The sequence below is a fragment of the Ranitomeya variabilis genome, chromosome 5 (genome assembly GCF_051348905.1).
Source record: "Ranitomeya variabilis isolate aRanVar5 chromosome 5, aRanVar5.hap1, whole genome shotgun sequence".
Lineage (NCBI taxonomy): Eukaryota > Metazoa > Chordata > Amphibia > Anura > Dendrobatidae > Ranitomeya > Ranitomeya variabilis.
This window is the reverse complement of record NC_135236.1, coordinates 124,288,992-124,433,170: the sequence shown is the minus strand read 5'-3', so window position 1 is coordinate 124,433,170 and position 144,179 is coordinate 124,288,992. Positions and strand designations below refer to the sequence as shown.

The window sequence follows — 144,179 nt, the reverse complement described above, 5'->3', positions numbered from 1 at the left end:
TTTATCTGTGACAGTTGCTTGGTTTTGTGAGTGTGATAATTCCCTTTCTTCTCCTACTTTGGTTTAACCTCATCCTCCACTCCTTGGTACATTCCTCTGTTATTTGTGTGAGTGTATTTGTATGTTTGGTATTTTTCGTTACCCCTGTTCGTATTACCTTGTTAGTCTGGTTGCTGTATTACGGGACACTACTACTCTCCTCTTCCCTGGGTGGGGGAAAGGTATAGACTGAGGGTGAATTTAGGCACTAAGGCAAGGTACATGCCCCCGACATCTTCAGTTTCAGAAGTGACCCGGGAAACGGTGAGCTAGTGCACCCCCTAGCATTAGAGACAGGGAAAAAGCCACTGGTCACCCGACAACAGAGTCACCCGACAACAGAGTCATTACACAGGGGACATGGGCATCAGTGGATTATCTTCTCGTGGACAGGCATAAATTTGCTTTTTTATTTTTTTTTATTAAATGGGTAAAATAGTGGGGAAATATTTATTTCAAATAAAGGACTTTATCAGGCTGTTTTTTTTGTTTTTTTTTTGTTTTTTTTACAATTTGACTATGGTGTTAATAATGGGGACGTCTTATAGATGCCTCACCATTACTAACCCCTGGGCTTGATGTCAGCGGCCATTACAAAGCTGACATGAATGCCAATACTATTACCCCACTTGCCACTGCACTAGGGCGAGGGGGAAGAGCGGAAGCTAAGCACCAGAATTGTCTGCCTATCCTTTGCTGGTTATTTATTACTAGCTATTGAACCCGTTCTACGCCCGGGGGGCGAGCATTTATATTGGTATATGGTCTCCATCCTGGTATGTGCTGCTCCCATCTTGCTGTCCCATCCTGTCATGTGCTCCTCCATCCTGCGCCCCCATCCTGTCATATGCTGCTCCATCCTGCGTCCCCATCCTGTCATGTGCTCCCATCCTGCGCCCCCATCCTGTCATATGCTGCTCCATCCTACACCCCCATCCTGTCATGTCTGTGCCCCCATTCTGTCATGTGCTGCTCCCATCCTGTGCCCCATTCTGTCATGTCCTGCTCCCATCCTGTCATGTGCTCCCATCCTGCGCCCCATCCTGTCATGTGCTCCCATCCTGCACCCCCATCCTGTCATGTGTGTGCCCCCATTCTGTCATGTGCTTCTCCCATTGTGCGCAATAATTCTATCATGTGCTGCTCCCATCCTGCGCCCCCATTCTGTTGTAATGTGCTGCACCCATTCTGCCTGTTCCTGTTTCCATTCTGCCATATGTTGCTCCCATCTTTCTCTCTCTGGCTCTACTGCCCGAGTGCGGCTGTGCTGAGTGTGGGCGGCTGTGCTGAGTGCGGGCGGCTGTGCGTGTCTGTGGTGAGTGCGGGCGGCTGTGCGTGGCTGTGGTGAGTGCCGGCGGCTGTGGCGAGTGCGGGCGGCTGTGCGTGGCTGTGCTGGGTGCCGGCGGCTGTGCTGAGTGCCGGCGGCTGTGCTGAGTGCCGGCGGCTGTGCGTGGATGTGGTGAGTGCGGGCGGCTGTGGTGAGTGCGGGCAGCTGTGCGTGGCTGTGGTGAGTGCGGGCGGCTGTGCGTGGTTGTGGTGAGTGCGGGCGGCTGTGTGTGGCTCTGGTGAGTGCAGGCGGCTGTGCGTGGCTGTGGTGGGTGCAGGCGGCTGTGCGTGGCTGTGGTGAGTGCGGGCGGCTGTGGTGAGTGCAGGCGGCTGTGCGTGGCTGTGGTGAGTGCGGGCGGCTGTGGTGAGTGCGGGCAGCTGTGCGTGGCTGTGGTGAGTGCCGGCGGCTGTGCTGAGTGCCGGCGGCTGTGCTGAGTGCCGGTGGCTGTGCGTGGCTGTGCTGAGTGCTGGTGGCTGTGCGTGGCTGTGCTGAGTGCCGGCGGCTGTGCGTGGCTGTGCTGAGTGCGGGCGGGTGTGCATGGCTGTGGTGAGTGCGGGCGGCTGTGCTGAGTGCCGGCGGCTGTGCGTGGCTGTGGTGAGTGCGGGCGGCTGTGCGTGGCTGTGGTGAGTGCGGGCGGCTGTGCGTGGCTGTGGTGAGTGCCGGCGGCTGTGCGTGGCTGTGGTGAGTGCCGGCGGCTGTGCGTGGCTGTGGTGAGTGCCGGCGGCTGTGCGTGGCTGTGCTGAGTGCCGGCGGCTGTGCGTGGCTGTGCTGAGTGCCGGCGGCTGTGCTGAGTGCCGGCGGCTGTGCGTGGCTGTGCTGAGTGCCGGCGGCTGTGCGTGGCTGTGCTGAGTGCCGGCGGCTGTGCTGAGTGCCGGCGGCTGTGCTGAGTGCCGGTGGCTGTGCGTGGCTGTGCTGAGTGCCGGCGGCTGTGCTGAGTGCGGGCGGCTGTGCGTGGCTGTGGTGAGTGCGGGCGGCTGTGCGTGGCGGTGGTGAGTGCGGGCGGCTGTGCGTGGCGGTGGTGAGTGCGGGCGGCTGTGCGTGGCGGTGGTGAGTGCGGGCGGCTGTGGGTGGCGGTGGTGAGTGCGGGCGGCTGTGCGTGGCGGTGGTGAGTGCGGGCGGCTGTGCGTGGCGGTGGTGAGTGCGGGTGGCTGTGGTGAGTGCGGGCGGCTGTGCGTGGTGGTGCTGAGAGTGCGGGCGGCTGTACTGGGGGCCTGAGCAGGCGGGGACACCAGCGTGCTGTGGGGGTCAGGTGCCCGAGTCGCCGCTAGCTCAGGCCCCCGGCACTTGCTATATTTACCTGTCCCCTGTTCCACTGCTCCGTCTCCCGGGTCCTCTGGCTGTGACTGTTCAGTCAGAGGGCGGCGCGCATTAAACGCGTCATCGCGCCCTCTGAACTGAACGTCACAGGCGTCTGCGCTTTCCGGTGCCATTTTCTTGAAGACACGCAGTGTGATAGGGGGCACACATCATTTTTTGTGTTGGATCCCCCATTTTAATAACCAGTAAAGGCTAAGTATACAGCTGTAAGCTAATATTAATAGCCTGGGAAGCTCCATGTTTATTACCCCCTTTCCAGGTTATAAACATCTGCCCCTAAATGTTGGCTTTCCCTTAGCTGGTTATTAAAATTTGGGGGGGCCCATGTAATTTTTTTAAGTTATTGAATTATTTGCTAAATACCTGTACACTAAACTACACATGCACTGCACTAATTTTATACACTGTGTTCTAAATTATTATGCACAAAGAGTTTAGGAGTTATAAGGTTAGAATTTTTTTGTTTGTCATTTAAACTCATTGATGGTGATGTGTGTCAGGGCTCTTTATATCACTGAAAGCAATTGCAGATACCTGTGCAAATTAGTTTGGCAGATGTGTCCAAATAAAGGCAAGACTACTTAAGAAAGCTGTTCCACATTATTAAGCAGCCTACATTTTTTGCCAAAATGGGAAAGAAAAAGGATGTGTCGGCTGCTGAGAAGCAACAAATTGTGGAGTATTTAGGTCAAGGCATGACTACAATCAACATTGCCAAGACACTTCATCGTGATCATCGCACAATCAAGAAGTATGTAGCTGATTCCCAGCACACACGTGTGCGTGCTGATAAGGAAAAATTGAGGACTCTTTCCAACAGGCAATTGCGTAAGGTTAAAATAGCAGCTGCAAAAATGCCTTGTCATAGCAGCAGACAAGTTTTTGAAGCTGCTGGTGCCTCCAACGTCCCCAGAACAACAAGATGCAGGGTCCTTCAGAGGTGCGAAGCCATCCTGTTGACCACCTCTATCCACTGCACACAAGCAGAAACGGCTCCAGTGGGCCAAACGATACATGAAGACTGACTTCCAAACTGTTTTGTTCACCGATGAGTGCCGTGCAACGCTCGATGGTCCAGATGGATGGAGTGGAGGATGGCTGGTTGATGGACACCCCATGAAAACACGGCTAAGGCGCCAACAAGGAGGAGGTGGAGTAATGTTTTGGGCTGGAATCATGGGGAGAGAGATTGTCGGCCCCTTTATGATCCCTGAAGGGGTAAAGATGAACTCCATAATCTATATGAAGTTTCTAAAACAACACTTCCTGCCATGGTTCAAGAGGAAGAACCATGCTTTCTGCAGCAAGATCATTTTCATGCATGATAATGCACCGTCTCATGCTGCAAAAAAAAACACATCTGCATCTCTGGCTGCTATGGGCATAAAACAGGACAAACTTATGGTGTGGCCACCATCTTCCCCTGACCTCAACCCCATTGAGAACCTCTGGAGCATCATCAAAAGGAGTGTCTATGATGGCGGGAGGCAGTTCACATCTAAGCAACAGCTCTGGGAGGGTATTCTGTCCACATGCAAAACAATTGAAGCAGAAACCATCCAAAAACTGACAAATTCAATGGACGAGAGAGTTCAGAAGCTTCTTTCGAACAAGGGGTCCTATGTGCAAGTGTAACATCACCTAGAATAAAGTTTTCACTTGAAAACTGTTTGATTTCATTTTGTAATAAGCTGATAATGCTTATAACTTCACAATTGACCATTTTTTTGTTCAAAATAAAAAAAAAAAGGTTGAAAACTCTGCTGTGCATAATAATTTGGAACATGCATTTTGAGTGTTTATTTTTTTTAGAAAGATACTGTTTTCATAGGCAGTTTGTTCCAAAACATTGCAATTATACTAGAATAGTAGATGACTGGAAAACAACAATGACTGCAATTCAGATAGGTAATTTAGAGAAAATATGAGGAAATATTATTTGCATAATAATTTGCAACACAGTGTAAATGTCACTGACATCTTTCTACCTATATATTCTATGTAGATATCTATTCTATCTATTCTATTGTAGCAGATCACACAGTGAGTTTACTGTACACGGTTGATAAAATGTCAGGTTTTCTAGGAGATGGGTGCATAAAAAAAACGGCGCAAGCATGGTCCCTGTGCCGTGTGATTTTTTTTCTTGCACCCATTGACTTGCATAGGAGAGCCTCATTGTATTAGAACACAGATGTACCACCAGTTTCAATAATATGTCCCAAATAAGGACGTACATATGTATATATATCTATATATGTATACCTATGTATGTGACCTTATGGTACTCTCTGTGCAGAATGGGTGATTCCCACCACCACGTGAAGTCAGATAACCCACACACCTCGACTATGGAAAAAACCAGGAATAGCACCACACCAGGGAATAAGGTTTAAAAAAACAACTTTTATTGTACAATTATAGTGGCAACAAATAATTCATAAAACCATATATTAGATAAAATCTCTAATGTGACTGTACGCACCACAGGACATATATGTAAAATATTTCCAAGCTACCCTCAGTATTTTATTATTCTTAGGTCCCACACTTAATAAAAATTATAAAAAGTTGTGCATATCATGAATATATAAAATACATTAACATAAAGTGCAACGTGCTGAAATTTTTTTTTATTATACATACATATTGCACGTGTGCTTTATATCCAAACAGTATCCATATACTGAAAAAGTGCCATGTGCCAATGAAATCCAAATCTGTGCTGTAAGAAAGTGCTAAGTGCAAAATACTATAAAGCAACCGTGGGTTCTAATGTTTTCCTGAAATCAAATCATATGACCCAGGCTGGCCAAAAACTTCCGTGCCGTGTAAAAAAATGATGAATAAGTCATGTGAACTGCAAATCTGCACGTGCACACATCATATGCTTAGGAGTAAATGACCACCGTGCCTAAAGGGGACCTAAGGAAATTATATACCATAAATACCTTCAGTAGCTGAGTCCTGTGGAAACGTGCCCCAACGCGCGTTTCGGATGATTTACCTTCGTCAGGGATGATTTACCCCTGACGAAGGTAAATCATCCGAAACGCGCGTTGGGGCACGTTTCCACAGGACTCAGCTACTGAAGGTATTTATGGTATATAATTTCCTTAGGTCCCCTTTAGGCACGGTGGTCATTTACTCCTAAGCATATGATGTGTGCACGTGCAGATTTGCAGTTCACATGACTTATTCATCATTTTTTTACACGGCACGGAAGTTTTTGGCCAGCCTGGGTCATATGATTTGATTTCAGGAAAACATTAGAACCCACGGTTGCTTTATAGTATTTTGCACTTAGCACTTTCTTACAGCACAGATTTGGATTTCATTGGCACATGGCACTTTTTCAGTATATGGATACTGTTTGGATATAAAGCACACGTGCAATATGTATGTATAATAAAAAAAAATTTCAGCACGTTGCACTTTATGTTAATGTATTTTATATATTCATGATATGCACAACTTTTTATAATTTTTATTAAGTGTGGGACCTAAGAATAATAAAATACTGAGGGTAGCTTGGAAATATTTTACATATATGTCCTGTGGTGCGTACGGTCACATTAGAGATTTTATCTAATATATGGTTTTATGAATTATTTGTTGCCACTATAATTGTACAATAAAAGTTGTTTTTTTAAACCTTATTCCCTGGTGTGGTGCTATTCCTGGTTTTTTCCATAGTCGAGGTGTGTGGGTTATCTGACTATAGGAGAGCCTCGTCTGATATACGCTGCAAAGTGCAGCATGCTGCAATTTTTTTCTCAGTCCAATAAGAATGGTGAAAAAAAAATTGCAGATGAGCAGACTCATAGATTAAAATTCGTCAAAGCGCAATTAGTTTTTATTGGATTGTTCTCGTCCTTTCTTCACGCAGATGAGTATGAGCCCTTATTCCTTTTCTATCACCCCCTATTCCTTGTAGATTGTAAGCTGGTGCAAAAGGTCTGATCAACAGATTTATAGGGCTTAGGCTGGAGTCACACTCAGCGTAAGGCCGGTTTCACACGTCAGTGGCTCCGGTACGTGAGGTGACAGTTTCCTCACGTACCGGAGACACTGACACACGTAGACCCATTAAAATCAATGCATCTGTGCAGATCAATCCATCTGAAGGGGTTAATTATTTTACAGGCAGGAGCTGCGCTAAAGCACTCGCTCGTGTCTGTAACCCCCGGTGAATGAATGAAAGCTGAGTGATCTGTACTTACATTGAGTCGCGGTGAGGCGCCCTCTGGTGGATGAACTCATATGAACTCGAGCGTGGGAATTTTTCCATGGCTCCAGTTCATGAGAACATCGACCAGAGGGCGCCTCTCCGTAACTCAATGTAAGTACAGATCACTCAGTTTTCCTTTCATCACCCGGGGATTACAACCACGAGTGAGTGCTTTAGCGCAGCTCCTGCCTGTAAAATAATTAACCCCTTCAGATGGATTACCTCGTGGGACGTGACAGACCATCTGAAGGTATGTATATTGTTGGTTTATTATTTTGCCAAGCGAGGGTGTTCCGGATGGATTGAGAGAGCAATAAAATACTAAAACAACCTGTTTATTTCATTAAAATACTTTTTAATAACGTGTGTGTGTTTTTTAACCCTTTCAGACAATTGGATTAATAATGGATAGGTGTCATAATTGACGCCTCTCCATTATTAATCTGGCTTAATGTCACCTTACAATAGCAAGGTGGCATTAACCCTTCATTACCCCATATCCCACCGCTACACGGGAGTGGGAAGAGAGTCGCCAAGTGCCAGAATAGGCGCATCTTCCAGATGTGCCTTTTCTGGGGTGGCTGGGGCAGATGTTTTTAGCCACGGGGGGGCCAATAACCATGGACCCTCTCTAGGCTATTAGTATCTGCCCTCAGTCACTGGCTTTACCATTCTGGCGGAGAAAATTGCGCGGGAGCCCACGCCAAATTTTTCCGCCATTTAACCCTTTATTTTCGCAGCTACAGCGCCCACATTTTGCACATACACACTGCTAATATTAGTAGTGTGGAATATGCAAAAAAAAAGGGGATATGAGATGGTTTACTGTATGTAAACCATGTCTCATATCCTGTCGGGTTTGGGCAGGAGAAATGAAAAGCCGGCAATTGAATTACCGACTTTTCACTAACACCGCTGCGTATTTCTCGCAAGTCACACTGCTGGTCCGTGTGGAATCCGTATTTTTCTCGCCCCCATAGACTTTCATTGGCGTATTATTTGCGCAATACGCTGACAAACGCAGCATGCTGCGATTTTGTACGGCCGTAGAAAGCCGTATAAGGCTGCGTGTCCACGTTCAGGATGGCCGGCGGTATCGCCGGAGCGGCAAAGCCGCCCGGCGCTAAGCCCCGCCCCCTTTTTGGACACGATGATGCTGGATGTGTTAACTGTACACATCCGGGATCATCGCCCCCCTCCCATAGGGCCCTGTGTTATTCCTTGCGGGGACGCTGCGTCCCCGCAAGGTGTACGGACATGCTGCGATCTGAAAAGACGCGCAGCATGTCCGGAGTCGCAGGCACGCCACGTGCGGGTTTCCACGCATAGTGGACACGGGATATCCAAAAATCCCCTCCACTATGCTGGAACATCTGGACGCTGCGTGTTTGACGCTGCAGCGTCAAACACGCAGCGTTTACTGACCGTGGACACATACCCTAATACTGAACCGTAATATACGGCTGATAGGAGCAGCCCCATTGAGAATAATTGTGCCGTTTGTTTGCCGAGTTTTACGGACGTATTTTCTGCGCTCTTACGTCCGTAAAACTCGCTAGTGTGACCCCGGCCTTAGAGTCAAAACCTAGAAGATACAGGAGGGTTTATGCTGATTTTGTAACTAAATAAGTACATAGGGTTCTCAGTAACTCTGTTTTTGATTAAAAAAAAAAAAAAAGCAGAAAATCCATCTCACCAGTAGCAAGGTAACCATATTCGGGACGATCCTACACTGTCTAATAGATATGGCAGGTTCATTTTGCTTCTTGTAGGTTTTGTCTGTTTAATGGCTAATGTGAACATGCGTTTAATTCAATCTTAATTTGTGTTTTAAGAATTATAGGAGTTGTTTGACACTAAAAAATATATTTTTTAGGCATGGTGACTCTTAAAATAAAAGATGGATGCATACACACCCCCCAGCAGCCCCGTACATACAGGCTGCTGTATGGAGTGTTATGACCCCAATGGCGAGGGTCTCAGAGAAATAGGTAAGTCTGCAAAGTACAAAAATCCAGCTCATAGGGCAGTGGTAACTGGGTTGACCATATATCTACTCCTAACGCCAACACTAGAAGTAGCCGGGGAACATGCCTACGTTGGTCGCTAGATGTCTCGCGCCAGCCGGAGAACTAACTACCCCTAGAAGAGGAAAACAAAGACCTCTCTTGCCTCCAGAGAAAGGACCCCAAAAGTAGGATACAAGCCCCCCACAAATAATAACGGTGAGGTAAGAGGAAATGACAAACATAGAAATGAACTAGGTTTAGCAAAGAGAGGCCCGCTTACTAATAGCAGAATGTAGTAAGATAACTTATATGGTCAACAAAAACCCTATCAAACATCCACGCTGGAAATTCAAGAACCCCCGAACCGTCTAACGGCCCGGGGGGAGCACACCAGCTCCCTAGAGCTTCCAGCAAGGACAGGATACAGATTAAGTACAAGCTGGACAAAAATGCAAACAAAAACAAATAGCAAAAAGCAAGAAAGCAGACTTAGCTTAATCTAGCAGGAACCAGGATCAGTAGACAAGAGCACAACAGATTATCTCTGATTACAACGTTGCCAGGCATTGAACTGAAGGTCCAGGGAGCTTATATAGCAACACCCCTGAACTAACGGCCCAGGTGAGCATACAAGGGATGACTGACATACCCAGAGTCAAATCACAAGTAACCACTAGAGGGAGCCAAAAAGCAAATTCACAACAGTACCCCCCCCTTAGTGAGGGGTCACCGAACCCTCACCAAGACCACCAGGGCGATCAGGATGAGCGGCGTGAAAGGCCCGAACTAAATCGGCCGCATGCACATCAGAGGCGACCACCCAGGAATTATCCTCCTGACCATAGCCCTTCCACTTGACCAGGTACTGAAGCCTCCGCCTGGAGAGACGAGAATCTAAGATCTTCTCCACCACATACTCCAACTCGCCCTCAACCAACACCGGAGCAGGAGGCTCAGCAGAAGGAACCACAGGCACAACGTACCGCCGCAACAAGGACCTATGAAATACGTTGTGAATGGCGAACGACACCGGAAGATCCAGGCGAAAGGACACAGGATTAAGGATTTCCAATATCTTGTAAGGACCAATGAAGCGAGGCTTAAATTTGGGAGAGGAGACCTTCATAGGAACAAATCGAGAAGACAGCCATACCAAATCCCCAACACGAAGTCGGGGACCCACACCGCGGCGGCAGTTGGCAAAACGCTGAGCCTTCTCCTGTGACAACTTCAAGTTGTCCACCACATGATTCCAGATCTGCTGCAACCTATCTACCACAGAATCCACCCCAGGACAGTCAGAAGGCTCCACATGTCCCGAGGAAAAACGAGGATGGAAACCAGAGTTGCAGAAAAATGGCGAAACCAAGGTGGCGGAACTAGCCCGATTATTAAGGGCAAATTCAGCCAACGGCAAGAAGGTCACCCAATCATCCTGATCAGAAGAGACAAAACACCTCAAATAAGCCTCCAGAGTCTGATTAGTTCGCTCCGTTTGTCCATTAGTCTGTGGATGAAAAGCGGACAAAAACGACAAATCAATGCCCATCCTACCACAAAAGGATCGCCAGAACCTGGAAACAAACTGGGATCCTCTGTCCGACACAATATTCTCAGGAATGCCGTGTAAACGGACTACGTTCTGGAAGAACACAGGAACCAGATCGGAAGAGGAAGGCAGCTTAGGCAAAGGAACCAAATGGACCATCTTGGAGAAACGATCACATATCACCCAGATGACAGACATGCCCCGAGACACCGGAAGATCAGAAATGAAATCCATAGAGATGTGTGTCCAAGGTCTCTTCGGGACAGGCAAGGGCAAGAGCAACCCGCTGGCACGAGAACAGCAAGGCTTAGCTCGAGCACAAGTCCCACAGGACTGCACAAAAGACCGCACATCCCTTGATAAGGACGGCCACCAAAAGGACCTGGCCACCAGATCCCTGGTGCCAAAAATTCCCGGGTGCCCTGCCAACACCGAGGAATGAATCTCGGAAATGACTCTACTGGTCCACCTAGCAGGTACAAACAATCTGTCAGGTGGACAAGAGTCAGGCCTACCAGCCTGAAATCTCTGCAACACACGTCGCAGATCCGGAGAAATAGCTGACAAGATAACTCCTTCCTTAAGAATACCCACAGGTTCAGCGACTCCAGGAGCATCAGGCACTAAGCTCCTAGACAGAGCATCGGCCTTCACATTCTTCGAACCTGGTAAATACGAGACCACAAAGTCAAAACGGGAGAAAAACAATGACCAGCGGGCCTGTCTAGGATTCAGGCGTTTAGCAGACTCGAGATACATCAGATTTTTGTGATCAGTCAAAACCACCACACGATGCTTAGCACCCTCAAGCCAATGACGCCACTCCTCAAATGCCCACTTCATGGCCAACAACTCCCGATTGCCCACATCATAATTTCGCTCTGCAGGTGAAAACTTCCTAGAGAAAAAGGCACAAGGTCTCATAGTAGAGCAACCAGGACCTCTCTGAGACAAAACGGCCCCTGCCCCAATCTCCGAAGCATCCACCTCAACCTGAAAGGGCAGTGAGACATCAGGCTGGCACAAAACAGGCGCCGAAGTAAACCAGCGTTTCAACTCCTGGAAAGCCTCCACGGCAGCAGGAGCCCAGTTAGCTACATCAGAGCCTTTCTTGGTCATATCCGTCAAAGGTTTAACAACGCTAGAAAAATTAGCGATAAAACGACGGTAAAAGTTAGCAAAACCCAAGAACTTCTGAAGACTCTTAACTGACGAGGGCTGAGTCCAATCATGAATAGCTCGGACCTTGACTGGGTCCATCTCCACAGCAGAAGGGGAAAAAATGAACCCTAAAAAGGGAACCTTCTGTACACCAAAGAGACACTTTGAGCCTTTAACAAACAAAGAATTTTCATGCAAAATCTTGAAAACCATCCTGACCTGTTCTACATGCGAGTCCCAATCATCAGAAAAAACCAGAATATCGTCCAGATAAACGATCAAAAATTTATCCAGATACTTCCGGAAAATGTCATGCATAAAGGACTGAAAAACTGAAGGCGCATTAGAGAGCCCAAAAGGCATCACCAAGTACTCAAAATGACCTTCGGGCGTATTGAATGCGGTTTTCCATTCATCTCCCTGCTTAATGCGCACAAGGTTGTACGCACCACGAAGATCTATCTTGGTGAACCACTTGGCACCTTTAATCCGGGCAAACAAGTCTGACAACAGCGGCAAAGGATACTGAAATTTGACAGTGATCTTATTTAAGAGCCGATAGTCAATACAAGGCCTCAAAGATCCGTCCTTTTTGGCCACAAAAAAGAATCCCGCACCAAGAGGGGAAGAAGAAGGATGGATATGCCCCTTCTCCAGAGACTCTCTAATATATGAACGCATAGCGGTATGTTCAGGTACCGACAGGTTAAATAATCTTCCCTTAGGAAACTTACTGCCTGGAATCAACTCTATTGCGCAGTCACACTCCCTATGAGGAGGCAGTGCACTGGACCTGGACTCGCTGAAAACATCCTGATAATCAGACAAATACTCCGGAACTTCCGAAGGCGTAGAAGAAGCAATAGACACGGGCAGGGAATCCCCATGATTTCCACGGCATCCCCAACTTGACACTGACATGGCCTTCCAATCCAAGACTGGATTATGGGTCTGCAACCATGGCAACCCCAAAACAACCAAATCATGCATTTTATGCAAAACAAGAAAACGTATAACCTCCCGATGTTCAGGAGTCATACACATGGTAACCTGTGTCCAAAACTGCGGTTTATTTTCTGCCAACGGTGTAGCATCAATACCCCTAAGAGGGATAGGATTTTCTAATGGCTCAAGAACAAAACCACAGCGCTTGGCAAATGACAGATCCATAAGACTCAGGGCAGCACCTGAATCTACAAACGCCATGACAGGATACGATGACAGTGAGCAAATCAAAGTTACAGATAGAATAAATTTAGGTTGCAAATTACCAACGGTGACAGGACTAACAACCTTAGTTAGACGTTTAGAGCATGCTGAGATAACATGTGTAGAATCACCACAGTAGTAACACAAGCCATTCTGGCGTCTATGAATTTTCCGCTCATTTCTAGTCAGGATTCTATCACATTGCATTAAATCAGGTGTTTGTTCAGACAGCACCATAGGTGAATTTGCGGTTTTTCTATCACATTGCCTTAAATCAGGTGCCTGTTCAGACAACACCATAAGGGAATTTGCGGTTTTGCGCTCCCGCAACCGCCGGTCAATTTGAATAGCCAGGGCCATGGAATCATTTAGACCTGTGGGAATAGGGAAACCCACCATCACATTCTTAATGGCTTCAGAAAGGCCATTTCTAAAATTTGCGGCCAGTGCACACTCGTTCCACTGAGTCAGCACGGACCATTTCCGAAATTTTTGGCAATACACTTCAGCCTCGTCCTGGCCCTGAGACATAGCCAGCAAGGATTTTTCTGCCTGAATCTCAAGATTGGGTTCCTCATAAAGTAAACCGAGCGCCAGAAAAAACGCATCAATATCCGCCAATGCCGGATCTCCTGGCGCCAGCGAGAAGGCCCAATCCTGACGGTCGCCCCGTAAAAAAGAAATAACAATTTTCACTTGCTGAGCAGAGTCTCCAGATGAACAGGGTCTCAGGGACAAAAATAATTTACAATTATTCCTGAAATTTCTAAACTTAAATCGGTCTCCGAAAAACAATTCAGGAATCGGTATCTTAGGTTCTGACATAGGATTTCTGGTAACATAATCTTGTATGCCCTGCACACGTGCAGCAAGCTGGTCCACACTTGTAATCAAGGTCTGGACATTCATGTCTGCAGCAAGCTTGAGCCACTCAGAGGTAAAGGGGAAAAGAAAAAAAAAAATGAGAGAGAGAAAAAAAAAAACTCAGAATTTTCTTTCCTATAATCCCGCTTCTGCAATGCATATAACATTTAATACTGGCCTGGCAAACTGTTATGACCCCAATGGCGAGGGTCTCAGAGAAATAGGTAAGTCTGCAAAGTACAAAAATCCAGCTCATAGGGCAGTGGTAACTGGGTTGACCATATATCTACTCCTAACGCCAACACTAGAAGTAGCCGGGGAACATGCCTACGTTGGTCGCTAGATGTCTCGCGCCAGCCGGAGAACTAACTACCCCTAGAAGAGGAAAACAAAGACCTCTCTTGCCTCCAGAGAAAGGACCCCAAAAGTAGGATACAAGCCCCCCACAAATAATAACGGTGAGGTAAGAGGAAATGACAAACATAGAAATGAACTAGGTTTAGCAAAGAGAGGCCCGCTTACTAATAGCAGAATGTAGTAAGATAACTTATATGGTCAACAAAAACCCTATCAAACATCCACGCTGGAAATTCAAGAACCCCCGAACCGTCTAACGGCCCGGGGGGAGAACACCAGCTCCCTAGAGCTTCCAGCAAGGACAGGATACAGATTAAGTACAAGCTGGACAAAAATGCAAACAAAAACAAATAGCAAAAAGCAAGAAAGCAGACTTAGCTTAATCTAGCAGGAACCAGGATCAGTAGACAAGAGCACAACAGATTAGCTCTGATTACAACGTTGCCAGGCATTGAACTGAAGGTCCAGGGAGCTTATATAGCAACACCCCTGAACTAACGGCCCAGGTGAGCATACAAGGGATGACTGTTGTGAAATTGGATTTTGGGCTCCCCCGGTGGCCACTGGTGGAATTGAACTTGTGTGCATCATCCCCTCTGTTCACCTGTTCCCATCAGGATGTGGGAGTCGCTATTTAACCTTGCTCCTCTGTCACTTCCATGCCGGTCAACATTGTAATCAGAAGCCTTTCTGTGCATGTTCCTGCTACCAGACAACTTCCAGCTAAGTCGGACTTTTGTCCTTGTTTGTTTTTTGCATTTTGTTCCAGTTCACAGCTGCAGTTTCGTTTCTGTGTCTGGAAAGCTCTTGTGATCTGAAATTGCCACTCTGATGTTATGAGTTAATACTAGAGTCTTAAAGTAATTTCAGGATGGTGTATTGATAGGGTTTTCAGCTGACCATGAAAGTACCCTTTCTGTCTTCCTGCTATCTAGTAAGCGGACCTCGATTTTGCTAAACCTATTTTCATACTACGTTTGTTATTTTCATCTTAAATCACCGCCAATATATGTGGGGGCCTCTGTCTGCCTTTCGGGGAAATTTCTCTAGAGGTGAGCCAGGACTATATTTTCCTCTGCCAGGATTAGTTAGTCCTCCGGCCGGCGCTGGGCGTCTAGGGATAAAACGCAGGCTACGCTACCCGGCTACTGTTAGTTGTGCGGCAGGTTTAGTTCATGGTCAGTTTAAGTTTCCATCCTTCCAAGAGCTAGTTCCTATGTATGCTGGGCTATGTTCTCTTGCCATTGAGAACCATAACAGTTTGACCGGCCCACAAAGGGTTAAATTAATTGGCAGAGAAAGGAGAGAAAAAAGAAGTCTGCTGAAAAAAATTTTTTTTTTTTTTTCCTTCAGTTCTGAGTGTGCTTTCAATTGAATCACTTGCAAGTCTGCCTATATTGCAGCCTTCCTCTCTCTCTCTCCTTCTAATCCTGGAATGGCTCTGTGTTCACCTGTTTAAAATGGATATTCAGAGTTTAGCTGCAGGTTTGAATATCTCACCACGAAAGTTCAAAATTTACAAGATTTTGTTGTTCATGTTCCTATATCTGAACCTAGAATTCCTTTGCCTGAATTTTTCTCGGGGAATAGATCTTGCTTTCAAAATTTCAAAAATAATTGCAAGTTGTTTTTGTCCCTGAAATCTCGCTCTGCTGGAGATCCTGCTCAGCAGGTCAGGATTGTGATTTCCTTGCTCCGGGGCGACCCTCAAGATTGGGCTTTTGCATTGGCTCCAGGGGATCCTGCGTTGCTCAATGTGGATGCGTTTTTTCTGGCCTTGGGGTTGCTTTATGAGGAACCTCATTTAGAGCTTCAGGCGGAAAAAGCCTTGATGTCCCTATCTCAGGGGCAAGATGAAGTTGAAATATACTGCCAAAAATTCCGTAAATGGTCTGTGCTTACTCAGTGGAATGAGTGCGCCCTGGCGGCGAATTTCAGAGAGGGTCTCTCTGATGCCGTTAAGGATGTTATGGTGGGGTTCCCCGTGCCTGCGGGTCTGAATGAGTCCATGACAATGGCTATCCAGATCGATAGACGTCTGCGGGAGCGCAAACCTGTGCACCATTTGGCGGTGTCTACTGAGAAGACGCCAGAGAATATGCAATGTGATAGAATTCTGTCCAGAAGCGAACGGCAGAATTTTAGACGAAAAAATGGGTTGTGCTTTTATTGTGGTGATTCAACTCATGTTATATCAGCATGCTCTAAGCGTACTAAGAAGCTTGATAAGTCAGTTTCAATTGGCACTTTTCAGTCTAAGTTTATTCTATCTGTGACCCTGATTTGTTCTTTATCATCTATTACCGCGGATGCCTATGTCGACTCTGGCGCCGCTTTGAGTCTTATGGATTGGTCCTTTGCCAAACGCTGTGGGTATGATTTAGAGCCTCTTGAAACTCCTATACCTCTGAAGGGGATTGACTCCACCCCATTGGCTAGTAATAAACCACAATACTGGACACAAGTAACTATGCGAATTAATCCGGATCATCAGGAGATTATTCGCTTTCTTGTGCTGTATAATCTACATGATGTGTTGGTGCTTGGATTGCCATGGCTGCAATCTCATAACCCAGTCCTCGACTGGAACGCTATGTCTGTGTTAAGCTGGGGATGTAAGGGGATGCATGGGGACGTACCTTTGGTTTCCATTTCGTCATCTATTCCCTCTGAGATTCCTGAATTCTTGTCTGACTATCGTGACGTTTTTGAAGAACCTAAGCTTGGTTCATTACCTCCGCACCGGGAGTGCGATTGTGCCATAGATTTGATTCCGGGTAGTAAATACCCTAAGGGTCGTTTATTTAATCTGTCTGTGCCTGAACATGCTGCTATGCGAGAATATATAAAGGAGTCCTTGGAAAAGGGACATATTCGTCCTTCGTCATCTCCCTTAGGAGCCGGTTTTTTCTTTGTGTCTAAGAAAGATGGCTCTTTGAGGCCGTGTATTGATTATCGGCTTTTGAATAAAATCACGGTTAAATATCAATATCCGTTGCCACTGCTGACTGATTTGTTTGCTCGCATAAAGGGGGCCAAGTGGTTCTCTAAGATAGATCTCCGTGGGGCGTATAATTTGGTGCGAATTAAGCAGGGGGATGAGTGGAAAACCGCATTTAATACGCCCGAGGGCCACTTTGAGTATTTGGTGATGCCTTTTGGCCTTTCAAATGCCCCTTCAGTCTTTCAGTCCTTTATGCATGACATTTTCCGTGATTATTTGGATAAATTTATGATCGTGTATCTGGATGATATTCTGATTTTTTCGGATGACTGGGACTCTCATGTCCAGCAGGTCAGGAGGGTTTTTCAGGTTTTGCGGTCTAATTCCTTGTGTGTGAAGGGTTCTAAGTGCGTTTTTGGGGTTCAAAAGATTTCCTTCTTGGGATACATTTTTTCCCCCTCTTCCATCGAGATGGATCCTGTCAAGGTTCGGGCTATTTGTGATTGGACGCAACCCTCTTCTCTTAAGAGTCTTCAGAAATTTTTGGGCTTTGCTAACTTTTATCGTCGATTTATTGCTGGTTTTTCTGATGTTGTTAAACCATTGACTGATTTGACTAAGAAGGGTGCTGATGTTGCTGATTGGTCCCCTGCTGCTGTGGAGGCCTTTCGGGAGCTTAAGCGCCGCTTTTCTTCTGCCCCTGTGTTGCGTCAGCCTGATGTTGCTCTTCCTTTTCAGGTTGAGGTCGACGCTTCTGAAATCGGAGCTGGGGCGGTTTTGTCGCAAAGAAGTTCCGACTGCTCCGTGATGAAACCTTGTGCTTTTTTTTCTCGTAAATTTTCGCCCGCCGAGCGGAATTATGATATTGGGAATCGGGAGCTTTTGGCCATGAAGTGGGCTTTTGAGGAGTGGCGTCATTGGCTTGAGGGGGCTAGACATCAGGTGGTGGTATTGACCGACCACAAAAATTTAATTTATCTTGAGTCCGCCAGACGCCTGAATCCTAGACAGGCGCGCTGGTCATTGTTTTTCTCTCGGTTTAATTTTGTGGTGTCATACCTACCGGGTTCTAAGAATGTTAAGGCTGATGCCCTTTCTAGGAGTTTTGAGCCTGACTCCCCTGGTAATTCTGAACCTACAGGTATCCTTAAGGATGGAGTGATATTGTCTGCCGTTTCTCCAGACCTGCGGCGGGCCTTGCAGGATTTTCAGGCGGATAGACCTGATCGTTGCCCACCTGGTAGACTGTTTGTTCCTGATGATTGGACCAGTAAAGTCATTTCTGAGGTTCATTCTTCTGCGTTGGCAGGTCATCCTGGAATCTTTGGTACCAGGGATTTGGTGGCAAGGTCCTTCTGGTGGCCTTCCCTGTCACGAGATGTACGAGGCTTTGTGCAGTCTTGTGACGTTTGTGCTCGGGCCAAGCCTTGTTGTTCTCGGGCTAGTGGATTGTTGTTGCCCTTGCCTATCCCGAAGAGGCCTTGGACGCACATCTCGATGGATTTTATTTCGGATCTTCCTGTTTCTCAGAAGATGTCTGTCATCTGGGTGGTGTGTGACCGTTTCTCTAAGATGGTCCATTTGGTTCCCCTGCCTAAGTTGCCTTCTTCTTCCGAGTTGGTTCCTCTGTTTTTTCAAAATGTGGTTCGTTTGCATGGTATTCCGGAGAATATCGTTTCTGACAGAGGAACCCAATTCGTGTCTAGATTTTGGCGGGCATTCTGTGCTAGGATGGGCATAGATTTGTCTTTCTCGTCTGCTTTCCATCCTCAGACTAATGGCCAGACCGAGCGGACGAATCAGACTTTGGAGACATATTTGAGGTGTTTTGTGTCTGCAGATCAGGATGATTGGGTTGCTTTTTTGCCTTTAGCGGAGTTTGCCCTCAATAATCGGGCCAGCTCTGCCACCTTGGTGTCTCCTTTTTTCTGTAATTCGGGGTTTCATCCTCGATTTTCCTCCGGTCAGGTGGAATCTTCGGATTGTCCTGGAGTGGATGCTGTGGTGGAGAGGTTGCATCAGATTTGGGGGCAGGTGGTGGACAATTTGAAGTTGTCCCAGGAGAAGACTCAGCTTTTTGCCAACCGCCGGCGTCGGGTTGGTCCTCGGCTTTGTGTCGGGGACTTGGTGTGGTTGTCTTCTCGTTTTGTCCCTATGAGGGTTTCTTCTCCTAAGTTTAAGCCTCGGTTCATCGGCCCGTACAAGATATTGGAGATTCTTAACCCTGTGTCCTTCCGTTTGGACCTCCCTGCATCTTTTTCTATTCATAATGTTTTTCATCGGTCATTGTTGCGCAGGTATGAGGTACCGGTTGTGCCTTCCGTTGAGCCTCCTGCTCCGGTGTTGGTTGAGGGCGAGTTGGAGTACGTTGTGGAAAAAATCTTGGACTCCCGTGTTTCCAGACGGAAACTCCAGTATCTGGTCAAATGGAAGGGATACGGTCAGGAGGATAATTCTTGGGTGACTGCCTCTGATGTTCATGCCTCCGATCTGGTCCGTGCCTTTCATAGGGCTCATCCTGATCGCCCTGGTGGTTCTGGTGAGGGTTCGGTGCCCCCTCCTTGAGGGGGGGGTACTGTTGTGAAATTGGATTTTGGGCTCCCCCGGTGGCCACTGGTGGAATTGAACTTGTGTGCATCATCCCCTCTGTTCACCTGTTCCCATCAGGATGTGGGAGTCGCTATTTAACCTTGCTCCTCTGTCACTTCCATGCCGGTCAACATTGTAATCAGAAGCCTTTCTGTGCATGTTCCTGCTACCAGACAACTTCCAGCTAAGTCGGACTTTTGTCCTTGTTTGTTTTTTGCATTTTGTTCCAGTTCACAGCTGCAGTTTCGTTTCTGTGTCTGGAAAGCTCTTGTGATCTGAAATTGCCACTCTGATGTTATGAGTTAATACTAGAGTCTTAAAGTAATTTCAGGATGGTGTATTGATAGGGTTTTCAGCTGACCATGAAAGTACCCTTTCTGTCTTCCTGCTATCTAGTAAGCGGACCTCGATTTTGCTAAACCTATTTTCATACTACGTTTGTTATTTTCATCTTAAATCACCGCCAATATATGTGGGGGCCTCTGTCTGCCTTTCGGGGAAATTTCTCTAGAGGTGAGCCAGGACTATATTTTCCTCTGCCAGGATTAGTTAGTCCTCCGGCCGGCGCTGGGCGTCTAGGGATAAAACGCAGGCTACGCTACCCGGCTACTGTTAGTTGTGCGGCAGGTTTAGTTCATGGTCAGTTTAAGTTTCCATCCTTCCAAGAGCTAGTTCCTATGTATGCTGGGCTATGTTCTCTTGCCATTGAGAACCATAACAGATGACTGACATACCCAGAGTCAAATCACAAGTAACCACTAGAGGGAGCCAAAAAGCAAATTCACAACAATGGAGGTCTCCACTGACACTAAAGCCATGTTTTTGTTTGGAAAAACAGCGCCGTTGTAACCTATGATGGGTTGCAACGGTCAGGTGACTAGTAGAGTGTGTAATCAGAGAAACATCTGAATGCATACGGACTGTGATGGCATGGCAGCATTGATATTAGTCTCAGGATCCTAGCAGTATGCCATCAATTTTCGTGTTGGGAAAACTCCATTAGGTACACGAACACAACGTTTTTTCAGGTGGGTGAATACAACAAATTTTTGAAGAGAAATACACTTCAGGAATTGCCTGCATTTCTCTTCCTGAAGCCTCTTTGTAGCATTTTTTTTTTGCTTTTTTTTTCCTAAACGCGTTTTCAACGTTTATGAAATTTTTAGTGTTTTACCAGCCTTTTCGGGGTATCTTTTTTACTGATATTTTGCAGATGTTTTTTTTTTAACTCAATACAAAAATGAAGAGCAGTTTTTCAAAGCAAAAGCACTGACAAAACTATCAAAAAGCTGCTAGGTGTCTCTTGAACAGTCCCATCGACTTATATTGTAAAACACTTGAACATATTCCAAGCATAAAACACATGAAGAATAGTCAGGTCACTTCTTTTGACCCCTTTGTGTCTTTGAAAACCTCAGGGTATGTGCACACGTTGCGGATTTCCTGCAGATCTGCAGCTTTTTTTTCCACGCAGAAATGCTGCAGATCCACAAGTGATTTACAGTACAATGTAAATCAATGGCAAAAAAAAAAATGCTGAGCTCATGGTGCAGAAAAGTCTGCACAGAAAACGCAGCAGATTAAAAAAAGGACCATGTTACTTCTTTTGTGCAGATCTGCTGCCTTTCTGCACCTTTTCCATAATAGAAATGTGCAGGGGTAAAAAAAGAAGAAATCTGCACAAAAATCTGCAACGTGTGCACATACCATTTTAAGACGCAGATTCTGACCTGCGTTTTCTACCAAGAAATTCAGAATCTGCACAGAACATTCCACAGTCAAATCTGCAACGTGTGCACATAGCTTCCAGTACAATGTAAATCAATGAGAAAAAAAAAAAATGCTGTGCTAATGGTGCGGAAAATTCCGTGCGGAAACACTGCAAATTAAAAGAACTAGCATGTCACTTCTTTTTTGCGGATCTGCAGCGTTTTTGTACCCATTCCATTATAGAAATCCGCAGGGGTAAAAAACGCAGTAAATCCACACAAAAAAAGCGTCAAATCCGCACCTGCGTTTTCTGCCAAGAGATGCAGAATCCGCACAAACAATTCCTGAAGCTAATCCGCACATAGCCTAAAGATGCTCAAAAGACTGTATGAACCCTGCTACTGACACAATCTGATCGATCACTTAGCTGCAGGAAGAAAAAGTGATATTAGAGCTGTAAAAAGAGATATTAGTGCAGTATGCTGCACACGCTTCTATAATACAACATTAAGGGTATGTGCACACGTTGCGGATTCTCTGCGGATCCGCAGCGTTTTTTGCAGTGCAGAAATGCTGCAGATCCGCAATTGATTTACAGTACAATGTAAATCAATGAGAAAAAAAAAATGCTGCGCTAATGGTGCGGAAAATCCGCTGCGGAAACGCTGCGGTTTAAAAGAAGTAGCATGTCACTTCTTTTTTGTGAATCTGCAGCGTTTTTGTACCCATTCCATTATAGAAAACCGCAGGGGTAAAAAACGCAGCAAATCCGCAAGAAAACCACAGCAAAAACGCACAAAAAAATGCTGCGGAACCGCACAAAATACCGCAGGTGCGTTTTCTGCCAGGAGAGACAGAATCCACACCAGAAATTCCTAAGCCGAATCCGCAACGTGTGCACATAGCCTTAGGGTACCGTCTCACAAAACAATTTACCAACGATCACGACCAGCGATACGACCTGGCCGTGATCGTTGGTAAGTCGTTGTGTGGTCGCTGGAGAGCTGTCACACAGACAGCTCTCCAGCGACCAATGATGCCGAGGTCCCCGCGTAACCAGGGTAAACATCGGGTTACTAAGCGCAGGGCCGCGCTTAGTAACCCGATGTTTACCCTGGTTACCGTCGTAAATGTAAAAAAAAAAAAAACAGTACATACTCACATTCCGGTGTCCGTCAGGTCCCTTGCCGTCTGCTTCCCGCACTGACTGACTCCCGGCCGTAAAGTGAAAGCAGAGCACAGCGGTGACGTCACTGTGACTGGCTAGGCCACTCCATGACCTTAATGTGCTTCTTTTTGAACCACTACTTGTTGCCTTGGCTGTATGTTTTGGGTCATTGTCTTGCTGGAAGACCCAGCCACGACCCATTTTTGTCCTGGTGGAAGGAAGCAGGTTATCACTCATAATTTTATGGCACATGGATCCTGTGCCCTTAGCAGAGAAACATCCCCAAAATATAATGTTTCCACCTCCATGCTTGACAGTGGGGACGGTGTTCTTTGGGTCATAGGCGGCATTTCTCTTCCTCCAAACACGTTGATTTGAGTTAATGCCAAAGACATCAATTTTAGTCTCATCTGACCACAGCACCTTCTCCCAATCACTCACAGAATTATCCAGTTGTTCATTGGCAAACTTCAGACAGGCCTGCACATGTGCCTTCTTGAGCACGGGGACCTTGCGGACACTGCAGGATTTTAAACCTTTACGGCGTAATGTGTTACCAATGGTTTTCTTGGTGACTGTGGTCTCAGCTGCCTTGAGATCATTAACAAGTTCTCCCCGTGTAGGTTTAGGCTGATCTCTTGCCTTCCTCATGATCAAGGATACCCCACGAGGTGAGATTTTGCACGGTGCTCCAGATCGTTGTGGATTGACAGACATTTTGTATTTCTTCCATTTTCTTACTATTGCATCAACAGTTGTATCTTCCTAGCCCAGCATCTTACTTATGGTTTTGTAGCCCATTCCAGCTTTGTGCAGATCTATGATCTTGTCCCTGACATCCTTATAAAGCTCTTTGGGCTTGCCCATGTTGTAGAGGCTAGACTCTGACTGATTAATTGAGTCTGTGGACAAGAGTCTTTTATAAAGGTGACTATGTAAGACAGCTGTCTTTAATGCAGGTAACGAGTTGATTAGGAGCATCTAACTGGTCTGTAGGAGCCAGAACGCTTAATGGTTAGTAGGGGGATGAAATACTTATTTCTCACTGCAAAATGAAAATAAATGTATATAATTTCTACAATTTGATTTTCTGGATTTTATTTTTGATATTCTATTTCTCAATGTTAAAATTAACCTACCCTTAAAATTATAGACTGTTCATGTTTTTGTCAGTGGGTAAACTTACAAAATCAGCAAGGGATCAAATACTTATTTCCTTCAATGTATGTATACACAGAACACACGCACACATATGTATACACGGAGCACATGCGCAGACATACAAGTGCGTCTCACTAAATTAGAATATCAAAAAGTTAATTTATTTCAGTTCTACAATACAAAAAGTAAAATTCATTATATACAGGTCCTTCTCAAAAAATTAGCATATAGTGTTAAATTTCATTATTTACCATAATGTAATGATTACAATTAAACTTTCATATATTATAGATTCATTATCCACCAACTGAAATTTGTCAGGTCTTTTATTGTTTTAATACTGATGATTTTGGCATACAACTCCTGAAAACCCAAAAAACCTGTCTCAATAAATTAGCATATCAAGAAAAGGTTCTCTAAACGACCTATTACCCTAATCTTCTGAATCAACTAATTAACTCTAAACACATGCAAAAGATACCTGAGGCTTTTAAAAACTCCCTGCCTGGTTCATTACTCAAAACCCCCATCATGGGTAAGACTAGCGACCTGACAGATGTCAAGAAGGCCATCACTGACACCCTCAAGCAAGAGGGTAAGACCCAGAAAGAAATTTCTCAACAAATAGGCTGTTCCCAGAGTGCTGTATCAAGGCACCTCAATGGTAAGTCTGTTGGAAGGAAACAATGTGGCAGAAAACGCTGTACAACGAGAAGAGGTGACCGGACCCTGAGGAAGATTGTGGAGAAGGACCGATTCCAGACCTTGGGGAACATGAGGAAGCAGTGGACTGAGTCTGGTGTGGAAACATCCAGAGCCACCGTGCACAGGCGTGTGCAGGAAATGGGCTACAGGTGTCGCATTCCCCAGGTAAAGCCACTTTTGAACCATAAACAGCGGCAGAAGCGCCTGACCTGGGCTACAGAGAAGCAGCACTGGACTGTTGCTAAGTGGTCCCAAGTACTTTTTTCTGATGAAAGCAAATTTTGCATGTCATTCGGAAATCAAGGTGCCAGAGTCTGGAGGAAGACTGGGGAGAAGGAAATGCCAAAATGCCTGAAGTCCAGTGTCAAGTACCCACAGTCAGTGATGGTGTGGGGTGCCATGTCAGCTGCTGGTGTTGGTCCACTGTGTTTCATCAAGGGCAGGGTCAATGCAGCTAGCTATCAGGAGATTTTGGAGCACTTCATGCTTCCATCGGCTGAAATGCTTTATGGAGATGAAGATTTCATTTTTCAGCACGACCTGGCACCTGCTCACAGTGCCAAAACCACTGGTAAATGGTTTACTGACCATGGTATTACTGTGCTCAATTGGCCTGCCAACTCTCCTGACCTGAACCCCATAGAGAATCTGTGGGATATTGTGAAGAGAAAGTTGAGAGACGCAAGACCCAACACTCTGGATGAGCTTAAGGCCGCTATTGAAGCATCCTGGGCCTCCATAACATCTCAGCAGTGTCACAGGCTGATTGCCTCCATGCCACGCCACATTGAAGCAGTCATTTCTGCCAAAGGATTCCCGACCAAGTATTGAGTGCATAACTGAACATTATTATTTGATGGTTTTTTTGTTTGTTATTAAAAAACACTTTTATTTGATTGGACGGGTGAAATATGCTAATTTATTGAGACAGGTTTTTTGGGTTATCAGGAGTTGTATGCCAAAATCATCAGTATTAAAACAATAAAAGACCTGACAAATTTCAGTTGGTGGATAATGAATCTATAATATATGAAAGTTTAATTGTAATCATTACATTACGGTAAATAATGAAATTTAACACTATATGCTAATTTTTTGAGAAGGACCTGTAGAGTCATTAGAAAGTGATCCATTTCAAGCATGTATTTCTGTTAATGTTGATGATTTGGGTTTTCATTGGCTGTAAACCATAAAGTCATTATCTCAGTAAATTAGAATACTTTATAACACCAGCTTGAAAAATAATTTTAAAATCCGAAAGGGTGGCCTACTGAAATATTCAGTAAATGCACTTAATACTTGGTCGGGGCTCCTTTTGCATCATTGCGGCGTGGCATGGAGGCGATCAGCCTGTGGCACTGCTGAGGTGTTATGGAAGCCCAGGTTGCTTTGAAGCAGCCTTCAGCTCATCTGCATTGTTGGGTCTGGTGTCTCTCATCTTCCTCTTAACAATACCCCATAGATTCTCTATGGGGTTAAGATCAGGTGAGTTGGCTGGTCAATCAAGCACAGTGATACTGCTGCTTGCAAACCAGGTACTGGTGCTTTTGGCAGTGTGGACAGGTGCCAAGTCCTGCTGGAGAATGAAATTTCCATCTCCAAAAAGCTTGTCGGCAGAGGGAAGCATGAAGCGCTCTAAAAAATTTCTGGTAGACGGCAGCGCTGACTTTGGTCTTGATAAAACACAGTGGACCTACACCAGCAGATGACATGGCTCCCCAAACCATCACTGATTGTGGAAACTTCACACTAGACCTCAAGCAGCTTGGGTTGTGGCCTCTCCACTCTTCCTCCAGACTCTGGGACCTTGATTTCCAAATGAAATGCTAAATTTACTTTCATCTGAAAACAACACCTTGGACAACTGAGCAGCAGTCCAGTTCTTTTTCTCCTTGGCCCAGGTAAGGCTACTTTCACACTAGCGTCGTGCACTGCACGTCGCTATGCGTCGTTTTGTAGACATAGACTTGCATTAGCGACGCAGTGCGATGCATTGCCACACGTAGCAACCGTCGTGCTGCGTCGGACCGTCACCACCAAAAAACGTTGCATGTAACGTTTTTTGGTGCGTCGTGCCCGTCTTTTCCGACCGCGCATGTGCGGCCGGAACTCCGCCCCCGCCTCCCCGCACCTCACAATGGGGCAGTAGATGCGTTGAAAAACAGCATCCGCTGCTTCCGTTGTGTGGCGCTTTCACTGCTAGCGTCGGTACGTCGCAACGACGCAATTCGTCGTGCATCGTACGACGCTAGTGTGAAAGTAGCCTAACACACTTCTGGTGTTGTCTATTGGTCATGAAAGGCTTGGACATGCGACACTTGTAGCCCATGTCCTGGATACGTCTGTGTGTGGTGGCTCTTGAAGCAATGACTCCAGCAGCAATCCACTCCTTGTGAATCTCACCTACATTTTTGAATGTTTTTTTCTTAATCCTTTCAAGGCTGAGGTTATCCCTGTTGCTTGTGCACCTTTTTCTACCACACTTTTTCCTTCCACTCAACTTTCCATTAATATGCTTGGATGCAGCACTCTGAACAGCCAGCTTCTTTAGCAATGACCTTTTGTGGCTTACCCTCCTTGTGGAGTGTGTCAATGACTGCCTTTTGGACATCTGTCAAGTCAGTAGTCTTCCCCATGATTGTGGAGCTTATGAAACAGACTAAGGGACCTATTTTAAAAGCTTAGAAAGTCTTTGCAGGTGTTTTTTTGCTAATTATTCTAATTTACTGAGATAATGACTTTTGGGTTTTCATTGGCTGTAAGCCATAATCATCAACATTAACAGAAATAAATAAATAACACTTGAAATAGATCACTGTTTGTAATGACTCTATATGAGTTTCACTTTTTGTATTGAAGAACTGAAATAAATTAACTTTTTGATGATATTCTAATTTAGTGAGAAGCACTTGTACATATGTGTGTGCTCTCTATACATGTATGTGTACAGTATCTCTGAAAAGTGATTACACCCCTTACATTTTTGTACATTTTTTATTATATCTTTTTATGGGACAACACTGAAGATATGACACTTTGATACAAAGTAAAGTAGTCAGTGTGCAGCTTGTATAACAGTTGTAGCAAAGTCACTGGCAAAGTGCTGGAGGGGAGATACGTTTCACTGAGGCTATTAGCTTCAGTGATCTGAAACCCATAAGTTTTCTACAGCTCACTATGTGTTGAGAGGGGTTATTCTGCCATTTTAAGGGCTGGGTTTTTGTGAACAACCATAGAGCGTGTGGGAGGTTGTCCACCTTATTTCCCCTCAGGGTGTAGTCTGTTGTGAATTCCGTTCTCGGGCTCCCTCCTGTGGTCGTGAATGGTACTTTGGTGAGTTCTGTCCTTGGACACCCTCTGGTGGCTTTGAGTGGAACTGCTGATCTTTAAGGTTGGCTTTCTCAGCTGCCCTCGTTTATTGCTTCTGCTTGCTTCCCTATTTAACTCTGCCCAGGTCGTTAGTACATGCCAACTGTCAATGTCTCAGTACTGGTTCAGATCTCTCTTGGATTTCTCAGATGACCTGTCTACTCCAGCAGAAGCTAAGTCCTTGCTAGTCATTTGCTGTTCATCGGTTTTTGAATATATTTTTCAGTACATGCTATGTTTCAGTCCAGCCTGCTATTATGATATTTCTTTGCTAGCTGGAAGCTCTGGGGGTGCAGAGCTGCACCTCCACACCGTGAGTCGGTGTGGAGGTCTTTTTGCACACTCTGCGTGGTTTTTGTAGTTTTTTATACTGACCGCATAGTTCCCTTTCCTATCCTCTGTCTATTTAGAGAAGATTCGGCCTCCTTTGCTAAAATCTGTTTCATTCCTGTGTTTGTTACTTCCCTCTTAACTCACAGTCAATATTTGTGGGGGGCTGCCTTTACTTTGGGGAATTTCTCTGAGGCAAGTTAGGCTGCTATTTCTATCTTTAGGGGTAGTTAGCTCTTAGGCTGTGAAGAGGCGTCTAGGGAGAGTTAGGTACGCTCCACGGCTATTTCTAGTGTGTGTGATAGGATTAGGGATTGCGGTCAGTAGAGTTACCACTTCCTCAGAGCTTGTCCCAGGTTTTCCATTTTAACCATCAGGTCATTTCGGGTGCTCCTAACCACCAGGTCCATAACAGTACAGCTGGCCTACAAAGTGTTAATGCATCTCAAAAGAGGGAAAAGAGAAGTTCTGAGTCAATTTTTTTTTTCTTTGCAGCTTGTTTTGTCTTTCTTTTCTCCTTAACCTCTGGGTGGTTCAGGACTCAGGTGTAGATATGGATATTCAAGGTTTGTCCTCTTGTGTGGATCAACTCACTGCTAGGGTACAGAGTATTCAAGATTATGTAGTTCAGAATCCGGTGTTAGAGCCTAGAATTCCAATTCCTGATTTGTTTTCTGGGGATAGATCTAAATTTTTGAATTTCAAAAATAATTGCAGACTGTTTCTTGCTCTGAAACCCCGCTCCTCTGGTGATCCCATTCAGCAAGTAAAGATTATTATTTCTTTGTTGCGTGGTGACCCGCAAGACTGGGCATTCTCCCTTGAGCCAGGAAATCCTGCATTGCTTAATGTGGATGCATTTTTTCTAGCGCTTGGATTGCTTTATGACGAACCTAATTCTGTGGATCAGGCAGAAAAGATCTTGCTGACTCTATGTCAGGGTCAGGATGAGGCAGAAGTATATTGCCAGAAGTTTAGAAAGTGGTCTGTGCTTACTCAATGGAATGAGTGTGCCCTGGCAGCAATTTTCAGAAAGGGTCTTTCTGAAGCCCTTAAGGATGTTATGGTGGGGTTCCCCACGCCTGCTGGTCTGAATGAGTCAATGTCTTTGGCCATTCAGATTGATCGGCGTTTGCGCGAGCGCAAAGTTGTGCACCATTTGGAGGTGTCCTCTGAGCGGAGGCCTGAGCCTATGCAATGTGATAGGACTTTGACCAGAGCTGAACAGCAAGAACACAGACGTCAGAATGGGCTGTGTTTTTACTGTGGTAACTCCTCTCATGCTATCTCTGATTGTCCTGAGCGCACTAAGAGGTTCTCTAGGTCTGTCACCATTAGTACCTTGCAGCCTAAATTTCTCTTATCTGTTACTCTCATTTGTGGATTCGGGCGCTGCCCTGAACTTGATGGACTTGGAGTATGCCAGGCGCTGTGGTTTTTCCTTGGAGCCTTTGCAGAGTCCTATTCCCTTAAGGGGAATTGATGCTACGCCATTGGCCAAGAATAAACCTCAGTACTGGACTCAGCTGACCATGTACATGGCTCCCGCACATCAGGAAAATATTCGCTTTTTGGGGTTGCATAATTTGCATGATGTTGTCGTGTTGGGGTTGCCATGGTTACAGGTTCATAATCCAGTACTGGATTGGAAATCAATGTCTGTGTCTAGTTGGGGTTGTCAAGGGATACATGGTGATGTTCCTTTGATGTCAATTTCTTCTTCCACTCCTTTTGAAGTCCCTGAGTTTTTGTCGGATTACCAGGATGTATTTGATGAGCCCAAGTCCAGTGCCCTACCTCCTCATAGGGACTGTGATTGCGCTATTAATTTGATTCCTGGTAGTAAGTTCCCTAAGGGCCGACTGTTCAATTTATCTGTGCCAGAACATGACGCTATGCGAAGTTATGTAAAGGAGTCCTTGGAGAAAGGGCATATTCGCCTGTCTTCGTCGCCGTTGGGAGCAGGGTTCTTTTTTGTGGCCAAGAAGGATGGCTCTCCGAGACCCTGTATAGATTATCGCCTTCTCAATAAAATCACGGTCAAATTTCAATACCCTTTGCCTCTGTTGTCTGATTTGTTTGCTCGGATTAAGGGGGCTAGTTGGTTTACCAAGATTGACCTTCGAGGGGCGTATAATCTTGTGCGTATTAAACAGGGCGATGAATGGAAAACAGCATTTAATACGCCCGAGGGCCATTTTGAGTACCTGGTGATGCCATTCGGTCTTTCTAATGCTCCATCTGTGTTTCAGTCCTTTATGCACGACATCTTCCGGAAGTATCTGGATAGGTTCATGATCGTATATTTGGATGATATTTTGGTCTTTTCAGATGATTGGGAGTCTCATGTAAGGCAGGTCAGGATGGTGTTCCAGGTCCTTCGTGCTAATGCGTTGTTTGTGAAGGGCTCTAAATGCCTCTTTGGAGTTCAGAAGGTTTCCTTTTTGGGCTTCATTTTTTCCCCTTCTACTATCGAGATGGATCCTGTTAAAGTTCAGGCCATTTATGATTGGACTCAACCTACTTCTGTGAAGAGTCTTCAGAAGTTCCTGGGCTTTGCTAATTTTTACCGTCGCTTCATCGCTAATTTTTCTAGTGTGGTTAAGCCTTTGACTGATTTGACGAAGAAAGGCGCTGATGTGGTGAATTGGTCCCCTGTGGCCGTTGATGCCTTTCAGGAGCTTAAACGTCGTTTTACTTCGGCCCCTGTGTTGCGTCAGCCAGATGTTTTGCTCCCTTTTCAGGTCGAGGTTGATGCTTCTGAGATTGGGGCAGGGGCTGTTTTGTCTCAGAGAAGTTCTGATGGCTCCTTGATGAAGCCGTGTGCTTTCTTTTCTAGAAAGTTTTCGCCTGCAGAGCGTAATTATGATGTCGGCAATCGGGAGTTGTTGGCTATGAAGTGGGCATTTGAGGAGTGGCGACATTGGCTTGAGGGAGCCAAATATCGCGTGGTGGTCCTGACTGATCACAAGAATCTGACTTACCTCGAGTCTGCCAAGCGGTTGAACCCTAGACAGGCTCTATGGTCACTTTTTCTCCCGTTTCGATTTTGTGGTCTCATACCTTCCGGGATCTAAGAATGTGAAGGCTGATGCCCTTTCTAGGAGTTTTTTGCCTGATTCTCCGGGAGTCCCTGAGCCGGCTGGTATTCTTAAAGAGGGGGTGATTCTGTCTGCCATCTCCCCTGATTTGCGGCGGGTGCTGCAGGAGTTTCAGGCTGATAGACCTGACCGATGCCCAGTGGAGAAACTTTTTGTCCCTGATAGATGGACTAGTAGAGTTATTTCTGAGGTTCATTGTTCAGTGTTGGCTGGTCATCCTGGGATTTTTGGTACCAGAGATTTGGTTGCCAGGTCCTTTTGGTGGCCTTCCTTGTCACGGGATGTGCGTTCGTTTGTGCAGTCCTGTGGGACTTGTGCTCGGGCTAAACCTTGCTGTTCTCGTGCCAGTGGGTTGCTTTTGCCTTTGCATGTCCCGAAGAGGCCCTGGACACATATTTCCATGGATTTTATTTCTGATCTTCCTGTCTCTCAAAGGATGTCTGTCATCTGGGTGGTTTGTGATTGGTTTTCTAAGATGGTCCATTTGGTACCCTTGCCTAAATTGCCTTCCTCCTCTGATTTGGTCCCATTATTTTTTCAGCATGTGGTTCGTTTGCATGGCATTCCGGAGAACATTGTGTCGGACAGAGGTTCCCAATTTGTTTCTAGGTTTTGGCGGTCCTTTTGTGCTAAGATGGGCATTGATTTGTCTTTTTCTTCAGCGTTCCATCCTCAGACAAATGGCCAAACCGAACGAACCAATCAGACCTTGGAAACCTATCTGAGATGCTTTGTTTCTGCTGATCAGGATGATTGGGTGACCTTCTTGCCATTGGCCGAGTTCGCCCTTAATAATCGGGCTAGTTCTGCTACTTTGGTTTCGCCTTTTTTTGTAATTCTGGTTTTCATCCTCGTTTTTCTTCAGGGCAGGTTGAGCCTTCTGACTGTCCTGGTGTGGATTCTGTGGTGGACAGGTTGCAACAAATTTGGACTCACGTGGTGGACAATTTGACGTTGTCTCAGGAGAAGGCGCAACGTTTTGCTAACCGCCGTTGCTGTGTTGGTCCCCGACTTCGTGTTGGGGATTTGGTTTGGTTGTCTTCTCGTTATGTTCCTATGAAGGTTTCTTCTCCTAAGTTCAAGCCTCGTTTCATTGGTCCTTATAAGATTTCTGAAATTATCAATCCTGTGTCGTTTCGTTTGGCCCTTCCAACTTCTTTTGCCATCCATAATGTGTTCCATAGGTCGTTGTTGCGGAGATATGTGGCGCCTATGGTTCCTTCCGTTGATCCTCCTGCTCCGGTGTTGGTTGAGGGGGAGTTGGAGTATGTGGTGGAGAAGATTTTAGAATCTCGTATTTCGAGACGGAAGCTTCAGTACCTGGTTAAATGGAAGGGCTATGGTCAGGAGGATAATTCCTGGGTTGTTGCCTCCGATGTCCATGCTGCCGATTTGGTTCGTGCCTTTCATTTGGCTCGTCCTGATCGGCCTGGGGGTTCTGGTGAGGGTTCGGTGACCCCTCCTCAAGGGGGGGGTACTGTTGTGAATTCCGTTCTCGGGCTCCCTCCTGTGGTCGTGAATGGTACTTTGGTGAGTTCTGTCCTTGGACACCCTCTGGTGGCTTTGAGTGGAACTGCTGATCTTTAAGGTTGGCTTTCTCAGCTGCCCTCGTTTATTGCTTCTGCTTGCTTCCCTATTTAACTCTGCCCAGGTCGTTAGTACATGCCAGCTGTCAATGTCTCAGTACTGGTTCAGATCTCTCTTGGATTTCTCAGATGACCTGTCTACTCCAGCAGAAGCTAAGTCCTTGCTAGTCATTTGCTGTTCATTGGTTTTTGAATATATTTTTCAGTACATGCTATGTTTCAGTCCAGCCTGCTATTATGATATTTCCTTGCTAGCTGGAAGCTCTGGGGGTGCAGAGCTGCACCTCCACACCGTGAGTCGGTGTGGAGGTCTTTTTGCACACTCTGCGTGGTTTTTGTAGTTTTTTATACTGACCGCATAGTTCCCTTTCCTATCCTCTGTCTATTTAGAGAAGATTCGGCCTCCTTTGCTAAAATCTGTTTCATTCCTGTGTTTGTTACTTCCCTCTTAACTCACAGTCAATATTTGTGGGGGGCTGCCTTTACTTTGGGGAATTTCTCTGAGGCAAGTTAGGCTGCTATTTCTATCTTTAGGGGTAGTTAGCTCTTAGGCTGTGAAGAGGCGTCTAGGGAGAGTTAGGTACGCTCCACGGCTATTTCTAGTGTGTGTGATAGGATTAGGGATTGCGGTCAGTAGAGTTACCACTTCCTCAGAGCTTGTCCCAGGTTTTCCATTTTAACCATCAGGTCATTTTGGGTGCTCCTAACCACCAGGTCCATAACATTAGTCTGTGGTTTATACAGTTAACCTCCTGAGCCATTCAGTGTTCAGTGTGTCTGGGGATGCTAACTCCAGAGAGGTGTTTGTGCTAACCTGAACTGTATGTTTTGCTTAACCATGAGCGGGTGGATCACCACTACCACAAGGACTGTGCTTTGTGCCACTCCTTTGTTTTGTTTCCCTGTTTTCACCCAAAGGGCTGTTTATTTTTGGCCACTATTATTTTAAAGCACTGTCTTAACTCTCCTGAGCATTAAAGTCAATAGAGTGTCACAGGTTGCCACTGGAATCCTCTTTCACTCCTCCATGATGACATCCCGGAGCTGGTGGATGTTAGAGATCTTGTGCTCCTCCACCTTCCGTTTGAGGATGCCCAACAGATACTCAACAGGGTTGGAGACATTCTTGGCCAGTTCAGCACCTTAATCCTCAGTTTCTTTAGCAAGGCAATGGTGATCTTGAAGGTGTGTTTCAGGATGTTATCCGTGAGCCAAGTTTCTGAAGGGAGGGGATCGTGCTCTGCTTCAGTATGTCACAGTACATATTAGCATTCATGGTTCCCTCAATGAACTGTAGCTCCCCACAGCCAGCAGCACTCATGCAGCCCCAAACCATGACATCCCACCACCATGCTTAACCCCTTTACCCCCAAGGGTGGTTCACACCTTAATGACCGGGCCAATTTTTACAATTCTGACCACTGTCCCTTTATAAGGTTCTAACTCTGGAACACTTCAACGGATACTGACATTGTTTTCTCGTGACATATTGTACTTCATGATAGTGGTAACATTTCTTTGTTATTACCTGCGTTTATTTGTGAAAAAAAAAACGGAAATTTGGAGAAAATTTTGCAATTTTCCAAATTTGAATTTTTTATGCCCTTAAATCACAGAGATACGTCACACAAAATACTTAAGAAGTAACATTTCCCACATCTCTACTTTACATCAGCACAATTTGGGAACCAACTTTTTTTTTTGTTAGGAAGTTATAAGGGTTAAAAGTTGACCAGCAATTTCTCATTTTTACAACACCATTTTTTTTTTATGGACCACATCTCATTTGAAGTCATTTTGAGGGGTCTATGTGATAGAAAATACCCAAGTGTGACACCATTCTAAAAACTGCACCCTCAAGGTGCTCAAAACCACATTCAAGAAGTTTATTAACCCTTCAGGTGTTTCACAGGAATTTTTGGAATGTTTAAAAAAAAAATGAACATTTAACTTTTTTTCACAAAAAAATTACTGCAGCTCCAATTTGTTTTATTTTTACCAAGGGTGACAGGAGAAATTGGACCCCAAAAGTAGTACAATTTGTCCTGAGTGCGCTGATACCCCATATGTGGGGGTAAACCACTGTTTGGGTGCATGGCAGAGCTCGGAAGGGAAGGAGCGCCGTTTGACTTTTCAGTGCAAAAAATATAGTTCTTACCGATAACGGTATTTCTCTGAGCCCATGACGGCACCACGGAGAGAGGAGATCCGCCCACCAAGGACAGGAAACCTACAGATAAAAAGGCGGTACCTCTCTCCTGCATCAGTTGTTTACTAGAGAATGATGGGAGACTATGAACAGAGACTTGCTTTTAACATTACCTAAATACTTAACATGAGATACCGCGTGACTATTATACTATTAGCATAAGGCACTATATTAATGTGCACACCCAGGAAGTGAAGGGAGGGAATGTACGGGTGCCATCGTGGGCTCAGAGAAATACCGTTATCGGTAAGAACTATATTTTTCTCTGACGCCCACGACGGCACCACGGAGAGATTTGCAGAGATTTGTACATTAGGGAGGGACCACCGCTTCCAGAACGCTCTTACCGAAGGTAAGGTCTGAAGAGGAGGTAAGGTCCAATCTATAGTGCCTATAGAAGGTGGACGGTGAAGACCAGGTAGCAGCTTTACATATCTGCTCAATAGAAGCTCCGGCCTTCTCCGCCCAAGAGGTTGCCACTGCTCTTGTTGAGTGTGCCTTGATATTTCCCGGAACGGGTACGCCACTCGCCGAGTATGACAGGCTGATGGCTTCTGTAAACCATCTTGCCAGGGTGCCTTTAGATGCTTTCTTCCCCTTCCGGGGACCCTGGAAACACACAAAGAGAGTGGAATCCTCCCTACTCTCCCTAGTGGCTTCAATGTAATGTATAAGGCATCTCCTTACATCTAACGTATGTAACGCCTCTTCCTCTTTGTTTTTGGGGTTAGGACAGACGGAGGGCAGAGATATTTCTTGTGTCCTATGAAAACGGGATGCCACCTTTGGGAGATACGCAGGGTCAGTTTTTAGGATGACCCTATCATCCAGGATTTGCGTGAAAGGGGGGTTGGCGGATAGGGCCTGGATATCACTGACCCTACGTGCGGAAGTGAGTGCGACTAGCAGGGAAGTTTTTAGGGATAAGATTTTGACTGAAGCATCCGTTAAGGGTTCAAAGGGAGGTTTAGATAATGCTCTAAGAACTAAATTTAAATCCCACTGAGGGGTAGATTTCACGGGTAGAGGCCTTGATCTACTGGCTGCTTTGATGAATCTAGATATCCATCGATTTCCTGCTAAATCATAGTTGAACAGAGCTCCTAGAGCCGCTACATGAACCTTCAAGGTGTTTGTGGCCAGACCCAACTCTAATCCATTCTGCAGAAACTCCAGAATGGCATTAAGAGGGACGCCCTCCCCCATTTTGAAGCCTGAAGATGAAAGGAATTTTTTCCATACTTTCCCGTATTGTCTGGTTGTAACGGGTTTTCTACTTTGTAACAGTGTAGATACTAGCCCTGGAGAAAACCCCCTGCTTTCTAGTAGCTCCCTTTCAAATACCAAGCTGTTAAGTGCAAACTTGCCACCTGTGGATGATGAACTGGGCCTTGGGAGAGAAGGTTCGGGAGATTGGGTAGTACCCATGGATGGGAGATGGACATTCTCATCATCTAGGAAAACCAAGGACTTTTCGGCCAGAATGGGGCAATCAAGATTATGTGAGCCCCGTCTTCCCGAATCTTTCTCAGCACCGCTGGAATCAGAGCAATAGGGGGAAACGCATATGCTTGTTGATGGTGGAGCGCCCCCACACCGCCGCAGGGCCGAGGGGTACCCGGAGCCGGGCCACTGGGTCTCTGCTCTGGGGTTGTCACGGTGGCTGGACCCGGTCCGTGGCCCTGTCCGTCAGTGGGGGACGTCCGGTGCAATAAGTGGTATTGTAACGGTGCAGTTGTGGGGTGCAGGTCGCGGTAAATAACGAGGACACCAGGTTGCAGTCTCTTTACCTCTTTACTGGAGATCTCTGAGTCCTCAGTCCAGAATACGGTTCACCAGACTGCGCAAGTCCAGCCGGTCCAATGGCACCTCCAGAGTTCACTTCACAGGTGGAAATCGGTGCCTTCCTTCCTAGCGCTATGTGTTGTAGTCCTTCCCTGCTGTGCTCACGGAAAGTACCCCACAACTGTTGTGTCTGTTTCTTAAGTTCCCTCACAACTCGATTAACTGATCTTCTGCTAATCTTCCGTCCCTTCCTGATGTTACAGTTAGAACGGCACCCGTTTGTCGGGTAGGCCTGGAGTTCTTCCGGGACCTTAGAGACGCCCCTCTCCCGCAATTGCCTCCCAAGACTTCATAGGTGATATGTGTTAGACAGCCCGCCTGAGACTGACTGCCCTGCCGCTGTTTGGAGTATGGCTTGAAGCTGTATGTTATTCCACTCCCTCGGCGTTCCGGCCACCGGTAATGCGCCTCAGTAGGATGTTGCTCCGGTCTTACAGCACGACCCCTACTGGTATTCTCCTATCGCTTGATCTCGTTTCTCACTCAGCACAATCTATCTCGCTTCTAGTCCTTTCTTGGGCACCGCCGCTACCCGGAGCAGGCGCGGTCCCTTCACGTTCTTTCTCGTTGCCAAGCCTCTGTCAGGATCCCACCCCCGACAGAGACCCTACTGTCTCTTACTCCACAACACCCTCTGCCATTAGGTGTTGCTTCGTTCAATCCAGTCAGCTTTCTCTCTAACTTCCTGCCTGACCCCCAGTTTACCCACTATGGTGGGGAGTGGCCTAATGAATAGAACCTTTAGCTCCCCCCGGAGGCCCGGCTGTGAAATGTATTGGTGTCTGTGATACCTGATCAGAAGAACTCCTTCAGTGCCATCGAACGCACCATGGCTCCCCATAGTGGCGGAGCCACAGTACTGCAACGACCAGGACTCTGGGGCGCTGCACTCCCCCCTGGTTAAACACAGTACTCCGGGACTGGGAAGAAAACAACAATACAAGTTATCAAAAAGACATACAATTTTTGTTGAGTGCAAATACAATAAGTATACTTGAACGAGCTTCCCTTTATGGGAGGTGAGGACACTTGAACGTTACAAACATGGTTAACATTATAAATTACAGGCTATAAATAACTCCTGTTACCCAACCGGGTATTCTACTAAGTGCAAAATTGTTGAACAATAATTTAACTTTGCCTTTAAGGACATACACTCTTCATCCACTAAAGACCTTCCTATAATCACATTATAAGGTATTTTAACTTTTACATTCTCCTACTTTGGATCTGCAGGACCGCCTGTCCTATCGGCACCAGACCTACTGCCTCTCCTTTCTATTACAGGACCGCCCCGTTCAGCCAGGGCCTACTGCCTTTTCAACTACTATACACAGTATAGAACATAACTTTTCTTTCAGTTTGAGAACACCGAGCCGGCTCTACTTGGCTCCTATAAGGACTCACTCACTAACCCCTACGGGTTCACTTTCTGTCCTTAATAACACATTACTAACTTTCGATGGGGAACGCAGGGTCTACCTTCTATCCCCCCCCTTCTTTTTCTTACCAACATTATTAACTAGCTTCTTTTTACAACATTAAACTTTCCCTCTAATATGCATGTTGGACACCACGTTTACCTCTACGGGTCCACTGCATCCTTCTACTACCTTTCACTTTCTTCTCTCCGAAAACATTATCAGCATTCCTTTACATTTAATCAATTGCATACACATAACTTTTACATGTAAACGTTATCATCACTTTTCTTTATCAGCATTATTGCAACAAGTGAACATCCCCTTTAAGAGGGGCCAAGTCTCTGTGAGGTAGCGCGTCTTCTCTAGCTACCAGTCTATACTCAGCAAAGGCTCCGGTATGGTATCTTCGCAAAGAGTCTCTTTGAGTAAAACCAGTATGGAGCGCCTTTAATAAGGTGCAAACTATTTACAAGGGAAAAGTTTGTATCATGCATGGTCCATGATTACTGCAGTTCTTATAACATTGTGGAACAAAAAAGCAAAAATGAAAGTGAAAGCAAAAATAAAAAGCAATAGGGATCCCGGGTAAACAAAGGGATCCCTTTAAGAGTTAACCCAGGACGGGTTTTAGCAGCAAAATAGCAAGGAAATAAACAGTTAACTATTTACAGTTTCAGGTTTCCGAGGCTTAGTTGGACGGCTTCCAGGGCTGCACCTGGCACTTAACCCTTCCTGGCCTGGGAAAAGTGAGGTCCAGGGCTACACCCAGTGCTGGACACACGCCGTTAATCCGTCTTTCATGTACGGTTAAATCATGCGCAGCTATGGAGGTCTGCGCAGCTTGAGTATGGGTATTTGCTGCAGCAGAGGCAGCGGATGCTGCAAGATCAGTCACTGGAACGGAGTCAGTAATCAGGGCAGGGTCGTCCTTCATACCTGCTTCAGATGCGGTTCCTCCGGTGCCGGTCTGCTCTGCCTCCGCTGGGGTCTGGAACGCTGGTTGCAGGGCCTCGTGCTGCGACATTGTCATCTCCGTTTGCAGCATCTCGCCTTCCGGCAGGGCCTTGCTTTCTGGCTTCGGAGCTCTGGAACTTCTTTCTTGCTCCGGACCAGATGAGGCTGCCGACAGATGTCTGGTGAGGCTCCCGATGATGGTCTTCTTCCACCCGGCCTCAGTGCTCAGCTGCGTCTGCGGGAGTTGGTGGATCAGCTCGTCCGCTCCGGTCTGCAGGAGGTCAGCGTCAACTATGGAGGTCTGGCTGCGGTGCCTCTCCGGGTAGCTGGGGGAGTCCTCGGCTCCGACCCCACGCTCCGGCTCCGCGCGGCTGGCCATGGCGTCCTCCATGTCGCTGACTTCTCCTTCCTGGTCCTTTTCCCGCTCTCTCCTTCGTGGGCGGTTTCGTTTTCTCTGTCTCTGCCCACCATTGAGGATCAGGAGGCGGATCTCGGCTGCTGACGGACACGTCCTCAAGGGGCCGAGATATTTAGACTGGGCGGCCATTGTCTTTCGCGCTCTTCAGCTTGTTCACGCCCACTTCCACGCCCTTCTTCTTCTCCTGCGCTCTCCTTAGCGCTGTAATGGCGACGGTTTTGGCGCGAACTTTTGGCGGCAAGTGACAATCCACAGTTTTTGCAATAAAGTACAGTCCAAGCACAGTAAATCACAGTTCCAAGGCACACATGACCTGATTCTTCAGGCTTAAGTAGATCCTGTTCGTGACGCCAAGTTTTGGAGCGCCCCCACACCGCCGCAGGGCCGAGGGGTACCCGGAGCCGGGCCACTGGGTCTCTGCTCTGGGGTTGTCACGGTGGCTGGACCCGGTCCGTGGCCCTGTCCGTCAGTGGGGGGCGTCCGGTGCAATAAGTGGAAGTGGTCCCTTCACGTTCTTTCTCGTTGCCAAGCCTCTGTCAGGATCCCACCCCCGACAGAGACCCTACTGTCTCTTACTCCACAACACCCTCTGCCATTAGGTGTTGCTTCGTTCAATCCAGTCAGCTTTCTCTCTAACTTCCTGCCTGACCCCCAGTTTACCCACTATGGTGGGGAGTGGCCTAATGAATAGAACCTTTAGCTCCCCCCGGAGGCCCGGCTGTGAAATGTATTGGTGTCTGTGATACCTGATCAGAAGAACTCCTTCAGTGCCATCGAACGCACCATGGCTCCCCATAGTGGCGGAGCCACAGTACTGCAACGACCAGGACTCTGGGGCGCTGCACTGGTTCCAGGGTATCAGGAACGCATCTAGGGAAACAGGGTTCCCCCACGGTGTTATTGAGCAAATGGTGTTCACTTTTTTGTTTAGATGGTTTGCGAAGAGGTCTATGTTTGGTAGGCCCCATTTTACCGAGATTTGACTGAACACCGACTGATTCAGCTCCCATTCCCCCTGCTTCAAGCGAGAGCGACTCAGGTAGTCTGCTCTGAAATTGTCCACCCCCTTTATATGCAGGCCCGATAGGGATTGAAGGTTGGTTTCGGCTATGTGGAAGATTGAGCTGGTTATCTCCATTAGACTCCGAGAACGGGTACCCCCTTGGTGATTCAGATATGCTATCACCACTTAGTTGTCTGACATAATTCTGACATGGTGAGACCGAAGGGGCCCCAGGAACTCTAATAGTGCAAATTTGACTGCCAATAGTTCCTTCGTATTGGAGGACGCTTTTTTCAGATATGGAGGCCAATTCCCCTGAGCTAACAGGTCGTACAGGTGAGCCCCCCACCCGCTGGGACTCGTGTCTGTTACTACCTGGGATACTGGAGTCACCCACAGGATTCCTTGAGAAAGATTGCCTAGCGATGTCCACCAGCCTAGAGACTGAATTGTGTTTGGAGATAAAATGAGCTGACCTTCTAAATTCCCTTTTAGAGAGACTTCTTCTGACAAGATTTGCCATTGAAGTTCCCTTGAGTGTAATTGAGCCCATTGGACTGCCGGGATGCAGGCCGTCATGGATCCTAGGAGGGACATCGCTTGGCGCAGTGTTATGGAGGTGTCTCGCCTTCTGGATACCAGACTTATGATGTTTTGGATTTTTTCCCCTGGAAGGCGACATTCTTGTTTTATAGAGTCCAGAGTGAGACCCAGGTACTCCTGGATCTGGCATGGTAATCTGGATTTCTTTAAGTTCACTAACCAGCCCAGTTTTTCCAGAGAATGTCTGATTGTTTTCAGCTGTTCCTCGCAGTGTTGTGGAGAGGAACCTATTATCAAAAAGTCGTCGAGGTATGGTACTATCAGGGTATCTTGCTCCCTCAGGTGAGCCATTACCTCCGCAACTATTTTCGTGAAGACCCGCGGGGCTATAGCCAGCCCGAAGGGTAGGGCCAAGAATTGAAAATGGTATACCACCCCCCTTATATAGACTGCTATTCTGAGGAATTTTTGGTGATCTTTGTGGATAGGGACGTGATAGTAGGCGTCCCTTTGATCCAGGACTACCATGAAACACAGAGGAAACAACATTTTTATCGAGGTTTTTATTGTTTCCATCTTGAACGGCTGGATTTCTAGGAATTTGTTTAACTCTTTCAGATTTATGATAGTCCTGCATGAACCGTCCGGCTTCTTCCTCAGGAACAGAGGGGAGTAACACCCTTGACCTCTTTCTTGAAGGGGAACTTCCATGAGAACCCCTTTGTTTACCAGTCCCATGACTTCTAATGCTAGCTGCTCTTCCTCCGAAGATCTTAGTGAAGTCGTCCTGAACGAGGGGTGAGGGGGTTTTTGAAATTTCAATTTCAGTCCGGATCTTATTATGTTCAATACCCAAGGACTGTTGGTAATTTTCTCCCAGGCTGAGAGGAAGAGGGCCAGTCTTCCCCCCACCTGGGGCCAGCATTCATTGTGCGGGTTTTTTGTTATCGTTAGGGTTTTTGTTGAAGATGAAACCCTTGTTTTTGTTTCGCTTGTCCTCCCACCCATCCTGTTTTTTTCCCGGCTTCCTTCGGAAGAACCTCTTGCTCCGAAAGGGCCTTCTGTATGAAGGGAAACGATTTCTTTTTATCCCCCGCTTTCTCTAGTATATCATCTAGAGTGGGCCCAAATAGGAACTCTCCTTCACAGGGGATGGTACATAATTTAGACTTGGTCTGGAGGTCTCCTGGCCAACATTTTAGCCAGAGGGCCCGTCTTGCGGCATTAGAAAACACTGCTGACCTAGGGATAATTTGATTGAGTCCGCCAAGGCATCTGCCAAGAAGGCGGCAGCTCCACGCATAACGGGCAACATATTTAAAATTGAGTCTCGGGATGACCTGTTTTTGAGCTGGCTTTCCAATTGGTCTAGCCATACCATGAGGGAGCGGGATGTACATGCGGCAGCGACTGCTGGTTTAAGGCCTCCACCAGCCGCTTCCCATGAACCTCTGAGGAAGCCATCTGCTTTCTTGTCCATTGGGTCTTTTAAGACCCCCATGTCCTCAAATGGAAGGGCATATTTTTTGGATGCTTCAGCAATTGCCACATCCAGTTTAGGTGCCTTATCCCAGAAGGAACAGGATTGGTAATCGAACGGATACTTATTTTTCGGAGTCAGTAGCGACTTTCTTATAGGCTTTTTTCACTCTTTTTTAATCAAAGACTGGATTTTTTCATTAAGGGGAAAGGCCCTTCTCTTTTTCTGGTCAAGCCCCCCGAACATTATGTCTTGAGCGGATCTTTTGGGGTGAGGATCTGCCAGCCCCATAGTGTTCCTAACGGCCTTAACTAGACTATCAGTTTCTTCTATAGGAAAGCAACTACGGCCTCCCGAGGAAGATGAAGATGATGATGAGGATGAGGAGGAAGAATTAGATGAGTCTGAATCCATATCTTCCCCCGAATCACCCGATTTTGGCGACGGAGATCTGTGCTTAGTCTTCCTTCTCTTTTTTCCTCCTTTGAGGGATTTAAAGGTTTCTTCTACCTGGACTTTAATCAGGTTTTTTAGATCTGCTGCAAACCCGGGAAGGCCTTCTGACACTGTCTGCTGAATACAAATACTGCAAAGTCTTTTCTCCCATGAAGATGGAAGATCTTCTTTACATAGGGCACATATGTTATGTTTAGTTTTACTTGCGCTTTTCTTCCCCTACGGTAAAAGACACAAAGATAGACTCTCACTATCGCTAACACTCACGAAGATCACTCACCACCTTATGGACCCATAAATACCGGTTGGGCACGATCCATGTTCGCTTTATCTCTTGAGCCGGACGCTATGCTGGACTCTTTGCTGCGCAGCGATCCAGAACGCCCTCCGGTAGAGTCCTGGTGTCCTTTCTGGGTTCGTCGCTTCTGCTGCTGCGTCGGTTGTGGAGATGCCCTGGGCAGGGGAGATACCTGCTCCACATCGCTCACTGGTGAGCACTGGCCGGTGTCCATTTTGGAAGCGTTTTTGCCCCCAGATGCACCTGCTAAAATAGCGGTGGAAGGCGCCATTTTTTTTTTTTTTGTGCATGCGCAGTTCGCCTTGCGCCTGGAATCCCACGCCTGTGCAGATCGGGCCCGAGCACGAAATCCCGCGCCTGCGCAGTTCTCCAACGGCCGCGCAGGCGCACTAGGCGAGGATCGCAGCGCTCGTGCAAGCCCCTGCAGCTGAAATCTCGTCTCCTCCCACGCGTACGCCGACGGGGCAAAATGGCGCCGCGCACTTACTGCACGATGACTCCACGGAACTCCCGGGAGCTCAGGCTGCAGACTGACGCCAGGGAGCCATATCGCTCCTATCCATAGAGGGATCTTGGACACGGCTGCTGCTGGTGAGTCTTCCTAGAGAGGCGGCCTAGTCCTGCCACCTCTCTCCGCACACCCTAAAAAGGCCTACCAGCCCCTAGCGGTGGCGCTTCGGGTCACCACATCTAGCCGAGGCAGGGGGGCCCCCGCTGCCTGGATTGGCTGATTGGCCCCGGAATTCCCACGAAGAATCTTTCCTTCTGACGGAGGTGGATCTGTAGGTCTCCCATCAAGGACAGGAAACCAACTGATGCAGGAGAGAGGTACCGCCTTTTTATCTGTAGGTTTCCTGTCCTTGGTGGGTGGATCCCCTTTCTCCGTGGTGCCGTCGTGGGCATCAGAGAAATTGGCTGGAATTGAGATCGGATGCCATGTAGATTTTGGAGAGCCCCTGATGTGCCTAAACATTGAAACCCCCCACAAGTGACACCTTTTTGGAAAGTAGACCCCTAAGGAACTTATCTAGATGTGTTGTGAGAATGTTGAACCCCCAAGTGTTTCACTACAGTTTATAACGCAGAGCCGTGAAAATAAAACATATTTTTTTCCCACAAAAATGATTTTTTTAGCCCCCCAATTTTTATTTTCCCAAGGGTAACAAGAGAAATTGGACCCCAAAAGGTTTTGTGCAATTTTTCCTGAGTACGCGGATACCCCATATGTTGGGGTAAACCACTGTTTGGGCACACGGGAGAGCTCAGAAGGGAAGGAGCACTGTTTTACTTTTTCAACGCAGAATTGGCTGGAATTGAGATCAGATGACATGTCACGTTTGGAGAGCTCCTGATGTGCCTAAATAGTGGAAACCCCCCAATTCCAACTGAAACCCTAACCCAAACACACCCCTAACCCCAACCACACCCCTAACCCGAACACACCCCTAACCCTAATCCCAACCATACCCCAACACACCCCTAACCCTAATCCCAACCCTAACCACACCTCTGACACACCCTTAACCCTAATCCCAACCGTAAATGTAATCCAAACCCTAACCCCAACCTTAACTGTAGCCCTAACCCTAATGGGAAAATGGAAATACATTTTTTTTTATTTTATTATGTTTCCCTAACTAAGCGGGTGATGAAGGGTGGTTTGATTTACTATTTATAGCAGGGTTTTTTTAGCAGAATTTTATGATTGGCAGCTGTCACACACTAAAAGACGTTTTTTATTTCAAAAAATAGTTTTTGCGTCTCCACATTTTGAGAGCTATAATTTTTCCATATTTTGGTCCACAGAGTCATGGGAGGTTTTGTTTTTTGTGGGACGAGTTGATGTTTTTATTGGTATCATTTTCAGGCACGTGACATTTTTGATCGCTTTTTATTTTTCGATTTTTGTGAGGCAGAATGACCAAAAACCAGCTATTCATGAATTTCTTTTGGGGAGGGCGTTTATACCATTCCGCGTTTGGTAAAATTGACAAAGCAGTTTTATTTTTTGGGTCAGTAAGATTACAGCGATACCTCATTTATATCATTTTTTTATGCTTTGGCGCTTTTATACGATAAAATCTATGTTTGCATCGTTTTATTCTGAGGACTATAACTTTTATTTTTTCGCTGATGACGCTGTATAGCAGCTCTTTTTTGTGGGACAAGATGACGTTTTCAGCGTTACCATTTTTTTTTTTATATCCGTCTTTTTGATCGCTTGTTATTCCACTTTTTGTTCGGCGGTATGATAATAAAGTGTTGTATTTTGCCTCTTTTTTTTTTTTTTTTTAAGGTGTTCACTGAAGGGGTTAACTAGTGGAACAGTTTTATAGGTCGGGTCGATACGGATGTGGTGATACTAAACGTGTACTTTTATTGTTTTGTTTTTATTTAAAGAAATGTATTTATTGGAACAATATTTTTTATATTTTTTTACACATGTAAATATATATATTTTTTTACTTTGTCCCAGGGTGGGACATCATGTTAGTGCAGCGACCCAGAGTCCTGGTCGTTGCAGTACTGACGCTCCGCCACTAAGGGGAGTGATGGTACGTCTGATGGCACTTAAAGGGAACCTATCACCCTGTTTTTTAAAGATTAGATAAAAATAGTGTGAAATAGGGGCAGAGCTGGGCTTTACATTAGTGCCTTTTTGGTGCCTTTACACCCCCGTTAGGCTGCCGAAATACCTTTGTGAAGTGGCCGTTTTGTCCTGTCACTCAAGTTGGTCAGGTCGGATGGGCGTGGTCACAGCGCTGTTTCTCCCCCAGATCAGGCTCATCATTACGTTGGTGGCGTAGTGGTGTGCGCATGTCCAAGGTCCCGAATCCTGCACAGGGGAGTGAAAATAGCAGCGATGTCCGTTATTTCATTGGTGGTCGGTGGACGCGGCCATCTTGCTTTGGCCGCGCGTGCGCAGAAGCGGCGCTCTGCTGGCCGCGGCTTCAGGAAAATGGCCGCGGGCATCCGCGCGTGCGCAGATGGCTATCGCGGCGGCCATTTTCGTGAAGCAGAGTTCGCATCTCGGCTTCACGAAAATGGCCGCCGCGATAGCCATCTGCGCACGCGCGGATGCCCGCGGCCATTTTCCTGAAGCCGCGGCCAGCAGAGCGCCGCTTCTGTGCACGCGCGGCCAAAGCAAGATGGCCGCGCCCACCGACCACCAATGAAATAACGGACATCGCTGCTATTTTCACTCCCCTGTGCAGGATTCGGGACCTTGGACATGCGCACACCACTACGCCACCAACGTAATGATGAGCCTGATCTGGGGGAGAAACAGCGCTGTGACCACGCCCATCCGACCTGACCAACTTGAGTGACAGGACAAAACGGCCACTTCACAAAGGTATTTCGGCAGCCTAACGGGGGTGTAAAGGCACCAAAAAGGCACTAATGTAAAGCCCAGCTCTGCCCCTATTTCACACTATTTTTATCTAATCTTTAAAAAACGGGGTGATAGGTTCCCTTTAAGGAGTTCACCTGACCAGGTATCACAGTCACACATTACACTTCACACTCTGGCCTCCAGGGGGAGCAAAGGGTACTATGTATTAGGCCACTCCTCACAATCTGGTAAAACTGGGGGTTGGATAGGAAGTTAGACAGAAGCTGACTGGGTTCGATCCAGACAACATCCTGTGGCAGAGGGTGTTGCAGGGGAAGATTCAGAGGGGTCCCTGTCAGGGGTGGGATCCTGAAAGAGGCCTAGCGAAAAGGACAGATCGTTACGGAACCGCGCCTGCACCTGATTGCTGCGGTATCTTAAGGAAGGATAAGAAGCGAGGTTTATTGTGGAGAAGTGAGAAACGAGATCACAGCACAAAGGAGAATAGAACCAGTAGGAGTCGTGCCTTAAGATCGTGGCAACATCCTACTGAGGCGCGTAGCCGGTGGCCGGACCGCCAAGTATTGAGCTCCAAGCATTACTTCAAACAGCGGCAGGGCAGTTGACTTTAGGTTTGCTGTCTCACCTAAATCACCCAAGCAGACATAGGGGGCAATTGTGGGAGAGGGGCGACTCTAGGGTCCCGGAAGAACTCCAGGCCTACCCGTCATACGGGTGCGTCCTAGCCATATCATCTGGGGGATGGAGAAGAACATCAGAACAGAAACGAGAGTTGTGAGAAAGAACATCAGAAACAGACAACAGTTGTGAGGACTATCCCGTGGTGCTCAGCAGGGAGGTACTACAACACACAGGTGCTAGAAGGTAGGCACTGATTTCCACCTGCAAAGGGAACTCTGGATGTGCCTTCGGACCGGCCGGTCTCAGCCAGCTCTGTTGGCAGTACTCTGGATTGCGGACCCTGAAGCCTTCAGTAAAGAGGTAAAGAGACTGCAACCCTGTGTCATCGTTATTCATCGCGACTTGCACCACGCACCACCATCACACCTTTCATTGGACGCCCCTTAGCAGGGTCACCGACCGGGTCTAGCCACCGTGACAACCCCAGGACCGAGACAGAGAGGCCCGGTACCGAGTACCCCGCGGCCCTGCGTCTGGGGGCGCTCCATTATAGTGTCAGATCGCTGATCTGACTTCACAGCACTGTGTCAGATCAGCGATCTGACAGGCAGTGCAGGAGGCTTGCCGGCACTTGCTCTGAGCAGGCGCTTGCAAGCTACCTCCCTGCAGGACTCGGAAGGAGCCCCGCGGCCATTTTGGATCTGGGGCCTGCAGGGAGGAGACGCTTGGAACGCCGTGATCACATCGCGTTCCGAGGGTCTCAGGGAAGCACGCAGGGAGCCCCCTCCCTACGCGATGCTTCCCTATGCAGCCGGAATGCTGCGATCATGTTTGATCGCAGTGTTCCGGGGGTTAATATGCCAGGAGCGGTCCGTAACTGTGGCTGATCGGAGATGACGTACTATCCGGTCAGTGGTCATAGGGGCCCAGACCACCTCGACGGAATAGTACGTCGGATGTCAGAAAGGGGTTAACTGTAGGCACCATAGTGGTGGGATGTCATGGTTTGGGGCTATGCAGACCAATGTGATGCAATGTGTGGCGTGTGGTCTGGGCAATGACAGGCTGAATCCTCACCCCTTTAACCTCTGCAGCAATGCTGGCAGAACTCATACGTCTTTTTTGAAAAGACAACCTCTGGATCTGAGGCGGAGCACGTGCACTCAACATCTTTGGTCGACATAGTGAGGCCTGTTCTGAGTGGAACCTGTCTTGCTAATACGCTGTATGGTCTTGGTCACCGTCCTGCAGCTCAGTTTCAAGGTGTTGTAATCTTCTTACAGCCTAGGCCATCTTTACGTTGTTGAGTCCTTCTCAGTCCCTGGCTTACTAGAGGTAGGGATCCCATAGAAATGACACGCAGCACAAAAGGTTGTGTGATCATATACAGGGAAAGCCCAGGAGCGTGTCTGACTCACTGGGCTGTACCCCCTCCTTTTATATAGAAAAAAGTTAAACATTTTACAGACATGCGTACAAGCGCTCATATTTCACATCCTTATACAATAACAGCCTATACTAGAGATAAGGTTCAGCTTGGTATGTAGGTAAAAGGTTACACTATCAAGAAGGAATGCGTCCATAAAAGGAAATGTCAACTTTGCTTAAGTTATCTTGAAATAAGCCAGCTGTTTCAGGAGAAAGACACAATGGATTCTTTCAGTCTGATCTCCACAATTCCCCCCTTTGACATATTCCTTTTATTTATTACCACAGGGCTAAAGACAAAGCCTTTATTTTTGGTATTACACATGTACACACTTATATTATTAATAAGAGAATCAAATCTAGTATTAATTCTTCTATTGCAAATTATTTTCTTCTTTAGCAGTATACTAAAATATAAAAACAAAAATTAGTACGGTAATATTAATTTATACTCTTGCATCTATTACACAAAGTTTATCTGTGCATACTGAGATACCCTTGAGCACAATCTGGAATAGTACGTATATGACTACAATAATCATAACTATATGTATTATGCTCTGCATAATCCCAGCAACCCACCCACCGATCCCTCTGAACCAGTTGGCTGGGTTAAGAAAAGAAAAGGTATCTGACCACCAGCTATCCTTATTCTGGTCATTATCTTTGTCATACTGATCTCTGAGTCGTTGTACGTCCTTTAATTTAAATGTCATACTCATAATACTATTAACATCAATATCATGAGTTTTATACTGCTCTTTTGCAATGGCTTGCATGTATCCATGATGCCTTTCCTTCAAGCTTGACTGATGTAGGTGTTGTCAACAGGACTTGGAAGGGTCCGTCAAACCTTGGTTCTAGAGCCTTTCTGGTGTGTCTTTTTACATAGACTTGATCACCTGGTTCCAACTTGTGACTTCCTTCAATGTTGTCAGGATCTGGAAGGGAAGCAAAAACTTGTGCATGCACCTTAGTTAATTGTTTCTGAAGATTTTGCACATAAGAAGTCAATGACTCAATATTTAACACAAGTTGTTGTGGAAAATAACATCCTAAATTGGCAGTCCTACCAAACAAAATTTCATATGGAGACAGTTTAGTCTTACCCCTTGGGGTATTGCGTATTGAGTAAAGGGCCAGTGGAAGGCATTCTGTCCAAGGCTTTCCTGTTTCAGCCATGGCTTTCTGTATTTTTAATTTTAAAGTTCCATTCATGCGTTCCACCTTACCAGAACTTTGAGGATGATACGGAGTGTGTAACTGACTTTCAACACCCAACATTTTCAGTACATTTTGAAATATTTCTCCAGTGAAATGAGTACCCCTATCTGACTCGATCACTTCAGGGAGACTGTAACGGGGTATCAGTTCGGCAACTAGCTTTACAGCAGTGTTTTTAGCTGAAGCCTTCCGAACTGGATAGGCCTCTGGCCACCCTGAGAACATGTCCACACACACCAACACATACTCATACCCATTACTTTTTGGCAGCTGGATAAAGTCTATTTGTAATCGCTGAAACGGATAGAGAGGTCGGACGTGGTGCTTCATAGGGGTCTTTGTTGTCTGTCCGGGATTATGTGCCAGGCATATAGCGCATGCAGCACAATAGTCTCTTGCGTAGTTGCCAAAACCTGGAGCCAACCAGACTTGCTTTGCCAGTAGTGTCATTGCATTTGCAGACACATGAGTGGGGTGGTGCAGTCCACCAACTACAATCGGGTACCAGGCTCTAGGTAGACATATTAGTCCATCTTTCTTCCAAATTCCTGCTTGTTCTTCTGCCCCTTCCTTTTTCCACCTGTCCCTCTCCTCTTCTCCTGCATCTTCCTGTGCTTGTCTCAGTCTATCTTCAGTATTTTCTGTGAGGTTTACAGTATGAACCTGTCGTAAGGGTTTGACTGCCGCTGCTTTGGCTGCTTTGTCAGCCCTATCATTTCCCCTAGATTCCCTAGTGTCGAGTCTCACATGTGCAGCTACCTTAATTACTGCTACTTCTTTTGTTTCTTGTGCAGCCTCTAAGATCTGTTTGATCAGAGAAGCATGTTTTACAGGTTGTCCTGATGCTGTCATGTAACCTCTAGCTCTCCAGATTACTCCAAAGTCAAACACAATACCATGTGCATACCTAGAATCAGTGTATATATTAGCTGTCTGATTCTCAGCTATTTTTAGCGCTTCAATCAATGCTGTTAGTTCTGCTTCTTGTGCAGACTGTTTTGGTGGAAGTGGTTCTGCTTTGAGAGTTTCAGATTCTGACACAACTGCATACCCTGTATGGAAGTTACCTGTGTCATCTGTAAACCTACTACCATCTATAAACAGCTCTAAATCTGGATTTTGAAGTGGTGTTTCGGATACATTGGGTAAGCCTGCTGTTTCTTGTAAAATGAGCTCTGTACAATCATGTGTGTCTGTAGGGAAAAAATTTGCGTGTGGATCAGTGTCCTTATTCCCCCCTTCAGACTCGAGAGGTAGCAGTGTTGCTAAATTAAGAGTCTGAAGCCTTGCAAATGTGATAGTAGAGGGGAGCAGCAAAGAACACTGTAGCCACAAATGTCTGGCCATGGAAATGTGTTTTGGCTGGACCTGGTTTAATATCCCATAAACATCATGTGTAGTTTGAACTGTGAGTGGATGCTCTAGGACAATTTCTGATGCTTTGTCCAACAATAGTGAGACAGCAACAACTACACGTACACAGGTTGGCGCTGCTCTAGCTACGGGATCTAACCTTGCTGAAAGATATGCAATTGGTCTTTGTTTCCCTGCATGCTTCTGGGTAAGAACTCCTGTAGCATGGGAATCAACTTCTGCAGCCATAAGCTGAAATGGTTTGGTGTAGTCTGGTAGCCCTAACGCTGGAGCTGAAACAAGGGCATCTTTTAATTGTTGGAACGAAATCTGACCTTCTTTTGTCAACAAATAAGGTTCACTTTTTACACAGTCATACAGTGGTTGCATTAGTTGACTGGCATGTATAATCCATTGTCTACAATGAGACACTATTCCTAAAAATGCTCGTAGCTGTTTATGATTTCTAGGCTCATTCATCTGTCTTATTGCTTCAGTTCTTTGAGGTGTAAGATGCTTTTTACCTTGAGAAATGCAATGACCTAGAAAGACCACTTTGATCTGACAAACTTGTAGCTTTTGTCTATTCACTTTACACCCTTCTTTTTCTAGAAAACATAGTAAACTCACAGTGGACCTTTCTGCAGTTTCTAAATCTGGGCAGCAAAGTAGTAGGTCATCCACATACTGCAAAATTACTACCTGTGATTCAGGTTCAAACCTTTGAAGAACTGTTTGTAGGGCATTTGAATAAAGAGTAGGGGAGTGTATCATTCCCTGTGGAAGGCGTGTCCACGCCAACTGTTTGCCCTTAAATGTAAATGCAAACAAATGCCAACTATCTTGGTGTAAAGGAACCGAGAAAAATGCATTTGAAAGATCTATTACAGTAAACACTTGAGAACTGGCTGGTATCTGTGATAGTAACGTATGAGGATTGGGTACAACTGGGGTGATTGGATCTAGAACTTTGTTTATTTCTCTTAGATCATGTACCATACGATATTTGGGCATAGAACCCTTATCAAGAGTTCTCTTCTTGACTGGATACAGAGGAGTGTTAGCAGGTGATTGTATCTCTACCAAAACTCCTTTCTCTCTGTATTCCTCTATCTGTTTTGTAATTGCTAATTCCTGCTGGGCACTCACAGGGTATTGTCTGAGCTGTGGGAGAACAGCTCCTGGTTGCACAGATAATTTTACAGGAGAGATATGCAATAATCCCACATCAGTGTCACCCTGTGCCCACAGTGTTTCTGGGATCATTGAGAGATCTAGATCTGTAGTGTACTCTTTTTCTTCAGTATAATCCTCAAAAGCCTGAATTCTGACATATTGTTCTAATGATTCTGCATCATCAGGGATAGTCAGCATAACTGTGCCATCTTCCCTAAAATTGATGTTAGCTTCTAATTTCTTTAGTACATCAGTTCCTAACAGACATGTTGGGGCACCTCTGGCATACAAAAATCTGGATGCAAAACATTTAGGTCCTAATGAGACCTCTAGGGGCACAGTATATGGCAGTGTTCGAATTACCCCATCATAACCCTCAGCAAAAGTTGTTTGTTCTGAAATATCTTCCGGATTCGGAAGAAAATCTTGATTCAAAATTGAGGAAGTTGCACCTGTATCTATCAAAAATGGAATCTCTCTCCCCCCCACATTCACCTGTATCATAGGTCTTCTAGCTGGTAGGGAAGTTTGTAACACATCGAGTCAATCTGAATCTGGTATGGAACCATCTATGATGGTAGATTTCTGCTGGTTGTCCATTTGGGGAGGGTTATTTCTGGGAACAAATTTGCCTGACTTTATATCTGCCAACTTCTTCCTGCACTCTCTTTGGAAATGACCTGGCTTTTTACAGTAGTGGCAAGAAAAATTGTGTCTCACTCTTCCTCCTGTATTAGCTTGTGCTATTCTAACAGGCTTACGATTCTCTCTCATATCCATGACTATTCCTAAACATCGTTGTTTCACAATATTTGGTTGTTCAATTGTTCTCCAATCTGGAGTAGAGGATTTAAATTTTTCTCTGATTTTCGGATCTAGCCCCTCTATTAATTGTTTTGTAAAAAGTCTCCTTACTGAAGCATCAGTCAAATCCAATCCTTCATCCCTAAAGCTATTTTCTAGTTCTTGACTATATTCTTCAATACTTTGCCCAAATTTCTGCATAATCACACCTGTAGACCCCCTTTCCCTCTGTTTTCCTCTCATGAAAATTATTAATGCCTCTGTGAACTGGGTACCTGATGCAGGGCCGTTTCTTCAACAGGGCGGGCAGGGCGGCCACACGGGGCGCCGTGGGGCCGGGGGGCGCAGGAGAGGCCTCGGGCCCCGGTGGTCCCCTGCCCGCTGCTGCTGCTGTTTAAGGGCTGTCAGGGGCGCGGATGCCGCGCTCAGTGCTGAGCGCGGGCGCGCCCTGCCCGAACTCAGCTGCAAATCTGACAGCTGAGCGGTCAGATCATCGCCTCGCGTCGCCGCGCCCCCCCCCCCGCACCGCACATAATGGTTGCGGCCACCTCGGCGCCGCCACTCACCCATACCTCCCAACCGTCCCGATTTCAGCGGGACAGTCCCGCTTTGGCACCGGGGTCCCGCTGTCCCGCTTCGGGCATTTAAAATCCCGAATTTGCGGCCGCAGGTGAAGCCCCGCCCACTTCCGGGACGTAGAGAGAGCCTGTTTTTTTTTTTTTTTATATAAAAGCTGCCTCCTGACCGCCCGCGCAACACCCCCCCCCCCTCCCGCCCCCTGTGCGGCGCTGCCACGCTGAAGGAGAGAGCCTGCAGCAATCAAGAAGAAAGGTCAGCGATTCACTACCTCTGGCTGTGTGTGCACGGAGCTCCGGCTTCTGCTCTTAGCTGCTATCCCGGCAGAGAAGGAGAGACGGGGGAGGTGCCGGGATAGTGCAGAGCTGTGAGCAGGAGACTGAAGACTTCAGCAGAGAGCTGCACATGGACATCAGCCGCCCCTGCATCACAGAGGAGATTGTGTGTGTGTGATGTGTGTGATGGCTGCGTGTGTGTGTGTGTGATGGCTGGGTGTGTGTGTGTGATGGCTGTGTGTGTGTGATGGCTGCGTGTGTGTGTGTGTGATGGCTGCGTGTGTGTGATGGCTGCGTGTGTGTGTGTGATGGCTGTGTGTGTGTGATGGCTGCGTGTGTGTGTGTGTGATGGCTGCGTGTGTGTGTGTGTGTGTGATGGCTGCGTGTGTGTGTGTGATGGCTGCGTGTGTGTGTGATGGCTGCGTGTGTGTGTGTGATGGCTGCGTGTGTGTGTGTGATGGCTGCGTGTGTGTGTGATGGCTGCATGTGTGATGGCTGCGCGTGTGTGTGTGTGTGTGATGGCTGCGTGTGTGTGTGTGATGGCTGTGTGTGTGATGGCTGCGTGTGTGTGTGATGGCTGCGTGTGTGTGTGTGATGGCTGCGTGTGTGTGATGGCTGCGTGTGTGTGATGGCTGCGTGTGTGTGATGGCTGCGTGTGTGTGATGGCTGCGTGTGTGTGTGATGGCTGTGTGTGTGTGATGGCTGCGTGTGTGTGATGGCTGTGTGTGTGTGATGGCTGTGTGTGTGTGATGGCTGTGTGTGTGTGATGGCTGTGTGTGTGTGATGGCTGTGTGTGTGTGATGGCTGCGTGTGTGTGATGGCTGCGTGTGTGTGTGATGGCTGCGTGTGTGTGTGTGTGTGATGGCTGCGTGTGTGATGTCTGCGTGTGTGTGTGATGGCTGCATGTGTGTGTGATGGCTGCGTGTGTGTGTGTGTGTGATGGCTGCGTGTGTGTGTGTGATGGCTGCGTGTGTGTGTGTGTGATGGCTGCGTGTGTGTGTGTGTGATGGCTGCGTGTGTGTGTGATGGCTGCGTGTGTGATGCATTTGTGTCAAAGCTGCATGTGTTTGTGAGCTGCGTGCGTGTGAGCTGCGTGCCTGTGTGTGAGCTGCGTGCCTGTATGTCATTATACAGTATGGAGCATCATGTGTGGTCATTATACAATATGGAGCATCATGTGCGGTCATTATACAGTATGGAGCATCATGTGCGGTCATTATACAGTATGGAGCATTATGTGTGGCCATTATACAGTATGGAGCATCATGTGCGGTCATTATACAGTATGGAGCATCATGTGCGGTCATTATACAATATGGAGCATCATGTGCGGTCATTGTACAGTATGGAGCATCATGTGCGGTCATTATACAGTATGGAGCATCATGTGCGGTCATTATACAGTATGGAGCATCATGTGTGGCCATTATACAGTATGGAGCATCATGTGCGGCCATTATACAGTATGGAGCATCATGTGTGGCCATTATACAGTATGGAGCATCATGTGCGGCCATTATACAGTATGGAGCATCATGTGCGGTCATTATACAGTATGGAGCATCATGTGCGGTCATTATACAGTATGGAGCATCATGTGCGGTCATTATACAGTATGGAGCATCATGTGGGGTCATTATACAGTATGGAGCATCATGTGCGGTCATTATACAGTATGGAGCATCATGTGCGGTCATACAGTATGGAGCATCATGTGTGTTCATTATACAGTATGGAGCATCATGTGTGGCCATTATACAGTATGGAGCGTCATGTGTGTTCATTATACAGTATGGAGCATCATGTGTGGCCATTATACAGTATGGGGCACTGTGTGGCCATATTTTTTTGTTTATAATTATTGTATATGAAACAGTGTGATCGGCAGTGCTAAATGGGTGTGGTTGGGATGTGGATATGGGTGTGACTAATTATGAATGGGTGTGGTCAGAGGCGTGGCCTAAAATTTGCCGCGGCGCGCAAAGCGCGCCGCAAACTTTGTCCCTCTTTCCCATCTTCAAAAGTTGGGAGGTATGACTCACCTCCGCTCCGCGCTGGATGAACAGCGAGAATGAACAGCCAGGATGAGGCAGCTCGGCCACTCCCACACTGATAGCAGGGGCGCCGCGCTCTCGGCTGAGCACGGGCGCTCCCTGAGACAGTGATCAAAGAGCTAAGCACACACACTATCACTGTCAGACTAGGCTGCCTGGCTGTTGCCAATTTCAATGCTGGACAGGACAGGCTGCAGTCTAGTCTGACAGTGGTAGCAGTATAGCAAAAATGCCCACCCCCTGCCTATGGATTAGTCCTTCCCTTCCCAGCAGCCCCATTTAGCAGTCTGAGCGCGCTCAGACTCAGAGGGCAGAGGGCACTGACACACTGAACAGGTGAGGGGGTCTGAGGGATGGGATGGGTTGGGCTAGCCTTTTTTTTTGGATGGGGACCCCCACACCTGCCCCCCCCCCAACCACCCTTGGGGCATGCTGATTTGGCATGCCCCACAGCATGAAACCCGGGAGGGGGCCCAGCTGACTTACCTCATCTTTGGCAGTCTGGTGGCATCCTCACCCAGGCGAGAAGTGTTGGAAAGAGTTATGGCAGTAACTGTATACCTGGCAACCAATAATTTAGCTTTTCGAGGATCGTCAAATACATTGTTTACACCAAATAATGGACATTTCCTTGGGCTTATAGAGCTTCTTGGAAAATTTGAACCAGTAATGAGAGATCATTTAAAACGAATTACTTCCCAGGAAATCCATACACATTACTGTGGAAATTTAATTCAAAATGAAATTATCTGCTTGATGGCCTCTCAGGTGAAGAAATGTATTCTAGAAAAAGCCAAAAGATCTAAGTATTTTTCAATAATGTTGGACTGCACACAAGATGCAGGTCACACTGAACAGTTGTCATACACCTTAAGATTTGTTGATATAGATGATGATCACGTAGCAATAAAGGAACATTTTATTGGCTATCGTCCTGCTACTGATACATCTGGGGAAAGTCTCGCCAATCTCCTTTTAGAAGAGATTAGTAAATGTGACCTGGAATTAGAAAATGAACTGGCAGAAAAGCTGAATTATTCGGAAGCTATTAATGCTTTTGCAGCGGCTAAATCTAGAAGAGTCAGTTTCTCATAAATCTGCAACCTACAATTTTTAGGATCTGTTTCCAAAATAATTAATAGATATTATTTACCTACAACTTTGTTCTCACCGTTAATAATTAGCATACTTGTCCCTTTTCCCCAAGTTCTATATAAGTTAAAGGCAAATTATAATTTATTAAAAAAAGGGAAGATACAAGCCTGCTCTCTATTTATTACTCAAGCCCACAAAAATAATGTTTATTATTTTCGGTGCCGGGGGGGGGGGGGGGGGGGGGGAGAAATTTCCTACTCTCGCCCTGTGTCATTTTTGGGCTAGAAACTGCCCTGACCTGATGCTTCTGTCTGTAAGGCACCCCCTTCTGCCACTGGTCTATTGGGCTGTAGGTGTGTCAATAATTCCTGAAAAAGTCCGGGGGACATTTTCATTCTACATAATTCTTCCCCGTCCGCCCAGACCCCAGCATGAGTCTGCATGATTTGTTGTATATACTGCGCAAATCGGATAGGATATTGAGTGGGATCAGGCGCATTATGCAGGAGGGACATACCCTCAGCAGGGGACCAAGGAAAGTATTGTCTGGTCTGATGATATCTGGTGTTCATTACCCCGTCAGCACCAGGTTCCCTAAAGGGTCTTGGTACTACCCTAACAGGGGCAAGTACAGCGCCATATCTAGGTGTACCACAGGCTAGGCAATCATTTCTCCAATTTTCTTCTCTTGCTGTTTTTGAGACTTTTATCATGCAGTGCACAATATCTTCCCACCCATTATCTTTAACTATTCCTCCTCTTTCTTTATTTACTCTTTCCCATTCTGTACTGAACATAAGTGCTTCTGAAATTCCCAATTTTTCTCTTACCCTCCTAATCTGCCTTCTGACTATCTTTCCACATCTTTCCTGTATGATATCTGCTGCTTCCACTTGTCCTAAGACGGTTTTTGTCTGTTTATTTCCCATTTTTCTTTTTCAATATTAGCTATGACTACCCTAGGTGACGTTTGGACAACCACTTCCTCTGTTGGTGGCGTCTCGTTGCCTTCTCTCCTAGGGAGCTAAAATATTGAAAGGCTCGTCTGCTCCATTTCTTCTAATATGCAGGACGTACTTAAGTGCTATTATGCACGCAAACAGACTCAGCAACACCATACAGATCACAAAACTTTCTGTGTCAGTTAGCATACTTGTCCCAGGCTCATGATTCCGCGTCCTGGGCTCATTCTATCAAACCTTATCCAGAAATGAAGGAGGTTTAAGCACTTAATAAGAGTCAAGCATGGGCGGAGGTCTCCCAGAAGGACAACCACATGACCCAGTTAGGCTGACTTCCGTGTATAAGGCTTATACCCCAACTATTTCGGCTTATTTTTCTACGCACTTTTGCTCTTCTTTCACAATATACCACAACCTTCACACTGTTCACACACTGCCAGGGACAGGACTCATAAGTCTATACAATATGGTAACCCGAGTTTTATAGGTATCTACTCACTACTAGACTAACCCAGCGTGACACGGCTCATAGAGATCTTTCGGATAATACAGGGCAGATAAAAGAGAACTAATAATGTCTCTTACCTGGCCAGGTTTTGCAGTTCATTTGCCGTCCATTATCCCAGATCTCCGTTGTCCGTATCCGCAGGTAAATCTCGAGCAAATACTCTCACCTCAGGTCCCTGTTCAGGCGCCAGAGTAATGTTGAGTCCTTCTCAGTCCCTGGCTTACTAGAGGTAGGGATCCCATAGAAATGACACGCAGCACAAAAGGTTGTGTGATCATATACAGGGAAAGCCCAGGAGCGCGTCTGACTCACTGGGCTGTACCCCCTCCTTTTATATAGAAAAAAGTTAAACATTTTACAGACATGCGTACAAGCGCTCATATTTCACATCCTTATACAATAACAGCCTATACTAGAGATAAGGTTCAGCTTGGTATGTAGGTAAAAGGTTACACTATCAAGAAGGAATGCGTCCATAAAAGGAAATGTCAACTTTGCTTAAGTTATCTTGAAATAAGCCAGCTGTTTCAGGAGAAAGACACAATGGATTCTTTCAGTCTGATCTCCACAACGTAGAGCAGTGTTCCCCAACTCCGGTCCTCAAGAGCCACCAACAGGTCATGTTTTGAGGATTTCCTTAGTATTGCATAGGTGATTGAATGGTTGCCTGTCCGGGTTCTGCAATTATCACCTGTGCAATACTAAGGAAATCCTCAGAGAGTTTTTTTGCCATGAGGTGCCATACTGAACTACAGTGACCAGTTATGAGAAAGTGAGAGAGCAATAACAACAAATTTAACACACCCGCTCCCCATTCACACCTAAGACCTTATAAGGCTGTGTGCACACGTTCTGGATGTTTCGCTTTTTTTTGCTATAAAAAACGCGATAAAACACTTACATTAAGCATCCTATTAATAGAATGCAATCTGCATTTTTTATGCACATGCTGCATTTTTTACCAGAGCGGAAACGCATTCCGGAAAAAAAATCATGTTCATTAATTTGCAGAAACGCGGGGATTCCGCACACATAGGTATGCATTGATCTGCTTACTTCCCGCATGGAGCTATGCCCACCATGCGGGAAGTAAGCGGATCATGTGCGGATGGTACCCAGGGTGGAGGAGAGGAGACTCTCCTCCAGGCCCTGGAAACCATATACCTGTAAAAAAAAAATTAAAAAATAGTGATATACTCACCTTCTGCTGGCCCCCCGCAGTCCTCTCAGCGGTGCACGCGGCAGCGTCCATTCCCAGGGATGTTGTGTGCGAAGGACATGGGATGACGTCACGTGACCGTGCATGAAATCTGCACTGAATCCCCAGGAAAAACACAAAATCCGCAAGAAAAACGCATGAAATCTGCAGCTGCGTTTTCTGCCAGGAGATGCAGATTTTGTGCAGAAAATCTGCACCCAAATCTGCAAGGTGTGCACATAGCGTAAATAAACTCCGGCTTCTCTTCAGCTCCACTACCACAAGTGTTCACCTCCCAGACCGCTCACAACCGCTGCTCCCCCAGCAGCTCCCACACAGGCTTCTCCGCTCCCCCAGCAGCTCCCACACAGGCTCCTCCGCTCCCCCAGCAGCTCCCACACAGGCTCCTCCGCTCCCCCAGCAGCTCCCACACAGGCTCCTCCGCTCCCCCAGCAGCTCCCACACAGGCTCCTCCGCTCCCCCAGCAGCTCCCACACAGGCTCCTCCGCTCCCCCAGCAGCTCCCACACAGGCTCCTCCGCTCCCCCAGCAGCTCCCACACAGGCTCCTCCGCTCCCCCAGCAGCTCCCCCACAGGCTCCTCCGCTCCCCCAGCAGCTCCCCCACAGGCTCCTCCGCTCCCCCAGCAGCTCCCCCACAGGCTCCTCAGCTCCCCCACAGGCTCCTCCGCTCCCCCAGCAGCTCCCACACAGGCTCCTCCGCTCCCCCAGCAGCTCCCCCACAGGCTCCTCCGCTCCCCCAGCAGCTCCCACACAGGCTCCTCCGCTCCCCCAGCAGCTCCCACACAGGCTCCTCCGCTCCCCCAGCGGCTCCCACACAGGCTCCTCCGCTCCCCCAGCGGCTCCCACACAGGCTCCTCCGCTCCCCCAGCGGCTCCCACACAGGCTCCTCCGCTCCCCCAGCAGCTCCTACCCAGGCTCCTCTGCTCCCCCAGCAGCTCCCAGCCTCCCACACAGGCTCCTCCGCTCCCCCAGCGGCTCCCACACAGGCTCCTCCGCTCCCCCAGCGGCTCCCACACAGGCTCCTCCGCTCCCCCAGCAGCTCCCCCACAGGCTCCTCCGCTCCCCCAGCAGCTCCCACACAGGCTCCTCCGCTCCCCCAGCAGCTCCCACACAGGCTCCTCCGCTCCCCCAGCAGCTCCCCCACAGGCTCCTCCGCTCCCCCAGCAGCTCCCCCACAGGCTCCTCCGCTCCCCCAGCAGCTCCCACACAGGCTCCTCCGCTCCCCCAGCAGCTCCCCCACAGGCTCCTCCGCTCCCCCAGCAGCTCCCCCACAGGCTCCTCCGCTCCCCCAGCAGCTCCCACACAGGCTCCTCCGCTCCCCCAGCAGCTCCCACACAGGCTCCTCCGCTCCCCCAGCAGCTCCTACACAGGCTCCTCCACTCCCGCACACAGGGCTTAGCTCCAGACTGAGGTAAACTCTGACTAAATAGCGGCCATTCCTCAGGTGTTCTTGGGTCGTTCCTCTCCGCAGTGTCCACCAGCTCAAGCTGCTCAGTATTTGCAGCGGACATTGTCTAGAGCTCCTCTTCACAGACACACAATGCGCCAGCCATGTTTTATACATATTCCCTGCCTTTACCAAGTGAGCAGTAACATTCCATAATGTGAGATTTTAATATTAGGGCGTGAAAAAAATCACAATTGAAATTTTAATCTAGATTCTAAAGCGCCGCATTAACCCCGCAGGGAATCCCTATAAGTACATATGTAACTGTGTGTGCAGCACATGAACGCTCCCACTACACAGAGAACTTTCTCATTTTCCGCGCCTTTGTTTCAAAACCTCCCGGAGGTAACGTAACATTCTAGAGTCTCCACCCAGATTTGCGGGTCAAGCCTCGCTCTGGACGCGCTCGTATCCCTGGGCGGTGACTACCAGCGTCTACCTTCCAGGGAAGGTGTCATTATCGCCTTCTGATTTGCTGTTCGAGTAGGTGAGAAACCCACGTGAATGACGATTCTTATCGCTTATTGGCTGAGCGAGATTCACGGCTCCGCATCTGATTGGACGCGCTTCTTACTGTTGCAGGGAGGCGATCCTGTGATTGGTGTATTATTTTCCAAGAGATCAGTACCACTCGATCCAGGAGGAGCTGAGGCCCGGGAGACAGACGCGGATCCGGCGTAGTGAGCAGACCGGTCCTGGAGCGGAGGTTTGTGTTCACCGAGGCGGATTGCTTCTAGAGCTGTTTACGGTCGGTCACTGATCGCATAGACTGCTGGATCGTATGATATCTGCTTGAGTTCACTGGTTGTGTATGTAGGAGCCATCGGCTCTACGGGTCCTTATGTGCGCCGATCTCTGATTGCACCGGTCTCTGATTGCACCGATCTGGTGGGGTACCTCTATTGGCTGCACAGTGTGGCCACCACAGGACACTTTGGGCAACCGGTTTTGGCATAGGTGACTTTTGGGTTTGGAAATTAAAGCAAAAAATAATCTCTCTTCTGCCTGTAGCCAGTGACTTATTAGCCCTGTAATGTGTGCGGTCATCGATCATCCAATGTGCATTGTGTCCTGTGACTTATGAATACATGGTGCAGGGCTCTGAGGGCTCCAGTGCTGCTGTATGCACCAGGTGGGATGGAACTGTGAAGTAGCCCATGCTGCTGCTGCTCCTCTTAGGCTACTTTCACACATCAGGTTTTCGCCGTCAGGCTCATCCGGCTAAATTTCAAAAAACCGGATCTGGCGAATGTTGCCGCCGGATCCGTTTTTTCCCCCATAGACTCGTATTAGTGCCGGGATGACCTTGCGTTTCATCCATTTTTCGCCAGATCCGGCAAATCTGCCGTTTCTGGAAAAAACGTCCATAGCAAGGATTTTTGTCTCCGGCAAAAAAGCAGGAAGTGCCGGATCCAGCGGTTCCGACTGTTTGCTAAAATGGGAGCTGGAAGGTGCCAGATCCAGAAAATGACAGATTCCGGTGCCGGATTCCGTTTTGTTAAAATGAGCATGCTCCAAATTTTTTTTTTTTTTTTATCCAATAATCTGAATATGCTAGCCGAACCCGTTGCATCAGTTTTTCACAATCTGCGCCGGATCCGTTTTTTCCAACATTCGCCGGATTGTGCCTGATGCAATAAACCTGATGTGTGAAAGTAGCCTTACTGGTTCCCAGTTACGTTAATTCTGTGGTGTCTCGACAGTAATACCAAATATTACTGGTTTATTGGGGGAAAAATATTATCGTACCTGTAAGGGTAAGTTCACACAGGGCGTTTTTTTCAGCTTTTTTTTTCTGCAGCAAAGGCCTGATCTTCTTGGCAGGAAAGAAGCTGCATCAAAAACGCAGGTTTAGGTGCGTTTTTTGTTGCATCTTTTTTTCCTCTTTGTCCATGCTAATGTCCTTGAATTTTCAGCAGCAAATAATGATACCTGCCTTTTTTCAACACCCATTCAAGTCAATGGGTGGAAAAACGCTGAAAGAAGTGACATGCTCTATGTCAAAAGAACGCTGCAAAGCACAAAATAACGATCAAACAAAAACCCAATGTGTGTGCATGAGATTTCCGAAATCTTATAGGCTTTGCTGGTACTGTAAAAAGCAGCTGAAAATTAGCATAAAAAACTGCTGAAAAAACGCCCTGTGTGAACTTACCCTAAGGCTGTGTGCACACATTGCTTTTTTCCTGCTTTTTTTTTTCCCCTCAGTGCAGATTTGCCACAAGACCTGAAGAGTTTCCTGATGCCGGCAAAGTGATTGAGAATCCTGAAGTCTCATGATCACGTCGCGTATTTGTGACTTGCACATTTAATTCTGCGGCTTGTCAATTTTGTCAGCGTTTTTGCTGCTGATTTCAACTGTAACAATGAGTGGGGGAAATCTGCACCAAATATACAAGTAAAAAAAAAAAAAAAGTAGTAAAAGCGCTCGTTTTTACTGCTATGTTTTTCCTGCCAAAAGATGCAGAAATTTCTGCACCAAATGCTCAATGTGTGCACACAGCCTATTAGTCCTAGTATAAATATCGGGCTGGGGGAGATTTTGCTGTTCAACCTGAACTGACCTGGGATTTTTTTAAAAAAAAATCCTTTTGATGCTTGGTAATGAATAGTACAGAAAAAGGAAATAATCGTTGGGCTAAACAATGGGACCAGCAGCTACTGTAGTATACATGGCGTGTCCTCTGCACACGTTATTTGGTGGCCGTGGACTACAGTGCTACAAAAGCACTGAAAGAATTGACATGCTGCGTCTTGCCAAAAATGTTGCAGGGATGAAAATATGCATCAAAGGAAAAAAAAAAAGCAGTGTGTGCATAAGGTTTAGAAATCTCATTGATTGTGCTGTAAAATATTGTGCAGTGTTTGTGTCTCAAATACGCTGAAAAACGCCACGACCTCCTCATCCAGACGTCCCTCTTTTTGTGGAAATTATCAAAGCCAAAAAATGAGTTGCATTGTGTGAGCATACCCGTAGACTTTGTAAAGATGGCAGCTGTAGGATTCAGGCTCTTAGAGGAGACTTGCGATCCTGAGCAGCTTGGAATCTTGTTTCCGCGCATTTGTCAGAAGTTGAATTGAGCTGCAGGCCGCGGCTCCTGTCATGTTACCTGCGATCCTGCCATGTTGGGACACGCGGCCCCAGTGGAATTGGATAGTGATGTTAATCATGGCGGGGACGTGTATCCACAAGAAGACGGCAGAAGTTATTTTAGGAACCAAACAGTTGGAATGAATAAAAATGAGGAGAAAATAATACTTTATAATACCAGCTTGAAAAAATGATTTTAAAATCTGAAATGTTGGCCTACTGAAATGTATGTTCAGTAAATGCACTCAATACTTGGTCGGGGCTCCTTTTGCAACAATTACTGCATCAATGCGGCGTGGCATGGAGGCGATCAGCCTGTGGCACTGCTGAGGTGTTATGGAAGCCCAGGTTGCTTTGATAGCAGCTTTCAGCTGTTGGAGGAAACCGGACTCTACTGTGCCAACTCTGCGGCCAGAAATGGAGACAGATGGTTCTCTGTAGCAATGGCGTTCCTATAGGTCAGACTGTTAATTTATCACCTGTGTAAGTGGCATTTCATAACTGAGGTGGGGCGGGGGCACGGTTTGCCATGGCATGATAGCAGCTTTCAGCTCGTCTGCATTGTTGGGTCTGGTGTCTCTCATCTTCCTCTTGACAATACCCCACAGATTCTCTATGGGGTCAAGGTCAGGTGAGTTTGCTGGCCAATCAAGCACAGTGATACTGTTGTTTGCAAACCAGGTACTGGTACTTTTGGCAGTGTGGACAGGTGCCAAGTCCTGCTGGAGAATAAAATTTCCATCTCCAAAAACTTGTTGGCAGAGGGAAGCATGAAGTGCTCTAAAATTTCCTGGTAGACGACTGCGCTGACTTTGGTTTTAATAAAACACAGTGGTCCTACACCAGCAGATGATATGGCTCCCCAAACCATCACTGATTGTGGAAACTTCACACTAGACCTCAAGCAGCTTGGATTGTGGCCTCTCCACTCTTCCTCCAGACTCTCGGACCTTGATTTCCAAATGAAATGCAAAATTTACTTTCATCTGAAAACACCTTGGACCACTGAGTCCAGTTCTTTTTCTCCTTAGCCCAGGTAAGATGCTTCTGGCGTTTGTCTATTGGTCATGAGTGGCTTCACACAAGGAATGCGACACTTGTACCCATGTCCTGGATACATCTGTGTGTGGTGGCTCTTGAAGCAATGACTCCAGCAGCAGTCCACTCCTTGTGAATCTCCCCCAGATTTTTGAATGGCCTTTTCTTAACAATCCTTTCAAGGCTGCAGTTATCCCGGTTCCTTGTGCACCTTTTTCTACCACATTTTTTCCTTCCACTCAACTTTCCATTAATATGCTTGGATACAGCACTCTGTGAACAGCCAGCGTCTTTAGCAATGACCTTTTGTGGCTTACCCTCCTTGTGGAGTGTGTCAATGACTGCCTTCTGGACATCTGTCAAGTCAGCAGTCTTCCCCATGATTGTGGAGCCTACTGAAACAGACTAAGGGACCTTTTTAAACGTTTAGGAAGCCTTTGCAGGTGTTTTTTTGTTAATTATTCTAATTTAGGCTAGTTTGACACTAGCGTTTTGAGCAGCTGCGGACTTCCTCCGTGAAGCCCTGCCCTCGGCCGCTAGCTCCGCCTACCTCTGCATGTGGCCTGCGTACCTATCTTTAACATTAGGTACGCAGGTCGTGCCGCTATATGCGGATGCTTCCGCATGCGTCGTTTTGACGATGCGGAGAAAAAAAATAGCTACAAGCTGCGTCCTATGCTGGTCGCATACAGCGGCACGACCTGCGTACCTAATGTTAAAGATAGGTACGCAGGCTGCATGCAGAAGTAGGAGGAGCTAGCGGCGGAGGTGCGGCCGAGGGCGGGGCTTCATGGAGGAAGTCCGCAGCTCCTCAAAACGCTAATGTGAAACTTGGCTTACTGAGACCCCCCCTTTTGGGTGTCCTTGGCTGTTAGCCATAATCATCAACATTAACAGAAATAAAAACTTGAAATAGATCACTCTGTAATGACTCTCTAAAATATGAGTTTCACTTTTTGTATTGAGGAATTGAAATAAATTTTACTTTTTGATATTCTAATTTTGTTAAAAGCACCTGTGTGTGTTATACATACACATTATTATTATTTTTTCTGGAACACTGAACCAGTTAAAAGAAGTGTCGTGCTCGGTCTTCTGGGGGCTTCTGTTCGAAAACCTCCTCCACTCTATTCTTCACAGTATAGCGTAAGACGCCGGCTGCAAGCAAAAAGACTGGAAGAGTCACTTCAGGACAAGGACCGCCAGTGTTTTCTTGAAGGGCCTTTGCCTGGGAAAACTCATCGGCTTCTCTGTGTGCACATCTGTGACCATGATTCACGAAACAGCTGCCAGTCTCTTCACCTGAATTCAACATCCTTGTAGGCGCATATGAAGCTGTTGAATTCAGGTCCGGAAAGCTCCCATGTAAACGCGGCCTAGGGGTGAAGTCACATGCGGCCATTTTTCTGAATGGGTTTGTTTAGACAGCAACTATGTGGATTTCTGCAAGTTCCATTCAGATGAACTAAGGCCACATTCACACTATCTATCAGTATGTGGTCAGTATTTTACATCAGTATTTGTAAGCCAAAACCAGGAGTGGAACAATCAGAGAAGGAGTATAATAGAAATACATCACCACTTGTGTATTTATCACCCACTTCTGGTTTTGGCTTACAAATACTGAGGTAAAAAACTGACCAAATACTAAATGTGTGAATGTGGCCTTACAGATGTTCCTGTATCTAATCTGCGTCATGTTAATATAACTAAATGAATGTCGTGATTCTGTTACTTGAGGATTTTGTTTCCCCAATATTTGTTCTATTTTTATTTTTCCGCTAAGCCGGATATTTGGTTAATGCGTGGCTGTTTTTGGAACTAAGACTTTAAATTCATGTCAAGTTTTATTTTGGTTATCAGGACCTTTCAGTACAGTGAAGGAACAGTCTTGTTCACTGCCAGTCACCCTGCCCGCCATGGTGTGAATGATCTCACATGGTAAATAACGCACTTGGCTGAGGGTGAGGAGCTGGCGCTGCCCTGCTCATCTGGGCCAGAAATCCTGTTTACAGGATGGCCGCAGGGTCACTGAATGATGGCAGAAAAATACGAGCAGCAACTTCCCTATAAGTAAAGAAATTATTGCATTTTGAAAGTAAATCCTATAATATGGCTGCCGTTACAGATTCTGGTTATACTTTTCCCCCGGATTTCTCTGGCTCCTGATTAATACGTTGTGGTAGATCGGCTTACTCGGCTGCACATGGAGGTAGGCACGGAAACACTGAGGATTTAAGAACTTCCTTTGGTATATTATGGACAGCCTAAACCAAGGTATAGTAAAACAAATACAGCCCTCTGGACAAAACAGGAAGACAAAACGGTAGGAGAAAGCACAGTCCTTCTGAGAGCGGAGTTCCTGCCGCTCACCGCTAGAAACACACACGCGGTTCAGGTTTTAGCATAAACACAAACCACTTCTCTGGAGGGTTCCTCTCCAGACACTGACTAAACACTGCTGCCTTTGGAGGCCAGCTACTTAACCCCCAAACCGTGTTACTCCTCCCCCCATGTCACTGATCACATGACTGTGACACAGAGGTCCTGTCAGCACATTGCGGAGTCGTCTCTGCAGGTGGAGATAAGGTGGACATCCTCCCACCCACTCTATGGATGCCCGCATAAAAACCAGCCCGTGAAACTTGGCTTAACCCTCACAACACTAAGGCTATGTGCACACGTAGCAGAATTGCCGCGGAAATTATATGTATATATATATATATATATATATATATATATATATCATTTTCTCTATTTTGTGTCTTAAAGCCTGAAAAATCTCACATTTTGCACAATGTTGTAAGAAATGCACCAAGGTAACATAAAATCCACTCTGGGGGTCTACTGGAGTAGGGTTGCACCTAATTTTTAACCCGCATTTGATAAGTCCGTCTAAAACACATCGCAAAAACTACATTGACCTAAAATTCTAAATTACAAAAGACAATTTGAAGAAGGGTACAAATCGTTTTCTAAACTTGCTGCAAATAAAAAAAAAATCACTAAGTGATAGAAATTCACGTCAAATTACCTGTGGAAAAGCAATGGTGAATTGGGTCCTATGTCCATGTCATGCTTAAGGTACCTTCACATTAAGCGACGCTGCAGCGATAGCGACAACGATGCCGTTCGCTGCAGCGTCGCTGTTTGATCGCTGGAGAGCTGTCACACAGACCGCTCTCCAGCGACCAACGATGCCGAGGTCCCCGGGTAACCAGGGTAAACATCGGGTTACTAAGCGCAGGGCCGCGCTTAGTAACCCGATGTTTACCCTGGATACCAGCGTAAAATGTAAAAAAAACAAACACTACATACTTACATTCGCGTCCCCCGGCGTCCGCTTCCTGCACTGACTGAGCGCCGGCCCTAACAGCAGAGCGGTGACGTCACCGCTGTGCTGTACTTTCACTTTCACTTTACGGCGCTCAGTCAGTGTGGGAAGCGGACACCGGGGGACGCGAAGGTGAGTATGTAGTTTGGTTTTTTTTACATTTTACACTGGTAACCAGGGTAAACATCGGGTTACTAAGCGCGGCCCTGCGCTTAGTAACCCGATGTTTACCCTGGTTACCAGTGTAAAACATCGCTGGTATCGTTGCTTTTGGTGTCAAACACGATGAGACACGCCGGTCTGACGACCAAATAAAGTTCTGAACTTTCTTCAGCGACCAGCGATATCACAGCAGGATCCAGATCGCTGCTGCGTGTCAAACTAAACGATATCGCTAGCGAGGACGCTGCAACATCACGGATCGCTAGCGATATCGTTTAGTGTGAAGGTACCTTTACAGCCCATGTTTGGTGTATACATAGAGAAAAGCTCTTAGTATATTTGACAAATCTATCCTTAAGGCTCTAGTCACCCATCAAAGGCCAAAATACAAAAGATCGTCTATATGCCTTCCCTGTGTGGCTATATATACTTTTTTTCTGTATAAGGCCATGTCCCCATATAGCATAACTTTATTGGTGCAGAAAATCTGGTGCTTTTTTAAAGATAATCTTTCAGCAGGCTTTTGCTATGTAATCTGAGGGCAGCAGGAGGTAGGGGCTGAGACAGATTTCAAGGATGTGTTGCTTATTGGTCTGTGCTGTTGTTTCCATACAATGAATGTTTTATCACTAGGAGATTATCACTGCACAGACTAGCTTCCTCATACGAAGTCGTTCGCTCACACTCCATCCTCTGATAAGCAACTCGCTGTCAATAGATGACGTACATAGACTGGTGTGGGCTGGTTTACCTTTTTGAGCTCTGCTACAACTAACAACTCTGTGAACACGGCATAAGGGTGTACAGTTGAATAACTTCTACCCTGTGACATACATTTCCTTAGTAATATGCAACTGTGATATAATTCCCGCTGTAAGTAAAATCTTCCTGTTGGAAATGCAGAAGCGTGAATGTTCCCAGTGATTTCTTCTAATGAATGGAGAATAAAGCTCCTGTTCTACAAGGAGGTGCTGGAGGTCAGACGCTGCTTTCATGTGGGTTTTCCTTGCAGAGCCAGCGAGATCCCTCTGAACTCCAGGCTTGTGAACGTGAGTTTGGCAGGTTTAGGAGAAAACGTGACGCTGTGATGTTACTGTTCCTTTTACCCTGCTGTATGTGTATATAGGGGGACATGTCAGGGCTGTGTCAGGCGATGCCACGGATGGAGACTGTAATCTTCACATTGCCGGTGCATTGTGTGTACTTGGATACTGTATAGATTGAGCAGCGCAGCAGTCACTATAGATCCCACATATAGATCTCGGCATCATTACAGTTTGACATTTTGCATTTCTTTCCCAGCTGTTTTTGCTTTTCTGCATCTGTTGGCCGCTTCTCAAGATTACGGAGATTGTAACGGCCGCTGGTGATATTGCAAATCATTATCATTTTCAACCATTTCTGCAAATTGCCGAATTATCGTTGCTGATTCCTAAAATTATGGAAATACCTCCTAGGGGAAATGTGTAGGTTATGTTCACATGTGTTTTTTCCTGCGTTTATTTTTATTGCAAATTAAAAGCTCCTTCTTACAAAACCAGAAATCTCATGCACACACTTTTTCAGTGTCCGAATTGTAAAATTGAAGCCTGACACTTTCCAGCGGTTTTCAGCAATAGAAAGCACTATCAGTCTTTGCAGCATTCTTGGTGGAAATAACGCATGTACAGCAGGATGAGGATGTGAAACCCATTAATTTTTGTGATTTCCCCCTCTCTCCACAGTTTAAATTTTACAATAATGTCTTGGGAGGACGCCCCTCACACGCCACAAACTTCACCCCTAGTTAGGACACTCTCTTGGGGTACTTTACTAAATATTGACGCCCCTCTGGGGTGGAAGAAGGGGAAATGTGACATTTCCAAAAAAATTTCTAAAGGGGTTTTTCACTTCTATGTTTGTTTAATTTTTACTTAAAGTTTAACAGTTGTTTTTATTTGATAAATCCATAGTACACATGAAAATAAGCAATTTTGTAGTATATCTTATCAGAGAGACCTGCTTCCATCTCATCCTGAACTGATCAGTCTCAATTCATGGGTAAAATCTGTATTCAGTGAAGGCTCAATTTACAGATTTTATCCATAAACTGAAGGTGAGAGAAGCAGATTTCTGTGATAAGATATATTACAAAGATTTTTATTTTCAAATCTATTGATTTATAAAAAAAAAAAAATCAACCATTACTCCTGTTATATGCATGTATTTATTTCTAAAAATCATTTTTCCAATTCGGTTTCATTAAAGATATTACAGGCTTTTTATTTCACTGCTCATACAACTTTTCTTTTTAATCAATAAACATTTATTGCATGCCAAATAACATAGATTACAGCAGAATAAATATTTTACATGTCGCCATACAGTACATATACAGGAATAGTACCTATAAACCAAGTATTCAATCCATGACCTTAACATAACAACCATATAGTTCTCCCCTTCCCAACCCAGGACTAAAATCCACCCTCTCCCACAGTGTGCAATACAATGCAAGCATGCCCATACTCACATAGGTGTTACTCATAGAACCATAGAATGGTAGAGTTGGAAGGGACCTCCTGGGTCATCTGATCCAACCCCTTGCTCAATGCATGATTCACTAAATCATCCCAGACAGGTGTCTGTCCAGCCTCTGTTTGAAGACTTCCATTGAAGAAGAACTCACCACCTCTCGTGACAGCCTGTTCCACTCATTGATCACCTTCACTGTCAAAAAGTTTTCTCTAATATCCAATCTGTGTCTCCTCCCATTCAGTTTCATCCCATTGCTCTTAGGGCCCCTTCACACTGGTCGATTCTGCTACGATTACGACGCATTTGCGTCATATTCGACATCGCAGTACGAGCTCGTAGCCAGCGGTCACACTCTACGATGTTAACGCTTTTTCTGACGTAGTTGCGATGTGAACGTCACGCGTCGCAATCGTACGCTACCCTTCACACCGCCATAGTCCTACGACTCCGAGCGTGACGTATTACCAGCATGGGCGTGCTAAAACGTCACGCCCAATCAGGAGACAGGTATGCGGAAGCCCAACCCACGTAGTCGCATTACGAGCTCGTATGACCGCCGTCACATACTACGATTTCGACCGCCACAGCGAGACATTTACGACGAAAGAAAGTTCTGCTCTTTCTTTCACATCGTACGATGCTGGGCTGCGTCGCAAATCGTAACGCCATGTCACACTTTGCAACCTCGGAACGAGGACGGATAAACGTCACAAATCGAACGCTCGTTCAGACTTTGATTGCACAGTGTGAAGGGGCCCTTACACAGTCAGTCAAATACATTATCCTACTACCCAGACAGGTTGTAATCCATAGTTTACAGGATCAGTAAAATGAAATAAGGCATCTCTAGCCAGCACCTCCGATACCTCGGTTATGCACCTAATTCAGTCTCCCCATACTTTACCAAATTTACCCTCTCTTGATATAAACCCTTTTTTTCCCCAGAAGTCAGTAGAGTTGAGAGCTTGGACCACTTCTTCATGGGGAGGTCTGGTTTCTAGCCAGTGTGTAACTATAGATTTTCAATTTTCAAGTCTGGTAGAATATTTTAGTAATAGCTAACTGTACCTGAGCAGATCCTCAGGTATTAAATAATCAACAATTCTGCTGTTAATCTACAAACGCCCCCCCCCCCCCCCCCCCTTCAAAGCCTCACCAGTCTCAGGCATGTCCAAAACATGTGCATCAGTTCCGCATTTTCTTCCCTGCAACACAGACCAGTCATCCGTCTATAGGCCCATTCTATATAGTACCTTGTGGGTCCTATAAACTCTATGAACTAGAAACAGTTGAGACCTTCTTTGTGTCGTGTTTATTGAAAGCAATCCTGGAGATTCCAGCACCTCTTCCCATTCCTCTGTAGAAATGCTACCCACATCCTACGAACATGGGCCATTGGGTCACCCAAAATCTTTAGCAACAAAGAGTTGTAAACCAGAGAGATGATTTTGCCTGCATTACAAAGTCTTGCAGCCCATTAGAAGATATAAAGAGATCAGAGATGGGTTCCCTTGTTGCGTGTCTTAGTGCTCATACATCTTTCATCTAGTCCATGTTAATAAATCTTTTGAGAGAAGCTCAAAAAAAGACTGATAAGAGTTGCAAACTTTCCCATTGGACCGTCATAATGATTATCGTTTAACCCACCTCCTCACCAACATCACCACCACACTTATCCCATCCCGAACCCATATCTTCAACCTATCAATAACTTCTGGTACCTTCTGCTTTCAAACATGTCATAATCACAATTATCCGCAAATGCCATCAATCGACCTGACCACCATGTCCGGCTATCGCCCCATATCGCTACTCCCATTCGCTTCTGAACTTTCCTCCCACCTCTATACCTCTCTACCTCACTCTTCAGCAACCTAAAATCTGTCTGCCCCCACCACTTCACTGAAACTGCCCTGACCAAAATTACTAACGACTTAGGGTACCTTTACACAGTGCAATTTTGATCGCTACGACGGCACGATTTGTGAAGTTCCAGCGATGCATTTACGATATCGTTGTGTCTGACACGCTACTGCGATCCGGATCCCCGCTGAGAATCGTACGTCGTAGCAGATCGTTTGAAACTTTCTTTCGTCGTCTAGTGTCCCGCTGTGGCGGCATGATTGCATCGTGTGACACAGGTTGTATACGATGTGCGCACAGTAACCAACGGCTTCTACATCGCAAATACGTCATGAAATTATCGCTCCAGCGCTGTGTATTGCAACGTGTGACCGCAGTCTACGACGCTGGAGCGATAATCATACGACGCTGCAACGTCACGAATCGTGCCGTCGTAGCGATCAAAATTGCACTGTGTAAAGGTACCCTTACAGCCAAAGCTAACAGACAATTCTCTGTACTCCTCCTTCTAGACCTGACCTCTACCTTTAACACTGTTGACCACTGCCTCCTACTACAGATCCTCTTTCTTTGGTGTCAGACCTCACCCTATCCCACACTACCTCCTCATCATGCCCTCTCTCTGTTGGTCTCCCTCAAGGCTCTGTCCTAGGATGCCTACTCTTCTCTATCTATAGGGACAACTCATAAAGTCCTATGGCTTCCAGTACCACCTATACCCTTAGTTAAGAGAGAATAAAATTACCATAACCCACTCCCGCACTACCACCTTTTTAAAGACGACCCCTTTTTCAAACTGTCCAACCAGCCCTGTCTAGTATTATTCACCAACCCTTAAAATGAAGTACCATCCTTGTAATTTGTCAACTGGCTGTGTCCACCAGGACAAGAACTGCTTTTTTTCTCTCAATTAACTCTCCAGTCTGCTAATAAAAGGGAGTCTTGAGAAGAGTACCCCCCGCTATGACTCCATGTGTCCTCTCTAGGATTGGTTATCTTTGGGACTGGCTAGAATCCAAAGAACATATTGACCTTGTTTCACAATTTTTCTTGAAGGTGACATTGTGTAATTTCTGATACTGTGTGTTTTTTGTAATGTGAAATTCCTCACTATTTCTATACCATGTAGATCAGTGGTGGACAATTAATTTTCCCAAGAGGCCACATGAGGGACCGTGACTGTTGTGGACTGGAAGGTTAAACCAATAGGCCGAAATTAATTCTGTTCAATATTAAGATTAATATATTACAGTCAGTATTAATATAAAGTAATTATATTGCTTAACATTGAGCAGAATTAAGTATGCTGACATCCTATATGCCGTATGAGCCCACACAGTCTCCCTATATAAAGTCATGGCCTCCCATATATACAACGTGAGCCCTCACCCTGATGGGTGAAGGACGGGGCCGGCGGCCTCTCCTCCACTAATCTATTAACCTCTATCTGCATCCTGGATGCGGATAATGGTCATTGCGGGCGAGGGAGGGCACTGTGCTGTCTGTCACCGGGCTTGACTGGAACGGGCCACACTTTGCCCAGGTCTGATGTAGACTGTTGTCCCCTGCATGTCTGGTGTTTGACCATCACGGGATTTTCTTGCATGTGAATTCTCCATATATAATCACTATGTAAGATTATGTAGATTGCCTCTTCAGAGAGAAAGAGGACTTGAACTCTATAGCGCCACCTGTTGGAAGCGACGATCCTGCAAGTCATAATCAACCCTTTACCGGGTACGTAAGATTAGTGAGATAATTTAGCTGCTGCGGCATAGTACCACTGCTCTATTTACAGAGGATTGATCAGCATGCTGGCGAGCCATCTATTATGTAAATGGCGAGTCGGGGTAATTGATGGCGGTCTGTATGCTGACTGCTAGAATCCCGTGATTGACAGGACCTCTGTTCCACAAATTATAGGAAATTTGACCTTGTCTCTGTAATCTCATATGATCACTCGCATCTAATCAGCAATATTAAACGTGGTTATTTTAAATATCATTACCATTTAGACAAAGTTAGTTGTTAAATTTTGCTGTCAAGGACTCACTAGGTGAGGTGGATATTCGAAGCCCAAGGACCGGGTGGGCACACAGGCCACAGGCAGAAGGCAGGGGTGTTGAACGCTGGAAACAAGTAGCAGAGTTACAGGAATTCTCAGTCAGACCCGAGAAGTCCATGAGACCGTTGACAGGTAGCAGGGTTACTGGACGCTGCAGACAGACATCATGGAGATCGCAGACAGATAACAGACCAACTGTAAAGTCTAATGAGGTCCTGGAAACTGCAAATAGACATGTAGCAGAGGTAAACTAAAGGTACCGTCACACTAAACGACGCTGCAGCGATATCGACAACGATGCCGATCGCTGCAGCGTCGCTGTATGGTCGCTGGAGAGCTGTCACACAGACCGCTCTCCAGCGACCAACGATGCCGAGGTCCCCGGGTAACCAGGGTAAACATTGGGTTACTAAGCGCAGGGCCACGCTTAGTAACCCGATGTTTACCCTGGTTACCATTGTAAATGTAAAAAAAACAAACAGTACATACTCCCCTTCTGCTGTCTGTCACACGTCCCTCGCCGTCTGCTTCCCGCACTGACTGTGAGTGCCGGCCGTATAAGGCACAGCACAGCGGTGACGTCACCGCTGTGCTCTGCTTTTACTTTACGGCCGGCACTCACAGTCAGTGCGGGAAGCAGACGGCGAGGGACGTGTGACAGACAGCAGAAGGTGAGTATGTACTGTTTGTTTTTTTTACATTTACAATGGTAACCAGGGTAAACATCGGGTTACTAAGCGCGGCCCTGCGCTTGGTAACCCGATATTTATCCTGGTTACCACTGTAAAACATCGCTGGCATCGTTGCTTTGGCTGTCAAACACGACGATACACGCCGATCTGACGACCAAATAAAGTCCTGAACTTTCAGCAACGACCAGCGACATCACAGCAGGATCCAGATCGCTGCTGCATGTCAAACACAACGATATCGCTATCCAGGACGCTGCAACGTCACGGATCGCTATCGTTATCGCTGCAAAGTCGTTTAGTGTGAAGGTACCTTAAGTCTTATTAAGGTACTAGAAGGCACAAGCAGACATGTAACATAAGTCCTGGAAGCTGCAGGTGGACACTTAGCAGAGATAATTCCAGAGTGATTAGAAAGTCTGAATATTATGGAAGACAGGAGACGTCCTGGAGATCAAAGACAGTTAGCAATGGTGCTGAACGCTGTAGACTGGAAACCACAGGCAGCAAGGAGACGTCCTGGAAACTGGTCAGGAACTGTGGCCATACAAACTAAAAGTCTTACGAGAGAGTCTTAATACCAAGACCCATGTGTAGGTGGCCTTCTATGTACCCAGGCAGATGCCCAACATGGAGCACAACATCAGTGGACCGTAATGAGGGGAGCACAGTCCAGATGTGGGACAGGGGTGTAAAAATTATCCTCATTTGGAGGGTTTGGTACAAACTCTCTATAAAGGTTCATGCATTCGTCCATACAAATCTGTTTAATCTCGGACTGCAGTGCATGGACTGGTCGTGGCTCTCTGCACCCAAGCCTGACAGCCTCATAGAAATACATGAAGCTTTCACGCTCTGATCGGAAGATGTGTGGCCTGTCCATGCATTCCAGTCCAAGATTGGACCGATTTGCACAGACGTCTGAATTAGAACTAGGGCTGTGTTGAAATATTGCAGCCACAGAAACTGTAATATGTGAAGACAGCATAAAAAAAAGACTCTAGACTGGTGTCTTCCTATAGTGGTAGCGAGCCTGAGCTGTGCTACTACGGTATGTAAATTGTCCTCCGAAATAGTCATGATGCTTTAGATATGAAGTGAACCCGAATACATTTACTTTTTACTTTGGCATGATATAAAACATACCTGTTGTTCCTGTTAACTTTTCAGAAAGAGCTTGTGTGTGCGTGCGCGCGCCTGGGGAATAACACTATTTTTGACCATTATCTGACTTGTATCCTGCATTTTTCACCTGTTTTCTCCTATGCAGACTCTTCTAATTTTCAGTTGTCTATGAACTATTGGGTGGAGACTAGCTGTTATGATGTCTCCCATAAGAAGTACACTAAAACGGCAGCATAGAGGACATTATAACGCGTACTAAACTATGTATCTGTGAATCCAGCACGGAAACGAAATACATTTGCTAGAAGCTTCAGCATGATTTGCCTGATCTGTGCTGAATTCACTTCACTCCCTTTTCACTCTGCTTGAAGTAACAACAGCTGTAACCTGACACCTCACTGCTGCCAGTCAGTCTTGCTTTGATTGATTGACCAAGACAGAGTATAGCTATTTTTTTTTTTCTTCTTCTTTTAAAGGGAATCTGTCAGCAGGATTGTGTGTCAGGTCAGTGCAGTTATACTGATTACAATGATACCTTAGTTAATGAAATCCGTCTTGTGGTTGTTGTTAAATCTTTATTTTCAGTTTTAAGTTAATGATCAGTTCGTGCTTCGGGGCGGCCTGTGGGGGTCTTCCTGGGGTCCTCTGATTAAGTATTCATTTGTGTGGTTTAATACAGGTCATTGATCTCTGTGACGTGCCCCTATTTTACATACTATATATCTTATTGTTTTGAAAAAAGAATAAAAATTACTTTCATCGTGCAGCTGGTGCCTGTGCTGTACCCTGATTTTATTTAGTCATATAAATGTCTTTATAAAAAAAAAAATTTCTTCCCCAAAATGGCGCCGGCCGCACCTGCGCGGTAGCATCGCGTTCTGAATTATGCTACTGCGCAGACGCGCCATTTTGAGGAACTTAAAACTCCTCATACTCACAAGAGAAATTGACATGTTTCTATCTGAACAACAAATGTAATATGAGAAGGTAGAGGAGCCATAGACCCTAAATAACCTCTATAAATAAACTACAAGGTAGATATAAGTTTTATAAATATATGGAGTCGCGTGACCCACCCAAAAAATTGAAAAATGTTACATTTTATTATATACCAAATCAGTCCAAAATACATAATAGTGGAACTAATCACTAAGACAGAATATTAAAAACAAGGGTTCCAGGGTGAAGGCTCAAACAAATGGCCACGGGAGAATGGGATTGGGGGCAAAAAAAGATGTGTATGGAAGGGTAGCAAGTGATGATATTAAATATGAGCAATTCAATACAAATGTAAGTGGTATACATGCAGCAAAAGTACCCGAATGTTCATAGTAGGCTGTCTGTAGACAGAGATCATAGGGTACATGAAAACAATAAGTGGTAACGGTAACCTTTTAATCCTATAAAGTAATAAGTACCTAAGAGCAATATGCTACATATATCACAGAGTGTAAGTATACTAATAAGTTCAACAGCACTAACGCTAGCACGGTTCCAAACATCCTGGTGTGCACCCTCAACCCCAGCGCACGTTTCTCATGGGCTTCCTCCGGGGATGTTTAGAGACTTGACATTTTAGAGACTTCAAAAATGCACCGTAGATCTGTTTACACTGCATAAAAAAATAAGAAAAAACAGTGGGCATTACATTTCTATCAATCCCATCCATTTTGCTGGTACTGAGAATTTAGGGAAGTGAAAAATACTCAGCGTCAAAATTTTATTGTAGGAACTTAACTCAAAGGTATGTGCAAATGGCTCCATGTAGACGCTGGGAAGAATTCTACCAGGCAAATCCGTTTCCGGAAAATACAGGTAGTCGTTCATTATTAAATGGGCTGTTAGTTACTACCGACGAACGATCTATTTCTATCGTAAAACCTCTTTGACATGACTAAGGCTGTGTTTGTGTTAAATTACTTAAAAGCAGTTGGATACAGTCCTAGGAGACCTCAGAGTGTTACTTCTATCTTTTCGATGCAATTGGAGGCTACCCCAGGTAGCTCTCTGCACTTCCTACTAGTGCACATGTTTGGAATGGGTTTTCACAAAGGATTAGGAAGCTTATATGTACATAAAATGGCAAGGCAACAAATTTTGTCTGGAACAAGGCCTATGGTCACTATGGTATTACAATGGCCTTGTATTAATAGGGTGTAATACTAAATGTGAAATTACCAGCAGCAACCAGAGTAGGGACTCAGTATCTGGATGCCACAGACAGGTCGCACAATCCTAGATTCAGAATGACATTAGTACATTTTTAGGATGTAATGGATAACTTTCTGGAAGTCGTGTCCATGGACAACGATTACGCCCCTGTGTCGCTTTTATAGCACCATACACATGGTATGCCAGGCTGCCTTAGGGCAAAGGTTAAACCTTATTCAATGTAGCCAAAATTAATTCACGTTGGTAATCGTTGCTGATCCCAACATTATGATGTGGGGTGGTATAATGTATGGTATCCCCCCCCCCCAGTCTTTATACCAAGTACGGAAAAAATTTGGTGTTGCATCAATTTGATTGTGGAACCAGTGGTACGGCCATTTCTCTAAAGTGTCCTCCCAGGAGCGGTTTTCCAACACCATAACGCCAGGCCGTATGTAGCTTGTGTTACTCTGAGCAGCTGGCATGGCCTAAACATGATGCCATAGACTGCAGTTTCTCCGGACTAGACTCCCATCAAGCACATCTGGTATATCATTGTTCAGCAATTGCAAAGGCAGCTGCCAGCAGTGGATCTTGATTATTTGCCAAGTGCATTCATTGCGGCAGAACATTCCTCAGACAACCATTAATAGCAGACAAGGCATGCCAGTGTGGGTTTTTTTGCACATGGTGCTCATACATAGTGAATAAATCGATCTTTTTGAAAATTGTTTCCATTTTTTATCACTTGCATATCATCCTATGATCTTTATTATTCCATGCCTGTTGCTACTTGGTTTTGCTAGTTTGATATTGTATGTAGTCTTTCACTCTACAGTAAGTAGCAATTGCTCAGATATTTTGCTACCTGGCTTCTTAGACTTGTCCAAACTCGGCGGTAAAGTAAAACTCGGGTGGAAGATTTCTGAAGTGAAGAACGAATACAAACTCCGCAACATGAGCTTGAGCTAAATCAAAATGTCAACGCTGGAGGAAAGAAAAATATTAAACCCTAATGGAAAGTAATCACAGTCCTTTCAGACAGTGCTGTTTGTCCTGAATGATATGTTCCTACTAATTGCTGATTTCAGACGAACCTCCTCTCGGCTTGTTCTTTGGCAGCGTGTAAGGGCCTGTAATTCATATTGATTTCTCCTGATTGATGCCACATTCTGGGACATGTTGATTCCAAGTGATATTTTATGCTTTTTGCTTGAACGCTAATGTATTTGCTCAATTTATGCATGTGGTTTTTTTCCCCCTCCCTTGTTCTTACATCTAATGACCGGGGATTGTATTTGTAACTGCTGCACTCAGACCCTTAGTTCAGCTGCTAACTCATTTGTTTAGTAGTGATTATGTGAAACATTACAGAATATGGTATAAATGGTGATGTGGGTAAAAATGTGTTTTGTCATTTTACTTAAAGGGCTATTCCCATCTCCAAGATTCTATCCCAATATGTAGAAGGTGTCATAATAATATTATCAAATACCTACAGTTAGAAATTTTAGTATAGTTCTTCTGATAAGCTATGTCGCATACCGTACTCCATTGCAGCAACTTGGATATCCATAGATACGACCACTAACAACAAACTGTCACTATATGAGTGGTCTTAACCATGTGTGCTACTGCAATGCCCTTCACTTGGGGTAAGCGACATAGTTTATCAGAAGAACTATGCTACATTTGTAATTGGAGTTATTTGCTGATATTATTACTACCCCGACTACATATTGTGATCGCGTCTTGTAGATGGGAATACCTGTTTGTTTTGATGTTTGTGCTTTTCTTTGAGCATTCTTAACTTCCATATCTGTGGATTCCACATCATGTATGTCATTGAGGCGCTGGTAAACAGTATGAGGGTTTTCCCAGGCTCTCTGAAGTTTGTTTTGGGGCATAGGCACCAGGAGGAACACTTTATGGCCCACACCAACGTATTATTTTATGTGCAATGATTACATAATTGGAAACTATTGGACAGAGTGGAAATATATATATATTTTTTTTCAGAGGTCTGCTTGGAAATCATTAGCCTAGCTTGTGCGTGGGACCGATGTACAAAAATGTTATGTGAGAACTATACCAAGTGTTAGTGGTGTATAAACCACAAGTTACGGTTCAATACTAATCTGTCTAGTTCTGACTCTTGGGTTTATCTCCCCTTTTCAACTGGTGCCCATACTTGGGGTGCCTATCTCTGTTGGTTCATGCAGCCTTTAAAGGTAATCTGCCGGAAGTATCAACCCTCCTAAGCCGTATATATGGGTATTTAAGTTATAAATGGATGAATAAAATTATACCTTCATGAAAGTGGCAAATTCGCAGATGTTAAAGGGCATCTGTCAATAGAATTAACCCTCCTATACCGTCACGTAGGTCCTAGACAGCTGAATAAAGAGATATCTTGCCATGTGTGATACGATGTTTTATTCCAGAGATATCCACATTTTTGTAAAACATGTAAATGAGCTGTTAAGATCTATGGGGCAAACATAGATCTCCACGAGAATCTGCCTCCAGAGCTTATTTTAACTTAAAAGGGGAGTTACCAGTGTGATACAAGTAATGGCAGACAGTCTGCTCTCCTGACTCGCACTGGTAATGCCTTCTTTCATTTAATATAAGCTCTGGAGGCAGATTCTCAAGGAGATCTATGTCCGACCCATAGATCTTAAAAGCTCATTTGCATATTGAGAAAAACGTTGAATATTGTGGAATAAAACGTTGTGTGCGATTCAACTGATTTTTCAACCGTTTACTTACCAAATCGTACTTTAGAAAATTCTTAGGCCCCTTTCACACATCAGTTTTTTGCCCGGATCCAGCTACTGATGCCGCCAGATCCATTTTTATCTCATACACTTGTATTAGCGACGGATCCGGTGGCTGGAGATGACGGACAAAGTAACGTTTTTTTTGTTCGTTTTTTTTACGGATTCTTCGCCGTCCTGCTTTTGCTAGAATGGAAGCCTATGGCGCCGGATCTGTCAAATGACGGATTCTGTTTTTTTAAACTGAGCATGCTCCAAATTTTTTTAGGATCCAATAGCTAGATCAGCTAGTCGGATCTGTGAAAAAAACGGATCCATCGCATCAGTTTTCACAATCTGCGACAGATCCGTTTTTTTTCAAAATTCGATGGATTGCGACTGATGGCAAAAAACTGATGTGTGAAAGCAGCTTTATTCCAACAGTTTTCAATCAATTACGATAATGATCCTGATTTTATGACCTCAACTTGGGCACAAAATTGAATAACGACCATACATAAGACATCCTAAACGTCCTTCTTGATCAGGAATTAGTACGTCTTATTGAATCATGTAAGATCTTGCATTTTTCTCTCAATATTTGCGTGCGTGTTCATTTCCTAGGCAGCGCTTTGATTTCCTATCCTGCACAGTAAACTGATTGTCAGCTTTGACAAGCCTCCATGGATGGAGAATGTATAATCCGCATACCGTCCTACTGAGAAAATGTACATTTGTCCGACTCCTCCTCTCACCAGGAACCAAATCCCGTCGCCGTGAAGGAGCTAAACGGGAAAAGCGGCACATATTAGTAATGCAAGCGTGAAAAATGGCTTTAATATTTAAACCTTTGGAGTGTAGCGTCTGGAGACTTTGTTTTAATCCCTAAATATTTAATGTTCCTGAACCGTCTGGCAGACGGGGGCGTTTGTGCCCTTATTTTGTGTTTCGGTTACATAATGGGGAGATTCTCCAGAGTCTGAGCGCCACTTGTTTACTTGACAGCCGGGCAGCAATTCTGAAAGCTGTCTAAATATTTGGAGAAGATCAGAGGGGATTTTTCTAACCCCTGTGGCAGTAATGGCAGTGTACATGTAAAATGCTACGGGATACAGCTCATCATCCTCCTGACCTATTCTTGTCTAGGGTGGAAATGTGGATTTTTTTTTTTATTTTTTTTTTGCTGGACTGTATAATTTTGAGAATTCTGTGTCATGCAGGGATAAATGGGATATTTTGAGCAAAGCTTCAGTAATCTGTAAATTTGCACTGTTAGAGCTTTTTCGCCACCGTGAATTTTTTTTTTTTTTTCTCTAAGGATGGGGTGGGATACATTTTTAGACTGTGAAAACTGCGGCTTGTCTTTTTGCAACTAACAGACGGATCGGATGAACTTCAAACGGCATAACGTAATAAAGCCGTGTAAGAACTCCTTCTCTCCGCCATCCGTCTCGTGCTTGCGGAGGCTTTCTCGGAGCCTATCGTATACATAGGGGGCTTCTGAATAGCGGCACTATAGGAGATGTCTGGTAAATGTGGATATATTCTAATCCTAATCCTCCACTTTTTCTGTTTAATTGGCATGTATATTAAAAAGAATGATCTGCGGGCAGCTAGCAGACATGGCTGCGTAACAGCTGTGCCTGTAAAGCGGTAATCCGTCCCAGCGACGACGCACATTCCAGTGAAATGCTGGAGATAGGCAAGCCTTCAAAGGCAAGATGCCTGAGCCTTCACACATGCTCTCCGTATGGAAAAGAAAGTTCTAATTCCAGATACGGCCGAGGGATCTGGCCGCCATCCCCCCCTGCCAGGCCTTTCTTCGAGGGAACATACGTGGCACCTTGCAGAGAGCGACAGATGTGCACGGCCTGCGGCTGCTGTGTCTCTTGCTGTGAGGAGACTAATATTCTGCGAGCTGCTATGTAAAGGCCTGGATTATGCTTCACCATAAGTCATTGGTATCGGGCGGGCGAAACGCGTCTATCCAGCTGCGCAGACGGTTATCACTTGTTGACGACAGACGCGGCCTCAGGGCGCTTAGCTCTGACTTTACTCGCACCCGGAGACACAAAATGCAGACTTAGGAAAGGAAAAGTGCAGCAGTTGCCCATAGCAACCAATTGGATTTCAGCTTTTTATGTTTTGGGGTTTTTTTCCACAAGGATAGCAATTTAGTTACTATGGACAACTGCTCCATGTTTCGGCCTCTCGTACTATCCTACGTGAGGCCTAGGCCTGCTCTGCTATGTGTTCTGGGATCTCGGACTAAGAGATGACAAGTGCTAAATGTGGCAGAGCGTAATTGTAGTGGGTGCAGAGGCGTCAGTCACACTCAAGCTGAGCTAGGCCCAAAAGGTCCCTCTGACCCACTGTTACCTGGGGGGCGGCCCATTTGGAAATATTACATTGAGGTCTACAAGCTTCAGGTTAATGTGGCGTTGCGCCTTGAGCTGTGAGATGTTGATTTGGTCTATGACTTCTTTAAAAAAAATAGATTTAATTAAGTGGTCTCATGAATTTCTCTAAAATTAAAGGGGTGTGCTCCAGAAGATTGACAGTTCAGACTAGCAACATGGTTGCTCCGCTGGGCCTAACCTATGCACTGTCCTATGCTGCTCGCAGAGGCCCCATAGGTGACACGCTGGAGACGGAGACTGGTTGAGTCCAGAGATCTGGTCTTCTCTACCGCACGTTCTGCTCTACCGCACGTTCTGCTCTGCAGCACGTCCTGCTCTGCAGCACGTCCTGCTCTGCAGCACGTCCTGCTCTGCAGCACGTCCTGCTCTGCAGCACGTCCTGCTCTGCAGCACGTCCTGCTCTGCAGCACGTCCTGCTCTGCAGCACGTCCTGCTCTACAGCACGTTCTGCTCTGAAGTTGACGTCTTGGAAGCACGCACCACTTGCCTAGGAGACCGGTCAGTCTAATATGGGCAGTAATCTTGGCCACAGTCAGAAAACTATATAGACTTAAAAATCTGTTGAATTTTTAATAAGTAATTTTTCTCAAGTCACCTTCCACAACAGTCACCTTGGAGGATGTCTCCCAGCCCTAATGGGGGACAGGAAACACAAAGAGGTTAAATAACCCTCCCCTTCCTGCTATCTCCAGTGTTTTTTCCTGTCCCCCAGTGGGGCATGAAGAGGTCCGTCCAGGTGCTGCTGCGGCCGACGAGCGGAGCCCTTAAAGCGTTACAGTAGAAGCCGGGCGGTCCGAGGTCGGAGGTTTCCCCTCTCCTCTTCCAGATGACTGCTGCCGTCTCCATGCTCTTGTGACTTGGGACCCCCTTCCCTCACCTCTTCGGGAGGTAAAGCGGGGCGGTGATGTGCAGCCGGGGTCCTCCCTGAGCTCCCCGGCGTCCTCCTGCTCTGCTGCTGCGCGTGCCGGAGTTGACGTCGGCACGCACTGGAAGTGAGGCCGGTGTTCACTTCCGGGTTCGCATCTCGGCACCATGCTGATCGCGCACGCGGTTTGCGGCCAGGGCTCTGCACCTTCAGCTACTGGGGTCATTCCTAAGGATCCTCCCTGCGGATCATGGGAGGAGGAGCACACAACTGACGCTGGACCTCGATCCCTTTATATCCTGGTTGGGAGCCTCCAGGTAAAACGCAGAGTCTCTGTCTTATGTGACTGTTGACAGGTCTGACCATGAATGGCGACAAACCTACTGCTGCATCTGCAGATCCCAGCGTTCACCCTCCTACCGTGAGTAGTGGGGCTGGTCCCTTACTGTCCGGGCTTGATACCTATGGGTCACTTAGTATACCATCTCTCTCTTTTAGGGAGAAAAGGTCTCTGCCCCAAAGAGCAAACCCAGCCGAAAGTGTGGTGTTTGTGGTTCCAGGCTCCCTTCAGCTTATAAGAAGACCTTATGCCAACCCTGCACGGATGATATACTACGTGCCGAACAGCCCTCTCTCCTGGATAGTATAAAAACTCTCATCAAGCAGGAGGTGCAAACCTCCATGGCAGCCCTTTCCAAGCCCCCAGTGCCACATCCCCCTCCCCCTAAAAAGAGGAAATTGGCACCGGCTGAATCTGATGCAGGCGAAATTCATACCTCAGGGTCAGAGGACATTTGGGAAAATGAGGGCTTCACATCCACCCCTACGCCTGATAATAAAAAATACTATTTCTCTTCCGAGGATATGGAAGAACTAGTTTCCATAGTGAGAAACACCATGGGGGTGGAGGAAGTAGAGGTGAAACATTCAATTCAGGATGAGATGTTTGGGGGCTGAAACCCAGGGGTAAAAAAGGGTTTCTGGTTCATGAAAATGTCCAGAACCTTATATTTCAGGAATGGTCTTCCCCAGAAAAGGGACTTGGCATACCCTCGGAGTTAAAAAAAAAAAAAAAAAAATCGCTTTCCCCTTGAAGGTGATAAGTTCTATTTGGGAAATCCCTAGGGTGGACATCCAGGTCTCTAAAATAACCAAGAAGACGTCCCTCCCCTTTGAGGATTCCTCCCAATTAAAAAATCCAATGGATCGGAAAATTGAAAGCCACCTGAAAAAATCTTGGGAAACCTCTACTAACCTGATCAAAACCAACATAGCTTCTACTTGCGTCTCCAGATCCCTCTTTCTCTGGCTTCGTAAATTGGAGGTACACCTCTCTTAGGGGACCTCTAGAGAGGAGATCCTTCACTCCCTTCCCCTTCTCCAAAAGGCCACGGGCTTCTTAGCCGATGCCTCAGGAGAGTCAGTTCGGGTGGCAGCAAAATCCTTAGTCCTCTCTAATTCTGCTAGGAGAGCCCTTTGGTCAAAATCGTAGGAGGGGGGACATCACCTCTGACTAAACTCTGTGGCATCCCCTTCCAGGGACACCACCTGTTTGGTCCAGTCTTGGATGATATCCTTGAGAAAGCTTCGGATAAGAACAAATCGCTTCCCGAGCAGAAGTTTACTAGGAAGCGTTTTTTTCGTCCCCCTCGTGAACAGCCCCAGAAGGAATTCAGCGGAAAAGTCAAAACTGGACGGTGGAGCTACCTGAAAGGAGGTAGAGGCAGGAACATCCTTGTCCCTCAACAACAGACCCCGGACAAACAGTGACTCTCCGGTGGGGGGACGACTCTCGGACTTCCTTGCCCAATGGTAGTCCATATCCACAAACCAGTGGATCCTTCACACCATACAGTTCGGGCTGAAGTTAGAGTTCGAGTCTTCCCCCCTGTGTCTGAGGATTACCCCGTTACAGTCTCCAGACTCCCAAAACTTCTTCCTCCTACAAATACAAGATCTCTTGCGAGAAAAAGTAATTTCTCAGGTGCCCCATCAGGAGATAAGCAGAGGCCATTACTCTCGCCTGTTTCTCATAAGGAAACCCTCCGGGAAATGCAGGGTCATCATAAACTTAAAACCCCTAAACCAGTTCATCATCAAATACCGGAGGTTCAAGATGGAGTCAATCAAGACGGCAATCCCTCTGATTGGGAAAAACTGGGTGATTGCTACAATAGACCTGAGGGACGCTTACTACCACGTTCCGATCCATCCGGATCACAGGGAGTTCCTCAGGTTCACAGTCTCCCACAACCAAGGGATCACCCACTTCCAGTTCAACACACTACCATTCGGCGTCTCCTCAGCACCGAGAGTGTTTTCAAAGATCATGAGGGAAGCGGTTATATTCATCCGTCTCCAAGGAATGTGTGTCGTTCCTTATTTGGACGACTTCCTCATAGTCGCTTCATCGACATTTCGGTTGAACCAGGATGTCAAAAACCCCGGAGATCCTCGAATCCCTAGGCTGGATCCCAAATCTTCACAAATCAGACCTCCACCCTTCCCCAAGGAAGAAATTTCTGGGGATCCTCCTAGACTCGGGGGGGGGGGGGGGGGGGGGGGAGGAGGACATCCTTCCTTCCCGAGGATCGTCAACACGACCTTCGCCAGAGAATCTCAAAATTCAAACAGCTGAGGTCACCAACCTTGAGAGAATCCATGTTCATTCTGGGATCGCTGACCTCATGTATTCAGGCAGTATCCTGGGCTCAAGCGCACACCCGAACCATCCAATCCCATGTCCTATACTCTCGAAGGTACCACAACGTGCTGTCCAGGAGAATTCCGCTTCCCGGACATGTGAAGTCTTCCCGGACATGTGAAGTCGGCTCTCTCCTGGTGGCTGAATTGCCAAAACCTGCGGAGGGGGGTGACCTGTGGAGGGGGGTGAGCTGGGATCAGCTCCCCCTAAAAATTCTTTGTACAGATGCCAGCCGAAGAGGTTGTGGAGCTGTGGTGGAGGAAACCTTTTCAGGGATTATGGCCCCTGAACATAAGATCCAGATCTTCGAACCTGAGGGAGCTAAAGGCAGTGGAGGAAGCACTGATAGCTGCCTCACCTCTAATTCAAAATCATCATGTTCGGGTCTACTCCGACAACGTAACGACAGTAGCCTACCTTCGACACCAAGGGGGCACGAGGTATGCCAGCTTAAAACTAATGTCGGAAAGAATGTTTTTCTGGGCAGAGAAACACCGGTTTTCTATCTCGGCAACAAATCTCAAGGGTTCAGACAATGCCCAGGCGGACTTCCTGAGTAGGAGGGATGTCCATCTGGGAGAATGGTGTTTGAACCAAGCGGTCTTCCTATCCCTGACCGCAAGATGGGGGAGCCCAGACGTCGATTTGTTTGCAAATGCTCAGAATGCAAAAACAAAAACCTTTTTCTCTCTCAGTCCGGCTTATGGAGCTCAGGGGGTAGATGCTTTCGCCCATCCATGGAATTTCAACCTGGCCTACGACTTCCCGCCTATCCCTATGTTTGTGAAAACACTGCAAAAAATCCGATTGGACCAGGTCACAACGATCCTAATTGCTCCAATGTGGGCAGGGCGCAGCTGGTACAGCTCACTGATGAACATGGCATGAGAGCGTCCCTTACTTCTACCCCAGACCACCGATCTCCTTTGTCAGGGTCCCATGAACTTCCTCCCCTGAAGAAGCCACATTGTTAGTGGCGATACGCGTGGGGTTCACCCGCTACTACCTCTTGCTCACATGGCTCTTTGCTGGACTTCCAGGTGTCCCATTCATGGGATCTGAGCACTGGCCTCCTTCTCTGTCTCTTCATTTGTTAGGTGGATAGCAGGTTTTGATTAGCAACCGGACTGGGGCAATGGACCAGATACACACAGTTGGGTCATTTGATAGTGTCATTTAAGTTTTCTTTCAAGACCTTGTTTTACATCTTGGATACTATTATTCCCTTTTTGTCCGAGTATGGTCTTTATTGTGTGCTAAAAAAAGCCTGCATATATTTATTTGTGTCCATTTTTTTTTTGTATAGGACATATATGCATATATATACCCTTTCCCACCACATATTTTATCTGGTACTGTGAATAGATGGGGGCTGCTCTTATTGATGATTTTTTTTCCTGTATTTAACATTTATTGTTGAGTCCATGTACACAGCATCAAGCATATTTTTGGTAGTTACGGGATGTCCATGATCCACATTATTGGACATGGCCTTTGTGGATTTTCAGAACTGTTTTAAATGTTTTTAAATTGTTGTGTTTGTAGTGTCATGTTTTTTCCATAATAAATTGAGTGTTAATTTGTTTGGGTGTTCCCTATGTATGTGGGCATTCTTTTTCTTGTGTTTTGCATGTTATATACTTATACTGCCCATGGGTGAACCCCATTCTTTAAAAATCTTCTTCATTATCATATAAGTGGTGCCCTCCACATCTGCTTTAATAATTACCACGGCTAGACGCATAGGAGAATTGCAGGCCCTGTCAATACAGGAACCCAACCTAACTATAAACTCTGATAGTATAGTTTTGCGTTTAGATCTCTCCTTTATGCCCAAGGTTGCCTTAGACTTCCATAGGGGTCAAGATATTGTGCTGCCCTCATTTTGCCCAAATCCTTCTAATGCGAAGGAAGAAAATTTCCACACTCTGGATGTCCGCAGAGTGGTCCTCCATTACCTGGAACATGCAGCTGTGGGGAGTCAGACCTATTTTTTGAGCACGACGAAGTCAGTCAGCACACAGGCGTGCTCGGATAACACCTTAGCACATTCACTTATCACTATATATGAACACATGATCAGTGTAAAGAAAAAAAAATACCATTTACTTGTCAAGCCTAATTTGCAGATGTGAATCTCACATTAAATTCAATGAATGTAAAAAAAAAATCAACAGAGACAGCCCCTCCTCAGGAATACACGCAAAAATAAGATTTTTAAATAACTAAAGTGTTTTTGCCTTTTTTTTTTTTTTTTTTAATTTTTTTATTCACCTATTCCTAGGATCTGAGAGCTTTGTTACATGTGACTTTTGAGATCTTGATGACATTCTTCTGCCCAGGGCTGTGGAGTCGGTAAGCCAAACCTCTGACTCCTCAATTTCCATGACACCGACTCTTGACTCCACCAAAATGGACTCCGACTCTGACTCCACGGCTCCGACTCCATAGCCCTGCTTCTGCCCATTCAAGTATAAATCATTCGTACATTTGCTACTTATGTCATAGATTGTAAGCTTGCGAGCAGGGCCCTCATTCCTACTGGTATCTGTTTTGAACTGTGATTTCTGTTATGCTGTAATGTCTATTGTCTGTATAAGTCCCCTCTATAAGTTGTAAAGCGCTGCGGAATATGTTGGCGCTATATAAATAAAATTATTATTATTATTATTATGCTGAGATATTGGTGGGAGCTATTGTTGCTCAATGAAGGGGATACATATCACCTTCACAGGAAATTCACACGCACAAGAACAATGGGCCATATTAATTCTTATTGCCTGTTACTGTAAAGGAAACATTTAGACTTTCCAGGGTTCTTAGGTTTTCGAAACCAGGCAGCCCCAGTTTATCAGTTTTCAAATACCCTTTATGTCATGATATAGGGGGCTCTCAGGTTTGGGATCCCTATGTATTAAGCAGGGTGGAAATCTGCTATAAATTGCATCTCTTGCTTTGAAGGACCCATCAGATAAATCCATTACATGAAAAGACATTGATCTCATTTAACAGTACGTAATTCATCAATTGCCCTGTGGGGGTGCTGTAGGGAAATCAATCACATGGTGCACTGCTGATCACAGGTCACCCTCAGCAAATATCTTTATGCTTGGGAGACTGTTGAAACAACAATGTGTTGTGCAAAGCTGCCATCAGCTGTCTTCTAGAACAAATTGTACAACGGGTACAATCATGGACACTTTAGAACTGTCAATCAACAATGGAAGGAATCTCTTCATTCATAGTCTCCTCATCTCAACATGCTTAGCATGTCAATCTCCGCAAGGAGAAACAATGCTTCTTGGATATTCCTTCCCTCCATAAGACTTCCTTCACACTTTGTCCTTTTGAGGCTGGTTTACTTTGTAAATTTGAATTTCATGCATTTTTTTTTCTTGGTCATATGCGAGGCTGTTAGCTCTGGTCAGGAGACATGCAGTCAGGCAAAGCTTAGTGGCCCGAACATGGACCGTAAAGTACAGTTGTTTGTGTGCAGTGGAGAGCTCCAGAATAAAATGTTGCTTGTCTTATAGTCCTATAGTGGTTTCGTTTTAGCTTTATTTTTTGCATGAATCACTGGTGACTTTATTTTTTTTTTCCTAACAAGCTAGGTACATTTGTCTAGACCGCGAAGCTTGCCCACCCACTGAGATCTTTTTTATGGTCAGGGCTAATTAAAAGTTGGATCGATACCGCTGCATAATTATAATGTAGGTTTTATGCTTTTGGTTGTGTTGCAGAGCAGGTTTTTATGCTCCAGAAATTTTACATTAGTGTGATCTTGCACTGAGTAAGCATTTGTAAGTGGGATGGACTAGCGTACTCCCAGTGATCCACTTTGATCCTTGTATGATCTGAGCCTCTGTGTGTGAAGTCACAGTTCTAGAATAGGGAATGTGTAAGTGAAAGCTCTGTGCTGTTTATTAGCTTTACTTACTGTCAGGCTGCACTTGAGACCTTCATATGTACTTTTGCTGAGCGAGTGATAGGGGTGTAGCTTAAATGACTGACTTAAAGATTGTTTTGCTCCACTAAATTCAGTATGTGGAGAAGAGCAGGGCCGGTGACATGTCTACTGGATGCGCGCATGATCAGGTATTATGTAGCTGACTATAGGACAGGAGCACAATACCAGCCATCACATCCATGTCCAGGCACATATCAGTAGAAGTGACGTCACCAGCACGGTTCACTTTCTGATACTTAAAGGGAATCTGTCACCCCAAAAATCGTATATGAGCTAAGGCCACCGCCATCAGGGGCTTATCTATAGCATTCTGTAATGCTGTAGATAAGCCCCCGATGTAACCCGAAAGGTAAGGCTAGGTTCACACTGCGTTAGCAGCAGCCCGTTCAGCACATACGGTAACAGGCTGCTGTTAACGCAAGTGCCAACGTTACATCGTGCTAGCGCAGGTAGAGCATCTGCTAGCTCTATCTGCACTAGCAGTGACGGACCTGGAAACGCTGCAGTCCGCGTCTCAGGGTCCGTCACTCAATGACGGCACATGGCTAGCGCACGCCCATTGTGGGCGTGCGCTAGCGATGTGTCAGACGTTGCATTCAATGGCGGCGTTAGCGGACTACGTTACACCGCGTTATGCCACGGTGTAACGTAGTCCGTCTAACGGACGCCAGGAACGCAATGTGAACCCAGCCTAAGAAAAACAGGTTATATTTAGTGATGAGCGAATATACTCGTTACTCGAGATTTCCCGAGCACGCTCGGGTGTCCTCCGAGTATTTTTTAGTGCTCAGAGATTTAGTTTTCATCACCTCAGCTGAATGATTTACATCTCTTAGCCAGCATAAGTACATGTGGGGATTCCCTAGCAACCAGGCAACCCCCACATGTACATATGCTTGGCTAACAGATGAAAATCATTCAGCTGCGGCGATGAAAACTAAATCTCCGAGCACTAAAACAAATACTCTGAGGTCACCCGAGCGTGCTCGGGAAATCTCGAGTAATGAGTATATTTGCTCATCACTAGTTATATTATACTCACCCAGGGGCGGTCCCGATGGGCGTTGCGGTCCGGGTCCGGCGCCTCCCATCTTCATACGATGACGTCCTCTTCTTGTCTTCCTGCTGCGGCTCCAGCTTAGGCGTACTCTGTCAGCCCTGTTGAGGGCAGAGCAACGTACTGCAGTGCATAGGCGCCGGGCCTTTCTGAACTTTCCCGGCACCTGCGCACTGCAACAACAGCGCAGACAAAGTACGCCTGTGCCGGAGCCGCCGCAGGAAGACAAGAGGACGTCATCGTATGAAGATAGGAGGCGCTGGACCCGGACCACGACGCTCATCGGACCAGACCTTATCCGGACCAGACCTTATCGGGACCGCCCCTGGGTGAGTATAATATAACCTGGTTTTATTACCTTTCATGATACATCGGGGGCTTATCTACAGCATTACAGAATGCTGTAGATAAGTCCCTGATGCCGGGGGCCTTAGTTCATATATGATTTTTGGGGTGACAGATTCCCTTTAAGTGAGCAGTGCATGACAAGCCCCTTGCATAGATTTCCCAGGTAAGGAATAACAAACAATCTACGTCTACAGGGGATATTTGCATCTAATGTAGTCCTGTAACCACAGCAGCATCAGCACTGGTTTAGACAGGAAGCCTCTCCTTCCCTTTGCAGTATGAGGGGTGTCAAGTGTAATGGAGTTAGTAGGTCACAAGGGGGTATTTTCATCTTGGACTTTTATGGCATATCGAAAGTATGTCATGATTGCTTGATGGGGTGGAGTCCTGGAAGAGAATGTCAAGACATTTGTTGTAACTTTTTTTTTTGCATCATTTTGTTGAATGCCCAAAATTCATGAACCGCTTTGCACCATTTTGAAGAATTTGGCTCCAAAAACTGCAACAAATATCATAGGACAAAAAAGGAAAGTGACTTCAAGTAAACTGCAAATGATGAATCAGGGCTTATATTTATATTTAATAAATATTTATATTTAAAGCTCTCGATATAATTTTTATGCAGCTATAGGAGCATTTACTATGAACTGTAGAAATCACAATTTTGGCTATATTAAGCACCAGGACCCATGGCTTTATGGATGGCCACATCCAGAATTTCGTAACCCTGGTCCTCCAAGTTGCCTGACTGATCTTCCGTTTAGTAGAGCCGTCTTGGTGTGCCCTAGTTCTATATCTTGTATTTTCTGCCCCTTCTATAGGACTACATAAAGCGAGGCAGCGGTAAGATCCGTATCCATCTGCTGCCGCCCTTTTTGAGTTGACGTTGGATTTCTGATGTGTTCACATAGTCTAAGCCTTCACAGTTTGGTCTTTTCAGAGCTGTGAATCACTGGAAGGGGTGTACAGATTGTTTTCAGAAGCCAGCCAGGTCCTCTCTAAGCCTGTGAGAAGGGAATTTACCGCCTGCTCCACAGAATACTTCTGACAGGCGCATCGGCTGCTCCGGGTGAGAGCCTGAATTATTAAAGCTGCCTTTGTTTATTAAATTCATCCTGAGGCGTTGAGAGCATGTGTGATTATACAGGGGATACTGTGCGGTCTTCATTAGCTCCTCCAGTCTGAAGCCTGTCGGCCAACGGGGACACGGACGGAAACTCTCAAGGTATGGAGCGAGCTTGTGCCACCGAAATGTGTCACCTCTGTATGGTGTTCCTATGGTGTCTCATCGATTGTTGGCCAACAGGTTGTCCTCTACCTACCCTACCTGCTTGATCATCTACCATAGAGTAGGACTTCTTGACATAACTCGCATTATGGCTTCACTTTCCTGTTACAACGCTGCATTTGATATATGGTTTGTTGAGATGAAACTTTTCCAAAGAGGAGAATGAAAATGTAGCCATCCTGTGTGAGATGCGCCATTGGCAGGTGAGTTTTGAGGAAGTGTATGAGTTAATATCTTTGCTGATATCTAGCAGTCCGTATCCTGTGTTCTCCTTGCTCCATGCCATAGCCAATGCTCCCGGTGGACGAGACTCTGACGGTGAGCTGACTGCACGCCTCCGTGATTTTCTTGCATTGCTGATGAGTTTCCAGGAATCTCTTGTGCCTAGAGTATTACATGCCGGACGGGAGAGGTTAGAGTAGGTGTGCGGTAAGTGAAACGAGAGAGATTACACAGGACAGGTGCTTGGGAAGCTGATATGGAAAAGTGTGTGAAAGAATAGGAAATGGCTCTAAATTGTAGAAGTGTGAGGCTGATCTGTAGCTGCAGATGAAATGGTAGTTTACAGTGGGTGCAGGGTTATAATAATAATTATTATTATTATTGTATGAAATGAGGCACGTGACATTACAGTGGGTGCAGAGTGTATGAGATGGTGCACGTGACATTACAGTGGGTGCACGGTGTATGAGATGAGGCACGTGACATTACAGTGGGTGCAGGGTGTATGAGATGAGGCACGTGACATTACAGTGGGTGCAGGGTGTATGAGATGAGGCACGTGACATTACAGCGGGTGCAGGGTGTATGAGATGAGGCACGTGACATTACAGTGGCTGCAGGGTGTATGAGATGAGGCACGTGACATTACAGTGGGTGCACGGTGTATGAGATGAGGCACGTGACATTACAGTGGGTGCACGGTGTATGAGATGAGGCACGTGACATTACAGTGGGTGCAGAGTGTATGAGATGGTGCACGTGACATTACAGTGGGTGCAGGGTGTATGAGATGAGGCACGTGACATTACAGTGGGTGCAGGGTGTATGAGATGGTGCACGTGACATTACAGTGGGTGCAGGGTGTATGAGATGAGGCACGTGACATTACAGTGGGTGCAGGGTGTATGAGATGAGGCACGTGACATTACAGTGGGTGCACGGTGTATGAGATGAGGCACGTGACATTACAGTGGGTGCAGGGTGTATGAGATGAGGCACGTGACATTACAGTGGGTGCAGGGTGTATGAGATGAGGCACGTGACATTACAGTGGGTGCAGGGTGTATGAGATGAGGCACGTGACATTACAGTGGGTGCAGGGTGTATGAGATGAGGCACGTGACATTACAGTGGGTGCAGAGTGTATGAGATGGTGCACGTGACATTACAGTGGGTGCAGGGTGTATGAGATGAGGCACGTGACATTACAGTGGGTGCACGGTGTATGAGATGGTGCACGTGACATTACAGTGGGTGCAGGGTGTATGAGATGAGGCACGTGACATTACAGTGGGTGCACGGTGTATGAGATGGTGCACGTGACATTACAGTGGGTGCACGGTGTATGAGATGAGGCACGTGACATTACAGTGGGTGCAGGGTGTATGAGATGAGGCACGTGACATTACAGTGGGTGCAGGGTGTATGAGATGAGGCACGTGACATTACAGTGGGTGCAGGGTGTATGAGATGAGGCACGTGACATTACAGTGGGTGCACGGTGTATGAGATGAGGCACGTGACATTACAGTGGGTGCAGAGTGTATGAGATGGTGCACGTGACATTACAGTGGGTGCAGGGTGTATGAGATGGTGCACGTGACATTACAGTGGGTGCAGGGTGTATGAGATGAGGCACGTGACATTACAGTGGGTGCAGAGTGTATGAGATGAGGCACGTGACATTACAGTGGGTGCAGGGTGTATGAGATGAGGCACGTGACATTACAGTGGGTGCAGGGTGTATGAGATGAGGCACGTGACATTACAGTGGGTGCACGGTGTATGAGATGAGGCACGTGACATTACAGTGGGTGCAGGGTGTATGAGATGAGGCACGTGACATTACAGTGGGTGCAGGGTGTATGAGATGAGGCACGTGACATTACAGTGGGTGCAGGGTGTATGAGATGAGGCACGTGACATTACAGTGGGTGCAGGGTGTATGAGATGAGGCACGTGACATTACAGTGGGTGCAGGGTGTATGAGATGAGGCACGTGACATTACAGTGGGTGCAGAGTGTATGAGATGGTGCACGTGACATTACAGTGGGTGCAGGGTATATGAGATGAGGCACGTGACATTACAGTGGGTGCACGGTGTATGAGATGGTGCACGTGACATTACAGTGGGTGCAGGGTGTATGAGATGAGGCACGTGACATTACAGTGGGTGCACGGTGTATGAGATGGTGCACGTGACATTACAGTGGGTGCACGGTGTATGAGATGAGGCACGTGACATTACAGTGGGTGCAGGGTGTATGAGATGAGGCACGTGACATTACAGTGGGTGCAGGGTGTATGAGATGAGGCACGTGACATTACAGTGGGTGCACGGTGTATGAGATGAGGCACGTGACATTACAGTGGGTGCAGGGTGTATGAGATGGTGCACGTGACATTACAGTGGGTGCAGGGTGTATGAGATGAGGCACGTGACATTACAGTGGGTGCACGGTGTATGAGATGAGGCACGTGACATTACAGTGGGTGCACGGTGTATGAGATGAGGCACGTGACATTACAGTGGGTGCAGGATGTATGAGATGGTGCACGTGACATTACAGTGGGTGCAGAGTGTATGAGATGAGGCACGTGACATTACAGTGGGTGCAGGGTGTATGAGATGAGGCACGTGACATTACAGTGGGTGCAGGGTGTATGAGATGGTGCACGTGACATTACAGTGGGTGCAGGGTGTATGAGATGAGGCACGTGACATTACAGTGGGTGCAGGGTGTATGAGATGGTGCACGTGACATTACAGTGGGTGCAGGGTGTATGAGATGAGACAGGTGACATTACAGTGGGTGCACGGTGTATGAGATGAGACAGGTGACATTACAGTGGGTGCAGAGTGTATGAGATGGTGCACGTGACATTACAGTGGGTGCAGGGTGTATGAGATGAGGCACGTGACATTACAGTGGGTGCAGGATGTATGAGATGGTGCACGTGACATTACAGTGGGTGCAGAGTGTATGAGATGAGGCACGTGACATTACAGTGGGTGCAGGGTGTATGAGATGAGGCACGTGACATTACAGTGGGTGCAGGGTGTATGAGATGGTGCACGTGACATTACAGTGGGTGCAGGGTGTATGAGATGAGGCACGTGACATTACAGTGGGTGCAGGGTGTATGAGATGGTGCACGTGACATTACAGTGGGTGCAGGGTGTATGAGATGAGACAGGTGACATTACAGTGGGTGCACGGTGTATGAGATGAGACAGGTGACATTACAGTGGGTGCAGAGTGTATGAGATGGTGCACGTGACATTACAGTGGGTGCAGGGTGTATGAGATGAGGCACGTGACATTACAGTGGGTGCAGGGTGTATGAGATGGTGCACGTGACATTACAGTGGGTGCAGGGTGTATGAGATGAGACAGGTGACATTACAGTGGGTGCACGGTGTATGAGATGAGACAGGTGACATTACAGTGGGTGCAGAGTGTATGAGATGGTGCACGTGACATTACAGTGGGTGCAGGGTGTATGAGATGAGGCACGTGACATTACAGTGGGTGCAGGGTGTATGAGATGGTGCACGTGACATTACAGTGGGTGCAGGGTGTATGAGATGGTGCACGTGACATTACAGTGGGTGCAGGGTGTATGAGATGAGGCACGTGACATTACAGTGGGTGCAGGGTGTATGAGATGGTGCACGTGACATTACAGTGGGTGCAGGGTGTATGAGATGAGACAGGTGACATTACAGTGGGTGCACGGTGTATGAGATGAGACAGGTGACATTACAGTGGGTGCAGAGTGTATGAGATGGTGCACGGTGTAGGAGATGAAGAACATTAAAGTAGGTGTTTATTGTATAAAGTCTGTGCACGGTTTTACATGAAGTATTTTTATCTCCAGTGACTTTCTAATTTTTCAAGTCTAAAATGTGTTGCCCCTGACAGCAAAGTGTGAACTTTCAGAAAGTTTCATCACCTCAACATGAAACCTGACAATCACTGACCGGAAAAAATTTAGAACTAGAGTGAGAAAAATGTAATTCATGCCGATGTCCACAAAGCCCCAGGGAATAAAGAGGAATGGTTTATATGAACGGGACCCCATCCGTTACCCTAAAATCCGTAGTAAGGGGTTTGTGCGCATATTGTCATGGGATAATATATTTGTCTGAATGTATTTGTGTAGCCTGAGACCCTGATTACTGCATGGCTTCTGCTTCCCCAGATGTGTTTGCTGGACACCTGCAGGCTCTGGGGTTAGTGGGCTTTCCCTATAAAGCATTCTGTGTGTCTTCCCAATGCTCAAGCTCATTTCCATCATGCCGACAAGTCTGTTATCTATAACATCAACCTAGTGCATAGTTTTGGGTTTGTTTTTTTTAACCAAGACTGTTTGCAAAGTTGCCATTACCTTCAGTGAGTGAGGCGCCTTCTGTGGCCATATCTCTGGCTTGTATAGGAAAGCTTCCCAGACTCGGTAACTCAGCTGTTGGGAGTTTTTCCCTATCTGTAGACCTGGAATAATCGATGAATGCTGAAATCTATACCCTACACACTGTTACTTAGCTCTGTGCTTTCCATGGGGAGTTATTGAGCGGTTCTCCAGATTTCCTGCCTCTGACTACCGCTGCGTGGAGATTGCACTGAATGGGGTTGTGTTCTGCCAGAGGAAACTGTTTACTGCAACCTTGCCAATCCGTATATAAATTAGTCATGTTTGCCCACTCAGAGGTGGCCGGGTGCTGCACTGACCTTCCCCTAACACAGTATAATAGGTGACGTGGTCTCTCGGCATGGAGGTTTGCAGGATTATGCCCTTTTGCCCAGCATGCCAGCCATTTATTTATTTAGATGGTCTGATAAAGTTTATATTAGGGATTGCCCTCCTTGCGGAGAGTGACATGTCAAGCCTGACATGCCAAGGTGAGGAGACTTTTTGCATATTTCCCAGAGGAGCATTGCAGCTTAATTGTCTCTTCAGAGAGGAAGAGGACTAGAACTTTAGGGCCACCTATAAGAAGTAGCAATCGTAAAAGTCAATATCGACTTTTTTGGTTTTACATCCTTCATACTGTTCCAGAAATATGAGCATTTTTAATGTGCAAATTTTTTATGGACTTTACAATGGGGCGGTGCTCACGAGATAATTATGCAAAGAGCCTAAAGACACGCCCCAGAGGATCCTGAGCGCCACGCCACACCCCCTATAAAAATTGACACCAAGTAAAAACACTTAAATACGTCCAATTAGAAATGAAAAAAAAATAAAAATTGAGCTTGGTTTAAGTTGGTATACATGCAGTACATAAACGCATGTTCACATTGGCCATAAAGCATACAAAACCTACAAGAAACAAAATAAACATAAACCTTGCTGTAACTAAATGAGTAAAAAGCAAGAGTAAATTTAAATAACTCTGGGTTCTTAGTAACTCTTTTTGATCAAAAATAGCATAAAAGCCATCCCACCATCAACAAGGTGCCCCTGATCGGGACGGTCCTGCACTGTCTAATATTAAAAACCTTACCATGTGCCAGAGTTGACCTCAGTGTGTGAATAAGGGCAGACAAAAGGACCGGGTCCCAATCTATGGACACCATCCTGGGGAAGCCTTTAAATGTAATTACCAGCTCAAGGGAGGGAGGCCACGCCCTGGCTTTCACAGAATGCAGAAATAGAAAGAAAAAACACAAAAATTGAGCTTGTTTCTTGTAGGTTTTGTATGCTTTATGGCCAAAGTGAACATATGTTTATGTGCTGCATGTATATCAACTTAAACCAAGCTCAACTTTTGTGTTTTTTCTTTCTATTTCTGCATTCTGTGCAACCTGGGTGTGGCCTCCCTCCCTTGAGCTGGAAATTACATTTAAAGGCTTTCCCAGGTTCGTGTCCACAGGTCGGGACCCTGTCCTTTTGTCTGCCCTTATTCACACACTGAGGTCAACTCTGGCACATGGTAAGGTTTTTAATAATAGACAGCTCAGGACCGTCCCAATCAGGGTCACCTTGTCCATGGTGGGATGGCTTTTTTTGCTATTTTTGATCAAAAACAGTACTACTAAGAACCCTAAGTTATTTATTTAAATGCACTCTTGCTTTTTACTGATTTAGTTACAGCAGGGTTTATGTCTGTTTTGCTTCTTGTAAGTTTTGTACAATTAGAAATGTAGTATAGTTTTTCTGATTCACTATGTCTCTTTCCTCATGTACAGGCATTCAAGGAGGACCTTTCGGTATCCATGGTTACAACCACTAGCAACCAGCTAACTAACTCTCACTATTTGTGGTCATAACCATGGATGCCTAAGGTCCTGCAATGTCTGCACACGAGGAAAGAGACCTAGCGAATCAGAAAAACTATACTACATTTCTAATTGGAGGTATTTGCTAATATTATTACTATTACACCTACATATTGGGATAGGATCTTTGAGATGGGGAAAACCCCTTTAAATATATATTCTATGCATTTTATTCTCCCAACGCTTAATTACATATTTTATAGCCCAGTCATTTACAATTTTAGGAATTCTGGTACTTAATAATGGGATTGTATAATATTGGGTAACCCTTTCTTAAATGCTCCACTACCTCAAATAAAACAACCCTACATACTTCACGTGAGTGCAAAATATCAGCAGCCATCTCCATTTAGTTGCAATACAAAAGCGCACCAAGTTTTTTCTTGTTTTTGTTTTTTTCAAGTACGCTTTGTGACTAAAAATCAGAGCTTTGCCTATTCTAGTCCTTTCATGGAAACCTCCTCTCACCAAGGCACTAGTCAGTGTCACACGAAGTGTCTACAGGTGATGCGGATCCAGGATTGCCATATGTGTATGAGCCCTCGGAGTACGTCTATACAGGATTGTTGTGCAGGAGGATTATCTCTGCGGATTCCAGTACCAGCAAAGTGATTTTAGGAAATTATCTTTTCGAATCGACAGCGTAAGGCTATGTGCGCACGTTGAGTATTTGCTTGCAGAAATTTCTGCAAGGTTTCTGCATCTCTTGGCAGGAAAATTGCTGCGGCAAAAATGTTCATTTTTGCATGCATTTTTGTACCCCAATGAAGGCTTTTTTGAGCTAAATAAGATATTTTTAAAAAAAAGTTTTATTATGTAATTTCTTGGTTCCACACTGACTTTTTCATGCTGATGCAGTGGCATCAGGGTAATGGTATTAGGGCTTGGTGTCAGCAGCTGTCATTGACACCAAGCCCTAGGTTTAGTAATGAAAAGGTGTCAGCCCGACAGCCTCAGCCGATAAGTAAACACGGATACTTTGTCACCAGCCTATGTAGGAGCGTTAACATAGGCTGTAACCAAACAGCAGCTGTTGATTTTAAAGAAAAAAAAATTGCGTGGGCTCTCACTTAATTTTCATAACCAGCAGAGGGAAAGCCAATGGCTGAGGGTAGATGTTAATATTCTGGGAAGGAGCCAATAGCCATAAAGGTTCCCAGGCTATTAATATAAGCTCACAGCTGTTTGCTTAGCCTTTACTGGATAGTTTACAGGGGGACCCCAGAAAAAAATTGACATAGGGTCCCCCTATAAAATCTAACCAGCCAAGGATAGGCAGACAGCTGCGGGCTGATATTAATAGCCTAGGAAGGGGCGATGGATATTGGCCCCCTCCCAGACTAAAAACATCAGCTCTCAGCCACCCCAGAAAAAGCGCATCTATAAGATGCGCCAATTCTCGCTCTTATCCTTGCTCTTACCACTTGCCCTGTAGTGGTGGCAAGTGGGGTTCATATTTGTGGGGTTGATGTCACCTTTGTATTGTCAGGTGACATGAAGTCCATAGCTTAGTAATGGAGAGGTGTTTATAAGACACGTATCCATTAATAACCTCATAGCGATACTGTTTAAAAACACAGACACCCAGAATAAAGTTCTTTATTTGAAATAATGACACAGACTCCTTTAATGAATCTTAATTAAACTATATTTACCAAACGCCTAAACCACCAAAGCCAACGTCTCTTGCAACAAAAATAAAATAATAAAGCACAATATTCCTCACCTGTCTGCAGAGAAGATAATCCATAATGTCCCACAACGTTCCTGATAACTTTGAGAGCAGTCACTGATGTCACTGCTCTGAAAGACAGCCGGGAAAGTTCCCACGCAGCGGTGCCGTAAGTGACAGCACCAGAGCTGATGAACTCCAGTGAACTCTCACGGAAACTCAGTGATGCTCTGACACGAGATAATTGCTCCCATAGTGTATGGCTAGCGGCTGGGTAGAGTGAGATCGCCATGGGACACTCAGGACTACGTAGACTACGGCAGACAGGTGAATATATGGTGGTTTATTATTTTGCATTATTTCTAGAAGACAAGGCATTGGGGATATAATGGGGTTTTTATTTTTGACTATGTATGTAATTATTTAATTTTTTTTTTTTTTTTTTAAACACTGACCACAGACGCCGGCAGACGAGACTGTCTCACTTCAGCGGCACATGCTGTCACTGTTGTCAGTGACAGCAGATGTGGCCCGATGGGAGCAGTAGTCTCATCAGCCCACGTCTGCTGACCTGCGGTAAGCTTTTTAGCACATGTCACAGCTGCGGGGTCAAGCTGACATCCGACAGCATGACCCCATAGCGCTCTGACCGCCGGTCTTACCGATGGTAGTGTTAGGGTGTGTGTCCACGGTCAGTAAACGCTGCTTGTTTGACGCTGCGCAGAGCTGCAGCGTCAAACACGCAGCGTCCAGATGTTCCAGCATAGTGGAGGGGATTTTTTGAAATCCCGTGTCCACTATGCGTGGAAACACGCACGTGGCGGGCCTGCGACTCCGGACATGCTGCGCGTCTTTTCAGATCGCAGCATGTCCGTACACCTTGTGGGGACGCAGCGTCCCCGCAAGGCATAACACAGGGCCCTATGGGAGGGGGGCGATGATCCCGGATGTGTACAGTTAACACATCCGGCATCATCGCGTCCCAGAAGGGGGCGGGGCTTAGCGCCGAGCGGCGAGACAGGTGACAGCGTGGGAAACACCATAGGAAGCACGTGAAAACACAAGCAAAAACTCAGCAAATCTGCAAACATTTTTAGACCTGCGGTTTTGCTGCGGATTTGACTGACTCAATTGAAGTCAGTGTGTGGAAAATGCTGCAGAAACGCACAAAGAATTGACATGCTGCAGAAAACAACGCAATGCAAATGCTCAAAGAAAATTTGCTGATCATGTGCACAACACCTCAGGATTGTCATTGAATTAGCTTGCATAATGTTTCCATAGCGTTTTTGGTCCATTTCCGCATAGAAAAAACACTGCGAAAACACATCAAAAACGCACAATGCAAACCATGAAATTTAGAGAAAATTTATTGCATTTCTCCAACATAATTGGTAATGGGGTGTTTGGGTTTTTTTTTTTTTCTTTTTTTTAAAGTTTTTGCTTTTTTGGCCTGTTTGTTAGTTTTCTGCTTTTCATAGTGCACAGTGGAGGAGTCCCATGTGGTCGTCCCCTTAGCGGGAGCTGGTCGGTGAAGGATTCCTGTCCAGCGGTGCTGATCTGTAGGTTACACGTGCAGTTACTGTATGAGGAGTGAGAGCGGAGGGCTTCTGCTGAGGACTCCGGTGTAGGAGAGGCCATTCTGCTGTATAACCCGGCTCGTACTCTTCACGCTCTGCTGGAAGGGTGATTACACAGTCCACACAGGTTGACTGTCATCCAGACATGTTCTCCTTCCCTAATGGTCATGAATAATTCAGAGTCTTGAGCAGTCTGTGCGTTTTGTTCTGCAGTCATGAAGTTACTTGCGTAGGATGCACATATCCAGCTAATGATGATGGGATGGCGGCACTGCGGGGTTAAGGTGCTCAACGACCATTTTTTCTATAGTATTTAATTGCGCCTATCTATGTGGTCGACGTTCTGCCTGTTGGTTGTGCGGTTCTTAAGTTTAGTTGAGCTGTGTTAAATGGCTCCTAATGAATGAGTGAGACCCTGTTCTGTTCGGGGGGATGTATGATTAGTACAGGAGGCTTGCTTTTATTTGCAGTAGACGGCCCCTCATTAAACCATGGCCCAACAGTGCTATGTTTAGAATGCGGACTAATTAGAGGGTTATTCTACGCTCATGAAGCGATGTACTAGGATATGTGCACGGGAGGTGACCTGTAGAACCCCCATTCACCCATCCTAGGAATGAAGGGGCTGATTGTCGATGCGCTGCAGTCCTCTGCACAGCCGGTGGGTCCCAGTGCCACTGTGCAGGAAGGACTGAATGGAGCGCAGCGCTGCACCCCCTTCATTGTCAACAGAAGTCAGACCCCCACCATATCGTAGCAACATGAATTTACTTTATGGTACAAGAATAGCTGTTTAATCTCAGCCACATGGCGTGTTTCCTGCATAGAAATATTTTGCTGAATGATATGTTGGCCATATTAATTATTACTTACTGCAATTGGAAGTGTCGGTAAAACATTTCCCAGGATTTGGAAAAACAAGCAATCCGAACTGGCTATAAATGAATACTCAAAATGATATAAATAAAAAATTAAGGATTTTTTTTTTTCAGTATGGGATCAACCATATTTCTACAGTGTGAGATGTTATAAAAGTATTTCTAAGGGGGATGGAGGGTCCATATTCCGGCTATTTCATCTGCTACATCTGCTACACCGCTAAATTATCAAACTGGATATAGATTTGGGGTATGAAACCCCACTAGTTAGTCTAAATCACATAAGTGTACACCACCAAAACAATGGTAGATTTGGGGAAAGGAATAATAATAATATTTTATTTCTATAGTGGCAACATATTCTGCAGCACTTTATAATTTTAGAGGAGACTTATACAGGCAATAAAGACATTACAGAATAAACATACCTCTGATATCTATAGGCGTGAGGGTCCTGATCACAAGCTTACAATCTATGAGGAATTAGGGGGGACACAAAAGGTGAATGGTAGAATGTGCTTATATTGTACAATGCGGCCATAATATACCAACTAGGGTCTGCACATACCTGCACGAACCGGTCACCAGCCAGTATGTGCACAGTACAGACACAGAGGGCAAATATGTGCATGGAGGGTGTGAACAGATGCTACGAGATCATGATTTTGAGGACATTTTGTGTGGGCAAAACAGGGACAAGTAGATAAGTGAGGTGGGGCGATAGGCCAGTCTAAAGCAATGCGTGTTTAGGCCACACTTAAAACTGTGGATATTGGGGATTAATCAAGGGGTAGTGCATTCCAAAGAAGTGGAGAGGTCTTGGAGATGGGAATAGGAGGTTTGTGATTATTGAGGATTTTAGTTTTAAGTCATTATCAGAACAGAGGGCACGGGTAGTGTGGTAGACTGAGACAAGGGAAGAGATGTAGAGTGGTGCTGAACCGTGGAGTGCTTTGTGAGTGAGGGTGATAAGCTTATATTGCACTCTGTAGTGGATGGGTAACCAGTGCAACGACTGGCACAGGGTAGAGGTTTTGGTGCAGTGGTTGGAAAGGAATGTGCGGTAATCCTGGTTATTGCATTCAGGACAGATTGGAGAGGAGAGAGGTTAGTAAGAGACCACTCCGGCGGTGAGCCTGTTTTGTACAGCTGACATGTGCCCACAATAGCGGCGAGTGGAATCACGATCCGCCTGCCACTATTAACTAGTTAAATGCTGCTGACAGCGGAATTTACAAGCGCATCTGGCCAGAAATGCGCGCATCGGTGACCCTCCGTCACGTGATTGGTGGTCATCGGTGCGTTGGCATAACAACCAGAGGTCTCCTGAAGACCTCTATGTTTGTTGATGCCAGATTGCTGTGAGCACCACCCTGTGCTTAAAGCAATGCAGTAATTCTGCTACATAGGAGCGATCTGAGCATCGCTCCTATGTAGCAGAGCCGATCAGGCTATCCCAGCTTCTAGCCTCCCATGAAGGCTATTGAAGTATGGCAAAAGTGGGGGGAAAAAAAAAGTTAAAAAAAAAATATGAAAAAAAAATATAAAAGTTCAAAACATCCCCCTTTCGCCCCATTCAAAATACAACAATAACAAAATCAAACCCACACATATTTGGTATCGCCCTCCCCAACAAGAACGGCCAATTACTGGTGGCTAGTTGTCCAAGTTAACGATCAGCCATTAAGAAGAAGTGTACAAATCTCCAAAGCCAAGTTCAGATCAGTGTTTCTGGATGTTCTTCCCAATAACGTACTTCTTTTTTTTTTTTTATAGTGAAATATTTAGATGTACGTATATTTCTGGCTTATCTATGTGCTGAGCTTTGTCATTGTAAGTTTGCTCTTTTGCTTTGGCCTCTTGCGCTCTTTAGAGCGGCATCCTGTCCCCCACGAGTCGCCCAGACACCCTTCCAGAGACAATGCGATTTCGATCACTCTCCTGGAATTTCACCGTCTGCTTGACACGGCTTTGTCGATAGGCTTACTTTACCCAGGATCAATAGCCCCCATTTTGGTGAGTGATTTACAGAGTCCTTCTCCTCCTGTGCTGCACTAATGTTGTTCGGTGTGAGATTAATGGCGGGATGCACAGCGCTTGTCACTTTGTGCTCTGTATTCTGATGGATGCTCATTAGATTAACAGCGGGGTGTAAATTTGTCTGTCGAGTGATTATTTTGCGCTTAGCTTGGGAATATTATTTATGATGTGTTGGGAAATGTTAATATATAGGCTTTGTTTCATCTGTCCAGACGGTCATTGCGTTTCCAGACGATCAGTGGTCTGGATTACAGAGATCTTATAATTATTCATGTTTAAGGCCCTGCTCATCTTCAGCCCTGAATGTGGAGTAAATGCCAGGACCATACTGGATGGACATACCCATTGGGCTTTATTTAATCTTTCGGCCTTCGTCTGGCCAGTATACTTTTGGGGTTTTTTTTCTTAGAAGAAAATTAGTGTGGTTACGATTTTCCGACAGTAAAGGAAAAACAGACTCTTGTGTTGGATATATTTGTTTAGTATGGGAGTTTATGGGCGCCTATCCAATTTATGCCCTTACACTGTCATACAACAGAGCCCTCACTTGAGGGTATATGTTGGGCAATGCTCCTAATGTATACATTACAGAAGGCTTGTTGTGAACAGGAGCCAAAAAGGAATTTTTTATATATTGCTTGCTCATGTTAAACATCCTTTTTTATCTGACAGACTGGTACAGGCGGGGGAGAGGCCCCTTCCCTGGTAGGTTTCCAGTCTACAAGGTATTAGGAGAGGAGACCATAATAAATAAAAGTTTTCTGGATAAAATCCGGATGAGTTCCTTATGTCACCTTCAGCCTGCCTTAGGGCTTTTTCACCTCAGTATTTTGCATCAGTGTTTTATGCCAAAGCCAGGAGTGGAGCTCACAGAGAACACCAGTAATTGACAGACTGACATCTGCTCTGTATTTTGGAGATTCTCCTGGTTTTAGTATAGAAATAGTGGTGAGTGAATAAGCCCAGGGGTATGGTTACATGTATGGTCGCCTCAATTAGCCTTATATGTTTGGAAAGACCCCTTACTGGGTTTCCAGTTTATTCCCCTATACTTCCAGGTCCTCCTCCTGCCTCATAGCGTTACTTCAGGACCATGGGGTCACTTGTTTTTGTGTTAATGAAGTCTGGGATTTCCTCTCACTTGCTTAGTCTGACTAGAGAGATGGAGGATTGGTGACAAGAGTCTGATCCCTTTCATCTGAGATCGGTCTCCTCACATTCTGTACACTCCAACCTTCAGCCATGTCCACCATGGTGTCTGCATCCTAAGTGTCTGCTCCAGGCGGAGGTTGGCCATTATTTCTTCCTTTTCTATATGCAATGTGTTTTGGACTTATTCTGTGCCTTTCCCCATTCGTTTTTGTGCTCTTCGGTTAGTGATCTGCACAAAGCTCTACTCCGATGTTCAGAAAGCCAAGTGCTGCAGAGCGCTCAGATTGACCCCACTCTGGTATTGTAGCCCGCTGTGCATGGTAGATCGCTGTGTGGCTCTGGTAGATGTGAAAGGTCATCGCATGTAGCAGTGGAATCTGAGGCGAATGCTCCCTATTGTTTTTGGATTGTATTTTACCAGCAAAGTAAATGTGATTTGTTAAATCTCAAGTACACATTGTGGAAATAGATAATGTAGTATATGCTGATTCTTTTGAAAAATATTTAAAGGGAATGTGTCAGCATGTTTTTTGCTATGTAATCTGACAGCAACATGATGTAGGGACAAAGACCCTGATTCCAGCTATGTGTCACCTATTTTACTGGGTGCAGCAGTTCTGATTTATCTTCTGCAGATCTCGCAGTTCTCTGCTGACCCCGCCCACACCACTGATTGGCTGCTTTCTGTGTACACTGTATAGTGACAGCGGTAATCCGTACTGGGGGCGGGGTCATTGTCCTGCTGCAGAATAAACTTATAGCCAATCAGATTCCTCCCTGCATGGAATGTTCCGCACAGAAAAGTAAATCTCACCGATAATGAAGGTGATTACACAACACAGCCAGTGTCTCACAGGATCCCTGACTAATAACACAGGGCTGCAAGGGCAAAATAGAATGAAAAGTAAGAAGTGATAAATAAATGATATATATATATTTCGATCTATGAGCTAGAAGCTATAAAAATATAGAAACATTTCCATTGTGCATTATTTTCTCAAACACTGACTCCATAGGCTTTTACCCTATATCTTTTGCTACATTTGTGGTGGTTTTGTAGTGCAGACACAACGAAGGAACATTACTTACTTTGTTAGAAAAGTGTATTGGGTGTACTTTGGTGTAAAACTAGGTGATCAGGACAAGTCATGGGCTCCACATGTAGGGCATTCTGTTTGTGTAGCAGAGCTACGACAATGGTCTAAGGCTGTGTGCACACGTTGCGGATTTTTCGAGTTTTTTTCGCTATAAAAACTCAATAAAACCGCGAAAAAAACGCTCACATTAAGCATCCTATTAAAAGAATGCAAACTGCATTTTGTATGCACATGCTGAGCTTTTTTTCATGAGCGGAAAAGTATTCTGGAAAAAAACGCAGCATGTTCATTAATTTGCGGAATCGCGGGGATTCCGCACACATAGGAATGCATTGATCCGCTTACTTCCCGCATGGGGCTATGCCCACCATGCGGGAAGTAAGCGGATCATGTGCGGTGGTACCCAGGGTGGAGGAGCGGAGACTCTCCTCCAGACCCTGGGAACCATATAATTGTTAAAAAAAGAATTAAAATAAAAAATCGTGATATACTCACTTTCCGATGGCCCCATAGTCTTCCCACCTCTCAACGGTGCACGCTGCGGCTTCAGATCCCAGGGATACTGTGTGCGAAGGACCTGCAATGACGTCACGTGACCGTGACGTCATCGCAGGTCCTTCGCACACAGCATCTATGGGAACGGAAGCCGCCGTGTGCATCGCTGACGAGATCGGGACGTCGGAAGGTGAGAATAACCATTTTTTTATCATTTAACATTCGCTCTTTTTACTATTGATGCTGCATAGGCAGCATCAGTAGTAAAAAGTTGGTCACACTTGTCAAACACTATGTTTGACAAGGAAAGATATATATCTTGGTACCGTGTTAGCCAGTAGATAGAAAAATATTTAGAATTGAGAGTCCTCAGTGGTTGATACCTTTTAATGGCTAACTGAAAAGATGGTAACAAATTGCAAGCTTTCGAGACTACACAGGTCTCTTCATCAGGCAAAGACTAAAAGAAATTCTGAAGAATCACAAATTTCTGCACAACACATCACAGGAAAAAAAAAAAAGGAAAAAAAAACCATGGATAAGATAGGTGACATGAAGCAGAATTACCATGAGTGATAAACAGTTATGTCCATAAATATTGGGCCAGTTCTTAGATAAGGAATGTTTTATTGTCCTCTGATTGGGGTTGGTTCTGTTGTGATGACCCCACTTGGTCTGAAGGGCAAGTTCCTTAGTTGATGTAGAAAGACATAAATCCATGCGACACATTCATTCCTGCAGTGAGACTGTCAAAGGTCATCATCAGTTTATATTCCCAGACTCTTCTGTCTCTCTTAGATTTGAAGCTACCTTTTAACACAAGTAATTTCATGTCCATAATGTTATGATTTGGGAGACAAAAATGTATTGCCACAGGTAGATCCATTCTTTTTTCTCTTATTGTGTTGCGGTGAGAATTCATTCTTGTTCTAAGCTTTTGCCCTGTCTCCCCCACATACAGACCCCCAGTTGGACATTTAGTACAAATAATTAAGTTCACCACATTAGAAGTGTCGCAGCAATGGGTCCTCTACCAGAAGGAACCATCCTGGCTACCATGGATGTGGAATCTTTGTACTCCAATATCCCACACCAGGATGGATTAAAGGGCACCTGTCACCCCGTTTTTTCCGTAGGAGATAAAAATACTGTTAAATAGGGCCTGAGCTGTGCATTACAACAGTGTATTTTGTGGACCCCGATTCCCCACCTATGCTGCCAAAATACGTTACCAAAGTAGCCGTTTTCGCCTGTCAATCAGGCTGGTCTGGTCAAAAGGGCGTGGTGTCTTCCCCCAGATCTTGCTTAGTTTTCCGTTGGTGGCGTAGTGGTTTGCGCATGCCCAAGGTCCCGAATCCACTGCACAGGGGAGTTAAAAGAGCGCGATGTGCACTATTTCATTGGTGATCGGTGGGGGCGGCCATCTTCCTTTGGCCGCGCGTGCGCAGAAGCGGCGCTCTGCTGGCCGCGGCTTCAGGAAAATGGCCACGGGATGCCGCGCGTGCGCAGATGGAGATCGCGGTGGCCATTTTCCTGAAGCAGAGATGCGAACTCTGCTTCAGGAAAATGGTCGCCGCGATCTCCATCTGCGCACGCGCGGCATCCCGCGGCCATTTTCCTGAAGCCGCGGCCAGCAGAGCGCCGCTTCTGCGCACGCGCGGCCAAAGGAAGATGGCCGCCCCCACCGATCACCAATGAAATAGTGCACATCGCGCTCTTTTAACTCCCCTGTGCAGTGGATTCGGGACCTTGGGCATGCGCAAACCACTACGCCACCAACGGAAAACTAAGCAAGATCTGGGGGAAGACACCACGCCCTTTTGACCAGACCAGCCTGATTGACAGGCGAAAACGGCTACTTTGGTAACGTATTTTGGCAGCATAGGTGGGGAATCGGGGTCCACAAAATACACTATTGTAATGCACAGCTCAGGCCCTATTTAACAGTATTTTTATCTCATACTGAAAAAACGAGGTGACAGGTGCCCTTTAAATGCCTGCAAATTCTTCCTGGAAAACACAGGGACTGAAGCGGATTCTGTGGTGAAACTTATAAAATTCATCCTCACACACAATTACTTTGAATTTGACAAGATCTATTTACAGGAGACTGGCACAGCAATGGGAAGTAAAATGGCCCCACAGTATACAAATCTTTTCATGGCCAAGCTTGAAAGCGACTTTTTGTCCTCATGTCCCATCAGGCCTCTGGCCTACTACCGCTACATTGATGACATTTTAATCATCTGGACGGAGTCTGAGCCACAGCTAAAGACTTTCCATGAACAGTTTAATCAATTTCATCCAACCATCAACTTGACACTCAACTACTCCTGTACTGAAATTAACTTTTTGGACTCCATCATTAAGCTGCAGAACAATAAAATAGAGACATCCCTGTATCAGAAGCCAATCAACCGTCCAACATACCTTAAATGGGACAGTTTCCATCCAAAACACATAAACTCCATTGTATACAGCCAAGCCATCAGATACAATCGTATATGTTCCAACCCAATAGATAGGGAAGAACACCTTGGTCGCCTCAGAAAGACCTTTTTGAATCAGGGTTACCATCCAAGAACAATTGAAAACCAGATCACAAGAGCCACCAGAATATCAAGGAATCACCTGCTACATTACAAAGCTAAAGAAGAAAATAACCGGGTACCTCTAGTAGTTACCTACAATCCAAATCTGGAGGCGCTAAGGGGAGCTGCACGGAAATTACAACCTACAAAAAGATGCCCAATTACAATCCATTTTTCCAGACCCCCCCACTACTGTGTTTTAGGCAGCCCCCAAATCTAAGAAGCATCATTGTCAAGAGCTCCCTGTCCTCTCCAACAGCTGCAGGAACCTTTCCTTGCAATCAGAAAAAATGTAAAACCTGTCCATTTATAATGACCACGGACAAGATAAAGATCCCCAATTCACATCAGGACTACAAGATCCCAGGTACTTTCAGCTGCGACACTTCTAATGTGGTGTACTTAATTATTTGTACTAAATGTCCAACTGGGGGTCTGTATGTGGGGGAGACAGGGCAAAAGCTTAGAACAAGAATGAATTCTCACCGCCACACAATAAGAGAAAAAAGAATGGATCTACCTGTGGCAATACATTTTTGTCTCCCAAATCATAACATTATGGACATGAAATTACTTGTGTTAAAAGGTAGCTTCAAATCTAAGAGAGACAGAAGAGTCTGGGAATATAAACTGATGACGACCTTTGACACTCTAACTGCAGGAATGAATGTGTCACATGGATTTATGTCTTTCTACATCAACTAAGGAACTTGCCCTTCAGACCATGTGGGGTCATCACAACAGAACCAGACCCCAATCAGAGGACAATAAAACATTCCTTGTCTAAGAACTGGCCCAATATTTATGGACATAACTGTTTATCACTCATGGTAATTCTGCTTCATATCACCTATCTTATGCATGGTTTTTTTTTCCTTTTTTTTTTTCCTGTGATGTGTTGTGCATAAATATGTGATTCTTCAGAATTTCTTTTAGTCTTTGCCTGATGAAGAGACCTGTGTAGTCTCGAAAGCTTGCAATTTGCATTCTGCAAGCTAATTACGCTTGTAAAACGCTAGTGTTTAGCAGGAATACGCATGCCAATTCCGCATTCGATATACCCGCGGCAGGAATTGCGGAATTGCTGCTTAAATTTCCGCGGCAATTCTGCAACGTGTGCACATAGCCTAAAGGAAAGAAAGAAGGCTTTCATTTTGGCGTGCCTGGGATCTAAAGGAGCATTGTGGCTTAAGTCTCCTCGGCATGTCAGGTTTGGCATGTCACTCACCGCAAGGAGAAACGTGACCCCTTGGATCCCGGTCAGACGCCTCTCACTCAGCCAAACCAGATCTCACACTTTGTACTGACGAGGGGCAGTACCCCCGAAACAGTGTCTGCACATTGACTTTTTCCTAAGTCCTGTGACAAGGCTTTTTGGAGAGTTGATATTGACATTGATGTGTAGGATTGCTTCTTCCTATAGGTGACTCTAGAGTTCTAGTCCTCTTCCTCTCTGAAGAGACAATTTGCATATGATCTGGAGGGAACTGTGAAATCAGTGATGACGGCTACCTGTGTACCTGCAGCGTGAAGGGATTCAGCCTTAAAAATAAGAAGGAAATTATATGCCTGGACCTCCCATCGGCGATTCGCTCAATGCCTTACGGTCCAGGAATACCTCTCCCTTCACCTCCATAGAACTCTAAGATGCACCTGATTCAGAACAGGACGAGCAGGATTCTGATGAAGACCTTCACGCTACAGCTATGAGAACAGAAAAATGCATGTAGGAGCCTGCATGTATAACACACGGAGTGTCATATTTCTATTGTGCCAGGTATCTACTTTTAGAGCAAATATATAGATATGGGGGTTCAATCATAATATTTTTTTCATTTTGCAACTTAGAATTTATTTCTTTAGTCTAAAAGTAGAAAAACAATCTGGCTACCAGAGGCACAAGGCAGTGAAAGAGTTAATATTGTATATGATTTGTATTGTCAAAATTAGCAACACTTCATCTTTAAGGGCCCATTACTAAAATCTGAATGCCGATGCTGATTGTTGGAGTGAGGAGCGTCTGCAGATCGGCTCCGTGTTGTTCCCAGCAGTGTCGGGAGCTTCATTAATTTGAGTATATCTGTGTTGTAGATGGGCGGGGGTCCTAGATATCACCCCCCTTCTCCACCCACCAATTATAATTTTATGCCATACTGGGAAATAAATTACTAACTTTTTTATAAAGCGTAAAACGCCTGGTCCCACCGTAGTTGTCATTACCGGCTGTGTGAGCTGTGGTTGGGTGCTCGGCTCAGGTTCTTGGGTTCCCATTCCACAGGCTGTGTGATCATACACGTGTCATCGCGGCTCATTATGTGTCTCCACAGTGAGGAGACTTCAAGCTCCCCGGAGGATATGAGGACGCCCGCAGCACATCAGTCTGTGTTTGCCTCCCTCCGCCACCTGAGAGATGCCAGTCACCTTGGCAACATATCTCCTGGAAGGACTGGAGTATATGTTACTGTCAAAACTTCAAAGAAGAGCTCACATGTGGGTGAGAGAAAATGCAGGAGTAGGACAGACAGACACCTGGGAATAAGGAATCAGTTTCTCATTGTATATGATATATACTGGAAACACGAAAGTTGAACGGGCTTTATGGGACGGCTGAAACTGCACCTTGCCAAGCTGAGGGAAGAAAATATGTGACATATTCACTGTCCCGAAATATCGCACCTTCCTGATCTCCACGCCGGGCATGTGATTCCACTATTGCTACACACAAAAATGTGACGTTCTTAAAGAGAACCGGTCATTCCCTAAAATGCTATTAACCTGCAGAGATGGGGATAATCTGCAAGTTAATGGCGTTCCAAAGCTGCACTGACAGCCAGGCTACCGGGAGGAAATGAAGCTTGTTCCTTCTGGCTTACAGTCATAGAGGCCCAGCCGAGACTTCTTCAGTCACCACTCGGTACATAGTGGCCCGTGGCTGTAACTTCACCCCAGTACTGACTGACAGCCGGCTCCGCAGTGAATCAGTATAGAGCCGTCTGTCAGTCACTGCCGGGGTGCAGTTACAGCCTCCGCTCACTGTGTACTGGGCTGTGACTGAAGCCATGCCTCCATGACTGAAAGCCGGAGGCTGCAGGAGGAATAAACTTCATTTCCTCCCAGTAGCTGGGCTTTTAGTGCGGTGGTTGAGCATCTTTGGAAGCCTATTAATAGCGTTTTGGGATGTGACCAGTTCCTTTTAAGTAGCACTTTTTGATTGATTATATTTTTCTCAGTGACTTTATTGCATGGACCCTAACCCTAGTGAATCCCATCTCTATGTGCCTAACCAGACCTCAGATAAACTGGGGAAGGGAGAATCCAGCTCAGTAATTGGTAGTGGTCTAGGAAAGATGGGTGGATGAGGGTGCAGGGGCCAGAAGGCGGCCACCGGGGCCAGAAGGCGGCCACACGTCACAATGCAGATATTATAGAACAAGGCCTGCACTACTGTAGTGTTAATGTGCGGCTTCACAATGTGACCAATATATGAACATATATACAAAGTGTGCTGTGCAATTAATACAAACTATACATGATGTTCTCTATTTATTTATGTACAAATACAGACGTGAGGCACCAAGTTAGCATTTTTCACTAGAATATGTAAGTCTTCACCCCCTGGGCCCTGCACCCTCATTCACCCACCTTTCCCAGACAGGTGTTGGTTATTCTTAAGCCGGACTCTGTCTCTTGTCCATCTCCTTTCTCTCTTGTCTTGTCCTAAGTGACTTGAAATACATGAGAGGCCAAAGATGCTGGAATAGAAAGCAGAGTTTCCTTGGAGCATGTGCTGTCGCATTTTTCAACTTTTTGACGGAATGGCTGACTACAGTCAGCCTGTGTAGTCTCCAAAGCTTGCAATTTGTCACCATCTTTTCAGTTAGCCATTAAAAGGTATCAACCACTGAGGACTCTCAATTCTAAATATTTGTCTACAGTCACAATGTCACTGGGGAGGCTAACAGAGGAGTAGGGAGATGTGCCCAGTAGAGCGGTGGGTGGTGGGTGTTGTAAGCAAAGACACACTCTCTCTCTCTCTCTCTCTATCTATGTATCTATATATCTCTTTCTCTTTCTCTCTCTATATAGATAGATGTGTGTGTGTATATATGTAGATAGATAGATCTACATAGAGAGATAGATAGAGATAGATAGATCTATATACATATATATAATTCAGAATAATGTAATGTACAACTGTCGCTGTATCCGTATTTCTACACCTGTTCCCTAGATCTCCGGGGGGGTACAGCTCTTCTACCTGTAGTATTGGCGTAATGTCTGGGTATCACCTCCTCAGTATTTCTGTGTCTTGCATCATCCATGTTTCTCCATAAGTGGGTGATATCTCGCAGGCTGGTATGTACTGGGCACAGCTCTACCCTGGCTGGGGCTTATAGCACTCCAGTGTTTTCCTCATTAGAACCCACCTTGGATAAATAGGAGCCAGGCGGCACGTGGAATTGTTTGTCCGAATCGTCCTCGGTGTTTGTGCTCCTGGGCTTGTAGTAGATACTGTTCCTCCGCACAATGTGGCTCTGCCAGCCATGCCAGGCGCTCGGCCTCCATGTGTCCTCTGGGCTCGCGCTCCTGGCAGTGTATCGCTGTTGGCAGGTAATCTAACCACAGTCGTTTTCCCGCTGACTACATGACTGGAGATAACGTAGCCAGGCTTTACAGCTATTGTGCTAGTGTTATTTATTTTCCCAGCAATCTGTGGCTTTGGTCCTCGTCATTTGTTTGACCATGGTCCGCACCAGTCTTGCGTGTGCCATGTGTAAAGAGGAAGACTGGTAAGTGACCACTCACTGATCTATGATGGAGTAAAGGCATATATGTATTTTGTCAGTGGTTGTGCTGATGTCTGAATCAGATTCTATCAGCCTGATCCCGTGTGTGGACCAGGAGAGACGGTGTGGTTGGCCTCCCTTCTGTCTGTGCCCGGTCCGCTGGACGGCCGCGGGGAGCTTATTTTTGTCTTTTTTATTACTGGATGGCTCCAATTATAAGAGATGTTACTTGTGAAGTCTATTAAGAAATGTAATGTCTACTTATACAGTGGGGCTATCATACAGGCTACATGTACAATGCACCTACTAGGTTTGTCATTTTCTACAGACCTTCCTTTTACGTCTTTTGGTCACTTGCGGATCCCATGATTATCCAAGTAATTGCATCCCCACAAAAAGATGGAGAGCTTTCAGATCAGCACAAACAAGCCGTAGGGTAAGGCAGGAGCAGTGCACGCTGGGAAGTGAGGGAAAGAAAGTTCCTGCACCTACAATGCTGGCAGAATGCTAATGAAGAAGAAACCACCTGTTTAAAATAAGTAGGCGGCAAGTATCAGAGCATGAGAATTACTGATATGTGCCAAAAGCAGTTTTACCCTCAGAGAAACCAAGTGGTGTAGATTAACGGCACTTAGTTATGCGCTTTTGTGTTGTGCCATTGTAAATCTCTCTGGAGCATGTCAGGTTCTGAGCTGTAATACACAGCCAGGGAGAACAAGAAGACAGAAAAGGGTTAGCACCGCTCCGGTCTGCACTACATAGCGATCATTGAAGGGTCCGAAAATGGCAGAAGAGCATTGTGTATTGGAACCTGTCCACTCATTGTAGCAGAACTGCTGGGTGTTGGCAGACCCAGATCAGCTGTGCCAGTCCCTTATGTCTCTGTGCCTATGAATGTCCCAGTTACAGTGGAGAAAAAATGTACAAAAGGGAATCTGTCAGCAGGTGTTTGCCACCTAATCTGAGAGCAGCATAATGTAGGGACAGAGGCCCTGAATCCAGCAACGTGTCACTTGCTGGGCTGCATGCTTTAGTTTTTATAAAATTACTTTTTATCAGCAGGAGATTATTACATGAGGACTAGTAAACCTGCTGCCAGGTAGTCCAACCACACCCTCACCATTGAGTGACAGCTTTCTGCCTATGCACAGTGTACACGGAAAGCTGCCAATCAGTGGTGTGGGCGGGGTTATACAGGGCTCTGCATTCAGAGAACTGCTACATCTGCAGCATAGGAAACTTAAAGCAACCAATAAAAGTGCCGCTGCTGGAATCAGGGTCTCTGCTTTACATCATGCTGCTCTCAGATAGGGCAGGAAAAAAAACTGGTGATATATTCCCCGTAAAGAGGACCTGTTGTCAGGTTAAATGTCCTGTGTCTGCTTTTTTTATTCCCACTGTTCCTCTAAGTATTCTTTGGATATATATATATGGTCTTTAGACATGTCCGCAGTGAATCCTGTGAACCACTCCCTCTTTGTTAAAAAAAAAATTTAAAATTACAAACCAAATAAAGGCCACATGTGTCTCTAAGACTGTATGGTAGAATTAGGAAAAAAAAATAGTATTCAAGGGTGCAGTGGGAATTAAATGCTACTGTCTCGTAGGCCCAGTGAGACTGTCCGGTTTGTGTACTCGGGCCGTGGCACTGATGCAGCGTCTCGAGAACTTGAGTCTCTTCCCCATCACCACAGCGTGATGACAAGACGTTGTTGACGTGGCGCAATCTGAAGCCTGTGCGCCCCAATGCAAAATCTCCCACCAGGACCCCCAACTACTATGGGGCTTTATCAGTCTTCTAATGTTGGCCAAAGGGGCCTCCTAGACTCCAGGGCCCATGGGTGGCTGCAACCCCTGATCACTAATTCATTTGGTCGTGTCCTCTAATGGCTGCCGAGGGGCACGGCGTCACTGCGAACAATCTTAATCTTTTATTATGGCGACATCACTGTGGATGTAACCGTGTCCTGGCATATAGATTCATGAACCAGGAGGTTCAGGATGAATACTACAGTACATGAGAGAACCTGGAGAAGGATGGCTTCATCGGTCACGCTTAACCCTACGCGGCGGAGCCTCTTCTTACTTTCTCGGTATGCTGCATTATATTTAGCGCCTTTGGTCTCGCTTGTCCTGGAGTTGCCTGTGCTGTTTAGTACCCCGAGCGCGCAGCGATCACACAGAAGCAGGCTGGCGTTCAGCGTGTTGGGGGGCGGAGGGGCTCGCACTGATCTGAATTCTGCTAGGGTTGAAGGCAATTAGCTTACATTTGTATTCACATTAACCAGGGAACGTCGCTTTTTCTCGCACTTTCTGATTAGAAATGTAGGGAGGGAAGTGTCAGCCTGCGCTGTGTGTGGGCTCCGGATTTAGAGCCAGACTTGGCTGCGTACGTCTTCCAGCGGGGAGGCATTGAGTAGGGGGGTCCTATGTGCCCACTGGGCATGGCTCTTTGGTCTTAGCATAGAAAGGTATGGTGTTCTGTACGCAGGGGTGTACATGGGGTTGTTAGATCTGATCCTATATGTGTAATGGGGGAGCCAGTGTGTGGCTTGGATAATTAATGCTGATGGATGGAAGGCGATGTATACCGGTACTTTTACACAGAATAATTTTTCTGTTCATTTGATTTCTAAATGCAAAGTTTTTAAAGTGAGTGTGACCGCCCAGACTGACAGTGTGAGCTTTGCACATCACTTGTAGGGGGAAAGCCTTTGTGAAAATCGCTCCTTTCAGTGTTGTAATCGCTGCAAAAGCCATTCTGCAAAAGCGGAAGTTTAATAGAATATTCTAATTGGGGTGCTTGGTGCCCCCCTGGGTGTGAACAAGTTTAGTAATGGAAGCATGGAGGTTGAGATGGCTGTACACAGAAAGCAAACCTGCAGTGTGGAGGGGAGAAAGTATCTCAGTGAGGGCAGAGAAGGATTCTGTAGAAAAGTAGGTAAACACATGAAGAGTAAATTGCAGGATAGAAGCTGTGATATGTTACCTACTGAAACCTGCAGCACCATGAATACACACGCGCTTAAAGGGATTCTGTCAACAGGTTTTTGCTACCTCATCTGAGAAGAGTACAGTGTAAGTAAAGAGACCCTGATTTCAATGAGGTGTCACTTATATTACTGGATGCTGCAGTTCTGACACAGTTTTTAGATTTAGCAATGCAGCAGAGCTGAGAAAGCTAACCCCGCCCACACCACAGCTAACCCTGCCCACACCAGGCTCTGTGTACTGCTGCTTATCACAGGAGGGGTTGGAGTTGTACCAGGGCTCTCGCCTTTAGTCACAGCAATGATCATCAACTTGATAAAACCTGTGTTTCATCCCCTACCTCATGCTGTCCTCAGGTTACATGGCAAAACCCTGCTGACTGATTCACTTTAACATCCAGCCTTTATTACAGGGAGAGACACTCCTACAAGAGAAAAGGATGAAAATTGGATCAGTCTGCAAGCTGCATATTGCGGCTAAAAATGAATGAAGGAATGAAACTGAGTACAATTTTATTAATGAACAGAGAACCTTTTACTATGCCAAGTGTCCATAGCTTTTCTCCAGAAAAGTCACCAGTGTCAGATAGTGGCCTAGATTACAGTGTCACTTGTTTGTGTTGATGTATAATTACATAAACTCTTAAAACTTGTTTCAGCAATTCCAAACCCACCCCTTCCCTCAATTTGTGCAATCTTATACAGTAAAAATTATCGTAAAATTAAGTTACTTTGCGTTATGAATGTTCAGAGGCAAATGTGCTGCTGGTGGCGTTTCTTCAGCCCTGGGAACAAATGGGTTGGGAATTGTTAATACTGTAGATATAAAGTAGTGTTCCCTGTACCGCCACATAGTGCCGCCACAATCCTCAGTGAGAATAGCTCTTATACAGTGTGTGTGTTTTCTTCCATAGATTCTCACAGGGTCTTTGTGAAGAGTTCTTTGGGCCACAGCTATGCTTTCCTGTTGCTGTCTGTATAGCCATATGTGAGGATTATATGGTGGTTACTGATGTGCTTCCCTGTACGCAGTAATAATATGCGGTGTACGCACAGATTGTTGCTCTTCATAAATTTGCACAGTAAATGAGGATAGGTGTGTGGCAGCATAGAACGGGCGTAGATGTGCAGCATCAGAAGGTGGGCGTAGATGTGCAGCGTCAGAAGGCGGGCGTAGATGTGCAGCGTCAGAAGGCGGGCGTAGATGTGCAGCGTCAGAAGGCGGGCGTAAATGTGCAGCGTCAGGACGCGGGCGTAGATGTACAGTGTCAGAAGGCGGGCGTAAATGTGCAGCGTCAGAAGGCGGGCGTAGATGTGCAGCGTCAGAAGGCGGGCGTAAATGTGCAGCGTCAGAAGGCGGGCGTAGATGTGCAGCGTCAGAAGGCGGGCGTAGATGTGTAGCGTCAGAAGGCGGGCGTAGATGTGCAGCGTCAGAAGGCGGGCGTAGATGTGCAACGTCAGAAGGCGGGCGTAGATGTGCAACGTCAGAAGGCGGGCGTAGATGTGTAGCGTCAGAAGGCGGGCGTAGATGTGCAGCGTCAGAAGGCGGGCGTAGATGTGCAGCGTCAGAAGGCGGGCGTAAATGTGCAGCGTCAGAACGCGGGCGTAGATGTGCAGCGTCAGAAGGCGGGCGTAGATGTGCAGCGTCAGAAGGCGGGCGTAGATGTGCAGCGTCAGAAGGCGGGCGTAGATGTGCAGCGTCAGAAGGCGGGCGTAGATGTGCAGTGTCAGAAGGCGGGCGTAGATGTGCAGCGTCAGAAGGCGGGCGTAGATGTGCAGCGTCAGAAGGCGGGCGTAGATGTGCAGCGTCAGAAGGCGGGCGTAGATGTGCAGCGTCAGAACGCGGGCGTAGATGTGCAGCGTCAAAACGCGGGCGTAGATGTGCAGCTGTAGAACGCGGGCGTAGATGTGCAGCATGCGAGCCCTGGGCCGTACACAGCAGGAGCCGGGGTTACAGTGACGGCACAGATTGTGTATGGTGGCCTATAAATGTGGCTGTATGTTGTGATCCAGATGGATGATGCCGGGCTTGTGCTCACAACCCTGCGAGGGACTGATTTAATCGCCGCGGCTCTCCCCAGCTTATCGCTTCTGTCCAGAAATCCTGCTGCTGACACGGAGCATTTAGTCATCTGTTGCTGCTTCTATTGCCTTAACTTTCTCACATCACGGCTTTTTCCACCCAACCTGTAACTGGCGGCGCTCGGCGGGGAAGGTAGAATATCTCCAGCTATTACGGGATATATCTTATGTTCTTGCATGTTCTCGGAATGTAAAACTGTCTGTGGCTGAATGGCCGTCCTGTTATTTGGCTCCGGTTTCTCCACTGCAGATGGTTATTTTGAGATTTTCGTTGTCATTGTGGACATATGCTGCACATCAGGTGCCCACGCTCGGGGGTATTCCTGCCATTGTCTGCCAAGTGGCGTAATATCCTGCAGCTTTTAGGCTCCGTTTTGCTTGATGTTTAAACTCTTCAGGCTGGATTGTGTGTTCTGGATGCTGATTATGAGAATCCTCTGCTGGGTGATATGGCCGGAGTGGTCTCACCTTGCTGATTAGAGGAGGAATGGCCGGATCATGTCCTGCCCGGTCACTTTAGATCCGTGCACCGCTGATCACATACGGGGGCACTCGCCATGTAGTCTGCCAGGCGGTCACCTGCCATTACTGTTACTAATGCCGTCACCAACTTGTAAATAGAGGTTTCGGCACTAACTTATGTTTGGATCAACTACTACTGTATGGAGAAGCAAACCTGGAAGATTATTAACATGGCCACACACTACAACTCCCAGCATGTCCTAGCTAGACACAGTTTGAGCATCACTGTCTGTTCACTTTTGGAGCCAGTGATCCCCAATCTTTTCGGACAAGTCCTATTTCTAAATGTGTACCATCCCTGATTATATTGGTAGATGGCCATTATTATTCATACACCCACCACCCCCTTTCAGAAGCGTCATTTTATGAGGTACTGACTTTATTTGCACCATTGCAAAAGTTTTTAACTGTTTTAACTCTATTAGATGAGTTCTCCAAGTTTCTTTGGTTCCCCTACCCCCTCCTCCTCAGGTTTGCTTGATTTGTAAAAGTAAGAAATTAAGCCTTTACTGTTGTGCTGTTACCTCCACCATGTCAAACGGCAGCATTTGACCGCTGCAACCAATCAGTGGACATGTGCAATCTACCTAAGCATCACCACTAAGCCCATTGATTGTTTGCAGAGGTCACATAAGTAGTTGTGATGTCACCACTACAGCCATGTGAACAAATAGTGGTAGATCTGGAGTGACGGAGGGGGGGGGGGGGGGGGGGGGTAAAGCTATTTTTTTTCTTTTTGTCTGTATGTAGCGTAAGCCTGGGGAGGAAACCAGTTGCTTAGAGAACCATAGGAGCTGTTCTGCATTTCCTGGCAGCAGCCCCAACATGGTGTATGGCGCTGTGCAGGGCAGCTGTCCATACATCGCAGTCCTTACTCGAGCCACTAATCACAGATGTGTAAAACTGTCTTCAGCCATTTTCTTTCTAGTTATTAGTTTGTTCACACTTTTACAAAGTTTATTGTAAACTAATGATTCCTTCCATCTTTTTCCATCTAGGTATGATCTGAACATGCGTTGCCTGGCAGCTCGAGTCAATTATAAGACTCTAATCTTTATCTGCTCGCTCTTTACCCTGGTGACCGTCTTGCTGTGGAACAAATGCTCCTCCAATGACCATTCTTCTACCCTTCCGTGGGGGCCACAATTAGGCTTAAGGGTTGAAAGCCTCGAGAAGAGGGCGGCAGCCTCTGAGAGTAATGCTGCCAATGTCCAGCTCCGATCTGAGGAGGCCTCGCCACAGGAGCAGCAGAAGGCACCACCACTGGTGGACAGTAAAGGAACAGGACTGAAGTATGAGGAGATTGACTGCTTGATCAATGAAGATCAGAGCGTGCGGTGCAGGAGAGAGGGCAGTGAAGTCTACATGCCCTTCTCCTGGGTGGAGAAGTACTTTGAGGTTTATGGGAAAATTGCTCAGTATGATGGCTTTGAACGATTTGAGTTTTCCCACAGCTACTCCAAAGTATATGCACAGCGCGGCCCGTATTATCCCGATGGAGTATTTATGTCCTTCGAGGGGTATAATGTGGAAGTCCGAGATCGAGTGAAGTGCATCAGTGGTGTAGAAGGTAATCCATCTAGATCTTCCTAATCTGCTTTAAAGTGCTGTTCCCATCTCAGGATCTGACGCTGATATTTCGGGGAGCATTTTCTGTCTATGGTCTTTGAGCGGGGAGGGGGAGATCTGTGACCATCAACCATTGTGAATGGTGGATCCTGTGTTATCTACATATAGGGGTCATTGCAATCCTGCATGTAATAATACTGAAAAAGAGGTGTCAGCCTAATATTACACCAAAAAATGAAAACTGCAAGATTTCAGGATTATTCTTTTAATCGAATCTAAAACATTACTGAAAAATGTTTAAATACATTTATCATCAAAACTTAGAATAGGTGATTTTCTAATTTTGAACTTCTGGTTCTTTAGCTCGGCTGCCATGTTATCGCTTACTGGCTTCTCTATCAGGACCATGATCTTTCCATCATTTAGTCAGTGTTATGCTGAGCGTACTTCTGTGTGAGCAATTGATAAATTTCAGAGTGACTTCACTATGAAGAATGAAAACATTACCGATTTTTAATTTTGTAAGTAAAAGAAGAGTCGTCCCCCCTGACCCAACGTGACCCTGGTTGGCTGCAGGGATCTCATGACATACACATGTCACACGAGCCCCGGGGAGAGCCAGTGGACAACCCCCTGTAGATATCTTATAAGCATGTGTAAATTCAGCTGCTGAGCGTTTTTACTGTGGATGCAGATCACCGTGGAGGGCATAAATATTTTTGGTAAAATGCAGCAAAAGATTTTGCATATGCTTTAAAGAAAACATTTTTTAAAATGTATGAGAAACTGATCCACAAAAATGGACCAGGATGGAACATGGCAGTGAGTTTTTCCTGGATCAGGCACAAAAAAATAAAATAATAATGGCTCCATTGAATTCTCTGGGTTGGTGTGCTGTCCTGAATGAGAACTTGTGAAAGGTCTGATCAAGGCCAGAGAGCACAGAAGCTGGTGTTGCCCGGGACCCAGTGGCCGGGTTTTCCTGGAGCTGAGGCCGGCCCTGGGTCACATACTAGTATGAACAGTCCTTACTGGATCTCCTATATTAACAGGCTGTACATGGATTTACCTAACATATGGCAGGCAGCCATTTTTTATAAAGTATTTATTCTTCCATTTCCTTTTTAATGACCTGCACTACTTGTCTGTTGTCTTTCCTCAGGGGTCCCACTATCGACCCAGTGGGGTCCACAGGGATATTTTTACCCAATCCAGATTGCACAGTATGGGCTCAGTCACTACAGCAAGAACCTGACCGAGAAACCTCCACACATGGAGGTGTATGAGAAGGCGGACGACAAAACCGAAGGCTTGATGGGCACATGGACTGTTCCTAAGGGAGCGTCTGTCACTACAGTGTATGACAAGGCAAGAAGTAGTCACGTCAGACACTTTGTAGTCCCAGGTGAGTCTGGCGGGCATCGCATGGTCGCAGTTCCTGCATCATATCGCTGTATGTACATTCTCATTATTATTATTATTATTATTGGGATTATCTGGTGAAAATAATGTATCCCCTATGCATAGGATAAGTGATCACTTACTAATGGTGGGGAGTCAGACTGCTGTGACCCGCACCGATCCGCAGAAATGGGAACTTTTACCGCCATTGGAATGGAGTAGCAGTGCTCATGCCCGACCTCCCTCCATTCATTCCCAGCAGGGATGCCGAGGGCTGTACTGGCTTTTTCCAGCAGTTCCATAGAGAATGAATGGAGCATGCACATTACCGCCCCTGAGGTCGGACACCAAATCTATAAGATATGTGAATGTTGAGAACTTGTTTTCACTGGAGAATCCCTATAACTCTGTAGTATCTACACTGGGAGTATAGTCACACACTGAATTGAAATTCTGTTTCCTTGGAGTCCCGCTGCGGCGCACAGCAGACTCGCTGCAGGATTATTCAGTGGTGCTAGTGTTCGGAGTTTCTATCCAACATAAATGGCATGCACCTTAAATCCTCTGTGGATTGTGTTCTGCTGTGCAGCTGGAAATCCACACCGATACTTTTATTGTATATGAACCAAAGAGAAAAACAAAATGAGCAAATACTAAATAAATAGTAATAGTACGGTACATATAAATAACATGGGGTACTTGGTTAACATTGTTTTGATCAAAAAACCATAAGGCTTTTTGATCAAAAAACCGTAAGGCTATGTGCACACGTAAGAAAAGAGGTGCAGCATTTTCTGCACAAAATCCGCAGCTCCTGGCGGAATCCGCATCTCCTGGCGGAATCCACAGCCGCAGATTTTGTGCATTTTTTATGTGGAATTGATGCGGATTTTCTGCAGATTTTGCCACTGCGGATTTTTAACATGGAGGTGTGCAGATCCGCACAAAAGAAGTGACATGCACTTGTTTGAAATCCGCAGCAATTCCACACTGATTTTTCCGCACCGTCTGCACATCTTTTTTTTTTTTTTCCCATTAACTAGCATTGTACATCACAGTGTGGATCTGCAGCGTTTCTGCGTGGTAAAATCCGCTGCGGATCCGCAGCAAATCCGCATCGTGTGCACATACCCTAAAAGCCATCCCACTGCAACCTAGAACTATTGTAGTTCACCTCACTGTGTGTCAGCAGACATAAAAATAGATGAGGACCGTGTCCTGAGTGGTCAGACACTCGTGGAAAGCTATAGAAACAAAATGAACTGCCCAAAAAACATTGTTTTGATTAAAAAAGTAAAAGCCATCCCACCGCGACAAGGTGTAGAACAATGAGGATGGTACCTGACTCTTGTGGTTCACCTCACTACGTATCCGCAAACATAAAAATATCTAAGGGCAGAGCTGGACCTAATCTTAGGTTCTTCTTGTTAAATGTCCACAGTATGAATAAGGGGTAACGTTTCTCCTTATGGAGAGTGACATACCAGCTGGCTTGTCAAGGTAAGGAGGCTTATTCGCCGTGCAATGCTCCTCTGGGAAATTAAATATGCAAATTGCCTCTTTTGAGAAAAAGAGGACTTAACTCTATATCTATACCAACAGGTGGCGCTATAGAGTTAAGTCCACTTTTTCTCAAAAGAGGCAATTTGCACAGTATGAATACACACCTACGCATTGCACTTACACCAACATGCAGTGAAGGAAATAAGTATTTGATCCCTTGCTGATTTTGTAAGTTTGCCCACTGACAGACATGAACAGTCTATAATTTTAAGGGTAGGTTAATTTTAACATTACGAGAGACAATATCAAAAATAAAATCCAGAAAATAACTTATAAATTATATAAATTTATTTGCATTTTGCAGTGAGAAATATGTATTTGACCCCCTACCAACCATTAAGAGTTCTGGTTCCCACAGACCAGTTAGACGCTCCTAATCAACTCGTTACCTGCATTAAAGACAGCTGTCTTACATAGTCACCTTTATAAAAGACACAGACTCAATTAATCAGACTCTAACCTCTACAACATGGGCAAGGCCAAAGAGCTTTATATGGATGTCAGGGACAAGATCATAGACCTGCACAAAGCTGGAATGTGCTACAAACCATAAGTAAGACGCTGGGTGAGCAGGAGACAACTGTTGGTGCAATAGTAAGAAAATGGAAGAAATACAAAATGACAATCGATATCGATCTGGGGCACCATGCAAAATCTCACCTTGTGGGGTATCCTTGATCATCAGGAAGGTGAGAGATCAGCCTAAAACTACATGGGGGGGAACTTGTTAATGATCTCAAGGCAGCAGGGGCCACAGTCCCCAAGAAAACCATTGGTAACACATTACGCCGTAAAGGTTTAAAATCCTGCAGTGCCCGCAAGTCCCCCTGCTCAGGAAGGCACATGTGCAGGTCGTCTGAAGTTTGTCAGTGAACACCTGGATGATTCTGTGAGTGATTGGGAGAAAGTGCTGTGGCCAGATGAGACAAAAATTGAGGTCTTTGGCATTAACTCAACTTGCTGTTTTTGGAGGAATAGAAATGCTGCCTTTGACCCAAAGAACACTGTCCCCACTATCAAGCAAGGAGGTGGAAACATGTTTTGGGGATGTTTCTCTGCTAAGAGCACAGGACTACTTCATCGCATCAATGGGAGAATGGATGGAGCCATGTACCGTAAAATCCTGAGTGACAACCTCCTTCCCTCTGCCAGGACATTAAAAATGGGTCATGGCTGAGTCTTCCACCAAGACAATACCCAAAACATACAAGCAAGGCAACAAAGGAGTGGCTCAAAAAGAAGCACATTAAGATCATGGAGTGGCCTAGCCAGTCTCCAGACCTTAATCCCATAGAAAACTTATGGATGAAGTTGAAGCTCCGAGTTGCCAAGCGACAGCCTCAAAATCTTAATGATTTAGAGATGATCTGCAAAGAGGAGTGGACCAAAATTCCTCCTGACATGTGCGCAAACATCAACTACAAAAAACATCTGACTGCTCTGCTTGCCAACAAGGGTTTTGCCACCAAGTATTAAGTCTTGTTTGCCAGAGGGATCAAATACTTATTTCTCACTGCAAAATACAAATTTATATAATGTGATTTTCTGGATTTTATTTTTTTTCATTCTATCTCTCAATATTAAAATTAACCTTCCCTTAAAATTATAGACTGTTCATGTCTTTGTCAGTGGGCAAACTTACAAAATCAGCAAGGGATCAAATACTTATTTCCTTCACTGTATGCTCTAACTCCACTTTTTTTTTTTTTTTTTTTTTTTTTTTTTTAGGTTTTGATATAATCGGAGATGTGTATTTAATACACATGTACACGCTCGCAACACACGTACACATTTATTTATTTATTTTTTAAACCCATCATTTTTTTTTTTCACATTGTGAGCTGATGTTTTTACTTGTATGCCAGGACCTGCACTGATGACAACAGTGGCAGCCTGTGGACATTTAATAGCCTGTTTACACAGGTTGATAGTGCTTCAGAGATTCCTAGAATGATCTGCAGTAGATTGTTCAGAGCACATAGGCTGCAATTAATCTCTGCAGTGCAGGTCTCGTTCACACAGGACAATGTGCTGCCTAGAGTGATTAGATTTTTTTTTTGTACAAACTAAAAGATCATTACACTCTGTTTAAACTGCACAATTATTGTGAAACGAGCTCCTAGGAACGCACATTTATGCTCTTGCAGTGTGAGTGGACCATAAGTTTTCTGAGACCAGTGCCTCCTGTATGTATGGACTTTTCTCTGCTTCTTGTTTGGAGGCAGAGCGGGATAAAGGTCCCTCATAGATAACTGACAGCTGCTGTGCTCTACCATGCATTCATTACCAGAGGGTGGGGGAACCTGTCCTCCAGCTCCATCCCTTAAGGACTTATCTAGAAGGTGATGACAAAAGTGACTTCATTGTATCTGAAGTGATTGACTCGTTAATCCTAATGGGTATTGATTATAAGGAGCCACAGTACGTTAAAAGCTTGTTAAAGAGGCCGTAACGAGGACTACGAGATGGTGAAAACACTAATCAGCCTGAATGGATGAGGATGGAGAGGAAGACAGCCATATATATATGTTCCTGCTTCAGGAACATCTCTCTTGGGTTCACATTTGTTATTTACAAAGTAGATGATGGGATGCGGCTCATTACTCCTCTCCTCACTTTTCTAGGAGTTAGAACAATTCAGTGAGGCCGTTCCGGGCCCATCATAATGCGATAACAACTTCCGCTACCACACACTAGTTCCTTGAATAATTGCATCTTCTATGCAGCTCAAATAATAGGTTGTAAGCAACCCATCACCTAAAATAAATAGGGAAGTGCTCCCGATAATGTGCAGATGGTATGGAGACCATGCTATCATATTACCGATCCTTTACCCCCTTATCTATATATATAAGAAGCATCGTGATTACTCGCTAATCCCGCCCCCTGCACAGTAGCTCCACCCCCCACCACATCACCACACACAATCCCGCCCCCACAAATCCCACCACATCACCACACACAATCCCGCCCCCCACAAATCCCACCACATCACCACACACAATCCCGCCCCCCACAAATCCCACATCACCGCACACAATCCCGCCCCCCACAAATCCCACCACACATAATCCCACCCCTTCAACACATTACCCCACACAATCCCGCCCCCCCACCACATCACACACAATCCCGCCCCCCCACATCACCACACACAATCCCGCCCCCAACACATCACACAATCCTGCCCCCCACCACATTACCACACACAATCCCGCCCCCCCACATCATCACACATAATCCCGCCCCAACACATCACCACACATAATCCCGCCCCCCACCCCATCACCACATATAATCCCGCCCCCCCCACATAACCATACATAATCCCGCCCCCCTACCACATTACCACACATAATCCTGCCCCCCTACCACATCACCACACAATCCCACCTCCCCACCACATCAGCACACACAATCCTGCCCATCACCACACATAATCCTGCCCCCCCACCACATCACCACACATTATCCTGCCCCACCACATCACCACACATAATCCCGCCCCCCACCACATCACCACACATAATCCCGCCCCACCACATCACCACACATAATCCCGCCCCATCACCACACATAATCTCGCCCCACCACATTACCACACACAATCCCGCCCCCACCCCATTACCACACATAATCCCGCCCCCCACCCCATTACTACACACAATCCCGCCCCCAACACATCACCACACTATTGTTATTAACTTCATTTTAAGTTAATTTACCACCTGCGTAAGCGCTATTGAATGTTGTCATTATTTACTTTAGTTTAATCACCAGCAGCGTTAATTAGATAGCAATGAGCGTGCCGAGCGTTAGCTGGCTGGAAACAGCTAGTGTTTTATATTGCAGTTGGCATATAAATGTTTTATCTCTTATCTGTGTTTGAGTATTTGGTCAGTATTTTACATCAGCATTTATAAGCCAAAACCAGGAGTGGAACAATCAGATGAAAAGTATAATAGAAACATATGCACCACTTCTGTATTTATCACCCACTCCTGGTTTTGTCTTACAAATATTGAGGTAAAAAACTCACCAAATACTGAACATGTGCTCGTGGCCTTAGAATGCCCTTATGTGAAGAATAAGCTCATGGTTTCACCAATTATGACCTGTAACGATGAAGAGATTCTTGGTAGACAACCATGTCTTCAACAAAGTTGTCATTGTCCTTTTAAAGAGAGATTTCTATCCTAAGAACTATGTAACCAGGACTTTTGGACATCAGGTTTTCCTTGCACCACATGAGTAGAGCTTTTTACAGATCTGAAGTAATTGCAGCGTTTGTTGTGGTGATCTGTTGGATTCCCACCAGTCAGTAGATAATGGTCCAAAGTGATCAACCCCTTGCAATCCGCAAGACATCTGTGTGGGTTTAGACCTTGTCGCCTTTTCATAAATCTAGTTCGGATTGGTAGGTACTATTGCAGATGTCGATGGGAGAACCAGGCATGTTGGATTTCATCATGCCCGATACTTTATTATATAAAATATATGCTTCAACATCAGTTTGTGAGTAGAGCTGGTGACTTGACGTATACACATATCTCAAAGCTCGGGTGCATAATCGGCAGATATTGTGCACTTGTCCTACCCTGATAAATAGGAAAGGTGCACGCTACCGGCCTCTTGGATGTGTTAGCCGGCAAATATCTGTAGATATGAAGTCACCAACCCCGCTCCCTGCAAAGCAGATTACTGCTTGGCTGTTGATGCTGGACTTGGACATACTTTTGGCCAATAGAGGTTGACAATCCTTTTCCTTGCACCCATGCACAAAAAGGCTGTGCATCGGCTGTTACCTTGGCTGCTGTGCCACCTATCGTGCAGTGACATCTCTCCACACCTACTATTAGATCAGATTTGATAATTTTTTTTAGTATATTCAGGACCCGTACCGCTCTGGTAAATTTTTGATCAAAATGTCTCATTCCAGTAACATACCGTAATCTTTGTCCATTAAGGAACAAACCAGCCAAAGTATCTCTGAAATTGCATAACGGGGAGACTGGAGCAACAAAAGTTTGTATATGTGCAACATGTTATAAAAAAGATGGAAAAAAAATATGTATTTGTACTCAAATTTTTGCTATTTGCGCCTCATCTTATTCATATTTTCTGTTTGCTTTTATACCAGAAAACTCGGAGGGAGCGTCGCTAACGCTGGGCAACATGAAGGATTTCATCCTGGCTCTTGACTTGAAGTTCTTGACTAATGGCAGTATCTCTGTGGTGCTGGAGACCACTGAGAAGAACCAGCTGTTTACTATACACTACGTCACCAATTCACAGCTCATTGCTTTTCATAACCATGATGTCTATTATGGGATTGGACCTCGAACCACTTGGAGTACACTAACCCGGGACCTCCTGACTGATTTAAAAAAGGGAGTGGGACTGTCCAACACAAAAGCTGTACGTCAGACTAAGATCATGCCGAAGAAGGTTGTCCGCATTGTAGCAAGGGGCAGTGGATTTTTAGATAATATCACCATCTCGGCTACTGCCCATACAGCGGCCTTCTTTGCTGCCAGTGATTGGCTCGTAAGGAATCAGGACGCTAAAGGTGGCTGGCCAATTATGGTGACCAGAAAACTGGGGGAGGGATTCAAAGCCCTAGAACCAGGGTGGTACTCTGCAATGGCCCAGGGGCAGGCGATCTCTACACTGGTGCGTGCCTATCTGCTGACCAAGGAGCAGGTATATCTAGACTCCGCACTCAAAGCAACTGCTCCTTTCAAGTTGCCCTCAGAAAAACATGGTGTGAAAGCAGTTTTTATGAACAAGTATGACTGGTATGAGGAGTACCCTACTACACCAAGCTCCTTTGTGCTGAATGGGTTCATTTATGCTCTGCTTGGCCTCTATGACCTAAAGGAAACTGCTGGGGAAAAACAGGGCAAAGAAGCAAGGCTGCTGTACGAGCGAGGATTGGAGTCACTCCGTGCCATGTTGCCTCTTTATGACACGGGATCTGGAAGTATTTATGATCTAAGGCACTTCATGCTAGGCACTGCCCCCAATCTTGCCCGTTGGGACTACCACACTACCCACATTAATCAACTTCAGCTTATTGCCAGTATGGACGGGTCTCCAATATTTAGAGACTTTGTTCGGCGTTGGAAGTCCTATTTAAAAGGAGGCAGAGCGAAACATAACTAGAAGGTAGCCAGGAAACCAGCCAGAAACCAAAAGCTGTCAGGGTGTGACCAACGCCCAAGTCCAGCTGTTCCCCATACACTTTGCCGACGGTGGTCCACCAGTGCAATGGACAGATAAAGGTGCAAACTGCCCACTGCACTTCCTTTCTGTAATGTGTGTTAAACATACTAGTGTTTTCTTTAATATTAGATTTTTGGGGGGAAGCTAGAACCAGATATACTATAAACAAGGAACGGTCATAAACTACAATTTTCTTCCCGATTTTTCATTCTGTGCCTTCTGTCCTTATGATGTCATAGAAACGGAGGGAACAATCTTTAAAACCCCATTATCTGTTGAAGGGGCTTGCAGCTTTGGCTGCTGGTGACTTGAACTCCCAGTGTAAATATATATATATATATTTTTTGTGTTGACAATCATAACAGGTAGTTATCTTTCAATGACATCACGGACTGAAACGCGCAGTGCTCATATACCTTCCCTTTAAACTTCTTTGCCAACTAATATTAACAAAATACTAGCAGTCCTGTCTAATGCACTTTAACTCACCCTACCTTTCCGAATTCTGCCCGTTGTGAAGTTTTAGCAACTTTTCTTAAAGTTCCAAAGATTGTGTTCAGCCTCCTCCCTTACGCGGATCTCTGTTCCTGTAAAATAAAATCTAGAATATTTACGTGGCATCCAGATATACATACATAGTTTTATACTTGTCAAAAAGCAGAATAATTTTATAAATGGAATCACTTTAATTTACCATATTATAGAGCGTTACTTATTGTAAAAGAGATTTATAAATGACTGCTTCCGGATCTAATGCAGAACACTGTGACAATGCCTTTATCGTACATGTAGCTAGCAAGCTGTGTCGTGCGTTTGCTGCTCTTTATTCTGTCATTTGGTCTGTTATTCCCATATGAGCTTATTGCTCTAAAGAACAGTGAAAATATACGTTTTCTCCATGCTAATAGTGTCCTATAGCTTCCAATACTGCATACACCTAAAGGGTAAAGACGTTATTCACTTTGGACAGTGCTCTCAAGAATAATGAAGACTTATATATAATCAGTATATACTTGGTGTGACCGGCCTTTGCCTTCAAAACAGCATCAATTCTTCTAGGTATACTTGTTTCTGAACACCGTTTTTGAAGGAACTCAGCAGGGAGGTTGTTCCAAACATCCTGGAGAACTAACCACAGATCTTCTTTGAAAAGTGGTAATCTTGTGCTAATCCTTCTGTAGCTTTATATAATCACAGACAGACTCAATAATATTGCGATCTGGGCTTTCTGGGGGCCATGTCATCACTTACATGACTATTTTTTTTTTTTACACTGAAGATTGTACTGATCTCCAGCCCTTCAGTGAGCAAACTGCCTTCTGTTATAGCCAAAAAATATCAAATGTTGACTCATCAGTCCAGAACATTTTTTGCCATTTTTCTGCACCTATGCTTTCATGCATAGTTGAGTTATTTTGCCTTGCTTCCATGTTAAAGGTATGACTTTTTAGCCACAATTCTTCATTGAAGACCACTTTTGGCCAGACTTTTCCCAAACGGTAGGTAGGTGTAGGTGGTTGCTTCCATTATTGAGCTGAGGGAACTGCTGGACTTCTTTGAGTTTCGAAGAGATGTCAGCATGATGTTTCTTTCATTTGCTCCACTAAGTTTATTTACCCCTGTGTCTTTGGACTTCAGCGCTGCCCATTTTTTGTGCTTTATCAAAAGAAGCTTGAACAGCACATTTTGAAACCTCAGTCTGCAAAAATCTTTGCCTGGGAGAGACCTTGCTGATGCAGTATAACTACCTTCTACTTCGTTGCTCTGCTTGGTGTTGCCATTGTGTATGACCTGTGACATGAAACTGTTTTCACAACCTTACCTTTATCAGCTGTGTAACAGAATTTAGTTGTTCATCACCCAGTTTTAAGCCTCCTACACAGCTGTTTCTTTTAATGACTTTGTCAGTCACACTATTACTTATGAAATTGATGATTATCCATTTGGTATAATTGGTTATTCATATACGTGGCTATAATCATACAAAATTCCTGACTTTGTGTTAGCGTACCTAGAAAAATTGATGCTGCTTTTAAAGGTACATGATGGTCACACAGTTTGTTTTTCACACCTGCTTAATCCTTTTGCACAGTACTGTGTAGAATTTACCTCTGATCTGTACAAATTTATGGATTTTTTTGTATTTTACTTTATTACCTTATTTTGCTTTCTTTTCTCTCACATACTTTGCTGCAGTGCTGTTTCAACTGCCTTGTTCTTCGTCCTTTTAGATGCTGCTTTGAGCTGCTGCTCTGGAAAGAAACACTATTTTCAAACATGGTCATTGAGCATTGGGGAAGGGAGCAGAAGGGCTCACATAGGGAAGAGTTTGTAAATACTATCTGAGTACTTATTCTTGATAGATTAGCAATTCAAAGCAGCTTTATTTTACAGATTCATAACTTTGCAAAGGCTTATCAATATTCTTATTAAAAAATATATAGTTACTCTTTAAGTCAGGTAAGTGGGAGCTGGTTTTTACAGAGTGGCTCATTGAGGGGGAGTCCTATTGCTGTGATATTTACATGCCTAATAATGCGGATGAACTAGGTTATCTTCATGAGACAACCAGTTTCTCACATTTTCATAACTCTTCCCTGTAGGACTCGTTAGTTATAGATGTGTTATAGCAGTGCCTGGTATCTGTGAGATGGAAAATTAAAGGGAGAAAGAATCCTAGATAACCTCACCACTGTTGGCCATATAGGTAAGACTTTATGCAAAAGGCAGAAGCTCCTCCAGCCTACGTCCATTATTCCCAACCGTACACATGCACGGTTAGCTTATACAAGCATGTGCCCTTCGTCAAGAGGGAAATTAGCTTTTGCAAGACACTTTTGGTATTGCTTTTTCTCTTATAAGACAGCATGCCAGACTATGTCTTCCCCGGACACCTACCACTGGGGCGAGAGTTGGGATAATACCAAACACATTAGATGTACAGCCAGTCCCGCTAAAATCAGGACAGGCCGACCCGTCAGCTGGCAGCTTATCTCCCGAAGAACCATGCGTTTGGACATGCAAGATCATCATCTTCCCTGACCATCAGTCAGTGGGCGACCCTATACACATTAGACCGTCACCCCAACCTGTCAATATGGGCGGAATCGGCCGACCTTCACCTAATGTGTGGGAGCCTTTACTCTGTGCTCGCGCTGTTTGCAGTATCGGAGGATTTGATGGGAAGAATAACAAAGCACAAGCCTATTCCTGTTAACTTGGGAGCCTGTTGGTCGATGAGGTCTCGAGGGCACCGCTGCTTTCTGTCAGCGGATTTTTTTGTTTGTTTTGTGAACAAATCTTGTTCTGCCTAAAATGATACCTGTCCTGTATGAAAAATATAATCGTGTTTACAGCCTAATGGTACAACTGGAGAATGGCCGTCTACACCACTCTATTGGACACTGCCAAAAGCGAGAAGATATCGGGTACAAAAAAACCACGACATCCAGGGAAAATCCCCACTCACAAAGCTCACACTATAGAATACATATATTTTTAATAGAAAAGTACAGATTGTTTTATATTTAATGTAATATAAGAGCATGTTACTCAGTGACTATTGTATAGAAGTCTCCTCGTTTTAGGGAAATGGTCAAAGTCCAGGAGACTTGTCTTATGTCATTTTTTTTTTCCTTACATATATTTGAATTTATATTTTTTTCCAGATTATTGCTTTAGGTTATTACTTTCCTCTCATTTTAACTTCTTCCTCCTAATGTTCTTACTGAGGTATATTCTCATTGCATGGTCCTCTAATCCGTTATACCTTTCATAATGACCCCAGAGTAGCCCCGTCCCATAGCGCGGACATGTCCTCTCTCCTGACGTCTCTGTTCTTATATTCCCATATTCTTAGATTTTCTTCTAACTCTGTTTTGCCATGTAATTATAAATTGATAGCAGAGTACAACGTTTCCCCTTGTTACTAGCGTGTCACCTTACACAGCTGGACATTGTGAGAGACAAGTCTGTGGCCTCCGCGCCCGGCCTCTCCTTACTCCGCGCCCGGACTCTCCTTACTCCGCGCCCGGCCTCTCCTTACTCCGCGCCCGGCCTCTCCTTACTCCGCGCCCGGCCTTGCCTTACTCCGTGCCCGGCCTCTCCTTACTCCGTGCCCGGCCTCTCCTTACTCCGCGCCCGGCCTCTCCTTACTCCGCGCCCGGCCTCTCCTTACTCCGTGCCCGGCCTCTCCTTACTCCGCGCCCGACCTCTCCTTGCTCCGCTCCCGGCCTCTCCTTGCTCCGCGCCCGGCCTCTCCTTCCTCCGCACCCGACCTTTTCTTACTCCGCCCCTCCTTGCTCTGCGCCCGGCCTCTCCTTGCTCCGCGCCCAGACTCTTCTTGCTCCGCACCCGGCCTCTCCTTGCTCCGCACCCGACCTTTTCTTACTCCGCGCCCGGCCTCTCCTTGCTCCGCGCCCGGCCTCTCCTTGCTCCGCACCCGACCTTTTCTTACTCCGCCCCTTCTTGCTCCGCGCTCAGACTCTTCTTGCTCCGCACCCGGCCTCTCCTTGCTCCGCACCCGACCTTTTCTTACTCCGCGCCCAGACTCTTCTTGCTCCGCACCCGGCCTCTCCTTGCTCCGCACCCGACCTTTTCTTACTCCGCCCCTTCTTGCTCCGCGCCCGGCCTCTCCTTGCTCCGCGCCCGGCCTCTCCTTGCTCCGCGCCCAGACTCTTCTTGCTCCGCACCCGGCCTCTCCTTGCTCCGCACCTGACCTTTTCTTACTCCGCCCCCTTCTTGCTCTGCGCCCGGCCTCTCCTTGCTCTGCGCCCGGCGTCTCCTTGCTCTGCGCCCGGCCTCTCCTTGCTCTGCGCCCGGCCTCTCCTTGCTCCGCGCCCAGACTCTTCTTGCTCCGCACCCGGCCTCTCCTTGCTCCGCACCCGCCCCTTCTTGCTCCGTGCCCGGCCTCTCCTTGCTCCGCGCCCGGCCTCTCCTTGCTCCGCGCCCAGACTCTTCTTGCTCCGCACCCGACCTTTTCTTACTCCTCCCCCTTCTTGCTCCGCACCCGGCCTCTCCTTGCTCTGCGCCCGGCCTCTCCTTGCTCCGCGCCCAGACTCTTCTTGCTCCGCACCCGGCCTCTCCTTGCTCCGCACCCGACCTTTTCTTACTCCGCCCCTTCTAGCTCCGCCCCGGCCTCTTCTTGCCCCGCACCCTTCCTCTTCTTACTCCGCGTCATTGACAGGTCTTTCCTTAACTACACATTAATAGGATGAGATTTGCCAGTTGAACCAAGCTGGGTGGGAGACACTTGGTGAACATGTCTTCCTATGCCCAGCTGTCTTCTCATCTTCTCAAGCTACACTTTTTTGACATAGCGTTTCAGAATTAAAAAAATAAAATTAAAAATTGCTTTTTGTAATGAGCAAATCTGTGAAGATTTCACGATGCCTCTAGTTTGGGCAGCATTAAAAGGAATCTGATAGCATCTTTTTGCTATCTATTCTGAGTGCAGGATTATGTAGGGGCTTAGACCCTGGTTCCTGTAATGTTACCTGAAGGTTATCACTACAGGACTAGGTGTCTCCTAGTCGTCATCCCTGTATTACCCAGACCCACCACTGATTTGGCAGCTTCCTGTGTATAGTGTGCATAGGCAGAAAGCTCCCAATCAGTGGTGTGGTCGGGGTTATGCACGGCTCAGTATTTATAGAACTGCTAGATCTTCAGAAGATAAAAGTGATTGTATTGAAATCACAGCAAGCAACTCAAGTGACCCAACGCTGGAATCAATGTCTCTGCCCTTACATCATGCTGCTATCAGATTACATAGCAGAACCCTGGTGACCAATTCCCATTAAATTGCTGATTCTATTCAAGCTACCTGGACCATGGAAAGGATTTGTGGGTTTTGTGTTAGGCTAGCTTTACACCAGCGTTAGGAATTCTGTTTTACAAGAACAGAATTAATGCAGGAAACTGAACAGTCACATTACAGACCCAAGCGGCACCAGACTGACCCTACTGATTAATATTTGGTGTCTCGTTGGTTTAATTTAGTGTTCATCATTTTGCTGGGAAAAAATATAGTGCAGTGTGCTGTTATTTCTTTTGGTGAAAATTATGGAATTTACGAACCTGAAGTGTGAACGAAGCTTTGACTGTAGTGGACTAGTAGCCACATCTGCTATTACTAAGAAAGAAGACACTTGTCTCTGTAGAACACTACTCATTAACAAAACGGACTCTACCCATAGTGACATATCCCATAATTCTACCCTACTAGAAGGAATCATTTTAGTGTGTGGATTTGGTGCAATATGAAGGCTGGTTACTCTGGCTCTATTTTTGTAGTACGAGTCTGGATCTACATCCTAGGAAGTAACTTTGCCCTATGGAGAAACGTTCTGCCGGTCACTATGCATCGGAATTGCAACGCAGGGTATGGGAGCGACACCGTGGGCTAAGCTGGGTTTTTCTGCTTCTTCCCTTGATAATATTTAGGGGTTCAGATTTTGTGTTGTGTTTTGTTGATCTCACTTTCCGACCTTCAACATGTGGGTTTCTGCCATGTGTTTGTGCGTGTGTGTGCACACATATAGAGCACGTGTACACACTTATATATGCAATACTTTGTTTACTGGATCCCTTGTGGTGAGGTGGTCCTTCCGAATGCTGTATAGACTTTGCATTTTAAGCACAATGTGCCCATGATAATTTTATACACAGATTTTTTTTGCAGAAAATAAGAGGTGTCTGTTGCTATGTTTCTATATAGAAAGACGGATCAGCACCGTGCTTCAGTAAGCTGCTTTATAAGATTGTACAATAAACATTTTTATCTTCTGACTGGTTTGTATACTGTCTTTTTTGTTTGGTTGTTTTTTTTTTTTCTTCCTGCTTTCCATTATCAAAATACCCTCCCAAAAAAAGACTGTTTCATGTGTGTAAAGAATATGATGTCCTGTCTGGCGACAAGGGCAAATATGTAGGACTGGCACCATGCCCTAGAGACATCTCCTGTTTCTCAGAAATGGCTGCTCTGAAATCAAAGTATTGATTTTCCTCTTTGCCTTTCCAACAAGCCATTGGTCAAACCTGTCAAGTGGGCACTAGACAGAAAGTAAAGCTTCTGCCGAGATGGATGACTACAATCTTAGATTGGATTGTGGTGAAAATTCCAATAGACTTAGGTCCACAAGAAGACCCAACCCTCATCCATAAAAATGACATACCTATGTTGTCCATATCAAGAGGTGTTTTGTTTTTTTTACTTCCAATCCCTGCTCTAGAAAAAGAAAATCTGGTTGATTTTACATAATCCCAAATCTCTTAGGAGTGGTTTAGAGGATGAAATCAGGGCTGTGGAGTCGGTGTCATGGAAATTAAGGAGTCGGAGGTTTGGCTTACCGACTCCACAGCCATGGTTGAAAGTTGAGTAGATTTAGGGCTCATTGAAACTTTTGTGGATCTCTGTCCTATCACAGACCACAATACACAGATGAGCTGCAGAACGGGTGTTGGATTTCAGTCTGGATACCTGTGGTTATGCTGTAAAAGCCTCAAAGTGGAATTCCCATATTGGACATTAGCATATCTACAGGAACAATGATAGATGCGGGTCCCACCTCACATGGCTGGGAAGGGAGAGATGGCAGCTCGTGCATAAATCTGAGCACGATGTTTTGGTTTTTTTTTTTTTCCTGAATTCTTAGGCTATGTTCCCACAATGAGTTTTTTTTTTATGCTGCATATTTTTGAAAAAATACAAGTAACCTAATCTGCAACACCAAAAACTCACCAAATACTCCTCGTGGGAACATAGCCCTTAGAAGTTGGTGGAGAGCCATACATACAAGGCCACCTCTTCACCGACCCCAGCAAAAGGCTTGACCCCATTTTCAACATAGATGTGGGTCCCACCTCTAGAATTGCAACTATCAAACATTTGTCATAACGTAGATCTGTCACAAATGTCAAAGATGAGAAGACTTTTTAAAGTTGTTGATCGCCTCTTTATTATTGGGAGGTGATACATTTGATATCCTTCTACCAAGCAGAAGAAATATTGACTCCTCCACTTTGAGAAAATGTGAACCCCGCAGCACTTGCGTGACGCTCTTGCTGCATGTTGATCCCAGCTGACTGGTGGGGAGCACAGCACTGGGTGAGTATGGAGCAGTAGTACTGGTCTGTATGGCAAGTGTCAGTTTTATTCTTTTATCCACCACCTCCTTCTGTCCAATAATGAGATCTCCAGCAGTGGCCAAACCTATTATGGTCCATTTGCACTGTAATATTATCATAGGAACACTTGTTTTATCATGATCTTGAAGTCTAAACAGGCTGCCAATCTCCTTCATCGGATGAAAAGATCGTGTTTGCTACACAAATTTTCTTTCTGCAGCGCATCATCCTGTGTAAACAAGATGTGCTGTCGAGAACAACGGCAGCTTATACGCACTGAACGATCTATTACAGATGGTTCATTGCACATTTGAAGTGGGGTCTGTGCCTAAACAACCTAATAGGCTACGTTCCCACCATGAGCTTTTGGTGTGTCAAAAGCACAGCGTCTGACAGTTCCAGCAAAGTGGATGGGATTTAGTGAAATCTCCTGCCCACTGTTTTTTTTTTTTTTTTTTATGCAGCGTAAATTGACCTGTGGTGGGTGTTTCAAATTCGCAGCATGTCCATTTCTCTTGCGGGTACGCAGAGTTCTCTGTGTGTAATTTCCCCATATAATTGCATTAGATGCAAAAATTCCACAGGTAAAACGCTCGTGTTAATGCATTTCCGTAACAGAAACTCCTGAAAGACGCATATAATCTGCACCAAAGTGCGTCAAAGCCAAATACCAGGAAGTTTCAAAAACAAAGCCGCTTTATTTAAAGCATGACACTAACGAGACAAAAAAAGCAACATCAAAAACGCGATAATGCATATTAAAGAGACCGCGTGCAAAAATGCTAGTAACCTAATTTAAATGGGTGTAGAAATTCTGCAACCTCAAAAGCTCATTGTGGGAACATAGCCTTAAACAGCTGCCAACCAGAAGACAAGTACTGGGTCATTTAGCACCGCCAGTTCCTTTGTGTAAATAGACCATTAGGAGTGACTACTAGTGATGAGCGCAAGTGCTTGTTACTCGTGCTTGGCTTGGGTGTTCGGATGACATGTTCAAGTCCCTACGCCCACATGTTTTGCGGCTGTTAGCCACAAAACATGCGGGAATTGACTGACAAATACGGGGTATCCCCACATGTTTTGTGACTGTCTAACAGCCGCAAAACGTGGCCGCAGGGTCTCAAACATGTCACTCTGTGCATACCTGAGCACCCTAAGCAAACTCGAGCAACCAGCACTTGCACTCATCACTACTGACTACATTTATACTAGTATCTGATCATCCTCAATTATACAATGACTAGATGGTGGCCCGATTCTAACGCATCGGGTATTCTAGAATATGTATAGTGGTATATAGCACAGCCCACGTAGTATATAGCACAGCCCACGTAGTATATAGCACAGCCCATGTAGTATATAGCACAGCCCACGTAGTATATAGCACAGCCACGTAGTATATAACAGCCCACGTAGTATATAGCACAGCGCATGTAGTATATAACAGCCACATAGTATATTGCATAGCCACGTAGTATATAGCACAGCCACGTAGTATATAGCACAGCGCATGTAGTATATAACACAGGCCACACATGTAGTATATAACAGCCCAAGTAGTATATAACACAGTGCATGTAGTATATAACACAGGCCACACAGTATATTGCACAGCCACGTAGTATACAGGTCCTTCTCAAAAAATTAGCATATAGTGTTAAATTTCATTATTTACCATAATGTAATGATTACAATTAAACTTTCATATATTATAGATTCATTATCCACCAACTGAAATTTGTCAGGTCTTTTATTGTTTTAATACTGATGATTTTGGCATACAACTCCTGATAACCCAAAAAACCTGTCTCAATAAATTAGCATATCAAGAAAAGGTTCTCTAAACGACCTATTACCCTAATCTTCTGAATCAAGTAATTAACTCTAAACACATGCAAAAGATACCCGAGGCTTTTAAAAACTCCCTGCCTGGTTCATTACTCAAAACCCCCATCATGGGTAAGACTAGCGACCTGACAGATGTCAAGAAGGCAATCATTGACAC

The 144,179-nt window shown here is 45.7% G+C and overlaps 1 protein-coding gene across 3 annotated transcripts; it reads left to right on the top strand.

Moving 5' to 3' along the window:
• Positions 1 to 61,921: 61,921 nt before the first annotated feature.
• On the top strand, positions 61,922 to 138,133 carry GLCE (glucuronic acid epimerase). Of its 3 annotated transcripts, XM_077263222.1 has the most exons (5): positions 61,922 to 61,940; positions 62,036 to 62,159; positions 124,288 to 124,859; positions 126,021 to 126,263; positions 132,963 to 138,133. In XM_077263222.1, the coding sequence occupies exons 3-5, from the start codon at positions 124,301 to 124,303 to the stop codon at positions 133,985 to 133,987; spliced, it is 1,827 nt and encodes a 608-aa protein (XP_077119337.1). In that variant the 5' UTR covers positions 61,922 to 61,940; positions 62,036 to 62,159; positions 124,288 to 124,300; the 3' UTR covers positions 133,988 to 138,133. The 3 variants fall into 3 exon arrangements, with proteins under 3 accessions (XP_077119337.1, XP_077119340.1, XP_077119338.1); XM_077263225.1 differs by lacking the exons at positions 61,922 to 61,940; positions 62,036 to 62,159 and adding an exon at positions 94,553 to 94,677; XM_077263223.1 differs by lacking the exons at positions 61,922 to 61,940; positions 62,036 to 62,159 and adding an exon at positions 94,703 to 94,833.
• The last annotated feature ends 6,046 nt before the right edge of the window (positions 138,134 to 144,179 follow it).

What these genes read in the sequence shown, in the direction of transcription:
- GLCE (XM_077263222.1), top strand. Translation starts at nt 124,301, where the DNA reads ATGCGTTGCCTGGCAGCTCGAGTCAATTATAAGACTCTAATCTTTATC. An exon ending in GTGCATCAGTGGTGTAGAAG is followed by an intron (nt 124,860 to 126,020) that starts GTAATCCATCTA and finishes GTCTTTCCTCAG; the next exon opens with GGGTCCCACTATCGACCCAG. An exon ending in CAGACACTTTGTAGTCCCAG is followed by an intron (nt 126,264 to 132,962) that starts GTGAGTCTGGCG and finishes CTTTTATACCAG; the next exon opens with AAAACTCGGAGGGAGCGTCG.